We start from the raw sequence: 124,835 nt of genomic DNA, 5'->3' as shown, positions 1-124,835 counted from the left end.
AGAAGAACACTTTAACCGAAGAATTAAAGAATCGAGTAACAGAGTATCCTTCGACGATTTCATCCAAAAATCGTTCACCTACTGTAGCGGTAATAACGACCTCGTATTCGTCTAAATTAGGAATGTCTCGAACCAGATCTTGAACAGGATATTGAAATTGATACGTTCCTCGAAACTGAAATTATAGGTACGTTTTTCAATAGAAATATCAGTTGAAAATCTCGCACGCGAGGTATAATTTCAATTTTAATCACGTACCCATGTTAAATGAGGAATTCTCTGTAAGTTATCGCGTTTTTGTTGAGGATACCAAAATGGATACGATTCATCCTGCATAAAATGAACACGCCTTTAGAAAATCGTCCAAGCTTTACAGAAATGAAAAATTAGCGAACAAAGTACTTACGAAATAGAAATGTTTTTCAGAGATGGGAGTAAAATCTTTAATATATATATTTGAAGTCTTGAATGGCCTAACAGAAGCTTTCAAAGTAAGATTTCCGACCACTGGAGCACCGCCAGTATAATTCGCCATCACTGTCCCCGTTAGGAATTGGTCAGTGGTAAAAATAAACGGAGCCATGGTAATATTTACCTGCAGAATGACATTATTAATTACAATAGTTTCAATTTTTTATACATTGTAGGTAAATGAAATAGAATGGAACTCACTTCAAATCTCGTCTGATAGTATTCTTCAACGAGGAACGTTGACTCTTCAACTTGACCTTGTGCCAAAACTCTAATAGTCCATTCTCCAAACACCGGTTGATCTGAGAGCTCGTATTCTAAGCTGACAGTTCCCAAATTTGACTACAAAAGATTAAATTCGAGTTGTGAATACTGATTTAAGAAATCGAAGGCTGACTTTGGTGATACAAAATGAAGTCGTATATTTTACCTGTCTTGAGAGCCATCTTTTCATGATACGTTTTTTGGGATCCAGCATATACACGTCAATTATACCATCGAAAGCTCTCAATTCAGTGGTAATAGGAATAGCTCTTAATTTTACTGTCTCACTTTGTTTATAAATCGGTTTATCGGTTTGAATATAAATAGTCATGGATCTTTGAGAAAATATAAGCTTGGTTTCATTCACAAAAGCAGCACCTCCTAGAATTCCGGAATACAGACCCTCAACTTTCAATTTGTAGTTACCACTAACACTCGTTGCTGGAATCTATATTAAGAAGAATTAAATTGAAAACAATCATTATACAAAACGGTTCTAAAAAAATTTAAATTATATGAAAGTAATCAACGAACCCTCATCAAAAGCACTTCTGAAATACCCTTTTTCACATCTCGAGAATCAGCGGCTACTTCAACGCCGTTTCTTTGAATCGATGAACGAATAGTTAAAGGGTGTTTCATCGAGTATACAGTAGCAGCGACTCGGTAAACTTGTGCAGGTCTTACCACACGACTTGCGACAACAAAAAACGTCCTGTAAGCAAACATGAAATTTTCTTATGTTAGGTACCTACTATTTATTTTGACTCTACGAGTAAACACAATATTTCTTATTTTATCTTATTCTTTTTGGGCTGAAAATTTTTGATTTTTTGCAAAAATTACCCAAAAATCTACCTTTTTGCTAAAAATTTCCAAAAATTCTAAAGTCTCGATTTTTCAGCTAAACTTACTAAAAGTGACTAAAAATCTCCTTTTTTTGCCTAAAAAGTACGAAGTAAACTTTGTGAATATTTTGCCAAAAGTTGCAAAAATTCTCACTTTTTCATTTCAAAAATGACTGAAAAGTGAAAAGATTTGCTTCATTGTGATAAAAAAGCAAAATGGTCTCACTTTTTTGGATTTGAAAAAAATTAAAAATTTCATTATTTTGTCAAAAAAATTTCTCTTTTTTCTAAAGTTGTCGAAGTTTCAGTCGAGTTTCATTATCAAAATTTTAATTGAAATGTTCATTGTTTCATAAATTTTTTTACATTTTTAATTCAAATGTTCTGACTTTTTTTGTTTTTTTCCTAGCATTGAAAATAGTTTTGCTTGTATCTCTTTTTCGTTAATTTTTAGTTACTTTTTTGAACTTTTGATTACTAAAGTGAGCTAGGTACTTTGTTTTGAAAAAAAAAACTAAGCATACGAATCCTGCTTTTGAGTAACCTCAATTTCAATTAATGTGACTTACGCTTCGTTCAAAATTACGTTGCTGGTCCATGGTGATGAGTTAACGCTCGATTGACTTCCTTGATTAGGTCTACCAAATTCAGCAAATGGATTTTGAGCGAAAGCCAAGTGGAAAACCAAAACAATACCATACAACCAACGCATTGTCAATCTGCAAAAATAATTTCAAAATAATATATTATGTGGTAAAAATAAAATGAAATAAAATAATAGTCAAAATTTTATGCACTAGAAATTCTATTTTTTTTTTTTTTTTTTTTTTTTTTTGAAACCTTATTGATGAGAAAATTTTAAAAACTTTTGCCCTTGCTTACTGATTTTAGATTCCAGTGGTTGATTGCAATTTGGGATGAAAATTTTAAAAATACAAGGCACTACAATCAACGAGTACATTTGATTTTCTTTTTTGATACTTGGGAATTTTTTGATGGTTTGGTTTGAAATTTTGTGATTTCTGCCCCCCCCCCCCCCAGAAATAGAACTTCGCTATACGTCCCTATTCATTCATTCATTTTCATTCATATATTCATTATTTTGCAAAGGCAAGGCTATTTCCTCTTGAATTTGTGTTTTGATAATGGTATCGATTTTTCGAGATAGAAGAATTTGAAATTCAAAATTCAATATTCACATCATAACTAATTTATGTACGAAGTACCCAGCTACCTAGTACCTACCTCTACCAGTTTATCTACATGAAATGTGTTGTTTTTTGAATCCAACACTTTGATCAAATTGGAATTTGATTATTTTGTATTCATAGAAAGAACGAATCGTGAAAGAATGTAGGGATGGGATGCATTTTTTATTTTTATTAATTTTATACCTTCCAAGTACGTGATCAACAGAATCAACAAGTGACTCTCTATTACCCACTGCGTAAGATGCAGCGATGAATACCTATACTCACTGAGCTTACCGAGCTGAACACTCAAAAATTGGAAGAACTGGAATAGAATACTTCATCGAATCAAAGAATACGTACACACTTGAAAGAAAATAATTAAATGATTGAACACCGTGCTCTATTATTCAAAAAGTATACTGGACTATGTACATTGAATAATATAACGTTTATTTTGACTTTACTGAGAATAAGTTTTATTCCTCGAAACCTCATAAAGAGAACTATGATTTTTTTTTTTCAAATTTAGTAGCTCAAGCAAAATTATGATCTGACAACTGTATCAAAATTACTTCACGAAGTTTATAATAGAAATTACACGGTACACGTTCAAGATATGAATCATGAATTGAATGGGCTGACCTTTAATACGAAATGATTTTTCATACTTTAGTACATGAAACCTTTAGGAAATCGTACCTAAATATGTGCTTTATCATCGATAATATGAAGTTTTTAGGTGCCTGAAAACACAAAATAACTGTAGGTTAACGCCCAAACACTTACTTTGCAGCTAAAATTTCTTCACTATTGGAGTTGAAACACTTGATTATGATTACAATTAATACACGAGAGTAGCATGGTACAAAATATGATTCATGGACGGAAGAACAAAAATAAATTTAAACACTAATTAAATCACATTCTCTACTGCAATTTTTCATATAATCAGCCGCATTTTTGGAGGTTCGGATTCGCAGGTTCAAAATAAACGTAAACAAACTACCTGTTTTATGAATCATATCACTATCACAAAATACAAAAGATGCAGTACAGTAACTTCCGGAGGGGGCGGTGTTTCTTTGCGAACGAATGAATCAGTCATTACGAATCCGACGAATCGAAATCGAATCATCGAATCTTTTGGAGTGCCTGTAATTTTCTTGTTATTACGAGAATTACTGTTTGTACTGACAACTGGTTCGCGCCAAATTCCAAATTTTTATTTTTATCAGTGTTGCAAGAGTGGAGTAAGAGTAGGAGTAAGGAGTGCAAGGAGTGAGAATTTTTGAAAGGAGTAGGAGTGGAGTTGGAGTGTTGTCAAATCAAAACTCTTTACTCCTCTGTTTTTCCCTAATTTTGTGACTAAATTACATCAAAATGTTGCTGTTACTCACGTATTTTCAGTATTTTCAATTTTTTTAGTTGTTTATTTTACTGTTTTTCTCATTATTATCATCAATGATACTATTTTATCAATTATTGATATACTTTTACCATCTTACACCTTTAATTTATGGATATAATCAATCACTCAATATCTGTAGAGTCAAAATTCCTGAAAAATAATGAAAAACAATGGGAGTAAGGAGTGGAGTAGGCAGGCGCGGACTGGGTCGAAAGGGGGCCCACCGGGAAATCTCAGATAAACGAGTTTTGATTTTGCCCGAGCGAAGCGAGAGCGAAAATTTTTCGAAAAAAGTGGTTCAAAAAACAGAAAAAGGCCAACTTAGCATGTTTTATCTTAAATTTTCCCTAGCGAGGGCCCATCGTCTACCCCAAGGGCCCATTTTTTTCATTTTTTTGGAGGGGCCCACCGGGAAACTCCCGGTATCCCGCTAGGGCCAGTCCGCGCCTGGGAGTAGGAGTGGAGTAAGAGTGTTGACATTTCCTTTGGAGTGAGTAAGGAGTGAGAGTAGTGCTGAAACCACCACTCTTGCAACACTGATTTTTATCCCTTGTCTTGTCAGTTTCAGTTTGGTTTGGCAAGGCGATCCTAATTTTAATCCCTGTGCCTTTTATTTTTTAGCGCGGATCTTTTTGGTTTTTTCAACTGGAGTAGAATTTCAATTTGCTTGAATGCTTGCTACGAATTCGTATCGTATATTGTCCTATGTATCATAAGTATGTTTTTTTTACACGGATTCTCGAAAATCTGGTTTTTGGACGTTTTTTGAATCTCTTTTTTAAACACTTTTAGTTTAGATCGTCACCGCAAACTTTCAAAACATCAAAAATAATCCATTTTCAAAAGCTACTATCCTAACAGATTCTCGTGGATTTTAAATCTGCCAAAATCCAGATTCTCGAAAATCTGCCAAAATCCGTGTAAAAAAAACAAACTTCATGACATTTTCATATCATGACATTCATGACTGGATGTGTTGAACTGGTTTGATTTATGTATAAGCTTTTTTTAAAATTTTTATCATTGTCTTCTGTTATTGGTATTGTATATTAAGACGTACTTAGGCTTATTTAAGACCTCCCGGCTCCCGGTGAAATAAGTTTGTGTCCCAAATGCCAATAAACTAACAACTAACCGCACCCTTTGGGATTGCGGTCGATTAAAAAAAAAAAAAAAAAAAATAGTGTCGTTTTTTGTACTCACCTGTTGGTGTATGAAATTTGTTGCTCTTGCAGTCTTGCTGGGTATTCGTTGGTCATAAAATAAAAACTTCTACTGATTCCGTGATTCGTGATCAAATTGAAAATAATTTTGTTTGTCTGTACTCTGTTTGGTTAGTTTGGTTCGATAATCGATTTAATTTTAAAATTTGATTTGCCTGTCGTTCATTCTTCATTCATACCTACCTTCTTGTGTCATTTTGTAAAATCTACCTACCAACTATAGTTTGGACTTTCGATAGGTATCATATTTCCGTTTTCTGATCATTATATTTAATCAATTATTGTGCCTATGTGTTGTGCCATTCTCACGTAAGGTTAGGCAACTTATTTAACACCAATGTTCTTTTCATTTCTACCTATTCTGGTAGTAAATCGGAATAAAAAGATGGGGATTTTCACTCATTACTCGTAATCGAATGTGCTCAACTGCTCAATTGACCTGCTCCCTCTTTGCCTGCCCGCCAAGCTTAATACCTACGTGTAGTTCTTTTGGTCGCCGAACTGAACGTACCTATGGGTAGATTTGTTTCACATTTTCAGATAATGTCGGTCCCCAGTTCATATAGATTTTTTAAGGGTACCTATGGTTAATTTTTCCCATAAACAACAAGGCGAGATTTGGAATTCGATTTATATAAAATTACAGATATGAATGCCACGTATCTACTGTTACGTACATTAAAATAATTAGTAAGGTACAGTACCTATCACATTTAATGGTTTGAGAAAATCTAAGAAATATACCTAACCTTCAGACCCATCGCTGGTATGACCATAATACTCTGCACAGTCAGTAGTCTCTTCTTCCAATTGTAACCAATGAATTATTTTCATCAAATCTTCTCTCTGGTAAAGTTGCTTAAATTCTCGAATTTTTGATTTATCGCTATCAAAAGCCCATGTAATAATTTTTTTAATCACATACGGATATCTATTTGTTTTCCAAAGAGAATCTTCTTTCATCTCACTTCTCATAATGTAGTGTATATTTCGCCGCTTGAATTTTTTAATCTTTTTTCTTTTTGTTGAAAATTTCCAACGTATAAGTTCCTCTAATGAAGAAAATGATAAACAAGCGTCTCTTCCATTAATATATCGTTCTACTATTTCTCTCATGAGGGAATGAAACGCTTCGTGGATCCTGAACGTACTTCTGAATCGCTCTACCTTATCTTCATCGCCACAATAACACCAAGAAACAAATCTTGGAATATTCATCCTTTTCAAAGAATATTTACGTATATAGTAATAGTTGTAAATTGGACCGCAAAAAAGTTTCTGAAAATCATCAATTACTTTTGCTTTAGAAATTTTAATTTCTTCAGGAGTAAGACACTGAGTTAGAAGATTATCAATCTCAGTGAACTTTTCGTCCCCGTTAGGTCTATATAAGTCCATGTAATCACAATTTTCGCGCCAAAATGACAATACTACCTTCCTTTTTTTTCGATTAGCTACTTTTGGGTTCGGATACAGCTCGTCTATAAATTTGAATAGCTTCGTCCAATTTTCAGCTCTCCAAATTCCTTTGATGGAGAGCATTCCGAATCGCAACAAATGTATTTTTAAGCGCTTCTGTAAATCAGGATTTGGAGTGAAAAACGTAAGGTACTTATAAAATTCATCCAGATTCGAGTATACTAAATCACTGAAATGAGTCAAAAGTCTACTTTCATAGTCTGACTCTATCGCATAAATCAGTATTCTTTCCTTGATTTCCTGCTGTTCAGCTAAGCTTAAACAATGTTCAATTAATGAATCGAACACGTTGTGAGGATTATTCAATGATGAATCTAGCCAAATATTTTGGAAAAAGTCCTGCCTAATTTCAGGTGTTGTTCGAGAAAAAACAGCTTTTAGGAATTCAACCGTGCAGGGACTTTCACAGATTGATGAAGAACTAATCACATCATCCGCAATACTGCAATCTTTTTCAATCGCTATATACTCAACCAAGTCATCTGTTGCGCTGTTCCATAAATATATCAAAAATTGTACAGTATCGTCTCGACTTCTCTGTTCATTGCATCTTATCATACCGAATAAATCTTCAAATCTTTTGCCTCCAATCACAGACATGACACGTTCCCAAGCAGCTTTTGCCAGCTCTTCTTCTCCTACAGCAAAGAAGTTCAAAATAATAATCACGGGCTGTCAAATCTTGGAATATTCATCCTTTTCAAAGAATATTTAGGTATATAGTGATAGTCGTAATATGGACGGTAAAAAAGTTGCTGAAAATGGTCAATTATTTCTTTTTTAGAAATTCTAATTTCTTCAGGAGTAAGACACTGAGTTAGAAGATTATCAACCTCAGTGAACTTTTCGTCCCCGTTAGGTCTATAAATGTCCATGTAATTACCATTTTCGCGCCAAAATGAAAATACTATCTTCCTTTTTTTTCGATTAGCTACTTCTGGGTTCGAATACAGCTCGTCTATAAATTTGAATAACTTCGTCCAATTTTCAGCTCTCCAAATTCCTTTGATGTAGAGCATTCTGGATCGCAACAAACGTATTTTCAAGCGCTTCTGTAAATCGGGGTTTGTAGTGAAAAACATAAGGTATTTGTAAAATTCATCCAGATTCGAGTATACTAAATTGCTAAAACGAGTCAAAATTTTACTTTTGTACTCGTACTCTATCTCATTAATGAGAATTCTTTCCTTGATTTCCTGCTGTTCACTTGAGCTTAAACAATGTTCAATCAATGAATCGAATGAGTGAGAATCTTTCAATAATGAATCTAGCCAAATATTTCGGAAAAAGTACTGCCTAATTTCGGGTGTTGTTCGGGAAAAAACAGCTTTTAGGAATTCAACCGTGCAGGGACTTTCACAGATTGATGAAGAACTAATCACATCATCAGCAATATGGCACTCTTTCTCAATCGCTATATACTCAACCAAGTCATCTGTTGCGCTGTTCCATAAATATATCAAAAATTGTACAGTATCGTCTCGACTCCGCTGTTCATTGCATCTTATCATACCGAATAAATCTTCAAATCTTTTGCCTCCAATCACAGACATGACACGTTCCCAAGCAGCTTTTGCCAGCTCTTCTTCTCCTACAGCAAAGAAGTTCAAAATAATAATCACCGGCTGTTCCAAATATATACGCTTGAGCTGATACCGGGTCAGTTTTGAAAATAAAATCATCTGGTATTTTTGGTACCAAAGATATTGAATGAAATTTCCCGCCATTTTCAGTTGATCCTCTTGATCAAAAAAATTCCAAAAGTGTTCATACACAAGCCAGTCAATCTTCTGATCTGCAGATTTTAAACCATTAAATAGGCTAGTATGAGCTCTGTTGAAATAAAAATTAGAATTGATGGTGTTGGGATCAGTACTTTTTCGTTTATATTTAATCCAGTAGTCAGTCATTCGATGTTCACGTAAGCTTCCTTTGTCCACATGTTCTAGAAATTTTCCACTCAACGAAGATATCGGGAAATCCTCAATATAATTCTCTAAGCATGTATTGGGCAATTATTGTAAACATCAAATCGTTATCGTTCAATCTTCGAGGACATGATAGAGCTTTTTCTGCAGTTTTTTTGTCGTTAATGTTGCCATTGCTGTCCCAAACAAATCCATAAGGGAAAAAACTTCTTTGTTTCGAATCATCGGAATCCTGTGTAGACCTATCAATGGTATCAGAAAATGGTCTTCGTTTGTATTCATCACAATTACACATCTTAATAATATCTTCATAGCGGTCGTGACTCATTTTTTCATTAATCTTTCCAGAAACTGTTTTAATTTTCTCTTCAATGCACTTTGGTACCTCGATGTTATGGATAATTTCGTGGACTTTTTCAAGCTTATTGTATTCACAGCGCATCTTACGACAATGAGAATAATAATAATCCCACGTTTTCAAAGCTACTGTGAGACAAGCCATGTCTTCTAATCTCGGAATTGGTTGGAAGTACGTATATTTGTTTTCCAAATCAATACCAGTTGTCTCCATTTTGCAAACTTTTGGTAATTAGGCCCACATCCAGTTTCTGAAACAAATAACATACAACAAAAGTATGAAGCTAAGGAGCAAGTCTCAATTAAAATGATGCTAATAATTTGGTTATTCTAGATAGGTATGTATTTTAAAGGGAGTGCTAGGGTCGGCCAAATGGATGATTTAGTTTTACTAAGTAGGTAATCAGCTACTATACCTAAGCTACTCGGGTTTTCAATTGCTTATCCTGTGAAATTTCTTAGGAGGGCGCCCGCAAAGTGTTGAGTAAAATTACTACCTACTCAGAAAAACGTTCAGTTTTCACCTACGTTTTCATTTATCTTTGGAACTTGTTTGATTTTTTGGATAAATTGATCTCAGATGCAGAATATTACATACCTATTCACACGTTCATGTCTTGAATCTTGAACTAGATTTTTTTGAGATTTAGGAATTTTTTTTAAAGTTTTATATTCTCACTTTGTAAAAAAAAAAAAACAACTTTATTTTAATCCATCATCTTAAATTCTGCGATTTAGGTACTTATCCTGCTCGCTTCGAAATGTCGAACTACACGATTGAATTTTCAGTCACCGAAGTTGATCAGAACGCCTTCTAAAGCTGTTTAAAATTACTGCAGCAAAACCAGCTTCTGCTGGAGACTCCAGATCACCTCGAAAATATTGCCAATCGATTTGTGGACAGTTAACTTTGGAGGGAGAAGAAGTTTTGAATTGTTTGTTGTAAAAATTGTCGTGATAAATTACAATTTTTTTTTTTCAACTCGTCTCGTCTCCGCGAATTTTTGATTTATCTGCTAAAATTGTTTCGAAATGTTGAATTTATGACAGAATTATATTTCTAGTTACCAAAGTTGATCACAACGCATCCTAGAACTATTAGAAATATTGCTGGAGAAAAGCCCATGCACTGTTTGCTAGGAGTTTTCAAATCGGTTCAGAAGACAATCGTTCATCGTTGTGATAATTTCCGGCAACAGAAAATTTAATTCATGTCACATGTTTGATATTTCAAATCGATTGGGACCGGAGAATCGCAGATTCTGTGTGATCAAGTTGGGAAGTAGTCTTTAAAAACAAGTTTCATACCTCAATTTTTTTTTGAAATTTCAAAATCATCAATTTTAGCTACAAATTATTCAAAATTTCTTCCACTCTCAAAGTTGACCGGTCTCCAACAAACAGCAGTTCAAAATTCGACTTTGAGGTTTGAGTGAAATGATTTAGCTGGTGTAGGTATTACTTGAAAAAAAATATTTAGAAGAATTCTGGTACAGAAATGTACAATTTTTTCGTTAAGTAAAATTTTTTGATTTTTTTTTTAAAAGTTGGGCAGTGTTTTGCAACGATGTGATTTCAAAAAGCAGCGCGTGACTTTTCAGGAAATTTTTCCATACATAGTAAAAATCAGCAACTTGAAAGGTTGGAGTGAAGAAAAAAAATCGTAAAGTAATTTTCACCCGTATAAAAATACCACCCAAGGAACCCTACGTATATTATATCCAAGGAAATTTACCATGCAATTCTTCATCTGTTTGAGTCTTGAGAATCAAAAATTATTGCTTTTCAAGTTTTTCGAATTACGTAGGTACATAAAGGTAAACGATTAAACGTACAAATACATTGCTCAAAGTTTATATTTTTCAGCAAGAAAGTACCTACAAAAAAACTCTTGTTATGGAATTTTAATTTTTTGAGCATATGTTGCGTTGACCTTCGAGTACTAAAAATAGCCTAGCATTTGTCATCTCATACCATAAAGGTATTATAATTAATTTTACCCGTAAACAACAAAAGGCAAGATGAAATTCAAATTCATAATCTCAATTTATTGAAATAAAATTACAGATAGGAACACATTTTAAACTGGCATATTAGAATAATTTGTATAAGGTAAAATATTACACTTCATTATTTTAAAAAAATCTCAGAAATATAGGTAGGTAGAGGTACCTAACCTTATTCAGACTCATTGCTGGTATGACCATAATACTCTGCACAATCAGTAGTCTCTTCTTCCAAATGTAACCAATGAATTATTTTCATCAAATCTTCTTTCTGGTAAAGTTGCTTAAATTCTCGAATTTTTGATTTATCGCCATCAAAAGCCCATATAATAATTTTCTTAATCACATACGGATATCTATACTTTTTCCAAAGAGAAGATTCTTTCACCTCGCTTCTCACAATGTTGTGTATATTTCGCCGCTTGAATTTTTTAATTTTTTTTCTTTTTGTTGAAAATCTCCAACGTATAAGTTCCTCTAATGAAGAAAATGATAAACAGGCGTCTCTTCCATTAATATATCGTTCTACTATTTCTCTCATGAGAGAATGAAACGCTTCGTGGATCCTGAATGTACTTCTGAATCGCTCTACTTTATCTTCATCACCACAATAACACCACGAAACAAATCTTGGAATATTCATCCTTTTCAAACTCAAAGAAGAACGGTACCATATTGAACTGGAAAAAAGTTGCTGAAAATTGTCAATTATTTTTTCTTTAGAAATTCTAATTTCTTCAGGAGTAAGACACTGAGTCAGAAGATTATCAACCTCAGTGAACTTTTCGTCCCCGTTAGGTCTATAAATGTCCATGTAATTACCATTTTCGCGCCAAAATGAAAATACTATCTTCCTTTTTTTTCGATGAGCTACTTTTGGGTTCGGATACAGCTCGTCTAGAAATTTGAATAACTTCGTCCAATTTTCAGCTCTCCAAATTCCTTTGATGGAGAGCATTCCGGATCGCAACAAACGTATTTTTAAGCGCTTCTGTAAATCGGGGTTTGGAGTGAAAAACGTAAGGAATTTGTAAAATTCATCCAGATTCGAGTATACTAAATCGCTAAGACGAATCAAAATTTTAGTTTTGTGCTCTGTCTCTAGCGTGTTAATCAGTATTTCTTCCTTGATTTCCTGCTGTTGAGTTGACGAGCTTAAACAATCTTCAATTAATGAATCAAACGTGTGAAAATCGTTCAATAATAAATCCGGCCAAACACATCGGAAAAAGTCCTGCCTAATTTTGAGCGTTGTTCGGAGTAAGACAGCTTTCAGGAATTCAACAGTGTACGGACTTTCACAGATTGATGAAGAATTAAAATTATAAATCACATCATCAGCAATACAACACTCTTTCTCAATCGCTATATACTCAACCAAATCATCTGTTGCGCTATTCCATAAATATATTAAAAATTGAACAGTATCGTCTCGACTCCTCTGTTCATTGCGTCTGATCATACCCAATAAATCTGCAAATCTTTCGCCACCAATCGCAAACTTGACGCGTTCCCAAGCAGCTTTTGCCAGCTCTTCTTCTCTCATAGCAAAGAAGTTCAAAACAATAATCACAGGTTGTTCCAAATACAGACATTTGAGTTGATACCGGGTCAATTTTGAAAATACAATCATTTGGTATTTTTGGTACCAAAGATATTGAATGAAATTCCCTGCCATTATCAGTTGTTCTTCTTCGTCGAAAAAAATCCAGAAGTGTTCATACACAGGCCAGTCAAGCTTCTCATCTGCAGATTTTAAACCATCGAGTAGGCTAGAATGAGTCCAGTTGAAAAGAAAATTGGAACTGTATGGATCAGTACTTTTTCGTTTATATTTAATCCAGTAGTCAGTCATTCGATGTTCACGATAGCTGTCCGCTTTGTTTACATGCTCGAGAAATTTTTCACTCAACGAAGATATCGGGAAATCTTCAATATAATTCTCTAAGGAGTACTTGGCAATTATTGTAAACATCAAATCGTTATCGTTCAATCTTCGAGGACATGATAGAGCTTTTTCTGCAGTTTTTTTGTCGTTAATGTTGCCATTGCTGTCCCAAACAAATCCATAAGGGAAAAAACTTCTTTGTTTAGAATCATCGGAATCCTGAGTAGACCTATCAATGGTATCAAAAAATGGTCTTATTTCGTATTCATAACAATTACACATCTTTATAATATCTTTATAGCGATGGTGACTCATTTTATTATAGATCTTTTCACAAACTGTTTTAATTTTCTTTTCAATGCGCTTTGGTACCTCGATGTTATTGATAATTTTGTGGACTTTTTCAAGCTTATTGTATTCATAGCGCATCTTACGACAATGAGAATAATAATAATCCCACGTTTTCAAAGCTACGGCGAGACAAGCCATGTCTTCTAATCTCGGAATTGGTTGGAAGTACGTATATTTGTTTTCCAAATCAATACCAGTTGTCTCCATTTTGCAAATTTTTGGTAATTAGGTCCACGTTCAGTTTCTGAAACAAATAACATACAACAAAAGTATGAAACTAGGAGCAAGTCTCAATTAAAATGATGCTAATAATTTGGTTATTCTAGATAGGTACCTATGTAATTATGTATTTTAAAGGGAGTGCTAGGGTCGGCCAAATGGATGATTTTGTTTTACAAAGTAGGTAATCAGCTACTGTACCTACTCGGTTTTTCAATTGCTTATCTTGTGAAATTTCTCAGCAGGGTGCCCGCAAAGTGTTGAGTAAAATTACTACCTACTCGGAAAAACTTTCAGTTTTCACCTACGTTTTCATTCATCTTTGGAACTTGTTTGATTTTTTGGATAAATCGATCTCAGATGCAGAATATTACATACCTATTCACACGTTCATGTCTGGAATCTTGAACTAGATTTTTTTGAGATTTAAGAATTTTTTTGAAGTTTTATATTCTCACTTTAAAAAAAAAAAAACTTTATTTTAATCCATCATCTTAAATTCTGCGATTTAGGTACCTAGCCTGCTCGCTTTGGAATGTCGAACTACACAATTGAATTTTCAGTCACCGAAATTGATCAGAACGCCTTCTAAAGCTGTTTAAAATTACTGCAGTAAAACCAACTTCAGCTGGAGACTCCAGATCACCTCGAAAATATTACATACCTATCGATTCGTGGACAGTTAACTTTGGAGGGAGAAGAAGTTTCGAATTGTTTGTTGCAAAAATTGTCGTGATAAATTACCATTTTTTTTTCCAACTCGTCTCGTCTCCGCGAATTTTTGATTTATCTGCCAAAATCGTTTCGAAATGTTGAATTTATGACAGAATTATATTTCTAGCTACCGAAGTTGATCACAACGCATCCTAGAACTATTAGAAATATTCCTGGAGAAAAGCCCATGCACTGTTTGCTAGGAGTTTTCAAATCGGTTCAGAAGACAATCGTTCATCGTTGTGATAATTTCCGGCAACAGAAAATTTGATTCATGTCACATGTTTGATATTTCAAATCGATTGGGACCGGAGAATCACAGATTCTGTGTGATCAAGTTGGGAAGTAGTCTTTAAAAACAAGTTTCATACCTCAATTTTTTTTTGAAATTTCAAAATCATCAATTTTAGCTACAAATTATTCAAAATTTCTTCCACTCTCAAGGTTGACTGGTCTCCAACAAACAGCAGTTCAAAATTCGACTTTGAGGTTTGAGTGAAATGGTTTTTAGCTGGTGTAGGTATTACTTTTAAAAAAAATTATTTAGAAGAATTCTGGTACAGAAATGTACAATTTTTTCGTTGAGTAAAATTTTTTGATTTTTGATTTTTTTAAAAGTTGGGCAGTGTTTTGCAACGATGTGATTTCAAAAAGCAGCGCGTGACTTTTCAGGAAATTTTTCCATACATAGTAAAAATCAGCAACTTGAAAGGTTGGAGTGAAGAAAAAAAATCGTAAACTTATTTTCACCCATATAAAAATACCACCCAAGGAACCCTACGTATATTATATCCAAGGAAATTTACCATGCAATTCTTCATCTGTTTGAGTCTTGAGAATCAAAAATTATTGCTTTTCAAGTTTTTCGAATTACGTAGGTACATAAAGGTAAACGATTAAACGTACAAATACATTGCTCAAAGTTTATATTTTTCAGCAAGAAAGTACCTACAAAAAAACTCTTGTTATGGAATTTTAATTTTTTGAGCATATGTTGCATTGACCTTCTAGTACTAAAAATAGCCTAGCATTTGTCATCTCATACCATAAAGGTATTATAAATAATTAATTTTACCCGTAAACAACAGAAGGCAAGATGAAATTCGAATTCATAATCTCAATTTATTAAAATAAAATTACGGATAGGAACACCTTTTACATACTGGCAATTGGCATATTAAAATAATTTGTATAAGGTACAATATCACATTTCATTGTTTTAAAAAAAATCTCAGAAATATAGGTAAGTACCTAACCTTATTCAGACTGATCGCTGGTATGACCATAATACTCTGCACAATCAGTAGTCTCTTCATCCAATTGTAACCAATGAATTATTTTCATCAAATCTTCTCTCTGGTAAAGTTGCTTAAATTCTCGAATTTTTGATTTATCGCCATCAAAAGCCCATATAATAATTTTCTTAATCACATACGGATATTTATATTTTTTCCAAAGATAATCTTCTTTCATCTCACTTCTCATGATGTTGTGTATATTTCGCCGCTTAAATTTTTTAATTTTTTTTCTTTTTGTTGAAAATTTCCAACTTATAAGTTCCTCTAATGAAGAAAATGATAAACACGCGTCTCTTCCATTGATATATCGTTCTACTATTTCTCTCATGAGAGAATGAAACGCTTCATGAATTCTGAACGTACTTCTGAATTGCTCTACCTTAACTTCATCGCCACAATAACACCAAGAAACAAATCTTGGAATATTCATCCTTTTCAAAGAATATTTAGGTATATAGTGATAGTTGTAATATGGACGGTAAAAAAGTTGCTGAAAATGGTCAATTATTTCTTTTTTAGAAATTCTAATTTCTTCAGGAGTAAGACACTGAGTCAGAAGATTATCAACCTCAGTGAACTTTTCGTCCCCGTTAGGTCTATAAATGTCCATGTAATTACCATTTTCGCGCCAAAATGAAAATACTATCTTCCTTTTTTTTCGATTAGCTACTTCTGGGTTCGAATACAGCTCGTCTATAAATTTGAATAACTTCGTCCAATTTTCAGCTCTCCAAATTCCTTTGATGGAGAGCATTCTGGATCGCAACAAACGTATTTTCAAGCGTGTCTGTAAATCGGGGTTTGTAGTGAAAAACATAAGGTATTTGTAAAATTCATCCAGATTCGAGTATACTAAATTGCTAAAACGAGTCAAAATTTTACTTTTATACTGGTTCTCTATCTCATTAATGAGAATTCTTTCCTTGATTTCCTGCTGTTCACTTGAGCTTAAACAATGTTCAATCAATGAATCGAATGAGTGAGAATCATTCAATAATGAATCTAGCAAAATATTTCGGAAAAAGTACTGCCTAATTTCGGGTGTTGTTCGGGAAAAAACAGCTTTTAGGAATTCAACCGTGCAGGGACTTTCACAGATTGATGAAGAACTAATCACATCATCAGCAATACGGCACTCTTTCTCAATCGCTATATACTCAACCAAGTCATCTGTTGCGCTGTTCCATAAATATATCAGAAATTGTACAGTATCGTCTCGACTACGCTGTTCATTGCATCTTATCATACCGAATAAATCTTCAAATCTTTTGCCTCCAATCACAGACATGACACGTTCCCAAGCAGCTTTTGCCAGCTCTTCTTCTCCTACAGCAAAGAAGTTCAAAATAATAATCACGGGCTGTTCCAAATATATACGCTTGAGCTGATACCGGGTCAGTTTTGAAAATAAAATCATCTGGTATTTTTGGTACCAAAGATATTGAATGAAATTTCCCGCCATTTTCAGTTGATCCTCTTGATCAAAAAAATTCCAAAAGTGTTCATACACAGGCCAGTCAATCTTCTGATCTGCAGATTTTAAACCATTAAATAGGCTAGTATGAGCCCTGTTGAAATAAAAATTAGAATTGATTGTGTTGGGATCACTACTTTTTCGTTTATATTTAATCCAGTAGTCAGTCATTCGATGTTCACATAGGCTTCCTTTGTCCACATTTTTGAGAAATTTTTCACTCAACGAAGATATGGGGAAATCCTCAATATAATTCTCTAAGCAGTATTGGGCAATTATTGTAAACATCAAATCGTTATCGTTCAATCTTCGAGGACATGATAGAGCTTTTTCTGCAGTTTTTTTGTCGTTAATGTTGCCATTGCTGTCCCAAACAAATCCATAAGGGAAAAAACTTCTTTGTTTCGAATCATCGGAATCCTGTGTAGACCTATCAATGGTATCAAAAAATGGTCTTCGTTTGTATTCATCACAATTACACATCTTTATAATATCTTCATAGCGGTGGTGACTCATTTTTTCATTAATCGTTCCACAAACTGTTCTAATTTTCTCTTCAATGCGCTTTGGTACCTCGATGTTATGGATAATTTCGTGGACTTTTTCAAGCTTATTGTATTCATAGCGCATCTTACGACAATGAGAATAATAATAATCCCACGTTTTCAAAGCTACTGCGAGACAAGCTATGTCTTCTAATTTTGGAATGGGTTGAAAGTACGTAAATTTGTTTTCCAAATCAATACTGGTTGTCTCCATTTTGCGAATTTTTGGTATTTACATCCAGTTCCTGAAACAAATAACGTACAACAGAAGTAAGTATGAAGATAAGAAGCAAAATCTCAATTAGAATGATTCTACGTATTAATACGGTTATTCTAGATACGTATTTTAAAGGGAGTGAGAGGGTCCGCCAAATTAATGGTTTTGTTACACCAGGTAGGTAATCAGCCGCTGTACTGGGCTTTTCAATTGCTTATCCTGTGGAATTTTTCAGCAGAGTGGCCGCAAAGTGTTGAGTGAGTAAAATGACTACCTATCTTACTTGGTAACTTTCAGTTTTCACCTACGTTTGCACTCAACTTTGGAACTTGTTTGATTTTTTTGAATAAACTAGGGGGCTCCGCCCCCTGGCCGCTTCGCGGCCCAACCCCCGACTCGTTCCTCGGGCTGCGCCCTCGGACCTTCGCTTGGGGGGCTCCGCCCCCCAAACCCCCCTTCTGGCCCGTCAACCACCTCCCTTATGGCCCGTCAACCACCTCCCTTATGGCCCGTCAACCATTCCTATCTGCGTGATAGAAAAAAACTTCTGGAAAAAATTGATATATTTCATATTTTTTGGTACTTGAGCTTTAAAATCTTGTTTTCTATTGCACTGATAACTTTCTAACTTACTCCATCTTGTACAGAACTTAACCTTGATCGTCTTCCATACCCCAAACACGTATGTCCTTATTCAACATTTCGAGTAAATTTGAAGGTAGATATGTACTTATTTTGAATACGAAAAACAATTTTTTCCAAGAGTTTTACAACTTTTAGTTTTTATAACTTTTTTTCTATCGCATGGATAACTTTTTAAGCTACTCCATCTCGTAGAGAATTTTACGTAGATTATTTTCCTTACCTCAAAAACCTATGTTCTCACTCAAAATTTCGTTTAAATTGTAGTTTTTTTTAAATAACACGTTTCTCAGACCCATTTCAACAGATTTTGAAAATTTTTCAGTACGTTATGTATATCTTTATTAGGTATCCCCACAAAAATTTTCAACCCCCTCCCCTCATTATTTAACCCTCAAGATGGCGTTTTTTTCATTTTTTTATGCATATCAAGAATCAAGATTGCGAGGTACAGTTTTAGAAACGCGTTTTTTGGATGTAATTTTGACCCCCTAACGTCATGTACTTTTTTCGACATTTTTTCAATGGTGCGGCGTGCTGAAAAGTTGAAAAAATGTGTCTTAGTGGGGGGGGGGGGGGGGTGAAATGGGAATTTTGGCTTTTGGCAAACATAAATATCAATGAGTAGGGTGTCGTTTTCTTATGATTCGGTACCGCTGGGCACGAATATGACGTCAGATTTTGTTTTACACTCACACAGCTCCTCCGGAGCCCTCAGCCCCCCTCAATTTTTAATATTTTTAAAAATAAACTTACTTTGATGATTTTAGTCTCGTTTTCTTATGATTCGATACCGCTGAGCACGAAAATGACGCCAGATTTTCTGCTACACTCACATAGCCCCTGGGAAGCCATCAGCCTCAGTGATGTTATGAGCATATGCTCACCGAGCAAATTCGCGAAATATGCGTGAAGAAAAAAGCATGTGACATATCAAAATACACGCCAGAGGTCACTATTAATGAATAAACTGATAAAAACGCTATCAACTCAACTCACCTCCTCGAAGTCAGAAAATGAAATGATTTGAGCCGTTTTTAATTTTATTCCATAACAATTTCTCGGTAAAGACTGAAAAGTGATGAATTTTGGTTTCATTTGATTCCCAACGTTTAAAATATTTGAAAAAGTTGTCCTTCACTCCAGAAAGTTCTGCTGTTTTCCTCTTTTTTACATGACGTCCTGTTTGTTTGACACTTTGTAGTCTCAATCAATTAAAGTCACCTTTTACAACACGAACAAGGTGACTTTAATTGATTATAAAATGTGCGAAAAAGGAGAAAAACACTACATTCAAAACTTTGTAGTCTACTCACTTCTTCTATTTTTTTAATCATAAAACAAAATTTGAGACACTCCCTTCTGAAAAATATTAAAGTATTTTCAAGAGGAAATGATTTGTTTTTTCATATTTTAAATAACAATTTTTGTACTTCCCATTTACATATTCTTTTTTTTCTTCTTATCATTTTTTTTAAAATATGAATTTCTAAAAATTTTCTGTCAAGTGATGATGAAATCAAAGTAAGTTTATCATTTTTCAAATATTAAAAATTGAGGGGTGCTGAGGGCTCCGGAGGAGCTATGTGAGTGTAAAACAAAATCTGAAGTCATATTCGTGCCCAGCGGTACCGAATCATAAGAAAACGACACCCTACTCATTGATATTTATGTTTGCCAAAAGCCAAAATTCCCATTTCACCCCCCCCCACTAAGACACATTTTTTCAACTTTTCAGCACGCCGCACCATTGAAAAAATGTCGAAAAAAGTACATGACGTTAGGGGATCAACATTACATCCAAAAAACGCGTTTCTAAAACTGTACCTCGCAATCTTGATTCTTGATATGCATAAAAAAATGAAAAAAACGCCATCTTGAGGGTTAAATAATGAGGGGAGGGGGTTGAAAATTTTTGTGGGGATACCTAATAAAGATATACATAACATACTGAAAAATTTTCAAAATCTGTTGAAATGGGTCTGAGAAACGTGTTATTGAAGTTTCAGAAAAGGGGGGTTCCCCATAAAGGGGAGGGGGTGTGGATCTGAAACTTTCCACACGGAAGTTTCTCAATGGTACCTACCTTCCATGCTAATATAAACTCGAGCGTTTTTGGGTATCATTTCACCCCTCTTAGGCGCCTATAGCCTTTATGTATTTTTCAGAAAACCCCCCTCATTTAAATGGTTGCCATGTGACTGTAAAGAAGCGTAGTTCTTTTCTTTCAACAACTAAAGCAAAATCTATGTAAGATGAAATTAAATAAGTATATAGCATTGCGAAGTAAAGTTCTGTACAAAGTAGGGTGGGTTTAAATGTCATCTGCGTGATAGAAGAAAACTTCTGGAAAAAATTGATATTTCATATTTTTTTGTAGGTACTTGAGCTTTAAAATCTTGTTTTCTATTGCACTTTCAAACATACCTAATTTTGTAGAGAATTTTACTTTCCTTACATTTTTTTTTCTTCCTTTATAAAAACAAAAAAATCAGTGCAGCAAAATTTGAAATTTTCCCCTCTCCACGGCTCACCCCCCCCCCACCTCTACCAAAAAACTTACTCCAGATTTGAACTCTGCGACCTCGAAAACATTTACACGATAATATAAGCAAAATTTAAAATTTTCTCGCTCCCCACGCCTCACCCCCACTCCTACAAAAAAATAAGTGCATATTCGAATTCTACGACCTCGAAAACATACTTATTGACATATTTCACATCGATGAGGGTTGAATCCTAATTATCGCCGTTTTTGGAGGGTCTGTGGCCCACTGAGTACTTCAAGAATTCGTAGCAACATACTATTTTGTTTTGCGAAAAAAACACGCGGAACTGTGTTCACTCGAAGTTCAAATTGAATTTTTCGAATATCAAACATTAAAAAAAAAAATTAGTCCTACGCACTTGAAACTTTGAAAATCAAAAATCAGGGAAATTAGTTTATGTAAAAAAGTCAGTAGAATCTGAAAACTACCTTAAACAACTGAAATTAAAACTCACTCTTTTTTATTTAGGGTCTAAACATCTATTAAGCCCATGATTTTTTCAAAATCCGTAAATTTTGAGTTTTGCGAAGCAATTGGCTCCTTCAACTCACAAAAAAATCAACCAGTCATAATAACGATCTACAGTTGAATTTAATAAAATCCTGAAAGTTTAAAATCTCAAAACTAAATCTAACCGATGCCTCAGGATGATTGAAGTCACATAACATTTTTTGAGCGTAGATGGATTCTTGCCCACGGTGGCACCGCAGAACGAATTCGTTATAACGCGGGAACTACGAAAATTCGCAACCATATCCCCCCCTCCCCTCCCATCAAAAAATAGCAGGACGTACTTCGGCGATCTAGTGATATCCGCATTCTCGCTTCATCTATCCTTCTCTCCTGTACTTGAACCAGACCAGTTCTTTCAATATATGTACTGCTTTCCCGCTCTCCTTGTCCCTCTACCTTCTTTCATCACCTACACTGTCCGTTCTCCTTTCTCCTGTTCCTTACTTCAACGCCCAAATGTTTCACGCGGCTTGTAGTTATGCAAAAATACACGTCACGTTGCAATTCCACCACTCGGACATTTTCGGTGTATTTCGACTCTCACTACCACAAACATACAGCGTCTTGTAAACGTCTTGTAAACGCCTTACTAACACATCTCCGACTTCCGAGTCGTTCGCTCTCGTCCAGAAGTTGTTTGACGGGTTTTGATTTTTTAATATAGAGGACATTTTCGGTGTATTTCGACTCTCACTACCACAAACATACAGCGTCTTGTAAACGTCTTGTAAACGCCTTACTAACACATCTCCGACTTCCGAGTCGTTCGCTCTCGTCCAGAAGTTGTTTGACGGGTTTTGATTTTTTAATATAGAGAGACTAAAGAGATTGATCTCCGATGCAGAATACTCATACTTACACGTTCATGTCTTGAACTAGATTTGTTTGAGATTTAGGAATTTTTTAAAATTTTATATTCTCACTTTGTAAAAAAAAAAACAAAAAAACTATGTTTTAATCCATCATCTCAAATTTTGCAATTTACCTTTCCTGATCGTTTCGGAATGTCGAACTACAGGATTGAATTTTCAGTCACCGAAATTGGTCACAACGCCTTCTAAAGAAATCTTACCTATTCAAACAAATTTTTAAATTGTCACCTCTATATTTGCTCTTCTCGTGAAAAATTGATACCGGCAATTTAAAAAATTTGCAAGAAAAACAACTTTAGAAACTCAAAATTTGATTTTGGGATCTGAGTGATACACCCTCTCAGTGAGCCAAATTTCAGCTCAAGATTACGGTTTGGAAAGCTTCTGCTGTTGAGTCGTTCACCTTACTTGTATTTTTGTACAAGTTCAATGTTGAAGGTACAAGTATATGTACTAGGTACGTAATATGAAGTTGTGAAGAATGGGAAATTTCAGAAATTTTAGGTAAAAATGCTCCGCGATCTTTCAGTAGTGACTACTGAACTGGGACAAAATGATGAATTATTGAAACATTCATGTATATAATACATATAAGTACTTAGGTATGAAATTTGATTTTATATGGTGCCATCATTGATTATTTAGGGCTACAAAAATGAGGAGGAGGGATCTCGGCACCACCGAGTGTGAATCAACCTTCTACTCTCTAATAACTTTTAGGCTGAGGCGATGAAATACCAACAACCAAATAGATGAGTATTTTTGAAGTTTCATTTATTCTAGGTAAATCAAATACGGCACTTCTCATAACAACTTCAAGATAACTTATACGTAACACGACAATAACTGTCAAAAAAAAGTTATAAGTTCCTAAGTAAGAAATCAGGTGCCTATATTTTTGTACGTAGGAAGATAGGAAAAAACATGTGACTGCTTCATCATGGGGAAAAAAAAAGATAGTCGAACGAAAGTTTAATTGGTTTTATCAGTCACATAATATAATAGTGAATATTTATTGATAAAACAAAATATCAATAAATTTATTCAAAATACTTACAATAAATATACCTAGGTACAAAATGTAAAATTCTTCAGGTAAAAAAATAAAATAAAATTGGACGATGAATTTAATTTAATAAACAGATAGGTACTAAAAATAAAACGTTGTCATTGATATTGGATATGTAAGTAATATGTATTAGCATTAAAAAATTATATGAGTAGATTATTTTTTCTTTTTAGGGAAAAAATTATAATTCAATTGATCAATTCACACATCTCTTTTAATCTGAAATTAATATTAGACAGGTAGGTACTTGTACTTATCTATAAATTAAAAAAACAAAGCTACCTACAAATTTTCAGTCCATTAAAAAACGGTACTAAACACAACATGGCATTAAATAATAGGTATAAAAAAGTAAAAACGAAAATCACAACTTCAATCCACCAAAATTAGAGAAAAATAAATAAGAAACAATGGAAACATGAAAGTACATATCACGAAACTCATCACATTTGGACCATGCCTAATTCAATTTTAGTCAGACTCATCGCTGCTATGATTTCCATCCTTGCGGCGAAAACACCTTTGTTTCATTTTTAACCAGTACATAATTTTCAACTTATCTTCTTTCTGATAGAGTCGGTTAAATTTTTCAATTTGGAACTCATTGCCATCGAAAATCCACGCAATAATTTTCTTCGATGCCTCAAATAGACGCATCATACATCCTTCGCAAAAATAGTTTTTCTGAGTATATGTTCTCATAACCTCGTATATTTGGTTCTTTTTGAACGATTTTATGCATTTTTTTGATGCAAATTTCCAGCATAACAGATGTTCTAATGAAGAAAATGATAGTTCGGCGTCTCTTTCAATACTAGCGTATCGTTCTACCGCTTCACGCAAAAAAAGTGGAAACGCTGTATCAATTGGAAATGAATGTTTAAATTGCGAGATCTTTTCCTTGTCACCGTCATAACACCACGCAGTAAGTTTTGAAATGTCGATTCTTTTCACAGCTATATCAGAATACCGTCTTGTATTGGAACAAGCTATTTGAAATTGGTCCATTATATTTTCTTTAAAAGTTACAATTTCTTTAGGGGTAAAAAATTGAGCAAAGAGGTTATCAATTTCGGCGAACTTTTCATCACCGTTACGTCGAAAACAGTTCCAGTAATGGAAGTGAGAGTGCAAAAATAAATTGGACGCTTTCTTTTTCTGTCGACGAGCTTCTTTTTCATCTTTGGCATACAAGTCGTCGATAAATTGGGATAATTTTGCCCAATTATCAATTTTTATCAGCTTTCTGATGATCAGTGCTCCAGATCTCAACAAACGCTTCTTTACACGCATCTGTAAATCTGGATCTGAAGTGAGAAATTTCAAAAATGCATCAAATTCTTCTACACTGCAATACAAAATATCACGAAAACAACGCAGAATTCTGGTTGATTCTGATTCCATCGCTATGACCAGCAATGTTTGAGGCATTTCTAACTGATTACTCTCATCTAAACAATCTTCGATAAATGAACGAAACAATTCATGAGAATAATTCAATAACAAATGCAATCCTTTTTCCAGAAAAAATTGCTTCCTGAATTCGAGTGTTGTTTGAACCAGAACGACTTTTAAAAAGTTGAAACTAGAGCAACTTATACGAGATTTTGGGTTTATAATAAAAAATTTGGCAGTAATTGCGCAATTCTTTACATTTATCAGATAATCGATCAAATTATCAGGAGCACTGCTCCATAAATCGATCAAACACTGTATGTTGTTGTCTTCTTGATACATTTCTGAGTCCAAGATCGCATCTATCAAACTTTCGAATTGCACCTCTTTGATTGTTAACTTGACGCGTTCCCATGTGGCTATTGCCAGTTCTAATTCTCCTAAACGAAAATAATTCGCAATAATGGCTACATGCTCTTCTGAATACAAACACTTGAGCTGATTTCTGTTCATTTTTGAAAATAGAAACATCTGGAATTTTTTGTCACTTCGAATCGAATTTCTGGTCATCGTCACTTGTTCATTTTCATCCAAGAAATCCCAGAAGTATTCGTACGCACTCATAGGCCAGTCAAGGTCGATGGCAAATTTGATTTTGTTGAGTATTCGGCGTTGGTGATTTTGAAAACTATCATCATACCCACCTAAAGCATTTTCTTCACAACGTTTCCACTCAATCCAGTAGTCTGATAATTCACGTCTTATTCTGCCATAGTACGAGTAGGACGAATTTTTATAAAAATCTGCACTCAACGAAGACATTGGAAAATCCTTTATTTGGCTTTCCAAGCAGTATGTGGTAATCATTTTAAACATATCGTCGTTATCATTCGATCGTTCAGGACACTGTAAAACTTTCTCTGTAGTTTCTTTTTCGTTGATGTGGCCATTTATGTCCCAAACAGCTCCATGAAGAAGAAAATGGTATCTGCTTCCGTCAGTGTGGCACACCCACCTCATTTTAACAGTATTGTCCTCTGACATTTGGATTTTTACAGTTTCACAAAGTGCAGTAATTTTTTTTCTGATGCAGTTTGGAACTTTCATGTCACTGATGATTTCATTCACTTCGTTTAGTTCATCTTTACGGTTATACGTCTGGTCATGATGAGAATAATAATACTTCCACACATCTACAGCTGCAGCGAGAGCAGCCATGCCTTGTAATCTGGGAAAAGGTGAAGAATATGTATCTTTGTTTTCTAAATCAACGCCAACAGTCGCCATTTCCTCAATAGAAGTCTAATACAATTTCTGAAACAAACAACGAGCAGGCATAGCATGAGAACGTAGTTGGCTGGAAAATCCCTGTGTGGAATTTCATGCAAAAATTGTTATATCGGTGAGTAACCAATCTGAAATCTCATTAAAAAATCTCACAGAAAATCGCTAACGTTTACCGTTAGGTACCAAGGAGACTCATAAGGCAGCTCTAAAAAAAATTCAGCCGCTCAGACAAAAAATTAATGTTTTTGCAAAGTTTTCAATTTTATTTCCGGAATAAATCAAAAATTTGTATAAATTGATAAAAAATTGAAAGACTAATTATCATCCTGGAAAACATAGTCATATTTTCACATTGTACTTAATCACTTTTAGAAGTCTAATTTTGAGATAAGTGCACCAAGATGCGGGATCAGGGGGTGGATCGCGAAAAGAAAATGTCGGAGAATGTGACCAAATCAGTAGAAAACCTTTACTTTGAGTTGAAAGTCACTCAGAAAAAATGCCCCCAAATGGAAGATATGAAGCCTCAAAGGGCTGTATTTTGATGTTTTTCTTACTGTTGAAAATGCAATCCATACATGAGAAAAAACAAGATGGGAATCCAAATGACTGCTTAAAAAATTTTTCAATTTTTACCTACGTTTTCACTCATCTTTGGAACTTGTTTGATTTTTTTGGATAAATCAATCTTAGATGCAGAATATTATGCATTCTGATCAAGCTCTTGAATTAACCTTATAAGGAAAATATCCTAAATGACAGAAAATTTTTTGAATCGGTCAAAACTAAACTGAAAGAACATATGAACAAAACTAGATGACCATGCAGTCAACATTTTAGATGTTGAAACGCATTTCTCAATTTTTAGTACATTTTCAAAAACCAAATTTGAATCCAAAATAAACAAAAAATTAAAATTTCCCAAATTTACGTGGAAAGCTGAGATGGAAATTCCACATTTTCATAAAATGTCACAAAAATTGCACAAATCAACTTTATAAACTTGATTGGAACCTATCAGTGACCTACTTGACCCATAACATACGATTCTTTCACCTAACCCTACCTATAGGTATTTCTCGAACGATTTTTTGATTTTGCGAATTTTGAATTTCTTTAATTTGGCTGCAGGCTTCGACTAAAAATGTTGAAATTAGATCATAAACTAAATTACAGGTTTCCAACTTCATTTGGTAACATTTTGTGGATATTTCAACTTAATAAAACTTAATAGATACCTATGTACGTAGAAGTTCTAAAACTAAGTACTTGCTCAGACGGCTCGAAACGGTTTTAAATCGATTCGGAGAGGTGGAGGGCAGTCGAAAAAATTTTTTACATGTAATTTTATCAATTTTTACTTCAATAACACTTAAAAAATATCGTTACACATCATTTTTAAATTGAAATTTTCCAAAAAATGATAGATAGGTAGCTCAATTTAATTCCTGATTTTTAAAGTTTTTGAAAAAGATTACTACATTTTTACATTTAAATTCTTGCAATAACAATTCAAATGAATTCGTGATTTCCAAAATACTTGGAAAATTGAATTGTTGAAAAAATAAAATTCGAAATTCTCAAGTCATCAAACTTTTTTAAGCCCCCTCCTCCAACCCTTTTATCAATTTTTATTTCAAAAACTTTTGAAAAATATCGTTACACAGAATTTTTAAATTGAATTTTTCAGAAAATAATTGGTAACTTAAATTCCTGATTTTTAAAATTTTTGAAAAAGAATATTACATTTTTACATTTTTAAATTCTTGCAATGACAATTCAAATGAATTCGTGATTTCAAAAATAGTTGGAAAATTGAATTGTTGAAAAAATAAAATTCGAAATTCTCAAGTCACCAAACTTTTTAAGCTCCCACTCCCCTTCAATTTATCAATTTAAGAAAATTTTGAATTTTTCCTGATTTTTGAACCCATTTTCAAAAATTCTTCAAAAATTGAGAAATGCACTTCAGTTTGTAAAATTTTGTCTGATAATGAGTTTTTGTACGCTTTTTCGATTTAGTTACGTCCAGTTCAGATACATCAGTAAGAAAGCTACGTAGGTACCTACACATTTTCCTTGTTAGACCATTTTTGAAGCATCCATTGCCAAATGTGATAAAGATTATTATCAATCTTCTGCCCTCTAGAATAATTTTTGACCTGAGGCGATAAAATGATAATAACCTTACAAATGGATGACGATGTTTGAAAATTCATTTTATTTAATAAAAAAAAAAAAAAAAGGCACTCGAACAAAAATTTAATTGCTTACATCAGTCATACAATGAATATTTATTTATTGAACAAAATATATCCATTTATTCGAATACCACAAGTATGTATACAAATGTAAAATTCTTCAGGTACTCGTAAAATAAAAGAAAATTGGAAGAAGAATTTAATTAACAGAAAATGTCTTTAGCATTAAAAAATAAAAAATTGAGCGAGTAGTCGAATTTTCTTTTTGGAGAAATAATTCAATGTGATGGTTTTTCACACCCATACCTATATGTACCTGAAAATTGTTTTTTCATTCTTCCCATTTATAAGTATATTCAGCAAAACTACCAAAAAAAGCTCTTTTTCCCCGAGTTTTCAAACAATTTTCATCGATCTTCTCCAATCGAGAAATCATGAAAATTATGAGATGTAATAAAATAATTTTCACAAAAAAACATTCCCCATCTAATCGGAGCTCAAGTGAAAATATTTAAATGAGAAAAGAAAGGATTTCAATAAAATTTTCGAACTAGTACCTATAAATTAGGTCTTGAAACATAATGGTGCCTGATTGAATGTACCTAGAGCATTCAAAAAAATTGCGTAAATGACCAAATGGAGTACACAAGATGAACATTTTTGCATCTAGGAGAAAGCTCATGATGCAAACTATCAGAAAACATGTTTACTTTTACTTTCATGTATAATTTTCTATCAATAAATTTGAAAAAACAGTAGGTATAGGTACCTTTATTCAAACACATCTTTCATGCTGAAATCAATATTACCATAGATCGGCGCCTATCTAAATTAAAATAAAACTAATGCTACAAATTTTCAGTCAATTAAAAAAAAAACTATAATTACTCAAAAGCAACATGGTATGTATTAAGAAAAAAGTAAAACGAAAAACACAACTTCCATTCACGAAAATGAGAGCAAAATAGGAACTACTTATATTTATCATGAAACTGATCACTTGGATTATTTCCATTTTAGTCAGACTCGTCGCTGCTATGATAATAATTCGTACGCCAGTAAGAACACGTCTTTAACCAGCAAATAATTTTCCACAGTTCTTTCTGATACTTTTGCTCAAATTTTGCAATTTGGAACTCATTGCCATCAAAAATCCACGGAATAATTTTCTTTCGTGGGTTAGACGGCCAGTAGTCACGTAACATGTATGTTCCTATATTATGTGTTCTTATAACATCGTATATTTGGTTCCTTTTGAACGATTTTATGCGTTTTTTTGAATCAAATTTCCACCATAAAAGGCGGTCTAATGCGGAAAATGATAGATCGGCGTCTCTTTCATTAACGTATCGTTCTACTGCTTCACGCAAAAAAAGTTGAAACGCTGTATCAATTGGAAATGAACTTTTGAATTGAGAAATCTTTTCCTCGTCACCTCCATAACACCACGCAGTAAGTTTTGGAATGTCGACTCTTTTCACAACTCGTATATCAGATCTCCATCCTGTATCGGAACAAGCTGTTTGAAATTTGTCCATTATATTTTCCTTGAAAGTTACAATTTCTTCGGGGGTAAAAAACTGAGCTAAGAGGTTATCAATTTCGGCGAACTTTTCATCACCATTACGTCGGAAGCAGCTCCAATAATGGAAGTGAGAGCGCAAAAATAAATTGGACGCTTTCTTTTTCTGTCGACGAGCTTCTTTTTCATCTTTGGCATACAAGTCGTCGATAAATTGGCATAATTTTGTCCAATTATCAATTTTGATCAGCTTTCTGACGATCAATGCTCCAGATCTCAACAAACGCTTTTTCACACGAACCTGTAAATCAGGATCTAGAGTGAGAAATTTTAAAAATTCGTAAAATTCTTCTACACTGCAGTACAATAAATCACTAAAACAACGCAGAATTTTGAGAATTCTGGTTATGGTTGATTTTGATTCCATCGCTGTGATCAACAATGTTTCAGTGATTTCCAATTGATCATTCGCATCTAAACAATCTTCGATAAATGAACGAAACAACTCGTGAGAATAATTCAGCAACAAATGCAATCCTCTTTGCAGAAAAAATTGCGTTTTGAATTCGGGTGTTGTTTGAGTCAGAATGACTTTTAAAAAACTGAAACTAGAGCAACTTGCACGATATTTTGGGTCTACCAAAAAAAATTTGGCAGCAATTGCGCAATTTTTTACATTTATCAGGTAATCGATCAAGTTATCAGGAGCCCTGCTCCATAAGTCGATCAAACACTGTATGTTGTTGTCTTCTCGATGCATTTCTGACTCCAAAATCGCATTAATCAAACTTTCGAATTGTACCTCTTTGATGGTTAACTTAACGCGTTTCCATGCCGCTAATGCTAGCTCTAATTCTTCTAAACCAAAATAATTTACAATAATGACAACTGGCTCTTCTAAATACAAACGCCTGAGCTGATTTCTGCTCATTTTTGAAAACAGAATAATCTGGTATTTTTTGTCACGTTGAATGAAATTTCTGGTCATCGTCACTTGTTCATTTTCATCGAAGAAATCCCAGAAGTACTCGTACGCACACATAGGCCAGTCAGAAAAGTCAGCAAGTTTGATATTATCAAGAAGCCGGCGTTGGCGATTTTGAAAGTGATGATCATATCCACCATCTGAAGCATTTTCTTCACGGCGTTTACACTCAATCCAATAGTCTAATAATTCACGTCTACCGCTATAAAAATTCGAATTTTCGTAGAATTTCGCACTCAACGAAGACACTGGAAAATCCTTTATATGGTTTTCTAAGCAAAGTATGGTGATCATTCTGAACATATCGTCGTTATCATCCGATCGTTCAGGACATTGTAAAACTCTATCCGCAGTTTTTTTGTAGTTGATGTGGCCATTTATGTCCCAAACAGCTCCATGAAGAAAAAAATGGTATCTACTTCTTTCAGTGTGACACACCCGCCTCATTATTTGAATGGTATTATTGTAGTCGAACATTTGGTTTTGTACAGTTTCACAAAGTGCGGTAATTTTTTTCCTAATGCAGTTTGGTACCTTCATGTCATCGATGATCTCCATCACTTCTTCTAGTGCATCTTCACGGTAATACTCCCACTCATAATGAGAAAAATAATAGGTCCACACATCCGTAACTGCAGCGAGAGCAGCCATGCCTTCTAATCTGGGAAAAGGTGGAGAATATGTATCTTTGTTTTCTAAATCAATACCAACAGTCGCCATTTCTTCAATACAAGTATAATCCAATTTCTGAAACAAACAGCGTACAGGCACAGCATGAAAACGTAGTTGGCTGGAAAATCCCAGTAGAGAACCTCTCCGGCGCAAATTTTTAATATTACTTAATAATTGTATGTAGTAGAGTCATTAGAAATTCAGTTCGTAAAATCTCATTACAGAATCCCACAGAAAATCACCGACCTCTACCTTTAGGTACCAAAAACACCCTTAAGGCACTAGGCAGCTCTGAAAAATTCAGCAGCTTAAACAAAAAATTTAAGATCTTGCGCAGTATTCAGTTTTCCCAAAATGATCCAAAAATTGCATTAGGCGATGAAAAATTGAAAGACCACTCATCAGTTATCATCCTGGAAAACATGAGTACCTACCTTAGAGTCAAACCCAGAATTCTCCACTTTTCACTATTTTGAGAAAAACGCAAAAAACTGATGGAAGGTGGGTATTAGTAGTAGCAGGTTTCTTATCTCGCCTATATATAGTGCTTCGGGTAACAATCGAATTGACAAAAAAAAAATTTTTTTCAAGTCTTTCCATACATAGCAGTAGGGTCATTCCACGTCAATTGGACCAAGAAGTGGTAGGTGGGTTCGGCGATTTTTTTGAAATTTTTCCTGTGGAAAGACCTTCCAAAAGGATGACCAATGGCGCAAATCGCAGCCCTCCAGCTCATTTTTAACGGCAGCCAGGGGGTGTCAAAGTTTTCAGTGAACCTAAAATATCATCCATTTCAGCAGTGAATTGCTCGATAACCGCGATACCTACAAAAATGGAACTTTTCCCCATAGTTAGAGGTTTTGAAAGGCTTTTTGGTGATATCATAAAAATCAGTGTTGCCACTTTTTTTCGTACAAAAAATTAGCTCAAAAAGTTTCAAAACGTAATTTCCATATCGTTCCGACTCTCAAAAATTCTGAAAAAAATATATTATGGACAACTGTTCATGCTGAACAACATATTAAAAAATTGGGATGGTAACTTGTAACAAAGTCGATTTAAAAAAATTTTAAGTTTGCGAAAAAATGCTATTTTTTGATTTAAAACATGAAAAAAAGTTTTGATTGGTAAAAGTTGACCCATTTGACCACTATTTTCACGTATCTGTTGAAAAAGTTGCAAAAACCCCTTTCACTCAATAAAATGAACTCATTACAAAAAAATCAAAATTAGAAAAAATTCAAATTTCAATTTCAAACATCAAAAAAAGTTTAAATTTATTCAGTTGTCTTATTTTGACCACTTTCTGACGTATTTCATGAAAAAGTTGATAAAAATCTCACTCACCGCAAAAAAAAATGAAATTTGCTTTTTTTTGAATTTTGATTTTTTTGTGATGAGTTAATTTCACCGAGTGAAGGGGTTTTTTCAACTTTTTCAACAGATACGTGAAAATAGTGGTCAAATGGGTCAACTTTTACCAATCAAAACTTTTTTTCATGTTTTAAATCAAAAAATAGCATTTTTTCGCAAACTTAAAATTTTTTTAAATCGACTTTGTTACAAGTTACCATCCCAATTTTTTAATATGTTGTTCAGCATGAACAGTTGTCCATAATATATTTTTTTCAGAATTTTTGAGAGTCGGAACGATATGGAAATTACGTTTTGAAACTTTTTGAGCTAATTTTTTGTACGAAAAAAAGTGGCAACACTGATTTTTATGATATTACCAAAAAGCCTTTCAAAACCTCTAACTATGGGGAAAAGTTCCATTTTTGTAGGTATCGCGGTTATCGAGCAATCCACTGCTGAAATGGATGATATTTTAGGTTCACTGAAAACTTTGACACCCCCTGGCTGCCGTTAAAAATGAGGTGGAGGGCTGCGATTTGCGCCATTGGTCATCTCTTTGGAACGTCTTTCCACAGGAAAAATTTCAAAAAAATCGCCGAACCCACCTACCACTTCTTGGTCCAATTGACGTGGAATGACCCAGTAATTCACGATACCATTTTGGAGAATTCTGGTTTTGACTCCAAGTCAGTAAAAAATGTCAAAAATACACGAAAATGCATGATGAAATGAGGGATAATTCTAGATTCAAGTCAGTTGAAAGTATCTCAAGGTTGTTTACAGTCAACTGGAATGAAAAAAAAATTTTTTTTGAAGTATTTTTTTCAAAGTTTGACTCGAACCCGGTACTTTGGACCCCCTAACCATCATGATATCAAATGGGGTAAAATGTAGAATGGCAATTGATGCGTACCTACTAACTGTACCCAAAACGACCATAATCTCATTTCCGAAAATTTTGGACATTTTTCGGAGTTTGACTCGGACCCGGTACTTTGGACCCCCCTGACTGCGTCATTGTGTCAGATAGGTAAAAACGGAGAATGGCAATCGATGCGTACCTACTAACTGTACCCAAAACAATCATAACCTCATTTTTGAAAAATTTGGAGAATTCTGGGTTTGACTCTAAGGTACTAATAGCCATATACATACTTATCTATGTAGGTACTTTTAAATATCAATTCGACCATTTTTCGTGTTTCGGGAATCAACTCACCAACTTGCCCTCAATGAGCAGACATTTTCGAAAAAATCGCGTTTTTACACTCTAACCTCTACCCAACCTGTTTTGGAAAAAATGGTTGACGTGAGTGCCCCGTTCCAAAAGACAGTACGTATTTCAGATTTTGTATAAACTTACCTATGTCATTTCCATTCCCATCAGAATCCAAAATCTGTTTTAGACTCGTCAAATTTCAACAAAAATTAACACCACTGTGTTCTAAAATATTCTTCCAGTTCAAAAATAATGCGTACCAAGGTACTCATTAATGCGAAATATTTGGAAAAATGAATTTTTTCAAAAGACGAGTTTACTCATAAATAAGCGATTCGCAAATTGTAGGGCTCGTTACTTGGTTAGTTTTGAAGTACCTAACTAAGGTACTCAGTTTTTCCAAATGTGTTTTTTTTTTAAATAAAATTCCAGAAAGACTTTTTTTTTTGGAAAAAAATTCCGTAAGATCGGGTACCCCTGGGGACGACGTGTAACTTGGGACAATTTCAACCTTTAGAGTTTGAATGGTGGTATAAAAGTTCTACCTATAATGTTGAACTGAGACTCCTGAAAAAATATGAATGTGTTGGACATGACCAAACCCTAGTATAGTTCAAGTTGAAATCGGGGTTTTCTGACGTAACATGTGTTGATGAAAACAGTTTATTCTATCAAACGTGGATTTCCATAAAATACCTAAATTGAAAAATTGATAAGTTTGTGTAGTCTGCCAATGTGGAAATATCAAGTTCATTTTTGATTTCATCTTCAATTTGGGAAGTGTCGCTTTTTTGCCAATAATTTCCAAAAACCCTCCCTTAAAAAAAACCTCATTTTTTCCTAAAAATTGAAGCCTTTTTGACAAAAATCACCAAAATCCCGGTTATTTTCACCAAAAAATTACAAAATAGTTACCTAACTAGTTGTACTTTTTTGATTTGATAAAAATTGCGAAAAAGTATCACTTTCTACCAATTAGGTATTGCAAAAATAGTCAAAGTCTTGCATTTTGTCAATTTACCTACCTATTGTCAAACATTCCCACTTTTTACAAAAATCACTAGGAAGCCCCCTGCCTTTCTGCTAAAAATTACTGAGAAGCTCTGCCGTTTTGCCAAAGTCAAAGTCTCGTTATCTACCAAAAATTGCTTCAAAAAAACGTGATTTTTTTCGTAAAAAAAAAATCCCCAAAAAGTTGCACTCTTTTCCAGAAATTGTTTTAATGGGTCACTTTTTTTTTTGCAAGGAATTGATCAAACAAACTCTTTCTTTCGATAAAATTATCAGTTAGTTGCCCAAAATTGCCCAAAAAGTTTCGCATTTTTCAATCAAAATGTTGAAAAATTGTTCAAATTGGCAAAAATTGCGAAAAAGTATCACTTACCTATTGCCATAAGTTGCCAAAAAGGCTTACTTTTTGCATTTACGTACATACATTCGGGTAATCGTCAAAAAAAGGTCAACTTTGATATGCATAATTTTGAAAAACAAAAATCATTTTTTTGGAAAATTTCAAGTGGGAATCATTCGTATATAGGTGTCCCAGATCCCTTTTCTAGTGTTGGCCTCAATTCAATCCCCCCCACTGTGGGCCCTGACCCCATTAAAACGGCGATAATTAGGATTCGACCCTCACAGATGTGTAATATGTCGATTAATATTTTTTCAATGTCGTACGTAGAATTCGAATCTGGAGTTATTTTTTATGTAGAGGTGGAGGTGAGGCGTGGGGAGGGAAAAAATGTCAAATTTTGCTTATATTATCGTGTAATATGGATCGATCTGTTTTCGAGGCCACAGAGTTCGAATCTGGACTTCCTTTTCTGGTAGGGGTGGAGGTGAGGCGTGGGAAGGGAGAAAATGCCAAATTTTGCTTGTATTATCGTGTAATATGTCGACTAGTGCGATAAATGTACAGCTGCAGTCTGAAATTTGGCCAAGTCGAAGGACAAAATGGGCGCTGGACAAGCCGAAGGACAATCTCAACGTTTTTTCGTTTCTAGCCTTACTTACTGGACATTATTTGATTTTTAACACGTAATAAATGTGCACTTATCATGTGGAGTTTCTTCCCTTTCTCAATGATCGTTTTTGGCGGGTTCATCAGGGTAAATAAAAAGGCAAGCCGAAGGACACCGATTTTTAGAAATATCAAATTTTCAGAGATAAGTATGATCAGAACGAGCCATTGCGCAGGTTTTGAAAATAACATTGCGGGGTAACATTTCTATGAGAACAGTGAACCAGTGCAGTCACTCACCAGAAAAAAAATGTTGGATTGGGAAGCTACCAAAAATAATTGAAAATTGCTCTAAAATTTGCGCAAAAAGTGTGTGATAGTTTTCAAATGTGAAATGTCAGCTTCCTATGGACTTATTGCAATTACAATTTGCACAATAATGGACCTTCGTGTTCTATAATAATGAGAATGTGTCAATTTTCCCCCTAAAAAAATGAAGTTCATGACACTTTATAACAATATTCATTTTCAAAAACATGGCGTGTGACAGCCAAGTCGAAGGACATTTGGGGTATAAAATTGAATGTACACCAATTAAAAGGAGAGGCTAAAAATCTCAATACCATACGTGAAATGTGTGGGGGATGATCCTTGAATGGACCAAAAAAAAAATTTCATGCTAAAACCTTTGAGAAATTTGCCAGGTACACGATTTTGACCTTTTTTTTGAGAATTACCCACCTACACATTTTCCTTGTTAGACCATTTTTTAAGCATCCATTGCCAAGTGTGATAAAGATATTATTAATCTTCTGCCCTCTAGAATTGAGGCGATAAAATGATAATAATAACCTAACAAATGGATGACGATTTTTGAAGATTAATTTTATTCTGTTAAAACACACTTCTCACCACAAGGTACATGTAAGTGCTTCATCATGGCAATAAAAAATTTTTTTTAAAAAAGGCAGTCGTTACATCAGTCATATAATGAATATTTATTTATTGAACAAAATATCCATTTATTCAAATATCACAAGTATGTATACAAATGTAAAATTCTTCAGCTAAAATGAAAGAAAATTGGAAGAAGAATATAATTAATAGAGAATAAAAATAAAATCTAGACAGTGATATTGGATAACATAGGTATAAGTAAAGGCTTACATATTCATTAAATGTCTTTTTAGCATAAAAAATTAAAAATTGGGCGAGTACCTAGTCGAATTTTCTTTTTGGAGACATCTTTCAATCTGAAATCAATATTACATAGATCGGCGCCTATCTAAGATAAAATAAAACTAATGCTATAAATTTTCAGTCAATTAAAAAAAAAACTATACTCAAAAGCAACATGGTATTAAGAAAAAATTAAAACGAGAAACACAACTTCAATTCACGAAAATGAGAGCAAAATAGGAACCATTATTTATCATGAAACAGATCACTTGGATTATTTCAATTTTAGTCAGATTCATCGCTGCTATCATAATACTTTATACTCCGGCGAGCACACGACTTTAACCAGAAAATGATTTTCCACTGCTCTTTATGATAGAGTCGTACAAATTTTTCAATTTGGAACTCATTGCCATCAAAAACCCACGCAACAATTTTCTTCCCCGGGTCAGACGGCCAGTGGCGACGTAAATAGTACGTTCTTACGCTATGTGTTCTCATAACATCGTGTATTTGGCTCCTTTTGAACGATTTTATGCGTTTTTTTGATTCAAATTTCCACCATAAAAGGTGTTCTACTGAGGAAAATGATAGATCGGTGTCTCTTTTATTAACATATCGTTCTATTGCTTCACGCAAAAAAAGTTGAAACGCTGTATCAATCGGAAATGAACGTTTGAATTGCGAAATCTTTTCCTCGTTGCCATGATAACACCACGCGGTAAGTTTTGGAATATTGACTCTTTTCACAACAATATCAGAATTCCATCCTGTATCGGAACAAGTTGTTCGAAATTGGTCCATTAAATTTTCTTTAAAAGTTACAATTTCTTCAGGGGTAAAAAATTGAGCTAAGAGGTTATCAATTTCAGTGAACATTTCATCACCATTACGTCGAAAGCAGCTCCAGTAATGGAAGTGAGTGCGCAAAAATAAACTGGACGCTTTCTTTTTCTGCCGACGAGCTTCTTTTTCATCTTTGGCATACAATTCGTCGATAAATTGGGATAATTTTGCCCAATTATTAATTCTGATCAGCTTCCTGATGATCAGTACTCCAGATCTCAACAACCGCTTTTTTACACGAATCTGTAAATCTGAATCTAAAGTACAGAACTTCAAAAATTCGTTAAATTTTTCTACACTGCAGTACAATAAATCACGAAAACAACGCAGAATTCTGATTGGTACTGTTTCCATTGCTGTGACAAGCAATGTTTCAGTGATTTCCAACTGATCATTCGCATCTACGAGTAAACAATCTTCGATAAACGAACGAAACAATTCGTGTGAATAATTCAATAACAAATGCAATCCTTTTTCCAAAAAAAATTGCTTCCTGAAGTTGAGTGTTGTTTGGGGCAGAACGACTTTTAAAAAGTCAAAACTAGAGCAACTTACACGAGATTTTGGCTTTACAAAAAAAAATTTCGCTGCGATTGCACAATTTTTTACATTTATTATGTAATCGATCAAGTTATCAGGAGCACTACTCCATAAGTCAATTAAGCACTGTATGTTGTTGTCTTCACGATACATTTCTGAGTCCATAATTGCATCAATCAAACGTTCGAATTGCACCTCTTTGATTGTTAACCTGACCCGTTTCCATGTTGCTATTGCTAGCTCTAATTCTTCCAAACAAAAATAATTCGCAATAATGACTACTGGTTCTTCTAAATACAAACAACTGAGCTGCTTTCTGCTCATTTTTGAAAACAGAATAATCTGGTATTTTTTGTCACTTCGAATCAAATTTCTGGTCATCGTCACTTGTTCATTTTCATCCAAAAAATCCCAGAAGTACTCGTACGCACACATAGGCCAGTTAGTGTAGGTAGCAAGTTTGATATTATTAAGTAGCCGACGTTGGCAATTCTGAAAGCGTTGATCATGCTCACCAACTGAAGCATTTTCTTCACGACGTTTACACTCAATCCAATAGTTTGTTAAGTCATGTCTACTGTCATAAGAAAACAGATTTTTATAAAATGTTTCACTCAACGAAGACATAAGGAAATCCTTTATATGATTTTCTAAGCAGTATGTGGTAATCATTTCGAACATAATTTCTGCGTTATCATTTGATCGTTCAGGACACTGTAACACTTTCTCCGTAGTTTTTTTGCCATTGATGTGGCCATTTATGTCCCAAACAGCTCCATGAAGAAAAAAATGGTATCTACTTCCGTCAATGTGGCACATCCGCCTCATCCTATCAGTTTTGTACGCTGACATTTGGTCATTTATAGTTTCACAAAGCGCAGTAACTTTTTTTCTTATGCAGTTCGGTACTTTCATGTCATTGATGATTTCATTCATTTCTTTTGTTTGATCTCTACTGTAATATTTCCATTCATCATGAGAAAAATAATACTTCCACACATCTATAGCGGCAGCGAGAGCGGCCATGTCTTCTAATCTTGGAAAAGGCGGAGAAAATGTATCTTTGTTCTCTAAATCAATCGCCATTTCTTCAATGCAAGTCTAATCCAATTTCTGAAACAAACAGCGTAGACACAGTGTGAGAACGTAGTTGGCTGAAAAATTCCAACAGGGGGCCTCTCAGGCAAAATAGTTTATATTGGTAAGTAGCCAATCTAAAATCTCATTAAAGAATCACTCAGTAAATCACCGACTTTTACCGTTAGGTATACCAACGTGACTCATACGGCAGCTCTAAAAAATATTCAGCAGCTCAAACAAAAAATTGAAGTTATTGCAATGTTTTCAATTTTTTCCAAAATAGGTATAAGTGATTCTAAAATTGAATAAATTGATAAAAAATTGAAAGATGAAAGCATCATGCGTTTAGAAGCCTAATTTTGGGATAAGTGGATCAAAATGTATAGTAGTATCACGGGTGGATCGCGAAAAGAAAATGTCGGAGAATTTGACCAATTCAGTAAAACCTTCATTTGAGTTGAAAGCCACTCAGAAAAAATGTTAGCTCTGGAAGTTCCCCAAATGGAAGATATGGGGTCTCAAAGGGCTGTAGGCGATTTGAATCCTAAATTACTTTTTAGGAATCGGGAGTATAGGTAGTTAAATTGATTCCCACGTAGCTTTTGCCTGTGTATACGAGTAGGTATAAATTCATTATTTCACAGGCAGTATGGTAGGTATTCATAGTACTCTTTGATTTTTTCTGTTGAGTGCCACTCAAGAGCCAAAATCTGGCCCTTGAGTGTCAAATTTTGACGTTTTTCTTACTGTTGCAAATTCAATCTGTACTTGAATAGAGACAAGATTGAAATCAAATGACTGCTTGAAAAACTTTCAGTTTTCACCTACTTCTGCGTTAAAATGTGTAACATTACAATTTCTCACCAGACAGACACTGCCCTCCTAAAATCAAATTACCTACCTAACCATAAAAAGCTGCAACAATTTGTTAACAACATCATTATAATATAAGTATTATGCATTTTAATCAAGCTCTTGAATTCGCCTTACCTATCTTATGATGAAAATGTTGAAATACATTTCTCAATTTTTAGTGAATTTTCGAAAATTAAATTTGGACCCAAAATGAAGTAAAAATTAAAATTTCTGACATTGACACGGGAAGCTAAAGTTCGGTTTGTACCATATTTTCGACCTTTAAAATTGATTCGAAATGGCTTCGTTCCATCTTAAGCAATCCTGGAGCCTCCAGTAAATTTTTGAAAGTTAAAATCCCTCCTCCCCTCCACTCGAAAAATTGTTTAATATAGTTTATAAAGCTACATAAAATTTATTTTATTATTATATGTACCTACTTAGCCTACATTCAACATGCTGTACCGATTGACGGTGGTTTCAAAGGTGTTTCGAAGTCTCCAGCCGTTATTTTGGAAATTCCACATTTTCAAAGAATGCCACCAATGACAAAAATAGTACAAATCAACTTGAACACGTATAAACTCGATTTGAGCTTATCAGTGATCTGCTTGACACATAACATGCCATTTCTTTTACTTGACCATATACCTATAGATATCACTTTAACGATTTTTTTATTTTGAAAACCTTAAATCTCCTCAATTCGGGAGGAGCCTTCAGAACAATTCATAAAATCACTTCCAACCGACTAAGAATGTGGAAATTAAGAGTATACCTGAACTAAATTTCAGGTTTTCAACTGCAATTTCATTGGGTAAAACGTTGTGCAAAAACTTTAAGAAATCCAAGAGAATAAGCTCTGGAACTACTAACTCAAACGGTTCGAAACTGTTTCAAATCGATTCGGCGAGGGGGGAACTGGGGAAGGGAGTCAAATGTACACCAAGATTTTCTTGTCAATTTAAGGAAATTTTGAATTTTCCTCAATTTTTAAATCAAATTTTATTTTCGAAAATTCCTCAAAAATTAAGAAATGCACTTCAGTCTATGAAATTCTGTCTAATGATTATGTTTTTGTATACGCGCTTTCGAGTTTCGAATTAGACCATTTTTGTAGGTTCCATCTACAAGTGTGGTAGGTAATCAACCTTCTACCCTCTAAAATGTGACTACTTCATCATTCCAAAAAAAAAGTATGGAACGAAAATTTAATTGATTACATCAATGATATGAATATGATAAAGAATATTTATTGATAAAACAAAATATCAATTCATTCGAATAAAACATGTAATGTAGGTATGTACTTATATACAAATGTAAAATTATTTAAGTAACAAAGAAAGAAATTTGGGCGATGAATTTAATTAAAAGAACATAATAATAAAATCTGGACAGTGGACATTGATATTGGATAGGTAAATAATATTGATTAAATGTCTCTAGCAATAAAATAATGCTAGGTACAAATTTTCAGTGTATTTAAATAAAAAAGGTCCGAACGAAAATCACAACTTTTAATCCACTAAAATGAGAGCAAATTAGGAACCATAACCATGCATTACATCATGAAACTCATCACTTGGACTAGATAGGTAAGTAATAGGTATAGGTAAGTAGTTCAATTTTAGTCAGACTCATCGCTGCTATGATAATACTTTATATTATGGGGAATACAATCTTCCTTCACTTTTAACCAGTAAATAATTTTCAACTTATCTTCGTCCCGATAGAGCCGTTCAAATTTTTCAATTTGGAACTCATTTCCATCAAAAATCCACGCAATAATTTTCTTCAGTACGTCAGTTAGATATATCCACCGTCCATTAAATAAATAGTATGTTCTCTCATTATGAGTTCTCATAACACAATGTATTTGGCTCTTTTTGAACGATTTTATACATTTTTTTGATGTAAATTTCCACGATAACAGGTGTTCTAATGAGGAAAAAGATAGATCGGCGTCTCTTTTATTAACGTATCGTTCTACTGCTTCACGCAAATATAGTTGAAACGCTGTATCAATGGGGAAAGAATGTTTGAATTGCGAAATTTTTTCCTCATCGCCATTATAACACCATGTGGTAAGTTTTGGAATATTGACTCTTTTCACAAATATATCAGAATACGACCACCTTGTATCGGAACAAGCTGCTTGAAATTGGTCCATCAAGTTTTCTTTAAAAGTTACAATATCTTCAGGGGTACAAAATTGAGCTAAGAGGTTATCAATTTCGGCGAACTTTTCATCACCATTACGTCGAAAGCAACTCCAGTAATGGAAGCGATAGAGCAAAAATTTATTGTACGCTTTCTTTTTCTGTCGACGAGCTTCTTTTTCATCTTTGGCATACAATTCGTCAATAAATTGGGATAATTTTGCCCTATTATCAATTCTAGTCAGTTTTTCGGTGATAAGTAATCCAGACCTCAACAAACGCTTTTTTATACGCATCTGTAAATCTGGATCTAAAGTAAGAAATTTCAAAAAAGCATCAAATTCTTCTACACTGCAGTACAACATATCACAAAAACACAATAGAATTTCGACTTGTTCTGATTCCGTTGTCGTGACCAGCAACGTTTCAGTGATTTCCAACTGATTGCTCACATCTAAACAATCTTCGATAAATGAACGAAACAATTCGTGAGAATAATTCAATAACAAATGCAATCCTTTTTCCAGAAAAAATTGCTTCCTGAACTCGAGCGTTGTTCGAAGCAGAACGACTTTAAAAAAATTGAAACTGGAACAACTTACACGAGATTCTGAGTTCCTCGAAAAAAATTTGTCAGAAATTGCACAATTTTCTACATTTATCAGATAATCGATCAAATCATCAGGAGCACTGCTCCATACGTCAATCAAACACTGTATGTTGTTATCTTCGCGATACATTTCAGAGCCCAAGATCTTATCAATCAAACGTTCGAATTGCACCTCTGTGATTGTTAACTTAACACGTTCCCACGTCACTTTCGCCAGCTCTAATTCTCCTAAACGAAAATAATTCGCAATAATGTCTACAGGCACTTCTAAATATATACTCCTGAGCTGATTTCTGCTCATTTTTGATAACAGAAACATTTGGTATTTTTCATCACATCGAATCAAATATCCGGACATCATAACTTGTTCATTTTCATCCAAGAAATCCCAGAAGTACTCGTACGCACACGTAGGCCAGTTACGGAAGTTGGCAAATATCATTTTCTCAAGTAACCTTCTTTGGTGATTCTGAAAACGACCATCATGCTCGCCTAATGCATTTTCTTCACGACGTTTCCACTTTATCCAATAGTCCATTAATTCATGTCCATTGGGAACAAAAAACTTGATGAAATTTCTACTCAACGAAGACATGGGGAAATCCTTTATACTGTTTTCTAAGCAGTACGTAGTAATCATCTTGAACATATCGTCGTTATCATTCGATCGTTCAGGACACTGGAAAACTTTCTCAGCAGTTTTTTTGTCGTTGATGTGGCCGTTTATGTCCCAAACAGCTCCATGAAGAAAAAAATGGTATCTGCTTCCGTGAGTGTGGCACATCCGCCTCATCATATCAGTATTGTCTTCTGACATTTGGTTTCTTATAGTTTCACAATGTGCAGTAACTTTTTTCCTGATGCAGTTTGGTACCATTATGTCATTGATGATTTCATTCACTTCTTTTAGTTGATCTTCACCGTAATATTCCCATTCATTTTGAGAATAATAGTACTTCCACACATCTATAGCGGCAGCGAGAGCGGCCATGTCTTCTAATTTTGGAAAAGGTGGAGAATATGTATGTTTGTTTTCTAAATCAATACTAACAGTCGCCATTTCTTCAATAGAAGTATAATCCAATTTCTGAAACAAACAGCGTATAGGCACAGCATGAGAACGCAGTTGGATGGAAAATCCCAGTAGAGAACCTCTCGGGCACTAATTTTTAATATTATGTAATAATAGTAGAGTCATTATAGAAATTTAGTTCTCAAGTGGTTAATCTAAAATCTCATTAGAGAATCTCACGGTAAATCACCGACTTTTATCCTTAGGGAACCGACACTACCGACTACACCCATTAGGCAGCTCTAAAAAAAAATTCAAGTTCTTGCATGGTTTTCAGTTTTTCCAAAATGATTCAAAAATTGTGTAAATTGACGAAAATTATCATCCTGGAAAAGATGGTCATACTTTTGAATTGAATTAATTCGACCATTTTTCATGTTTCGGGAATTAACTCACCAACTTCCCTTTAAAGAGCAGACATTTTCGAAAAAATCGTGTTTTTTCGCTCTAGCCTCTACCCAACCAGTTTTGGAAAAAATGGCCGAGTGCCCGTTCCAGAAGACGGCATTTCAGATTTTGTGTCAACCTTGGTCATTCCCATCAGAATCCAAAACCTATTTTACTCTCTAAATTTAAAGCAGTCAAATTTCACTGCTTAGCAGTCACGACATTTTGCCTTTTTAAAGCAGTAGTTTTTTTTACTGCAAAACAGTGAAAAATTACTGAATTGGTCAGTCAAAATGATTTTTTACTGACCAATTCAGTAATTTTTCACTGTTTTGCAGTAAAAAAAACTACTGCTTTAAAAAGGCAAAATGTCGTGACTGCTAAGCAGTGAAATTGACTGTTTCAAATTTAGAGAGTAGACAACAGAGTCGTGTCAACTTTTTCGTCATTATTGCCAGTTTCGAAAAATCGAGAAAAATACCCAAAAAAACACGTCAAATTTTAACAAAGTTGACATCTGTGTTCTAAAATATTCTTCCAGTTCAAAAATGGGTGTATTTTAGCTTCCAGATTTTATCCGTCTAAACAACATACTTATCCAAAAATGAAAGTTATCCTAGCAGTAGTTTTTTGTTAATTTTGCAACGAGAATTGAAAGTTTTTACCTACTCATTTTACCTACTAAACTACACCCTTAATAGCGAAATATTTAGAAAAAATTAATAGATACTTACTCGTAATTTTCAAAATACGAGTTTATTCAAAAATATGCGATTTGCAAATTGTAGGGCTCGTACTAGGTTAGTTTTTCAAATAATTAAGGTATTCAGTTTTTCCAAATGATACCTAGTTGTTTAAAAAAAAATCCAGGAAGACTAACTTGGAAAGAAAATCCATACGATCCGGTAACTTTGGACGAAGTATAACTTGGGACAATTTCAAACCTTTAGAGTTCCATAAATGTAATGAGCCAATAGAGAAATCAGAAATATCAAGTATTTATTTACCTATCCACCATTTCCCACCCAGAAATAAGATTTTGTAAAATTAAGTTGTAAAAGGTCAGTTTGAGCTGCGATGATGCAAATAGATGGTAATAGCCGTAATAGGTAATGATTTGAACAACATACAATTAATGATTAAGGACTTTTTTTGAGTTTCAATTTATTGTAAGTAAAAATATGTATATGGTAAGATATTAAAAATATGGAAACATTTTGAACATTCTTCAAACATGAACACAGATGAAAAAATAATTATCAGTGTACTCGTAAACTATAGAATAATGAAGAGAGCAAATGGCTAAGAAAATAAAAAACATAGGTAAATGTGTAGGTACTCAGATGTGCCTTGGACTACACAAAGTGCCCTAAACGTAAGAAAAAAACGACACTTATTAGAAATTGTCTAAATTAGGGTTTTTACCCCCCCCTCAATTTTGATTTAAAGTTGACTATGAGTATGAATATCCTTCCAAAAAATGATGAATTTCTTTTAAAAATTTTTCAGCACATATCTGCCTACTTGGAAATGTAGTAATTTTTCTAAAATACCGGAACAGTGTCGGACAAATATAGAGGGATAAAAAAAAAGTTGAAGAGACTACGATTTAGTGAACATTTTTTAGAAATTGAATGAACAGTTTGCGTTCTACCGAGGTTTAAAAATTATTAATGCAAGTAAAGAGGACCAAAAATGTACCAAGAATTTTTATTTTGTTGTTTCCACCTTCTAACTCATACTTGCTTCCCTTCCAGAGTGTATCAAACATCAAGTTCATACTCTTGCTCCCCACCTGCTTTTATAGTTTTAAACCAGAATCGCAATAATAAAGTGAAAAACAATTTTTTGACACGTACCCAAGGGCCTTTTTTGTAGTCCAAGGCACTTACATTTCACTCAATTGAATAAAAAAAATCATTCAAAAGCCTCTGAAGAAAAAAAAACATTGCAAGAAATGAAAATTTAATTGGTACCTACTTAACATTAATAATATTGATACAACAAAATACCTATACGTAAGTGAATAGGATGGAAGAGACAAATGGGAAAAAAATTTAAATTAGAATAAACTAAAATGAATCACATTCTTATCACGAAACCGATAAATTACCTAATAAAATATTAGTCGGATTCATCGCTGCTATGATAAGTATACTCATTACATGAAGAACAATCTTTACTCGGATTTAACCAACGAATAATTTTCATTGTACCTTCTTTCTCGTAAAGTTGTTCAAATTCTTCAACTTTGAATTCATTGTCATCAAAAATCCACGCAATAATTTTCTCCAGTACATATGGATAGATTTCTTCTCCACATGAAGAGCACCAGATCACTAAATATTGACTTCTCATAACACCGTGTATTTGCCTCCTTTTGAATTTTGTAACTTTTTTTTTTGATGAGAATTTCCAACACAAAAGCTGTTCTAATGGAAAAAATGATACATCGGCGTCTCTTCCATTAACGTATCGTTCTACAGCTTCACGCAAAAAATGTCGAAATGCTTTATCAATTGGAAATGAATTTTTGAATTGCGAAATTCTTTCCTCATCGCCATCATAACACCAAGCAGTAAGTTTCGGAATGTTCACTCTTTTTGAAAATAATTCAGGACGATACCATATACTCGTATCGCAGGAAAAAACTGATTGAAAGTAGTCGATTATGTCTTCTTTGGCAGTTGCAATTTCTTCAGCAGTAAGAAATTGAGTCATGAAATTTTCGATTTCAGTAAACTTTTCATCGCCGTTTCGTCCAAAGCAACGCCCATAATGGAAGTGAAAATCCAAAAATGAATTCACCGCTTTCTTTTTTTGTCGACGAGCTTCTTTTTCATCCTTGGAATACAATTCGTCTATAAATTGGCATATTTTTGCCCAATTGTCAACTCTGTTCAGTTTTCCGATGATTAGTACTCCAGATCTCAGCAAACGCTTTTTTACTCGCATCTGTAAATTTGGTTCTGAAGTGAAAAATGCCAAAAATTCATTAAATTCATCTACACTAGAGTATAATAAATCACGAAAACGACGTAGAATTTCATTATTTTCTGATTCTATCGCTTTGATTAGCACCATCTCCTTGATTTCTATCTGATCAGTCGCATCTAAACAATCTTCGATCAATGAACCGAACACACCACAGGAATAATTCAATATCAAATGTAGTCTCATATTCAAAAAGAATTGCTTTCTGAATTCAAGCGTCGTTTGAAGTAGAATGACTTTTAAAAATTTGAAACCAGATGATTTTATATAATGAGATTTGAATGCGGATGTAATTTCACAATTTTTCACATTTATGACATAATCGATCAAGTTATCGGGTGCGTCGTTCCACATATCGATCAAATATAGTATGTTGTTGTCTTCTTGATACATTTCTGATTTCAAGATCTTATTAATCAAACATTCGAATTGCTCTTCTTTGATTGTTGACCGGACATGTGCCCATGCTGCATTTACCAGCTCGAAATCTTCTGAATAAAAAAAGTTTGCGATAATAACAGCAGGCTCTTCCGAGTATAATCTCCTAAGCTGATGTTTATTTAGTTTTGAGAATAGAAACAACATTCTGTGACTTCTTACTTCATATTGAATCAAATTTCTTGTAATAGTCACTTGTTCATTTTCATCCCAGAAATACCAGAAGTATTCGAAAACATGCATAGGTTGAGGACCAGGTATACGGCTTTGACGATGCAGACTTTCGAGTAGGCGTTGGCGATGGTGCAGGTTTTGAGAATCAGTGCCATAAGCACCTGAAACCTTTCTTTCATCAAGTTTTAACGCAATCCAATACGCTGTTAAGTCACGATTCCAGGAAAACCGATTTTCTTTACAAAATTTTTCACTCAACGAAGATAATGGAAAATCCTTTATATAATTTTCCAAGCAGTATTTGACCATGATCTGAAACATTAGATCGTGATCATTCGATCGTTCAGGACAATTCAAAACTTTCTCCGCAGTTTTTTTGTCGTTGATATGCCCGTTGGTGTCCCAAACAGCTCCGTTAAGAAAAAAATGTTTTTTATATCCAAGAGAATTGCACATCTTCATAATATCCTTACGGTCATAGTGATAATTGATGTCTACTTGGCGGTCAATGGTTTCACAAAGCTCAATAATTCTTTCTCTAATGCAGTTCGGCATTTCCATATCATTGAGCATTTCATTCACCTCATCGAGCTCATCATCACACGAATCCGTGTCGTGATAGTGAGAATAATAATAATTCCACAAATGTAAAGCTACTGAGAGGCCAGCCAGATCTTCTAATTTTGGAACAGGTGGATAATATGTGTGTTTGTCTTCTAAATCAATATCGGTGGTCTCCATTTCAATAAAACAAGTCAAATTCGATTTCTGAAACAAATAAAGTAAGAATAGCATAAAAATGCAGTTGGCTGGAAAACCCCAGTAGGTAATTTCTCACAAGCAAGCCCCTCACGAGTTTGCAGTCACCGATTTGACCAGTTTTTTTTTTTCAAAAGTAAGTTGACCCGTAGGGTAGTCCACTAAAAAATGTATAGCTTATTTCCAATCGCAAAACTACGGGTTTCACAGGAGTCCGAAGTTCTCAAAATTTTGATTTTTCTGAGGATACATCAATGCGTCAAAAATTCTCAGGGCCTGTGAGGTTTTTTCTGGGCTCTTTTGGGAATTGTCTTTTCTAGGCACCAGGTTAGGGTTCGTCTGCAGTTATGACGCGATTTCAAGTCTATTTCTCAGGCTCAGAATTTCAAAAAATTCCCCAAAAAGTGGTCGAAAAATGCGATGGGTGCGGCTTCAACTTTGGGAATCATCTTTTCGAGGTAGGTATACAAGCCATGTTTCTTGGAGGTTAGGCGAGATTTCGAAGTTGGCCCAAAAGTGATCGAAAAGTGCGTTTTAGGGCTGCTACAACATTTCAAATCGTCTGAAACTCTATACTTTTGACTTATGTAATGACGAAAAAATCGTCCGTATTCGTATTTGCACTTCTTTATAATTTTACCCCATCTGTAAAATATGTACTACTTCGTTTCGGTTTTATCACTTCTTTTTAATACTTTCAAACCATGTGTAAGAAAGAGCGGCCTCTTATTAAACCATCCCATACCTTTTCCACACCTTTCCATCATAAACTGAGTTTACTGTGTCGCCACTTTTTTCCAATGTTTTCTTCCTACTTAGAAAAACAAGCGGCTCGCAAAGTTTTAATGAGCTGATTGTTAAAAATATACATCCATTGATTTCTATAAAAACGTTAGTGGCTTCTAAATCCATCCTATACCTTCCTATACCTAAAAACAAGCGACCAGTAAAGTTCTCCTTTGGAATCCACTTCATAAAAAGTGCAGTGGCTTCCAAATGTAAAATTCCATATTTCACAATGCAACCTTTTCCCAATAAATACTCAGCTCTCTGTATGCTAAACATTCAGTTCACTTGGAGTTCTCTCCGAGTTCAACTTCAGCTTCTTACTTTGCTGTCTTAAGTATTTTACTAGTACCTACCTAGTGTTACTTTTATCAAAGTTTGTGATTTCAAGTTGTACCTACTTGTTCGCGAATATCTTTTATACTGTTGTGAATTTATTTCCGACAATAAACTTTCAAAGTGAACTTTTTCAAACTTTTAATTTTCTTAATCAATCGGAGATCCTGTCATCACACTTATAGAAATGACGATCCTCAAAGTTGTAGCTGCTCAAATACATTTTTCAATCCGGAGTTGTGGCGATGGCGGTTCAAAGTTTTCTTTTGTCAATTATACCCCCACCACTATGATGAAAAATTTTGAAAAAAATCGTGTTGAAAGGCTCCACATTCCACGTGGTACCAGAATTTTCTACCCACTACTCCATGGATACAGAATTTTTTTCGCGGTTTTTGGTTGTACTTTCCAAGAGAGGTGGGAGGTACCAAACAATAATCCATTATAATTTTTCAAATCCGGGAACAGGGCTATTTCGCCTATCTTACCTGGGAATACCATTTGGAGCCAAAATAAAGAAAGAATTGAAATTTTTCAAATTGACACGAAAAGCGGAAATTTGGTTTGTACCTCAGTTCTGACCTTTCAAATCGATTCGAAATGGTTTCGGTCCGTTATAAGCAATCCTGGAGCCTCCAGCAGATTTTTGAAAGTTGGAATTTCCACCAAAAAGTTTGTTTAGTATAGTTTGTAAAGCTATACAAAATTCACTTTATATATACTTAGCCTAATGAAACAAGCTGCATCGATTGATGGTTACTGAAGGCGTTTCGAAGTCTCCTGCCATATTTTGGAAATTCCATATTTTTCAAAAAATGCCACAAAAATTGTACAAATCAACTTAAACTTGTAGGTACCTACATACTTACTTACAAAAACTCGATTAGAGCTTCTCAGCGGCCTATTTTACCCCTTAACAAGCTATTCTTCACCCAACTAGAAAGTATACCAAGATTTTCTTGTCAATTTAAGGAAATTTTGAATTTTCCCCCATTTATTGAATCAAATTTTATTTTAAAAATTCCTCAAAAATTAAGAAATGCACTTCAGTTTGTGAAATTTTGTCTAATGATGTGTTTTTGTAGGCTATTTCCATTTAGTTTTGTACAGTTCAAAAAGTTCGGATGCACGAGTAAGTAGACTACTATATACGTACTTCATTATAAATTATCTTCCTTGTTAGACCATTTTTGAAGACTTCATTGCCAAGTGTGGTACTCAACCTTCTACCCTCTAAAATGTGACTGCTTCATCATCCCAAAAAAAAGCATGGAAAGAAAATTTGATTGATTACATGAATGATATGATGGTGAATATTTATTGATAAAACAAAATATAAATTTATTCAAACACAACAAGTATGTATAAATACAAATGGAAAATTCCTCAGGTAAAAAGAAAGAAAATTGGACGATTAATTTAATTAACAGAAAATAAAAATAAAATCTGAGCATTGATATTGGATAAGTGAGTAATATTGATTAAATGTCTTTATGCATTAACAAATTAGATAAGTGAGCTAGATTATTTTTTGATTTTGGGGAAATAATTAAACTTGATGGTTTTTCGTACCCATGTCCTATATACATATCCCAGGTAGGTACCTCTACCTAGGGCAGTTTACCGCACTTATTATTCACACGTACCTATCTTTTAAGCTGATATTAATATTAGATGTAATACGGGTACCTAAGTAGATGAAATAAAAATAAAGCTACAAATTTTCAATTCATAAAAAAAAGAAAAAAAAGAATGAAAATCAAAATATTAATCCACCAAAATGAGAGCAAATAGGAAACATTATAGGTAACATCATTCTGGTATCACGAAACTCATCACATTTAGAATATACTAGCCTAATTCAATTTTAGTCAGACTCATCGCTGCTATGATAATACTTTATATCACGGCGAACACTGTCTTCTTTCACTTTTAACCAGTAAATAATTTTCAACTTATCTTCATCTTGATAGAGTCGTTTAAATTGTTCAATTTGGAACTCATTTCCATCAAAAATCCAAGCAATAATTCTCTTCAGTACGTCAGATAGATATATCTTCCATCCTTTACATAAATAGTTTGCTCTCACATTACGTATTTTCATAACACCGTGTATTTGGCTCTTCTTAAACGATTTTATGCATTTTTTTGATGCAAATTTCCACCCTAAAAGGTGGTCTAATGAGGAAAACGATAGATCGGCGTCTCTTTTATTAACGTATCGTTCTACTGCTTCACGCAAAAAAAGCTGAAATGCTGTATCAATTGGAAATGAACGTTTGAATTGCGAAATCTTTTCTTCATCGCCGTTATAACACCACGCAGTAAGTTTTGGAATGTCGACTCTTTTCACAACTACATCAGAATTCCATTCTGTATCGGAACAAGCTATTTGAAATTGTTCAATTATATTTTCTTTAAAAGTTACAATTTCTTCGGGGGTAAAAAATTGAGCAAAGAGGTTATCAATTTCGGAGAACTTTTGATCACCGTTACGTCGAAAGCAACTCCAGTAATGGAAGTGAGAGCGCAAAAATGAATTGGACGCTTTCTTTTTCTGTCGACGAGCTTCTTTTTCATTATTGGGATACAAGTCGTCTATAAATTGGGATAATTTTGCCCAATTATCAATTCTTATCAGTTTTCTGGTGATAAGTAATCCAGATCTCAACAAACGCTTTTTTACACGCATCTGTAAATCTGGATCTAAAGTAAGGAACTTCAAAAATGCGTTAAATTCTTCTACACTGCAGTACAATAAATCACGAAAACAACATAAAATTTTGGTTTGTTCTGATTCCATCGCTGTAACCAGCAATATTTCAGTGATTTCCAACTGATCACTCACATCTAAACAATCTTCGATCAATGAACGAAACAACACATGGGGATAAAACAACAAAAGATGCGATGCTTTTTCTAGAAAAAGTTGCTTCCTGAAGTTGAGCGTTGTTCGAAGCAAAATGACTTTTAAAAAGTCGAAACTAGAGCAACTTAAACGAGATTCTGGCATTCCCCTAAAAAAATAGCCAGTTATTGCACAATTTTTTACATTTATCATATAATCGATCAAATTATCAGGAGCACTGCTCCATAAATTGATCAAACACTCTATGTTGTTATCTTCCTGATACATTTCTGACCACAAAATGTTATCAATCAAAAGTTCGAATTCCACCTCTCTTATTGTTAACCTGACGCGTTCCCAAGTCGCTATTGCTAGCTCCAATTCTCCTATACCAAAGTAATTGACAATAATGTCAACAGACATTTCTGAATATAAACACCTGAGCTGATCTCTGTTCATTTTTGAAAACAGAAACATCTGGAATTTTTTGTCACTTTGGATCACATGAATCAAATTTCTGGCCATCGTCACTTGTTCATTTTCATCCAAGAAATCCCAGAAGTACTCGTACGCACACATAGCCCAGTCACGGGCGACCCCAACTTTGATTTGGTCAAGTATCCGGCGTCGCTGATTCTGAAAGCGACCATCATATCCACCATCTGAAGCATTTTCTTCACTGCGCTTATACTCTATCCAATAGTCTGTTAATTCACGTCTACTATCATAAACATACGAATTTCTATAAAATTTTTCTCTCAACGAAGACATAGGAAAATCATTTATATGATTTTCTAAGCAGTGTGCAGTAATCATTTTGAACATATGGTCGTTATCATTCGATCGTTCAGGACACTGCAAAACTTTCTCCGCAGTTTTTTTCTCGTTGATGTGGCCATTTATGCCCCAAACTGCTCCATGTTGAAAAAAATGGTATCTACTTCCGTCAGTGTGGCACATCCGCCTCATCAGATCAGTACTGTACTCTGACATTTGGTTTTTTATAGTTTCGCAAAGTGCAGTAATTTTTTTCCTAATGCAGTTTGGTACCTTCATGTCATTGCTGATTTCATTCACTTTTTTTAATTCATGTTCACAGTACTTCCACTCATGATGAGAAAAATAATAGTTCCACACATTCAAAGCTGTAGCGAGAGCAGCCATGCCTTCTAATCTGGGAAAAGGTGGAGAATATGTATCTTTGTTTTCTAAATCAATACCAACAGTCGCCATTTTTTCAATGGTAGTCCAATCCAATTTCTGAAACAAATAGCGTAGGCATAGCATGAGAACGTCGTTGGTTGGAAAATCCCTAGAGAACCTCTCGGGCACAAATTTTTAATATTACGAGATGTTGTAGGGTCAAAATTCAGTTCGTAAGTGGTCAATCTAAAATCTCATTAGAGAATCTCACAGTTAGGTAAGTACCAAAAACACCCATAAAACAGCTATAAAAAATTCAGCAGCTTAAACAAAAAATTCAAGTTCTTGCACGGTTTTCAGTTTTTCCAAAATGATCCAAAAATTTCATAAATTTATGAAAAATTGAAGGACTATTAATTATCATCCTGAAAAAGATAGTCATACTTTTGAATTGAATCAATTCGATTGCGATTTTTTGTGTTTCGGGAATCAACTCACCAACTTCTCCTCAAAGAGCACACATTTTCGAAAAAATTGTGGTTTTTCGCTCTAGCCGCTACCCAACCTGTTTTGGAAAAAATGGCCGAGTGCCCCGTTCCAAAAGACTGCAGGTATTTCAGATTTTGTGTCAACGCTTCGTCATTCCCATCAGAATCCAAAACCTATATTAGACTACATATTGGTGTCAACTTTTTCGTCATTATTGCCAATTTCGAAAAATCGAGAAAAATTGCCAAGAAAACACATCAAATTTTAACACAGTTGACATCACTGTGTTCTGAAATATTCTTCCAGTTCAAAAATAATACGTAGGTACCTAGACCTACTTATTAATACGAAATATTTTGGGAAAATTATTAATTTTCAAAATACGAGTTTATTCAAAAATATGCGATTCACAAATCGTAGGGCTCGTACTCGATTTCTTTTTTCAAATGATGGTTGTTTGAAGAAATTCCTGGAAGACAAACTTGAAAGAACAATTTTAAACCGTTTGAATGGTGGTATACTCAAGTGCTATAATGTTGAAATAGGACTCTGGAAAAAATATGAATATGTTGGATATGACCAAACCCTCATGGTTCATGTTTAAATCCTGGGCTTTCTGACGTAACATGTGTTGATGAAAACATTTTTTCTATCGCACGCGGATTTCCATAAAATAAATTGAAAAAATTATAACTTTGTGTAGTCTGCCAATGTGGAAATAGTATCAAATTCATTTTTAATTTTATCTTCAATTTGAGAAATAATATAGAAAAAAATCTAATTTTTTCCTAAAAATTGAAGCCTTTTTGGCAAAAATTACTAAAACGTCGCGTTTTTCACCAAAAAAAATACAAAATAGTTAGTTGTACTTTTTAGATAAAAATTGCGAAAAAGTATCACTTTCTGCCAATAATTATTAGGTATTGCAAAAATAGTCAAAGTCTTGCATTTTGACAATTCACCTATTGTCAAAAATTCCGCCTTTTTGTCAAAAAAATCACTGAAAAGTCCTGCCATTTTTCCAAAGTCAATGTCTCCTTTTCTGCCCAAAATTGCTACAAAAATATGTCTTTTTCTCAAAAAGAAATCCCAAAAAGTTGCACTCTTTTCCAGAAATTGTTTAAATGTGTCATGATGAAAAAAACCGTGTTGAAAGGCCCAGGCTTCTCCTACACATTCCACGTGGTACCAGAATTTTCTTCCCACTACTCCATGAATACAGAATTTTTCTCGCAAAAAACGCGTTTTTTGGCTGTACTGTACAAGCATGATAAGGTGGGCGGCGGAAATTCCGCTAGACATTTTTTCGGAGGTACCCAACAATAATCCATTATAATTTGCCAATTCTGGGAACAGGGCCATTTCGCCTATCTTACCTGGGAATACCCTTTGGAGCCAAAATAAAGAAAAAATTAAAATTTCTCAAATTGACACGGAAAGCGGAAATCTGGTTTGTACCTTATTTTCGACATTTCAAAATTGATTCGGAATGGCTTCGATCCGTTTTAAGTAATCCTGGAGCCTTCAGCAGATTTTTGAAAGTTGAAATTTCCAACAAAAAAATTTGTTCAACACAGTTCGTAAAGCTATACAAAATTTACTTACATGTACTTGGCCTAATGAAACATGCTGTATCGATTGATGGTGGTTGAATGGCGTTTCGAAGTACGACTCCTGCCATATTCTGGGAATTCCATACTTTCAAAAAATGCCACAAAAATTGCACAAATCAACTTAAACTTGTAGGCACATACTTAGTACATACTGGAGCTTCTCAGTGACCTATTTTACCCCTTAACATGCCATTCTTTCACCCAACTAGGATGTATACCAAGATTTTCTTGTCAATTTAAGGAAATTTTGAATTTTCCCCCATTTTTGAATCAAATTTTCTTTTAAAAATTCCTCAAAAATTAAGAAATGCACTTCAGTTTGTGAAATTTTGTTTAATGATGTGTTTTTGTAGGCTGTTTTCATGTAGTTTTGTACAGTTCAAAAAGTTCGGATGCACGAGTATACGTAAGTACCTAAGTAGATTACGTACTTGATATCTTCCTTCTTAGACCATTTCTGTAGCTTCCATTTCCAAATGCGGTACCCAACCTACCTTCTACACTCTATAAACTGTGATTACTTCATCATTCCAAAAAAAAAAGAAGCATGGAACGAAAATGTAAATGATTACATCAGTGAAATGATGGTGAATATTTAATGATAAAACAAAATATAAATGTAATCAAATACAACAAGTATGTATAAATACAAATGGAAAATTCTTCAGGTAAAAAGAAAGAAAATTGAACGATTAATTTAATTAACAGAACATAAAAATAAAATCTGGGCATTGATATTGGATAAAAGAGTACATAATGTGTGCTAGATTATTTTTTGTGTTTGGGGAAATAATTCAACTGTATGGTTTTTCGTACACATTTAGTATGTATCTCAAGTATCTCTACATAGGGCAGTTGACCGCGCACATTATTCACAAGTATCTTTCAAGCTGATATTAATATTAGATAAGATAAGGGTACCTATCTAGAATGAAATAAAAATAATGCTACAAATTTTCAGTAAAAAAAAAAAAAAAAAAAAAAAAGGATCAGAACGAAAATCACAACTTTAATCCATTAAAATGAGAGCAAATAGGAAACATAATACATATGTACATAGGTATGTAGGAGGTATCATGTGGTATCATGAAACTCATCACATTTAGAGTACATACTCGTAGGCTAATTCAATTTTAGTCAGACTCATCGCTGCTATGATAATACTTTACATTACGGCGAACACTGTCTTCTTTCACTTTTAACCAGTAAATAATTTTCAACTTATCTTCATCTTGATAGAGTAGTTTAAATTGTTCAATTTGGAACTCATTTCCATCAAAAATCCACGCAATAATTTTCTTCAGTACGTCAGATAGATATATCTCCCATCCTTTACATAAATAATTTGCTCTCACATTACGTGTTTTCATAACACCGTGTATTTGGCTCTTTTTGAACGATTTTATGCATTTCTTTGATGCAAATTTCCACCATAAAAGGTGATCTAATGAGGAAAACGATAGATCGGCGTCTCTTTTATTAACGTATCGTTCTACTGCTTCACGCAAAAAAAGCTGAAACGCTGTATCAATCGGAAATGAACGTTTGAATTGCGAAATCTTTTCTTCATCGCCGTTATAACACCACGCAGTAAGTTTTGGAATGTCGACTCTTTTCACAACTATGTCAGAATTCCATTCTGTATCGGAACAAGCTGTTTGAAATTGTTCCATTATATTTTCTTTAAAAGTTACAATTTCTTCGGGGGTAAAAAATTGAGCAAAGAGGTTATCAATTTCCGAGAACTTTTGATCACCGTTACGTCGAAAGCAACTCCAGTAATGGAAGTGAGAGCGCAAAAATGAATTGGACGCTTTCTTTTTCTGTCGACGAGCTTCTCTTTCATCATTGGGATACAAGTCGTCTATAAATTGGGATAATTTTGCCCAATTATCGATTTTGATCAGCTTTCTGATGATCAATACTCCAGATCTCAACAAACGCTTTTTCACACGCATCTGTAATTCTGGATTTGAAGTAAGGAATTTTAAAAATGCATAAAATTCTTCTACACTGCAGTACAATAAATCACGAAAACAACATAGAATTTTGGTTTGTTCTGATTCCATCGCTGTAACCAGCAATGCTTCAGTGATTTCCAACTGATTACTCACATCTAAACAATCTTCGATCAATGAACGAAACAACACATGGGGATAAAGCAATAAAAGATGCGTTCCTTTTTCCAGAAAAAGTTTCTTCCTGAACTCAAGTGTTGTTCGAAGCAGAATAACTTTTAAAAAGTCGAAACTAGAGCAACTTAAACGAGATTCTGGCATTCCCCAAAAGAAAAAGCCAGTTATCGAACAGTTTTTTACATTTATCATATAATCGATCAAATTATCAGGAGCACTGTTCCATAAATCAATCAAACACTGGATGTTATCTTCGCGATACATTTCTGAGCGCAAGATCCTTATATTAACCAAATTTTCGAATTGCTCCTCTCTTATTGTTAACCTGACGCATTCCCAGGTCGCCATTGCTAGCTCCAATTCTCCTATACCAAAGTAATTTGCAATAATGTCAACTGGCTCTTCTGAATATAAACACCTGAGTTGATTTTTGTTCATTTTTGAAAACAGAACCATCTGGAATTTTTTATCACTGTCAATCACATTTTGAATCAAATTTCTGGTCATCGTCACTTGTTCGTTTTCATCCAAGAAATCCCAGAAGTACTCGTACGCACATATAGGCCAGTCACGGATGACACCAAATTTGATTCTGTCAAGTACCCGACGTCGCTGATCCTGAAAATACCCACCATCAGAAGCATTTTCTTCACGACGTTTATACTCAATCCAGTAGTCTGTCAATTCACGTCTACTGTCATAAACATACGAATTTCTATAAAAATTTTCACTCAACGAAGACATAGGAAAATTCTTTATATGGGTTTCTAAACAGTGTGCGGTAATCATTTTGAACATATCGTCGTTATCATTCGATCGATCAGGACACACTAAAACTTTCTCCGCAGTTTTTTTCTCGTTAATGTGGCCATTTATGTCCCAAACTGCTCCATGTTGAAAAAAATCGTATCTACTTCCGTCAGTGTGGCACATCCGCCTCATCAGATCAGTACTGTACTCTGACATTTGGTTTTTCATAGTTTCGCAAAGTGCAGAAACTCTTTTCCTAACGCAGTTTGGTATCTTCATACCACTGATGATTTCATTGACTTTTTTTAGTTCATGTTCTTGGTGCTGCCACTCATGATGGGAAAAATAATAGTTCCACGCATTCATAGCTGTAGCGAGAGCAGCCATGCCTTCTAATCTGGGAAAAGGTGGAGAGTATGTATCTTTGTTTTCTAAATCAATACCAACAGTGGCCATTTTTTCAATGGTAGTCCAATCCAATTTCTGAAACAAATAGCGTAGGCATAGCATGAGAACGTGGTTGGTTGGAAAACCCCAGTAGAGAACCTCTCGAGCACAAATTTTTAATATTACGTAGGTAGGTATTAGGTAATATAGTAGAGTCAAAATTCAGTTCGTAAGTGGTCAATCTAAAATCTCATTAGAAAATCTCACAGTAGGTAAATCACTGACTTCTTCCCTTAGGTAAATACCAAAAACACCCATAAGGCAGCTCTAAAAAATTCAGCAGCTTGAACAAAAAATTTTATAAGTTCTTGCACGGTTTTCAGCTTTTCCAAAATGACCCAAAAATGTCATAAATTGATGAAAAATTGAAGGACTAATTATCATCCTGAAAAACATAGTCATACTCGTACTTTTGAATTGAATCAATTCGACCATTTTTCGTGTTTCGGGAATCAACTCACTAACTTCCCCTCAAAGAGCAGACATTTTCGAAAAAATAATTTTTTTCGCTCTAGCCTCTACCCAACCTGTTTTGGCAAAAATGGCCGAGTTCCCCGTTCCAGAAGACAGTATTTCAGATTTTTTGTCAACCTTGGTCATTCCCATCAGAATCCAAATCACAATCCAAAACCTAGTATTTTAGACTACAGTGATGTCAACTTTTTCGTCATTATTGCCAATTTCGAAAAATCGAGAAAAATAGCCAAAAAACACGTCAAAATTTTAACAAAGTTGACATCACTGTGTCCTAAAATATTCTTCTAGTGTTCCAGTACGAAATTATTACGTAGGCACCTATTAATGCGAAATATTTGGGAAAAATAAATAGTTTTCAAAATACAAGTTTACTCAAAAATATGCGATTTGCGAATTGTAGGGCTCGTACTCGGTTTCTTTTTTCAAAATAATGATGGTTATTTGAAAAAATTCCAGGAAGACTAACTTGAAAAAAAAAATCCATAAGATCGGGTAAGTTTGGACGACTTGTAACTTGGGACAGTTTTAAACCTTTAGAGTTTGAATGGTGGTGTACGTTAGCGTTATAATGTTGAACTGGGACTCTGGAAAAAATATGAATTTGTTGAACATGACCAAACCCTCATGGTTCATGTTGAAATGTGGGTTTTCTAACGTAACATGTGTTGATGAAAACATTTTTTCTATCAGACGCGGATTTCCATCAAATAAATTGGAAAAAATAATAACTTTGTGTAGTCTTTCATTTTTGATTTTATCTTCAATTTGGAAAATGTCGCTCATTTTTTGCCCATAGTTTCCAAAAACTCTCGCTTTTTACAAAAAAAGTGCAAAAAATCTCAATTATTTCTAAAAATTAAAGCCTTTTTGGCAAAAATTAACAAAACGTCCAGTTTTTTACCAAAAATTTACATAATACGTAGTAAGTTGTACTTTTTTGAAAAAAATTGCGAAAAAGTATCACTTTCTGCCAATAATTATTAGGTATTGCAAAACTAGTCAAAGTCTTGCATTTTGTCAATTTACCTACCTTTGTCAAAAATTCCGGCTTTTTGCCAAAAATCACTTAGAAGCCCTGCCATTTTTCCAAAGTCAATGATTCCTTTTCTGCCCCAAATTGCTACAAAAAAATGATTTTTTCGAAAAAGAAATCCCCAAAAAGTTGCACTCTTTTCCAGAAATTGTTTAAATGTGTCATTTGCTTTGTCAGGAATTGATCAAACAAACCCTTTCTTTGGCTAATATTATCAGTTAGTTTCCCAAAATTGTCCAAAAAGTCTCGCTTTTTTCAATCAAAATGTTTTAAAAAAATTGTTTAATTTTTTGGCAAATATTGAGAAAGAGTATCATTGGTCATAAGTTGCCAAAAAGTCCTGTTTTTTGGATTTACGTAGATGTACATACTTGAAATTTTTTATTGCTTATAGTGGAATCCCAAAAGTGATCTTGAATTTCGAAGACAATGATACATGGTCGACATAGAATCTCAAATATTATTTTTTGGAACTGACAAGGGAACCTCTAAAGGTGTCACACTCCGATTTGAACGGGACCGCGATTTTTGGAAAGAGCATAGTCTAAAACCCCCAAAACCAAATTTTCAGGTGCCCAAGTTCATTTTTCGATTTTTGGCGATTTATGCTTTTTTTAAAAAAGTACGTACTTGATCAATAAAAATGGTCAAAATAAGTCCCAAAACTAATTAACTACCCAAATACATTTCACCATTTCCAATCATTCTGAAGCCTCCAGCGCGATTTTTCAATTTCTCCAGAATTTTGAATTTGCTCCAGAAGGCGTGAATATCAAGTTGGGCAGCTAAAAATCGAGTTGTATATTACATTCGACGTGTTTAACGAGTTTATCTACATTTGAGCCAATTTTGGGAGTGACACCTCAAGAGTGGGTTTTTGAGGTGTCACTCTCGCTCCAAAACGGCTGGAAATGGTAGAATTTGCGCCCCGGGGGTTAAATCTTGAAGAAATACAGCGATTCCCGTAAATTTCAAAAATTTCCTCACAAACGGTAATCTTTTGATTTTTTGGGTTTTTTAATTTTGAAAAAAGCTGGTCAAAAAAACACTCTTGAGGTGTCACTCCCAAAATCGGCTCAAATGTAGATAAACTCGTTAAACCGGTCGAGTATAATACACAACTCAATTTTTAGCTGCCCAACTGCATATTCACGCCTTCTGGAGCAAATTCAAAATTCTGGAGAAATTGAAAAATCGCGCTGGAGGCTCCAGAATGGCTGAAAATGATGAAATTTGGATTTGTCATTGTGTAATTGATATTTGTTTTGGGACTTATTTTGACCATTTTTATTGATCACGTACGTACTTTTTTTTAAAAAAAAGCATAAATCGCCAAAAACAGTCAATTTTGAATTTTCAAAAATTCGCCAAAAATCGAAAAATGAACTTGGGCAGCTGAAAATTTGGTGTTGGAGGTTTTAGACTATGCTCTTTCCAAAAATCACGATCCCGTTCAAATCGGAGCGTGACACCTCAAGAGGTTCCCTTGTGAGCTATTTTTTCCAGAAGGTATACGAGTAGGTACGGGAAGGCACTAGAGCAAAAAAACACGATTTTTTTAAAAAGATGCCCGCCCCCTCTTGAAGACCTATATATCCCAACGGGAGGCATCTCTCTAGCTAAAAATTTTTTCCTGTGATTTTCAACTCAAATGAAGGTTTCATTTTTTATTATTTTGAAACAAGAACGAGCACTTATACCCATGCTCCGAAAATTCGTGCAAAATATGCAATTCCTGCATATACCTTCGAACTCGAAGTATCCTTTATCCCACTTAAAAATCTCTCATGTCGACTTGTTCGCCTCAGTCATCTCGGAATGATTTTCTCACTAGATAGTACATATGAGATTTGATAAAAATACAGCACGTCAAAAATTGTCATTTTAAACCAGAATCGCTAATAAAGTGCAAAATAATTTTTTGACACATACCAATAACTTACTCAATCGAATAAAAAATCATTCAAAAGCCTTAGAAGAAAAAAAAAACATTGTAAAAAATGAAAATTTAATTGACCTACCTATACTTAACATTAATAATATTGATACAACAAAATACCTATACTACGTAAATAGAAAAGAAGAAAAAAATCGAAACAATTTCAATTGAAATAAACTAAAATGAATCACATTCTTATCACGAAACCGATAAATTAATTACATAATAAAATATATTAGTCGGATTCATCGCTGCTATGATAAGTATGCTCATTACATGTAGAACAATCTCTTCTCGGATATAACCACTCAATAATTTTTATTGTATCTTCTTTCTGGTAAAGTTGTTCAAATTCTTCAACTTTGAATTCATTGTCGTCAAAAATCCACGCAATAATTTTCTTCACTATGCGTGGATACCTTTCTTTTTTACATATATAGGGCTCGAACAATAATTGACTTCTCATAACACCGTGTATTTGCCTCCTTTTGAATTTTTTAATATTTTTTTTTGATGAGAATTTCCAACACAAAAGTTGTTCTAAGGAAGAAAATGATACATCAGCGTCTCTTTTATTAACGTATCGTTCTACAGCTTCACGCAAAAAATGTCGAAATGCTTTATTGATTGGAAATGAACGTTTGAATTGCGTCATTCTTTCCTCATCACCATCATAACACCAAGCAGTAAGTTTCGGAATGTTCACTCTGTTTGAAAATAAATCAGGACGCTGCGATGTATCGCGGCAAAAAACTGATTGAAAGTAGTCGATTATGTTTTCTTTGGTAGTTGCGATTTCTTCAGCAGTAAGAACTTGAGTCATGAGATTTTCGATTTCAGTAAACTTTTCATCGCCGTTTCGTCGAAAGCAATACCCGTAATGGAAGCAAGAATGTAAATACGAATTCACAGTTTTCTTTTTTTGTCGACGAGCTTCTTTTTCATCATTGGAATACAATTCGTCTATAAATTGGCATATTTTTGCCCAATTATCAACTCTGGGCAATTGTACGATGTTGAGTAGTCCAGATCTCAGCAAACGCTTTTTTACTCGCATCTGTAAATTCGGTTCTAAGGTGAAAAATGCCAAAAATTCATAAAATTCATTTACACTGGAGTATAATAAATCACGAAAACGACGTAGAAGTTCAGTATTTTCTGATTCTATTGCTTTAATTAACATCATTTTTTTGATTTCCATCTGATCAGTCACATCTAAACTATGTTCGATTAACGAACAGAACACATCGGAATAGGCCAACATCAACTTTAGTCCCTTATCCAAAAAGAATTGCTTTCTGAATTCGAGCGTTGCACGAGGGAGAATGACTTTTAAAAAGTCGAATTTGAAGGAACTTACATCCTCCAGATTTCTCCGAAAAAAGTAGGTAGTCAATAATTGCGCAATTTTTTACATTTATCAGGTAATTGATCAAATTATCAGGTGCACTGTTCCATAAGTCGATCAAACACTGCATGTTGCTGTCATTGCGACGATATATTTCCAAGTACAAGATCTCATTAATCAAGTGTTCGAATTGTTCCTCATTGATTGTTGAACGAACACGTGCCCATGCTGCATTTATCAGCTCGATATCGTCTGAATAAAAATTTATAATAATGGCAGCAGGCTCTTCCAAGTATAAACGTCTAAGTTGATGCATATTTAATTTTGAGAATAGAAAAAACATCTTGTCACTTCTTACATGTTCAATCAAATCCTTTATCACAGTCACTTGTTGATTTTCATCCAAGAAATACCAGAAGTATTCGTACACATACATAGACCAGGAGAGATGAGTATCACCTATCAGACTGTTGAGTATGACATAAGCATCTGAAGCCTTGCTTTCATTACGTTTGAACTCGATCCAATAGTTTATTATTCCACCTCCCTCACCACAACGAATTCTACATTGTTTACTCAACGAAGACAATGGAAACTCCTTTATACAATTTTCTAAGCAGTATTTGGCCATGATCCGAAACATTAAATCGTTATCATTCAATCGTTCAGGACACTTCAAAACTTTCTCTGCAGTTTTTTTGTGGTCGATATGGCCATTTGTGTCCCAAACAGCTCCATAAAGAAAAAAATGTTTTTTATTTCTAAGAGAGTTGCACATCCTCATAATGTCCTCATCGACAATGTGATAAAACCCTAACTCGTCGTCAATGGTCTCACAAAGCTCAATAATTTTTTCTTTAATGCAGTTTGGCATGTTCATATCATTGATGATTTCATTCACCTCATCGAGTTCATCATCACAAGAATCCGTGTGATAATGAGAATAATAATAATTCCACAAATCCAAAGATACTGTGAGAATAGCCAGGTCTTCTAATTTTGGAAATGGAGGAAGATACGTGTATTTGTCTTCTAAATCAATATCAGCGGTCTCCATTTCAATAAAACAAGTCGAATTCGATTTCTGAAACAAATAACGTAGGAATAGCATAAGAATGCTGTTGGCTGCAAACACCCATATAGGGAACTTCTCACAATGAAGCCTCACGAGTTTGCAGCAACCGATTTGACCAGATTATTTTTTCAAATTAATGTAAAATGACCCCTATGGGTAGTCCACTGAAACATTTATAGCTACCTAATCGCAAAATTACGGATCTCGTAGGAGTCCAAAGTTCTTAAAATTCTGATTATTCCGAGATTACATCAATGCGTCAAAAATTCACAGGACCTGTGAGGTTTTTTCTGGGCCCAAGTTTTTCAAAAATTTGCCCAAATATTTCGAGTCTGCGCATCCAAAAGGATATTTTTTGGGTCCAAAGTTTTAAAAAATTGTTCCAAAAATGACCGAAAAATGTGATTGGACGGCTTCAACTTTGGGGATTATCTTTTCCAGTTGCAAGACAAGTTTTCTAGGGTTTAGGTACGATTTTCAGTCTGAGCATCTAAAATGGTATTTTTTGAGCCAAAAAATGAAAAAAAAATTGCCCCGAAAGTGATTGAAAAATGCGATTGGACGCTACAATTTTTGAAATTGTCTGAAACTTTACTCTTGACTAGAAATGACATCGGTATTTTGGGACCCAAAAAATACCTCTTGGGCAACTTTTCGACTCATGTTTTTCTGTTTTACGTTTTTTTTTAAAATTTTATTATTATTTTAGTAGAACTGAAAAAAAAACAACAAAATTTTGAGACCATTGGATGTCTTTGAAATCCGTAGTTTTGCGATTGGGCAGCTATACTTAAATTTTCTGGTAGACTACCTATCTAAGCAGTCCTCTAACTTGAAAAAAAAATCTGATTAAATTGGTTACCTGCACACAGATCAGTGAGACCCATAAAGCAGGTATGAAAATATGCCATTTTTGGTTATAAATTTCAAAGTTTTGAGTAGTTTTGACATTAATGTGTTTTTTTCATTTCAGTCTTATCATGAAATGGAATCAAGAGAATGGTGGGGAAACATTCATTTTATGTATTGAGTCCTATAAAATGTCCTTGTATAACAAAAAATGGCGTATTTCCATACCTGGTGTAGAGTATGTAGTTACCTGATAAAGCAGCTCGAGAAAAAAATCAACAGCTCAAATAAAAAATTGAGGGTCTTACAACGTTATCAATTTTCCGTCGACCGTATATAATGGACGAATAATTCAACGGTGAAAAAATGACAAAATGTGACGGCTAGATTTTGGATGCAGAATCCAGGAAACCTTCTGCTCATGCGCCAAACATGACACTTACGGTGCTAGTGGAGAGAGAGACGGTTTACTGGTTGAACATGGGTTGAGCCAGTGAACCGTCTCTCTCTCCACCAGCGCCGTAAGCATCATGTTTGGCGCATGTGCAGAAGGTTTCCTGGATTCTGCATCCAAAATGTGGCCGTCATTTCCTGCGATTTGAATTATTCGTCCATTATATACGGTCGACGCAATTTTCCAAAATAATTCAAAAATTGAATTGATGAAATTTAAAAGAATAATAATCACTAATCACATTTCAAGGTTATAATTTATAATAGATGACGCGGTTGAGATGCTTTAGGCCCCAATTTTTCTGAAAAAGTTCCAAAATTAGCATGTGGGCCGCTACAACTTTGAGAATCTTCATTCTAGGTCTAGGGTCCATTAAGGTATTCTATTTTTAGCAACAAATAATCAAGTTTCGAAATCCACATTCGGCTTACGAGTAAAAAATTGTATTTTTCTCATTTGTCTTAAAAATTAACTTTCTCATAAAGAATAGAAATTGATCAGAGATTTCTCCAAAAATCGAGAAATAAAATTCAATTCACGGTTAGAAATTTTATCAAGTTAGGTATCGTACATGGTGTAGGAATAACCCTTCTACATCATTTTAAAATATTTTTCTGTCGGCATTTAATCCTAAAAAATATCTGCAGAATTTGTTAAGATGGGTCATTCCACGTCAATTCAACCAAGAAGTGGTAGGGGGGGGGGGTGGTCGGCGAATTTTTTAAAATTTTTCCTGTGGAAAGACCTTTTGAAGGGATTACCAATGGCGCATATCGCAGCCCTGTAGCCATTTTTCAAAGGCTGCTAGGGGGTGTCAAAGTTTTCAGATACAGTGGAAATCGCTTACAACGAGATTGAAGGGACCAGACATTTTGCTCGTTGTATCCGGTCTCTCGTACTAAAAGGTATTGCATTTATAACGAGTATCTTATAATAACCGGATGTAAAGAGCTTCTCATTATAAATGATACTCGTATAACACGTGTAGGAAAAAATTGTCAATTTTACTACTATTTTCGACTTGTCAAATCGATTGGTAACAATTTCAAATCATTTATTGAGCAGTTATAGAGCCTCCAGCAGCTTTTTAGAAAGTTTTGTTTTTCTAAAAATGCCACAAAATCTGTCTGAATTTCAAAATTTCATCAAATTAACTTACAAAACTTAAATTTGGGATTTAATGAATGTTTTTTGCATGAACACTCGTTATAAGCGGAAGAAAAGACAATAAAATGAACCAAAATTCAAGAATTTCAGCTCGTACTATCCGGATTCCTTGTTATAAATGAGCTCGTTCTAACAGGTACCATATTGTACATGTTTAAATGGCGTTGTGCTCGGGACCGAGCATTTTGCTCGTTGTATCCGAAATCTCGTACTAACCGATCTCATTATAAGCGATTTCCACTGTAACTTGATAAAATAATAATATCAATTTCAGCAGTGGATTACTCAATAACCGCGATACCTACCAAAATGGAACTTTTTTCAATAGTTAGGGGTTTAAAAGGCTCTTTGGTGATATCATAAAAATCTGTGTTGCTACTTTTTTTCGTACGAAAAATAAGCTCGAACAGTTTCAAAACGTAGTTTTTATATCGTTCCGACTCTAAAAAATTCTGAAAAAAATATATTATGGACAACTTTTCATTCTGAACAAACAAATTAAAAAATTGAGATTGCATTACTTTGTAATGTCGATTTAAAAAAATTGAAAGTTTGCGAAAAAATGCGATTTTTTTGATTTAATACTCGTACCTACATGAAGAAAAGTTTTGACTGGTGCAGTTGACCCATATTTTTATGTATCCGTTGAAAAAGTTGAAAACCCCCTTTCTCTCGATAAAATAAACTAATCACAAAAAGAATCAAAATTAGGAAAAATTCAAAAAATGAATGAATTTTAATTTTTTTTGTTGTGACTGATTTTCAAACATTTTTTTCATAAAATACGTCAGAAAGAGGTCAAAATAAGACGACTGAATAAATTTAAACTTTCTTTGATGTTTTTATAAAATTTTTATTTATTCAAAACAAATTTTGAAAACTGGTTTTATAAACTTTTTTTTTGAAAACGTGGAAATGGGAACCCTGTAAATTTTTTTAAAGCAGTTTGATTGGTCGAAGTCTTGATTACGTCACAGATGTTTGTTTATTTATTTATCCATTGGAACGGTGCCGTTTTTCCCTAAACAGGATAGGAGTTACAGCAAAAACTACGATTTTTTGAAAATTCCACATCTTTGAGAACTCATACAGTAAGTACGAGTATCTCGTATCTCCTCTCCAAGGACACTTTCGGAGCTAAAATTTTTTCTGAGTGACTTTCAATACGAAATGAAGATTATCGCTGAATTTGATCAATATCCACCGGCATTGACACAAATATACTAATCTCGTTTTTTTTTTCTAAATACAAATAGGTACCTAAATAAAGCTGCTTTAGAATTTGAATTGATTTAGAGAAATTAAAATTACTAAAAAAAGCTGTCATTAATTTATTGATTGTGACCATCAATAAAAAATAATATGTAAGTATGCATGAATGTAAGTGTGGAAGTTAGGGTTTACCTTATTTTGCAAAGTGTGAATTTCTCACCTTCAACCCCCTTACCACTGATGAGAAAATGATTCCTTATTTTTAATTTCTTTTCTTATCTGCAAAAAAAAATTGTGCTGGTAACCCCAAAGTTTAAAAAAATCAAAAAAATGAAAAAAAATCAATCAATTCAAAATTTGTTGTTTTTGCGTTAAAAGGAGGAGTCCCGATAAGACCACTTTTTGGGCCCCTCACAGTTATCGACTCGACTACTCTTAAAATGTTGTAATAAATGTCCCAAATACGAATCCGTGGTTAGTTAACCCAAAATGACCATTTTTTGGGCTCAAGGGGTTCCCAAAGTTGTGAATAAAAGAAGAATTTTAGGAATCACTGAGTATCATGTTAATTCACGGTTTCAGGATTTCAACGAAGTACTTATAATTCTCAGAATTTGACCTAAAATAGCTCAATTTTGAAAGTTACTGGTAGAATCGAATGAAAAATTATCGAGCACTTGCTAGTGTGTTTCAAATGTAAATTCTTCAATTTTTTTGAAAAAATATGCATAAACGCCTTTTTTAGGGGTGCCCAAAGTGGGGGGTACTAAAAAAAGGGTTCAAAATTACGAGTATACAGGGAGCTTAATTTAACTTTTTCATCTAGATTATTGAATATACCTATACCTCAAAACGTTACGTTTGACGCAAATTGCAAGTTTCCAGTTTGCCAGGGGTTCCCAAAATATCGAAATTACGAAAAATTGAAAAATTGGATTTTTGAGTAGGTACCAGCGGAAAATTTTATTGAGCTCAAAATTTGGTAGGATGAAGGTGTTTCGGATACTAATGTACTGTAAAAAGCTTTTTAGCGGGGTTCAAAGGGGTAAGGTCAAAATGGCGATTCCAGAATTTTCCAAAAATTGAAACCCCCCCCCCCAATTTCTGTCCCTCAGGGTCGAAAATAAGAAAATCATCTCGAATAACGTGTATCGAGTTCAAACCGATGTTTTACGCTTAAAAAGTTTTTGAAAATGATACTCAGTGATTCCTAAAATTCTTCTTTTATTCACAACTTTGGGAACCCCTGGAGCCCAAAAAATGGTCATTTTGGGTTAACTAACCACGGATTCGTATTTGGGACATTTATTACAACATTTCAAGAGTAGTCGAGTCGATAACTGTGAGGGGCCCAAAAAGTGGTCTTATCGGGACTCCTCCTTTTCCCAAATAATTCCCCTTTTCGATGAAAAACCTTCTCCCGGCCTTTGAAATAATTTTGGTTCCTTTATGTGGTAAAGTTTCTCAGAGCTGAAAATTTTTAAAACTTCACATTTTGGATTTCTTATGCTATATTTTGAGAAGGGGAGGAGGGAGAGTCTCGCCACGACTTATTTCTACAAATGTACTAATTGTAATATGGTTAGAGTGCATTTTTCTCGTAAAACCTGACAACTTTAGGGCATTTACAAATATTTTTTACACAAGTAGGTAAGTCTATATTATAGCTCTCCCCTCTAGTCCATAGGTACACACGAGGAACTTAAATTGGTACGATAAGTTGATTTTACCCAAGTAGGCACCGAACTGAGGTGATAAACTAGAAAGCTCACGATTTAGAAAATTTTGTCCAATACTTCGATATTTTAATAACATTTTGGGTGATTGTGGGGCTCATCGGCACTACTTATTTTTCACCGAGGAGGCTGAAAATTTCATGACGTGATTTTCTCACCCGAGGTAACAACTTTAGGAGATAGAAGTGAAAAAAAAATCGAAAAAAATCTCGCATTTACACCCCACAATTTCATCTTCAAAATCCTATTTCGATTAGATAGGTACATGATATTATAAATAGGTAATACGAAATTGAATTATGAAAATAAGGTAATGTTAATGTACTTATGTGCGTGTGTAAGTAAGAATATTGAATGAGAACGTAAACACTTACTTACTTAATCTAGAATTAATTCTGGAAACGACGACTATATTCAATTATTCATCAATGCTATTCAAATTCAAGATTATTTTATTATTTTGAAATGGTTAACGATGGAACAACCGAACAACACGAACTTTAGTTTTAAAAAAAGTCAATGATAACAGAACAGAAAGGATTGCTGGTGTGACTTCTACACTGAAATCTTACACAACTTAAACTTCAATGTCAATAACTACTACAGAACTGTACACTCTCCTGCTCCTTGAATAGTCACTAGTCACATACCACGTGCATATAACGATGCGCTTATTGTTATTATTTTGTTAGATGGGACGTATCACATCCAGCTGATTGTCTTCTCCTTTCCCCCCGTGCACCGCACGTTGCACACCGTTTTGTATAGGCACCATGCAACGTGGTGCAATTCACAACATTTCGACTTGCAGCATGCATCGCAATCCTCTAACATTGGAGGAAGTCTGGACTCTGGAACCGCCACTGCCACAGGTACATATGTACAATGTGGAAACGTTTATTTTAAATGATTTTTTTTACGATTTTGTAGCATAGCTTTTCTTTTTGTAGTAAGAAATCAAAACCATTCGGATGATTTTTCAAATCAAAGGTAGAGGAGGAAAGAGGAACCATCGCGATACTATTAAAAATTTTCATTTTTTTTGCCTTTCATCATTCTATTTTCCGAAATTTTTTTTCAATATTCCTTCCAATTTCCCCGACAAGTTAATTTTTTGATTTTTGGCGAGTTGATCGTCGAAAATTGCGTAAAATCAAAATTTTACAAAATTAACATAGAAAGTTGAAATTTGAAACGTACCCAATTTTTATGTCTCTAAAGCGTAGTTGTCATGCTTACACCCATAGCCTTTGATTTCCCAAGAAACGAAAAATAAAATTTAGAACTAAAGGTGGAGAAATGTGTCAACAATTGCAAGGAATTTCGAGTTCACTTTTCCCCGCTCCATTATCAAATTGCTGAGACTTTGGAAACTGCTTGAGCTATGTACTTGGTAGAATTTTCATGCGCTGATTTTTTTCCAACTCATAGTACATATTTTTCCTTTCAAAGTGGCCAGTGAACGTTCCCACATTAAATTAATGTGTACCTACATCCAGCGGATAGTACCTGTCGTACCACTGCAAGTAAACTATCTGTACTGGCCACTGGGAGTAAGTAAGTAGGTAGGTAATGTATTGGTATAATAAAAATCGTGAAAACTTACCTTCGTTAGTTCAGAAATGACTTTAAAAAGTTCAAATCGATTCTGCAACAATATTAATGCTCGAGATTTACAATATTTTTAACCGTTAAACAGGTAAAAGTGAATCAACACACACGCAATTTGCTTCGGTAAAAAAAAGTAGGTGATAACTCCCGAATAAAACGAAACACGACCTGACAACTCTTCCGGTGCGAGCGACCGCTGTAACTAACAAACTGAACTACACGTGCTACCCAGCCGCTGAACTGCCTACTTTTCTCCTACTACGAGTACCGAGTACGTAACGTGGTGCAATATTATTATTAACGAACATTCGTAAGTATTTCATTTGCAACATGCGTTGCAATCTTCACTACCATAAGTACATACTACATACGTTGGTGAAGTGTTTTTTTTTTTTTTTTATCAGTTCACTGTTCAATGCTATAACTGCCATCATATAGGACATTTAAAAATGACGTCAGCGTCACACATTTTTTTAAATGATTTCGTGGTTTGACTGGTTTGCTGGTAAACAAAACTTATCAATTACAGTTGCCTTCTCTAAATTTCAAGTGAAAAAATCGTTATGAAAATGTCCAGGTACCTACCATATTTTCTCAAAAAATTCCACTTTGGAAATTTTAAACCAATTTGGACTTTGGAAGGAGGGCTAAAATCAGGAAATAACTCCAGAAAAATTCTTTCAAAATTGTTTAGTGTATTTTCTAGCATGGGTATTTTTTTAGAATTTTTCGAGCGGTAAATAATCACTCATCTAGCCCTGGAATACGGTTCATTTCGGATCATATAGTAATCGCCCCTAATTTCCCCACCTCTGCTGCACAGCTCTCTTCATCGTCAATTATGTTCTTCCTTGAAAGTTGAAATTCACCTGTGCGGATGTGAATAAGTACATTTGCCTAACCTTCGAGCTGCAGGAGCAAAAAAACGTTCATTCGAGAAAAATAATATGCTTACATACTACATATGTATTCAAACTCAATTTTTTTTCCTCTCAGGATTAAATTTCTTCTAGTTCGTCCTTTTTTGAGAATTTTAAATATCAGCAACACAGCAAGTTTACTTCATTTTCCATCCAGGAGTGTATCGACTCATTGCTTCAGAAAACAGAAAATAAGTATGTAAAAACAAAAAATCTAATGGGGCAGCAAACTTTACTCAACAAATTCGAAAATTACAAAAAACATTAATTATCTAGTCAACTAATCATGATGTGATCCTTTTTTTTAGACTGTAGTAGTTCTTCTAGTTGATTGCATTGTTTTAAAGCGGCGTCTTTCTGCTTGTTTAGAGTTTTGATGAGGTAGTCTTTTTTTTCAATCATTTCCTTCACTCTGAAAACGAAAAAAAAAATTGAGAGTGAAACGCGCATTTACACGCAGAATATCCTACATATATTATATTAATTAATTACATATAATAATTATAATGATACCTAAATGCATGGGTGGTACTTGGTACTTGGTACTTACTTGTTGTACATTTGCGAAAGTTCACGTTCATTTTCGCTTTTCAACATTTTGATTTGTGACTCATACGTCAGTTGGGCTTGGCTTAGCTCGCTTTGTAAAATATGTAATCTGGTTGTTAATTCGGATTTGGCAGCAGTTTGCATCTCACCTTGCTCGGCAAGTAATCGATCATATTTCTATAACAATTACAGAATAGATAACCATTGGTGCTGGATGCTGGAAGAAAATCTGAAAATCTGCTAAAGGCTCCAGAACGTCTATAAATGATCACCAATTGATTCTAGGTGTGGAATTAAATATCTAAAATAGGGTATTAAACAGAAAAATTTCAAATTTCAGAGTTAATTTGATCAAATATCAATTTTTTTCATGTAAAATGGGTCAAATTAAAAATCTTGACTTTTTTAAAAATTGAGAATGAATTTCAGCAGTTAAAATTTGTGCTGTTGATGTATTTTGAGGGCCCCTTTTCAATTCTTCTTCATCCAGTAAGAAAATTTCTATGCCATTTTGGGATTTGGATAAACCTTTGTAGGGTATATTGATTATTGATATTACCTACCTCTTTTAAAATGAGGTATTCTGTTTGAGATTGATTTAATTGGGCTCTCAACTGTGATACAAGTTCTTCATTTTTTTGAATTTCACTCCTACATTCGTTCAATTTTCGTTTCAGGTTCTCAGTAACAGTTTCCAAATCGTGAATTTCTGCTTCATATTTTTCTTTCATCCGTCTGTAAATCATACAATATGAATATTTGCTGATCTATTCAATCAATGAGTAAGTAGGTACATATTATTCTAACACATGGTGCAGGTCCTTATAAAAAATAAAAAAATTACCCAAAAGTCTCACTATTTTACGTATCAAAAAATGACAAAAAAAACTCGCCATTTTACCCCAAAAAAGTGTCCCATTTTCAATAAAGATTACGAAAAACTAAAAAGTATAATTTTTTTCCAGAAATTGTCCACAAATTTACTAAAAAAAGTAAGAAAATTCTCACTGTTCGAAAAAGAACTGACAAGGGAACCCTCCCACATGATAATCTCCGATTTGAATGAAACTTGGACAGGTGGAAAGAGGACCTCAAAAAAACCCCATCCCTAAATTTTCAGCTGCTGAAGTTGATTTTTCTATTTTTGGCGAGCGTCTGAAGTTTTGTGTATTTTTTATACTTTTTCTCATGTTATGTGACTTATGTGTCAAAAAATTCGATTTCTGATGATAATTCCAGATTTGACCGACGATAGTACTTATCGATTAGGTATCAAGCAGAGACCCTTTGGCCAAAATTTCAGCTGTTGAAGTTCATGTGGTGGGGAGAAACGGCCATTTTTTGAATTCATTCATAACATGGGAAAAAACAGTAAAAAATCTTGTTTCCTGAACGGATGGCCGGATCCGGCCAATGATGGCATGAGTCGATTTGGTGTTCGGCAGAGACTGTTTGACCAAAATTTGAGCCCTTGAAGTTCATTAGAAGAGCATAATTGACTCATTTTTCAAATTTTTCAATAGCATTTAAAAACCAGCAATTGAGCAAAAAATTTGATTTCTGATGATAATTCCAGATCTGGCCAGCGGTAGTATTAGTCAATTAGGTATCAAGCATAGACCCTTTGACCAAAATTTCAGCTGCTGAAGTTCAGGAGGTGGGGAGAAACGGCCATTTTTGAATTTACAGAACAACTTTACCTGTGTACACAAAACTTCAAACTCTCGTCAAAAATCGAAAAATCAACTTCAGCAGCTGAAAATTGGGGGATGGGGGTTTTTTGAGGTCCTCTTTCCACCAGTCCAAGTTTTATTCAAATCGGAGATTACCATGTGGGAGGGTTCCCTTGTGAGAAAAAATTTAATTTTTTTCTCAATAGGTAATTTCCAAAAATTGCAACAAAGATTGGAATCATTAAAAAGTCTTCCTTTTTGAAAAAATTAACGAAAAATGTAATTTTTTATGCCATATTCCAATCCTCAAAAGTTGCTAATTTTTTACTAAAGTTGTGGAATTTTTGCTTTTTAACAAAATTGCTAAAAAAGTCTCACTTCTTTGACAATGATTCACAAAGACTTGTGCTTTTAGCAGAAGCCTGAAATTATCAAAGTTGATTTTTTCTCAAAATTGTAAAAAATGCTCGTTTTAAAAAAATGGAGAAATTCTCCAATAAGTCTCACTTTTTTGCCGGAAATTGCCAAAAAAGTCCTTCCATTTGTTACAATTAATCGTAGTCCAGCTTTATTTTGCAAAAAGTTTCAAAATATTTCAACTTTAAAATAAAAAAATAAAATAAAATAGGTAGGTACAACATTTTAATTTCTAATGTTCTGTGTTTTTTTTTAATTTTCTACATCAGGTAAAATGAGTTTTAGATATGAGATATTAGATATTCCAGTTGAAAAATTTACTGACACCATCCCTTTCTCCCTACTCAAAAAAAGATTACTGGAAAATAAAAACATCTATGCAATAGAAGTACATACTTGATTTTTTGTTCACTGGCTGCCTCTCGCTCAGTATTTTCATTTTCTAATTTCTGAACAATCAGCTCTATGTGCTTATCTCTTTCTTTCTTACACTGTTCTCTAATTTTACCTTCTCTGTCAGATAACTCAATTATTTGATTTTTCATCCAAATTTGTTTTTCACTTTCAAAATTTTGCTGCATTTTTTTCATTTCTTCCTGTGTAAAACAAATAAGAGTAGAAGTAATGAAGTAATGAATATTGATCGCAATTATACGATTCAACAGAGTATTAAACTTGACATATCTTCAATTTTCAAGTTAAACCTACCTGATGCTGATTTTGCAGCGCTTCAATTTTCTTCTGCATTTCTATTGACTTCTTTTCCCATTTCCTTTCGTTGTCCTTTTCTCTAATGGCAAGTGTTGCTTCATTTTGTCGTTCCATGTTCTCTCGTTCTACGTGCACTTCAGCCAGTAATCGTTTTCTTTGATCTTGATAGCGTTTTTCTAATTCACCTATTTCATCTGCCAATCTGAAAGTAAACAATTTGCATTCACCGAGTTTTGAAATAATTGCTCTTGTGTAGAAGAATAAGTATTATTAGGTAAGTAGGTCTAGGTACCTATTCTTACTTTTGCCTTGATATTTCACGTTCGATTGCAAGCGCCTTTTCTTTTTCAGCCTCCAATTTTTCTTTTTGTACGGACAATCGACGATTCGCAGCTTCTTCCATGTCATCAATTTGTCTCTTATGAAATTTTCGAATTTCCACTATTTCTTCTTGATGTGCCGTTGCCATTCGATTTAATTCTGGCTCTAAACCTTTTATGGTTAAATCCTACACAAAACAATGTGTGAGTATTTTCAATTCATATGCAAAGCAAACAACTTCCAATATACAGAATTGTATTTCAAAATAATTATTTACTCTGATTTTTTGAGTTTTGATTTCAAGCCATTTGTCTCTTTCTATTTTATCAGCTGCGGCCTGTTTTTCCAAACTTTTTTTCAATTCTAGTTTATGTTTTTCATCCAAAGCTATTAGACTAGCCGCCTGTTTTTTTTCCAAGTCTTCGATGAGTTTTTGCATTTTTTCACTAATGGTTTTTTTCTCATTCTTAAGCTATATTCCAAGAGAGAGAAAAAAATACGAATATTCCTCCTTAGTTAATTCTAACAGTCTTAAGATTGAATAAATGATAGAATAGAATATTTAATAGACACATGGTACAACCTGTTCTATAAGTTTGAGTTGTTTTTGAATGGAATATTCGAACTGTTGTGTTTGCTGTTGATGCGTTTGTTCATTGGTTCTTAGACGAACGTTCAAATTTTGCAGTACAGATTCCCTATCATCCAGTAATAATTGTAAAGACATTGTTTTTTGCGCCAACTCTGTGCTTGATAGTCTCAACAAATCTGATAAACGGTTCCAGTTTTTTTCCTCTGGATTCCACCTGCTGTAGTCAAAAATAATCAAAGGGGATGAATTAGATGATCTCTTTAAATTGAAGACGTCATAGCAAAAAGGACATATGTGTGAAAGTTGTATTTTGAGAAAAAACTGTTTGAAAGTTTGAGTGCTTGTGAAGTTTAGAAATGTGCATATTTGAACATGGTGACGATTTTATCTCATTTTCTCACTATCTAACTATATGAAATGCTATGTACCATCAGTCTGGAGGAAACTGTGTGTTAGTGGTAAGCGCTGAAACATTTCAAATTATATGTCCTTTTTGAAGCGAAAAATTGGCCAATTTTACATAAATGTGTCATATATACCCCTTTTTGTTATGACGTCTTCAATTTTGATATTTCGTCAATTTTTTTTCCAGTTTGAAGACATTTTGATTCCCTGCCATTATGATGAAAAGAATTGAAATTATCTATGCATTCCATGGATTCAATTTGACCTTTCCAGGTCTGATAAAGCCTAATCAGATTCAAGATTCAGTAGGAGAGATCTGAGTGAATCTGATCAGATCTAAACAGGTCTAATCTGATCAAAATCTAGTCATTTCCTATAGTAGGCATAGGTGTTAAAAATTATGAAAAAATGATGAAATTTTGACAAAATGTAGCAAAACTATGAAAGCTGCCCACATTAAAAATAATTCAGAAATCTTTGACCCCAGAAATTATTTTCTGACAGAAAAATGTGCACCTCATCACCAACTTTGTGATTTGAATTCTAAAAGTATAATTATAATGTACATAATTACGAGTATGTACCTCGGACCAGGGGATACATTTTGCGGATGTGATTGGCGATGAGGTATTTCATCATTGATATCGGCGTTTTCGATCATGTCATTTGTTTTTTCGGCTTCTTCAATCAGCGACCATATGGCCCTAAATGATTTGCAGTTAAATTTGGTGCTACATATTTAGTGTGTAATTTTATTAAACTCGTGGTTTGTCGCATACTTGGCTGACAATGATGGTGCACATCCTCCTGCTGTCATCTCGTTCGTTTTTGGATCATCTAGAATTTTGGGGAAAATACTTAGTGAGGCATTACAAGTACACTATGAGAGCTACCCATTGGGACATATTGCAAAAAAAAAAATGTTGAGAGGATTTTTCAACAAAATTCTGTGAAAAGTTTCATTTTGAGTTGAAAGGGAAAGGCACTAAGAAATAAATTTTTACTCCGAAGATGCTCCCTAAAGGGAAGACATGGGCCCTCAAAGATGTAAAATTTTCGAGACAAATTGTGCTTTTCTTGCTCTAGCATTCACCATACTGCTCTGGGAAAAATTGCCCAGTGAAAAAGAGGTTCTGAAGAACGTAAAATTTTCGAGACAAATTGTGCTTTTCTTGCTCTAGCATTCACCATACTGCTCTGGGAAAAATTGCCCAGTGAAAAAGAGGTTCTGAAGAACTACAAACTTTATTTAGATAAATTGATACCATTTTTTTTTTTAAACTTGGATAAAAATTGGGGACTTGCTAATTTTTGAAAACAATAAAATTGTTGGATTTTTAATGTTAGGTTTGAGACTTTTGAAAACTTGAAAAAATTTGATCGATTTCCCATACTTAATTGTGGGTTGAAAAAATACCAATTTCTTACATTTTCCATGTCATTGTAAGACTTTCACAAAATTGGAAAAAAATATTTTTGAAATGTTTGAAAAATTTTCTCGAGCTCCTGAATTAATTAGGTATGTACATCAGATATTTTACCAGCCCCGTTTTTTCAAATTTTTTAATTTTCCCCCACTCCGGACAGTTTAAAAGTACATAAAATGACCAAAAAATCTGAATTACCTGGTGATCCTCAAAAACGTACATACATTTTGACTGATCAGAAGATTTTTTTCAAAAATTTCCAATTTGAGCGCCTTTCATTGGAACCAAATTCAAGTTTGTAAGTAAAATGGACTAAAACTTGAATTCTCAGCGTTCTTAGGTGTAAATTACGACACATACCTAAGACAATTTTTTTACAAACATTTTGAATTTAAGCACTTCTCACCGTGAGTCTTGCGGACTCTTAAAATCAAAGAGTTTCCCCAGCTCTGTCTAAAGTGACTTTTTCGATTTTCGGTTAATTTTCAAAAATCAAATTTTGACCAAAGTGTGGGGAAAAAATCCAAATTAACTTAGAAAGCTGAAATTTGGGATGTACCCTACTTTTGACCTGCCAAATCGATTGAAAACTGTTTCAAACCGTTTTGAGCAGTTCTGGAGCCTCCAGCAGACTTTTAAAACTAGAAATTCCCACAAAATTTAATGAAATTTGAAATGGAGTTGGAAAGCAGAAATTCATTCTGCAAACTAATTTCAATTCATTACGAAGTCGACAACAGGTAAATTTGAAGTCGTTTTGGAGTCTCCAGCGATTTTTTAAGAATTACTGGAGCCTCAAGTAGATTTTTGGAATTTGAAATTTCCCCAAAATTTCATCAAATGGAGATGGAAAGCTAAAATTACCACTGCACTCCAATTTTAACACCCTCTGGAGACGACTCAAGGCGGGTTCTGGTCATTCTGGAGCCTCCAGTGACTTTTTCAAAGGTTTCATGGCGTTCTTAGGAAACTTGAAATTTCCAAAAAGAAGCTGGAAGCTTCAAAACTACTTGAAAACACTGTGCTGTCCACTTCATATTGTATTGAAATTTGAAATTAGTTTGCAGATTAAAATTTCAGCTTGCTGACCCCATTTGATGAAATGTTGTGAAAATTTCAAGTTTCAAAAATCTGGTGGAGGCTCTAGTAATTTTCAAAAAGTTGCTGCAGGCTCCAAAATGACTTGAACCCAGCAGAAATTGTCTTCAGAGGGTGTTAAAATTGAAGTGCAGGGTTGATTTTAGCTTTCCATCTATATTTGATAACATTTTGAGGAAATTTCAAATATCAAAAATCTACTGGAGGCTCCAGTAATTTTCAAAAAGTCGCTGGAGACTCCAAATTCACCTGCAGTCGACTTCGTAAAGAATTGAAGTTAGTTTGCAGAATGAATTTCGGCTTTCCAACTCCATTTGATGAAATTTTGTAGAAATTTCGAGTTTTAAAAATCTGCTGAAGGCTCCAGAACTGCTCAAAACGGTTTGAAACAGTTTTCAATCGATTTGGCAGGTCAAAAATAGGGTATATCCCAAATTTCAGCTTTCTGGGTACATTTAGTAACATTTTGATTTTTTCCCACACTTTGGTCAAAATTTGATTTTTGAAAATTCACCGAAAATCGAAAAAGTCACTCTAGCACTATGGGAATGTTACAGATTCAAAACTAGATAAATTTATCGAACCACGAAAAGAGTCGCAAGAGTCGTGAAAAGAGTCGGACTCCTCTCAGACTCCTTCATTTACCGAGTCGCACTTTAGAGTCGCGGACTCTTAAAATCAAAGAGTCGCCCCAGCTCTGACCGAGACAAAATTTCAGTTCAACAGTAAAATGACCCGAAAATTTGAATTCAGCGTCCTCATGAGGACGCTGAATTCAAATGGTCGGTTATTGTTGCATGCTCCCAAGATATCTCCCCTCCATAAGCATCTCCGGGGCTAAAATTTATTCCAAGTGACTTTCAACTCAGAATGAAGGTTTCCACTTTTTTTTGCGATCCACCCAAATGTCCATACTTCATACTGTCAGTTCAAATCTCAAATACTTTAATGTTCAAAATTCACCTTTTCTGATGCCTTCTTTCTCAATATCTTTCAAAATATCAATCATTTCTTCGTACATCGAATTATTTGTTTCCATGTCTGGTGTTTCCTGTTTTGAAAATATCGTTTAAGTTTGGCTGATTTAAGTAAGTAGGTAAAATAATTTTTTTAAAAATGGATTTTGACTGTTAGTGTTATAGAACGCAATTTGCCCCTTCAAATTTAAAGATAGACAACCACTTCATCCAACATTTTTTTTTTTTAGTGGTAACTGGTTGTATTCAAATCTGAGACTTCTCACTGGACACCCCTGTAAACGTATGTAGGTATAAGAAAAATAAGAGTAATTTTTACTTCAACTCACCATTTTATGATCAACACCAGTTTCAGCTTGAAGACCTCCGCGATGAGTACACATCCAAGAAAGCACATCTTCAATCTGCGAACCAGCTGGCTGTTGAGGTGACGCGATTGTCGAGTCTCTGTGATTTTTCAACGAGTCTGCAGTACCCAGGTGGCTGTATTTATTGTCATTATGCAATGGCAAATTTTTCGCAGTGAAATAGGGTTCAACAAAATTGTCATTATTGTCTTGTTTTTCATTTTTCACCTCAGTCGCTGTATCCATGCAAAATGAAATTTTCTTCTGCTTTTTCAATGGACTGGTGCAAGGTGACTGAAGATTAGATTTTTTGAACGAGCTCGTATTCGGCGGTGGTGCTGATTTCAGTTTGGAGTGTACCGTTGCAACAGTATGAGAAGTTTTTTTCTTCACCCTGTTATCGTCCTCCATCTCTTTGCAGAGTCGCTCTTCATTGTTGTCGTGTTGGTGATCTCGATCCCTAGATGGCTCAATTCGGTGGCTATTGACATTGGCAGAGGATGAGCTGTCTGCTGAATCATCGTCCGTGGTGACCTGAATTGGAGCAGGCGACATCTGGCTGGCGACTTTGTTTTTTGATTGTATTTTTTTTGCTGAATTTTTGGCAGTGCTTGCGCCATTGCTGGGCAATTTTTTAGCTGAATTTTTTCGATGCACCTCGTACCGGTACTCGCAAGTTTTGTAATTACGTTCTTTATACGATAGCAACTCAACATCGTCGATTTCATCAGCTTCCGAACTAGAGCCTTCAGCGTGATTAGAGTTGTGACTGTGGCTGTGACTGATTGTATTCGGGAACCATCTTTGAAATTTCAGAGCGATTATTTCGTCAAACGCTTCTTTCTCTGCAGCAGTTTTAAGGTTTTCTTCGCTTTCTACAAATCCTTCTGTTTCTGTGTCATTTTTATTCACTTGACATTTGGTATCTGTTGATAGTGGTGGTAAAGGTGGTTTCGAAGATAAGCCTGGTTTCATATTGCTGGCGCTTTCCATTTTTTCGTACCTTGCGATTTGTTTGTTCTCTGAGTATCCATTCAAGATGTTTTCGTAAGCATTTTCTGACAGCACACAGGTTTCTGCGAAATCGACTATAAAAACAGACAAACAAACAGTCGAAAAATTAAAACACATTGTGGAAAAATGTGTAGGTAATCGAACAAAGTGTTTACCTACCTTCATCTTTGCTCTGACTGCGAGAAGATATCGTGATCTCCTGATGAAAATCGTCGGTGAAGTTTCGCCTATTTATGTATCGTATATTGTCTGCAGAAAGCGGTCTGCTGCTGTTCCGAAGATGTTTGCGTTCATCAGTTTCCTGCAATCATAATGAGGTATACTTGCTTTATACACCAAATTCAGTTATGTTATGACTTATGACTTATGAGTAAGTACTTAATTTGGTTAGCTTGTCAAGTTGTCAACTAGTTGAGTATACCTGCTGGAATCCAAAAGCTGACACTGATCTTCTAATAGGATAACTTTTATAACTTGAAGACCAAGTAATGTGAGTCACCGGAGTTGGACGAGGTGATAGATTAATCTACAAAAGAATTTCATTGATACCTAGGTTAATCAATTTACATTTGCAACTATAGGTATAGGTGCTTACTCCAAGTTTTGGCTGCCAAATGTTGATTACTAGAGCTAGGATTTTTATAATAATGCTTTTTTTTTGTAGCAACACCCTATACGGCATAAATAATATATTTTCTTTGCGATTCATTCCATTATGAGGTGAATGCTGAAAGTTGATAGTGCTTTTTTTTTTGCTTTTTTGGGTGTAAATGCTTTAAAATGCTCATTTAGAGTCAAAAAGGCAGAAATTTTGTTTTTTTGGGGCTTTTTTTGTTGTTAGCGCTTTTTTTTTGGTAAACAGAACAGGTAAAATTGAAGAAATTAGTTCCAAAAATACAAAAATTTATCAACATCTTGCACATTTTTCAAAAGAAAAAATAATTTTTGAAAAATGATCAGTTCAAAAAAACAAGGGAGGAAAAACTGAAAAATAACAGATTCAGTTTTCATTTTTTAGTTTTTATTTTTGTATTTTTGTTTTCATTTTTAGTTCTAGTTTTTTCCTTTTTTTTCATTTTCTTCTTTTAGTTCATTTTGGTTCAAGTTGTACATATGTAGGTACATATTATGTTTAAGGGAGGTATCTTGCTGGGTTTGAAAAAACCTTCATTTCGATATGTAACATGGTAGGATTTGATAGCGCTTTTTTTTGCTTTTTTCTTACATTTTGTGTTTGATAGCGTTTAAAAATCCTAGCCCTATTGATTTACCTATACCATAACAATTGTTCGTCAGATGGCTGAAGTTGGTGAATAAATATCTGGCACTTTGCCTTATGATATGTTGAAAGGATGCAGAAGTGCCATAAATGTGATACAAATAGTCTACCTAACTACGCTTAGGTGCGAGCTGGTTAGTCTTCTTTATACTCGTGAAATTGGTAAAATAAGTGGCAATGATTACCTGCGATCCGGAAAGTTGCAATGACTGAGTGTTGTTTTTCTTTTTTGATTGAATTTTCGATATGGTCATTTTGTGATGAGAAATAAATTCGCCTCCGCGTTTATCGACCCTCCGTTGTCCTCTACCTATTTTTAATTAAACCATCATGCTAAATAAACTACCCCATTTTTCATCACTTTACATTTATATTTAATCAATGAGAGTCAATACGACAGTAGGTATCTAAAGCGAAATGGAGAACGCCGAGTGCTTTGTGTGTTTTAAGCGTCCAGCTCTCTCCTGTTTAGAATATTCTGTTGCTTGGTTACCTACTGATTGTGGATTTGTTATAGGTATAGGTTTGATTGTAAGAACAAAAGTAATAAGTAAAGGTAACACGTATAATACCTACGCTTATTAAATATTTTGTTTTATTGTTTTCCATTTATTTTAATTTATGAACGCGTATACGTAACTCCGAATGGTGAACGCGATATGTACAATAGGTAGGTACCTACATATTCACAAGTAGGTATACTAAGAAGATAGGTGAATGAATTTCGATCGTGATTAATTTTTGATCGGAGAATCATATTTTGATACTGAAATTGATTTTTTATTTCAAACATGATCAATCATCATGAAATCAAAAATCGCATATATAAATCGATTTTTCGGGTTTGATTGATTCTTATTATTGGATTCAGTTCATTTTCATTAGAAAAGCAATATTCAATAGTCTGACACCGCCCCTTCATGCTAAAAATGTGGAATTTTATCTCTCAAAATAAAAAATAAAAAAAATTCAAAACATTAAAATTCTTATGTTTTTTTAAACGACCAGCTTAGGGTATATCCAACAGTCACAGCAGCACTTAATATCTTGTTAATCGGGAATATAAGTAAGTATATTGGCACAACAGAAAAAGTGATTTGAACGACAGGATATTCGAACGACAAAATAGGGTATTTCAGCGACAATTGTTAACGACGGTTCAGCACGACAATTTAGTGTAATACGAACGACAATTCGATTTCATAAAACGACGAAAGAAATGTAATCAAAATAACTCATTTCGTAATAAAAAATTTTTTGTAAAAATAACAAACAAATTTTACGAATGGAAAGTCCTTCATCTTTTGAAAAAACTCCTTTTTCAAGTTGAATTTGAAAAAGTTTTGATTTTCAAAAAAATTTGATTTCTTGCAGAAATCGCTAAAAGTAAAAAAAAGGTTGTGGTTTTTTTTAGTGGCTAAAATTGTGAAATAATTTGATTTAACTTTTTTTGGCTAAAATTGTGCACAAGTTTTGATTTTTTGGTCTTGTTTATTTTGCCAAAATAACTGTCAAAAAATGATACTTTTCTTTAAAACTGCTCAAAAGTGTGTTTAAAAACTCTCTGGTGAAATTTTTAAGCCTCCAAATTACTCCCATCTTCTACTTTTGCAAAAAAAAAGCACTACTTGTGCTGTAGATGAACTGTTTTTTTTTTTGACGCGCTATAAATCACACTCATTGTTACGTGAGCTTTTTCTCAGATAACATCACTCAGCGAGGGTACATATATAAAAATATGGTGGAACAAAATGTAATCAGTGGGGCAAAATAGGTAAGTACATAATGAATTTTCACAAGATTTGTTGCATTTATTACATATATTTGAAAATAATCAGCTACAAACCACTTAATATGCTACTTATGAATAATTTATTTACATCTTCCACTCGGTGTCTTCAAAAGCAAATAGTAATTGATATTATTGGGTAAGAATGCAAATACTCGTACCCGTAATTTTACTGACAAGGTTGGAACTGAATTCCAGTGGTAAGCACAATGAAACTCATCATATCCACAGTTTCTGCGATCTACAATTGAAAAAATGTAGATTTTAGAATCGAATCAAAATTTAGTAAAAACTCGTCATTTAATTAGGTAGGTACCCACCACGGCTGCCGTAGGTTTGTCAAGGCCCTGATCAGGACCACTTTCAACTTTAATTATGAACGGATTTTTCTGAAAAATGTGAAGTTTTCGGAGTAGGTAATTAGTTACCTACATTTTTTCGAGTAAAGTGTTTTATACCTACATACCTGATTGGGACGTTTCTTGGCTTCAAATTGCAACGTAGCGATGAACTTCAAAGAATGTGCCGGTTGAATTGCATCATTTTGCTCAGGAGTGTTGAGCATAATAGCAGGATACTGCAGGATGAATACAAAATAAGTTTTTAAATAGGTACCACTGCAGTGCCTGAGTAAGTGAGCACATATCAGCCTGCAATAAGGATGATTAAATACAAACGTACTTCTTTATCATTGCATTCGGGAATTTTCAAATTATGTAGAGGTGAGTATTTGTGCAAAATGGGAAAAATTTTTGGATCGGACGCTGAACCATACTCGTTTACAAAATCTTTACTGTTGGTTAGTTTTTCATATCGTAACATATCGAATAAGCTGCAATAAAATTTCACCAGTAGGTAGATATTATTTTCTCAAAGGCAATGATATTATAAAATTTCGAGGTACTGACCCAAAATTTGTGACCAGAGCTCCAAATAAATCTGGTCTTTGATTGAGGCAGGCACCCATTAAAAGACCACCATTCTCATCTCCATCAGCGGCTAGTAATTTACCATTCGTGTATTTTTCTTTAATCAAATAATCTGCAGCATATTGAAAATCATCGAAAGAATTTTGTTTTTTCTCTAGTGATCCATCTTGATGCCATTTTTCACCATATTCTCTAAATGAACAGGAAACAATATATATTATAATAATGTGACATATGATTTGAACTGTGGTGAAATAGAGAGGGAAAAACGTACCCTCCACCTCTAATGTTAGGTACACAATGTATGCCATTGAAATTGCCTATGACCACCAAACGATTAACGGCGAAATATGGAAGTAACAAATTGCTACCAAACCCACCGTACCCGTACATGAAGGCAAAATTGTTTCCATCTTTCTTGAAACCCTGGAATGAGTATAAAATTCAAGAACTCTCATTGATGTTGAAACTTCTTAGGAATTTTTTGTGCCAATTTCAAATTGATTTCTTATTGTTAAATTCTAATGAATTTTTTTTCGAGTGATGACAAAAGAATTTTTTCGAAATGATTTCAAGTAGAATTTTTGTGATGGTTTAGAATAAATTTTTCAATGTTTTTCATGACAATTTCAAATTGATTTTTTGGTGTTGAATTCTACTGTTTTTTTTTTCTCAAGAGATATGACGTATGAATCTTTTTGGATTTGCAATGATCTCAAATTGATTTTTTTTTTAGTGTTGAATTCTTATGAATTTTTTGGAATGATTTCAACTGAATTTTTCGTGATTATTTTTTATATTAAATTTCTAATGATTTTTTTTTAAAGTGATGACATGTGAATTTTTCTGACTGATTTCAAATGAATTAAGTATAAATAAATTGTTCGATGATGAATTGATGATTTAGTTTGGAACTTGTTTTGATTATTCAAATACTTTTTTTTTTAAAATTTAGCTTAGAATTTTTTGTGGCGGTTTCAAATTGATTTTTTTTGGTGTTGAATAATTGTACCTAATTGTACATTTTTTTCGAGATATGACAAATTAATTTTTTGGAATTGTTTCAAGTAAGTTTTTGTGATGATTTACTTAGAATGAATTGTGCAACGATGATTTTGTTTTTGAACTTTTTCTTGATAATTTCAAATAACTCGTTGCTTACTTTTTTATAGGCACAGTGCATGGGTATTTTGGTTCCATCTTTGCTTGGGTAGAATATTTGTTCCACAGTGAATTTGTACCGGGTACTTTGTGAGCATTTTATTACCATTTAAAAAGTATTTTGTAATAAAAACTACGAGACATCTTTTCTCAGGGCGTATAATAACATATTCGTTGACATGACAGAAAGGTAATAATACATATATTCAATACGAAACCGTTACTTTGAAAAGATACATACATAAAGCAACGTTGCCAGTTATAACAAGTACATCACAATCTAACTTTGAACTTTTACTTCTAGCTATATTGGCGTAATTATGGCGGAGGAGGTGCCGTTTCACTGCCCCAACTGTCTCGGCGCGAGGCACGAGAAGAGGGACAGTTCCACAGACACCCCCTGCCCCGACTCGACTAGTAAAAAACACTCGAATAGAAAAATAAGTAAAAGAAAATATCACAAATTAACTTATAAGAAGTAGTCTTGATTTCTATTCATACAACTCTTTTTATAATACGTCGAGTCGCAAAAAAAAAACAATAACAAAATACTGAACAATAATTAAGGTAGTTTGCCTCGATTATCCTAGAGGTATCACATTAGAAAAATAAAAAAAATAATAGTAAGAAACAACATATCACTTGTAGAACACAAAAACAATTTCGTTCAGTCGAACTTATGATTAATAAAGAGAAACAAAACAACGATAGTAATAGAAATAATAACTATAAAAAGATGAAAGAACACATAATAAAAGAAAACCACAGCTGAAGACTTCGATATAGCTGTGTGAATTCGTAAGTAACACAATAATAAAGATACCATATTTTGAGAGAGGAGAGTCACCGATGACCGAATTAATCGTCAAGAAGAGCCCTTGGTTCATCTATTAGCTTCAGTCGAGTTGCATTTGTATATTCATTATGGAAGAATATTTTTGTTGAATTGGGTTTTACGTAGAACTTATACCCAACGAAGTTTTGATCGATGTTTTCGATGTCTCGTATGATGATTGAGCAGGTCTCGTCTGATATATCTCGCGCTGCATTGATCAGCGTAGTATTAAAGAAGGTTAGCCGTTCGTCATTCCGTTGAACGATCGACTGAAACTCATATGGCTGTGCGTATTGGATCTTTAAGACGTTTTCGATATGCGGAATTAAAATAAGTCGGACGATTTCGTATTTCGATTTCAGTTTTCTCAGGATCGCGTAGATTTCTTTTTTCAGGTTATCGTCGGTCATTCTACCGTCTTGAATATCAAGCCAACCGAAGCTAGTCGTACATGTCCTGTCTGTTCTGTTGTTTATTTCTAAGTATTCACGGAAGTGTTTCATATTATAGCGAATATTAACTCCTTCGACCATTTCTAGAATACATTTTTCGCCATTCTCCATAAGGGCATCACGAATTAGATACGCAACAAAACTATCACCGAGCATCCTGCTATTGTTAAAATGGGCATACAGTTTGTCGTTCATTTGTTTGATTGATAACAGCCCTGTGACGATATATTCTGAGTGGTATTTACCGGTAAGATATTTGGAGATGCGTCGTAACTGCCTCGATAACACCGTTGACTGTTGCACCGATTCATCTCTCTCGTTTTGAAGACAAGTCTGCTGCCGTATTAAATCTAGATTTCGCTTTCGGGATTCCTGTAATTGACGTCGAACTCGTTCAGTTTCTTCATTCTGACGATCTTTTTCTTCTTGCAGCATCCTTTGGTATTGCTTCCGTTCATCCCGTTCCATATCGATTATGTTGGACGACTCTATATTCTCCTCTTTGAGACATCGGATAGTGTAGTCTCGGTCACGTATTTTTATTTCTAAAAGACGAACTTGCTCCGACAGGTTGGCAATAATCTTTTCGTTTCGGTATTCAGATAGAGGAACTCTGTTGGACTGAAGGTTTTTTGTTTTCTTCTCCAGTTCGTCGATGCGTTTTTGTAGATCTTCCGCTCTCCGGTTGGCGGATTTATTTTGTTCTTTTAATTCTCCGATTATATCGGATTTTTGTCTCAGTTTGGTCTTCAGGTCGTTGATTGACCGCTCGCTGTAGGAGTTACGGTCATCGTGATACCGGTAGCTCCGAACTATTCGACCGTCTGCCACTCGAGAGATTGATGAAACGGGACGCATCGTAATGAATAAAGTAGTAATTTATTTCTAAAACACCACCGTAAAGCAACGCAGATCGACACTCATAGAACTGAATTTGCAATTATTACATCAATCAGCTTTTATCGAATAGAGAACGCACGTAATGAAATTACTAGAGAATAGCCATTAAACACATCAAACACATTAACGAGAGAATGAATTTACGACGCACTTCCTTTAGAATTCTAGAATCGGTGATTTTATCTTTTTCTTATCAGATGATTTTTGGCTTTTTGATGTTTTTGCGTTTTAGGCAGTTACTTTCGGATGAGTGACGTTTTGGTTAATTCCAACCTCTGACTACTCGATGGTAGTCTTCCTTGGACATTTCTTCGTGTAGCTTGTTTCTCAGAAGTTGGCGGATTGAATTTGAAATATTTTGCTCGTGTTTAATTTTTCTAACTTCGGTGGCCTTTTTGAATAATTCGTCTTCGCCAATTTCTTTTTCGATTCGCATTAATTCTTGAGTGTAGCTGTTTTCGATCGGTATCGGCGTATTAGAAACAATCATGTTGATAGTAAGTACATTTTTCGTTGGTTTTTCTTTCGGTGGACGACCTCTCTTTTTCTTCGTTTGGATAATATTTTTTAATTGTTTCAGTTTAGATGGATTTGTCTGCTCATCATTCCAACCGAGATAATCGCTTTCAGACTCCGCATCCTGCTGTACCAATTCGAGTTTTCTCCGATCGTCTATCCGCTGCTGAAAAGTTCTTTTATCAAATGGTGAGGTATATTTGACGTTATCTTCGAGCAGTTGAACCTGTTCTTTTTTCGCATAAATAGTCGTTTGGCGTAAGTTAACAAATTTTATATCGTCGTTTTCTTCTGTTTTGTAATTTCTAACTAGATAGCAATTGACATCAACTTGTTCTTCTACTATAAATGGTCCAATGCGTTTCGGATAGAATTTACCGGCTAAAAATCTGTCAGCGTTACTATGTAGATGAGTAGAAATCATTACTAGATCTCCTTCTTGGAGTCTCTTCTCTGGATCGTCGTTCTCGTTGAATTTTTGTTCTTGAATGATCCATAGTTCTAGCTGTTTCAATCGAATGAGTTTATGGATTTTTTCACGCTTAGTTTCCTGAGGTAAGTTCAAGATTTCTTCGCGATCATCGCCATAGACAGCTTGCTTCGCTAATTTATCCGCTACTACGTTCGTAAAGTCATATTTATGACCTTTTGTATGAATTATTTCTACATAACGCATTCTGCTTTTTAGTTCTTTTATTTGTAAAAGAAGGTCTTTATGAGCCACTAATTTCCTTGATGCATTTTTCCATTCATTTAGCTCGTACTCGAGTGTTTTATCGATAGTTTGTTTGGCGTATAACGAATCAGTCAAGATCTTTAATTTTCGGTGATCGGTTTTCCATAACACAGCTAATATGGTCTCTTTTATCGCGTAGAGTTCGGCCAAATTATTCGTGGGTTTTTGCTTATTTAATCGTTGAGAAATATTATATCGGCTGGTTGGTTTAAAACAAACGCCAATTCCAGCGATAGCATCGTCGCTTCCGTTGGCTTTACATGCCCCATCAGTAGCTGCCCATAGAAATCCACTTTTATCAATATACAACTCGCCATCGTGCATAATATCTGGTAGATTATCGAATGTAGTATATTTTTTCTCGTAGGTACTGATTTTTTCTATTGCTTTTTTTAATAGTTTATTGATGTCATGACGAAATGTTTCTATAATTTCCGGCTTCGGTGCATCCTGTGGAATGCCCCATATTTCAAATGGACTAAGACCATAATCCGAAGGAGCCATATTGAGATTTTTTTCTACTGCTGAAACGTAATAATGCCAGTTTTCGTGAGTATAGTCTTCACTGTTACTATTTTCATTTAAATAGATTCTCAATTGAGTGCCAATTTCACGCATGCTTCTTTCCACCGTAGATGACTGAGGATTATACGGCGATACGTATGTACATTCCACCTTCAATCGCTTACACTCGTCTTTCCACTGATTCGATATAAACTGTGGTCCGTTGTCAGTCGTGATTCGCTTCAATTTGTGACCATGGGCTCGCATATCATCGTTGATTCGTGTTAGAATAGGTAAGACCGATTCTGTTTTCGTATCTTTAAGCGCCATTAGATATACTTTCTTGCTAAATACATCTTTAGCGACGACGATAGCACGAGGAAGACCCAGTGGATTTGGCAATTGACCATAAAGATCCACACTAACATTTTCTCCGATATCATTTGCTGTAACTTTAGCAAACTCCGGATATTTTTTTAATCCGTAAACTTTGTTTTGTTTGCAGACAATACAGACACTCACGATAAAAGCAATATGTTTCTCAGCCGACGGATGGTAATAAGTTCTATTAAAGATGTCAATCAATTTATTTTTCCCGAGATGACCGTACCATTCGTGCAAATATTCAACAGTTTCTCTCAGCAGCGCACTTGGAAGATAAGGTAATGGATATTCTCCAGTTGTCCGATATAGTATGCCGTAATCAGTTGTATATTTCTCTTTGATATTTTCAACGTATTTTGCTACAGCTTTCTTTCCTCTAAACTTGATTTTATCTGCAATTTGACCGTTTAATGTGTTAATAATAGCTTTTAATTTTGGATCATCATTTTGCCATGTTGATAGATGAAAAAGCGCTTGTTCGAGATCCTGTTTTATTTGGACTCTTATTTCTAAAATATCCATTATTTCTTCGGTCCTGATCAATTCTAACGGAGGTTAGTTGAATAATTTATGGTCAGGTTTAGATATAGTATATTGGATGTTGAGGTGTTTCGTCCAAAGATACCAGCCGGCTGCTTTAACATGGAATTCAGATGCGTCTTTTATTTTTGATACTGCTGTTTTTAAACTGATTGGAACATGAATTTCTCTACCGATGAGCCACATTCTGTTCTTTTTTAACGCATTAACGAGCGCAAATACTCGTTTTTCGATGATGGAATAATTTTTTTCGTGTGATTTCAGCGCTGATGACACGAACATAACAACATGCTTTTCTCCTTCGAGTATTTGATACAAGACTGCATTCACAGTGGATGGTTCGACGCTAATTTCTATGTAGAATGGTTCTTCGTTATCTGGCATTTTTAACTCGAACTTTTGCTGATAAGCTTCATAAAGTTGATCGAACGCATCGGACTGTTCTTTTCCCCATACAAATGGAACATCTTTCTTGGTAAGTTTCGTGATTGGCTCTAATATTGTCTGGTAATTTTCGATGAATTTTCTATATAAGTTTGTCAGACCGGTGAATTGTTTGATATTTGTGACGGTTGGTAGAATAACTCTGTTTTGGCGTTTATTGAAGAATTTATTTCTAAAACGTAGTAATTTTTCCATTTTTTGATCTTGTTTTTTCACCGAGTCTTCTCCGATAACGTGGCCAAGGAAATCGACGTTTTTCTGAAATAGTTTAGTTTTGCTCGGGTTTAGCGTCATATTCGCCTCGTTGATTCGCCGAAATACTTCTTCGAGCAGTTGGACGTGCTCTTCGAATGTCTCAGTTTCAATCAAGAATTCATCAACGAACATTTTCACTGGAAGGCCGTAAAACATTCTTCGTCTGCGATCAATGAATTCGCCCATAGCGACGACAGTACCAAATGGATCTACATTCCATTCCCAGATTTCACCGTCCATCTTAAATCCGGTGTACTTTTTCGAGTTTTCGTCGAGTGGATCTTGCCAGAATCCAGAGCTAAAATCGCCCGTTGATCGATAGACTTTCTTTTTACCATCATGAACCAAACGTTCCGAATTTGGTGGTTCATTGTAGTTTGGAATTAGATATTTGTTCAGTTCTTCTGGATCTAGACAGATACGAAGCGAGCCGTTGGATTTGGTACGTATTATAGTATTATTAACGTGAGTTGTATTCGATGGTCTGATAATATCGTTAATAATTAACCGGTGCATTTCAGCTTTCACTTTTTCGCGCATATGAACGCTTGGGATATAATTTCTACCATTAAAGTTGGGGACTTTATCAACGTTGAACTTGAATACCACTGGATCACCATTGTAACGACCAATTTCGTCACGAAATATACGAGAGTGCGGATTTAAACGTTGGAAAGCGATTTGTTGTTGTTCGTTTGATAGCTGAATATTTCTATCATTTCGTAGGAGCTTTTTACGAAGAATTTCACCGGTATCTTTCGCAGGTTCGATTGGTTTAATTATTTTATCGATTAAACGTATATGAATTTTACGGATGTTGATGTACTTATCTAGAATTACGAAATCAATGTATTCTATCACGCCACCACGTTCACATTTTGCTCTCATTGGACCAAACTCAGTATCTATATTGTTGTCTTTCATAGCATGGCGACCGATAAGAATTTTGCCTGGTAGGTTTCTCATTACATGGAATTTTACGTTGATTTTATAGTCTTTAAATTTAAACTGTACGACGCCCATAAGGTCAAGGCATTCTTCTTCGTTACCATTGGCTACTTTAACAATGGCAATTTGTTTTGCAGGTTCGAAAGCAACGTGATTTGGATGATTTCTATGCAGCATGAAAAGTGTGCCCTGATCAATGACGTTTGCGTCAGCACCGGAATCAAGTAAAACGACGCAGTCTTCAGTCTCAATTTTCAACGGAATAGCACTTGTATTTTGCGGATGTTTAGGTTGTTCATTCGCTTCGATTGTTTTTATTTTATTAATTTCTATAACTTCATCAGTAATTTCTTCGATAGTTAATGCTTGTTCTTCTGCAGGATGTTGATAGAGTACTAGCTGTTGGTTGGAGTGAACATTATATAGATCGTATGTCAACTCCATTTCATCTTCGATACTCAGATTAGCTGGTGAGTTGCAAGTGGCTACTGTTTTCATTGATGCCGAAGAGTCAAGCGATTCCTCCGATGAGATGCTATCGTCGGCATTATTATGATTTATAATGCAGTTAACGTTAATATGTTCGTGTTTTTCTATCTCAGGTTCACCGTTCGGATGCTGCTCAGTGATTGGTTCGCAGATTTCGATTTTTTCGTCGTTGTTTTTGCATGTTTGGATAATTTTTGGTTTTCTTATTGGTGAAAGTTTTTTCTTTGATGGCGAGAATACTTTTCTACGTAATATTGGCGGTGATTTTACACGAATTGGCGATTTTTTTAGAGTAATTCGCGCTACGGATTCAGGTACGATTTCTTCTTCTTCGGGTATTGACATAGTAGGTAGTTTATTTATTTCTATCGATGATTTTTCCTTTTCAGGTTCAGACTGGATCATATTGTATTTCTGCAATATTTCTTCGAACTGGCATCGTAATATTTTACTGTTATCATCTCTAGGTAAGAAATCATGTAATTTATTACTATAGAAGAATTTCCCTTTTATAACATTAATAACTCCAGATCTATTTGTTCTCATTCGATGCCCAGTTGTTACGATAAAATGCTTCGATAGTTCAGTGATTAGCCTGGTGTTTTTCATACGATAGATATTTTTCTTGTAAATAGATAGAATACGTAAATATCTCCGAATATGACCACGAGGTTTTTTATTGGTCGCCGGATGCAGAATCGGAAACAGAACCAAGGTTGATGAGGGTTTTTGATATTTTATTTGGTTACAGATTTTTTGAACCCAATATGCGATATAGTTTAACGGAATTCGATCATCGTTTAACTCTCCTTCTCCGAATGAAATTACCAGCTTTTGATTGGATAGATTAAAATTTTTCAGCGTCATAAAAATATTTGCCAAGGTTGGCATACGTATACTCCCGTTACCAAGTAATAATTGAGCGATGTTATCACCAAAATAATTTATTTTACAATTTTTTATTTCTAGTTTACATAGGTTTATTCTTGGACGGGAATACGAGTCAGGACTTAGTTTAAAGAATTCTGTTGAGCAGCTCCGGTTTGACTGCCAAATAGACCATTAGCAAACGAATTACCGGATGTTGAAGCATTTGCTTGAGGCTGTCGTTGAAATAGAGATTGGCTTGGCGGAGGATTCGAAGTAGTATTTTGTGCTTGTTGTTCCGTAGCATTTTGGCCACCATTTTGACCAGTTTGTTGTTCGGATAATGGACGTGAATCTTCGCCGTATTTGTCACCATATGGTCTGTTATCATAGTTGTCATAATTTCTATATCCGCCACGGTAGCCACCTCGATAGCCACGGCTTCTTCCACGATAACCACCTCGATATTCTCCATTATTCCATCGACCACGATAACCACCGCGATCATCACTCGTTTTGCCATTCTCGTCTTGCATAATACCGCTACTATAATCGCGAAACGTGCGATCGTCATTTCGCTGGTGAGTCGTTCGCTGAGGGATTTCCAATTGTTTAGCCCAGCTGGTCACGTTACAGATTTTTGAGGCAGCCAGCTGTTTCAGCGAGTTTAATTTGGCAATCAGTTGTTCGAAAGAGTTTACGTCTTCACTCGAGATTTTATATTGAAACTCCGGTGGTATTTTATCGTAAAGACTGCTTATTGCTTCACTAGGTGATACTTTCTTCATACTCGTCAGCGTTGGGTACCATAATTCGACTCTTTCTATTACTTTCGTAATAGAGTAGTCGGTCGGCGCAGCTTCATTACTAAACGCTTCTAGAGCTGCCTTTTGACAGGCTTCATCCCAGAATACTGAGAGAAATATTCTTCGGCTATCCTGGTAGGTTCTCGCATTTTTACTACGACTGCTCCACGAATCATTGTTTACTTTTACGGCTGTGTTAAACATAATAATTTTAGTCATTTCGTTGGTAAGCTGCACTTGCGACATGTAGTTTTCGAATTGATCAAGGAAACGATTCGGGTGGTGTTTATTTTGCTCATCGAAGACTATACCGGAGTTCGGAAATAAGGTAATGAAGTTCTGTTCATTAGGTAACGTGACTTGGATATGCTGAGGTGGAACTTCGAACTCGGCCATTTCAGCATCCATTCTGTTATTTATCGCCGTCGTCATAGCTGTAGAAATTTGTTGGAACAAATCTTTCGTCGCATCGGTAATCGTTTTAGTAACATGATTATTAATTCGAGCTTCAGCTGCGGCGATTTTATCATCGATCTTAGTATTTATTTGTTCTTCAGTCAGAGCCATTTCCGACAAGTTTTCACGTACTGACTCGGCTAGGTTTGAAAACGGGAGGTTTTCAAACAATGCTCGGATTTGATTCGTATAAAAATCTTCAAAAACTTCAACACTAGGATTGATTATTTCTATTGGAACATTCTTTGTTTTACGAACACTTTTCTTAATTATTTCTACACGTTGAACTTCGCGTTTCCGTAGCTTGAGGATTGGAGATTGATTCGGCGTGATTGGTCTTGAAAGCGACTTATCTGATACAATATTGCGCGGAATTTTGACGTTTTTCCGGCGCAATATTTCACGAAAAACAGGTTACACTTACTGGAATGAGTAGTAACATTTATTTCTAATTGATCAGGAACTACGTAATCATTTCTATAAATTGTCGCGAATTTTATAAGAAAATAAAGTTGCACACGCGGTTTCGAACAATGGAAACTTACGACGATACAATCGTGTAGAATAGTTTTTTATAAAACAGAAATAAATCGCACTTTTTATAAGAAAATCGTGCCCACCGGATGGGAGCCACTAGTGTACCGGGTACTTTGTGAGCATTTTATTACCATTTAAAAAGTATTTTGTAATAAAAACTACGAGACATCTTTTCTCAGGGCGTATAATAACATATTCGTTGACATGACAGAAAGGTAATAATACATATATTCAATACGAAACCGTTACTTTGAAAAGATACATACATAAAGCAACGTTGCCAGTTATAACAAGTACATCACAATCTAACTTTGAACTTTTACTTCTAGCTATATTGGCGTAATTATGGCGGAGGAGGTGCCGTTTCAAATTTTGTGCGATCAAAATTTTTCAATTGGATTTCATGTATAATCTGAAAATTGAGAACAAAAATAAGTAGGTACTTATGTTTACATGTGCGGTGAATTAGGTAAAAGTTGACTTATTTATGCGTCATATACCTACCTCCAGTTCAAATGATTGATTAGATAAATCACAATAATAAGTGATACCAGGTGAGAGAAATGATTGGAAGTTGAAAAATATATGAGGAGTCGTTCTGCCACCGAAAAATGAGGATTGCTTAACGGTCCCGATGTCCAGTTTGAATTTCTTGATCAATGCACCAGTATTTATATCATGTAATTGAACAGTACTCTACGAAAGAAAAAATTGAAAAATAACGAAAATAACTCAAATAAAATAGGTACTAACATGACAAAGCATAGTCGCAAGTATATTTTGAATAAGTAGGTAGTAGGTACCTACTTTAACATCCTCATTGTAGCTCAAAACTACATATTTATCATGCACAGCATAGCACCAATCCTAGTTATTCTTCTCATCCTCTGCTACCAGATCTTTCCACGATCCAGGATCGGGATTTGCGATATCGATTACCAAAAGCTTATAATTATCGGCGTCTTTATTGGTATGGTACATGAACCGAGTTCCATCATTGGCCACATACTGCGAGAAAATAACGATTTGTGGAACAAAGTTATCAAAGAAGCCAGCGAATGGCACTTAAGAGATTGTGCTACGTCTACGTCTAAATTTCATCGGCCCTTACATTGTAATTGTTTTCCATTTTTGTAACAATAGGCTTAAGTTGGGGCTTTGCTGTAATTCCTGTACTGATATCAGCCACGTAAACCAAATTTTTAATAAAACCGTCAAACACGGCTATGTTTATATATTTGCGGCAATCGCTGATAGAAGCAACCCTGAAAATTTAAAAAGAAATTTTAAATAGGTATAATATCTATTACCCGAATCCGATGGCTTTCAAATTTTCATTTAAATTATTTCAAGTAGGTATGCATTTGAGAAACGCACAGTGTGTAATCGGGGTTATCTGGAAATTCTGCGATCACCAAGTCGTTCTTCTGTTCAGTTCCAAGCAAATGATAGTATAATTTTTGATTTTTAACCGGATCTGTTGAAGAACCATCCGTTTTGACGTTTTCATCACGGTATCCCTAAAACGTCAACAGACATTGTAATCATGTTCATTTCTTTTCTTGTTTCTGTAGTTCTCAAATTATTCATCAAGTTGATCAAGTAGGTACAATTACCGCGTAGAATATGCCTTTAGAATCCATTGACCATAGCAACTCAGTATATTTAACTTTTTCCAACTTGTCAGGTAAATCGGTACCTATATGTGAAAGTATGGTTGGAAATTATTAATGTAAAATCATCCAAGTTTATTGTTTCGACGCTACAACCTTTTTCTACATCCTTAAAGTGCACTGTTTTCCATTCAGTTGCCGTAGAACCCAGCAAATATGCGACAAGTTTCCCATCATCAGTGAATGTATAGGTACCCATAGTAACAGTTCCATCTTTACTAAGCTCATTCACATCAATAAATGGTTTACCTTCATCTTTCATGGAATCTGACTTGTAAAGCACGCTGAACCACGAGAATTAAAAAAAAAAAAATTAGTGTTATTGAACGATAATTGAAGATGAAAAATCGAATGTGTTTGAGCAATTTTGTCGCCATAGGTAGTTCTCATCACTTACGCCTGATTTTGTAATCCAGTATTTCGAAAAGTGAAGAAATATTTGCCTCTTTCAATAGGACCCGAGTACTTAGGATAGTCGTATAATTCTTTGTAACGAGCTTGCAATTCAGCGCGGATTGGACAACTTTCTAAGTATGGTTTGGTAATGGCCATCTGGTCTTCGATGAATTTTCTTGTATCCGGATTTTTCGAATCTTCCAACCACCTGTAGGGATCTTTTACCTAGAAATTTTCAAATTGTGGGCCGATGTTTACTTATTTACAGTGTTTATCGTTGAAGTGATTAAAAAACACCTATTGCACACTTATACGAGTAGGTACCTTCAAATTTCCCGGATATGTGTCCTCCACTGATTCGTCTCTTTTGGCATTAGGGTACTTATCAGCAGGAATCTAAAAAAAAAAAAAAATGATATTCGATTAGGTACAATAAGAAATTTATAAAAGTGAAATTGCGTTGAAATTCTGGCTTGAAGAGGGTATAATGCTTGCATGCAAAGTAAGAGAAGCCCTTTCCCTTCTTTAGTCTTATCGGTCTTTCACACAAGGCTGCAACTGCAACTGGATTTAGAAATAATTGCTGTTTGATAAATTACAATTGCACTTACAAAACCTGCTGCTGGAGGACCATTTGCTGGAGGGGATCCATTTGCAACCGGAGGTGTATTAGAAGCAGGTTCAGAAGCGTTTATTAAAACTACCAGTACTTCCAGCACTAGAAATGATTTTAGAGTCATGGCACTCATGGCACACAAAAATTACGCCGATATGGAAATCACAATTTCAAGATGACTATAGTTATTCCGCAATGCATAAGCGCAGAGATTTAACTCAAAATCTACTGTAAATGCTGGTTGTATTTGTATGCGAGATCAGCAAACGTCGCCCAATCAGAAGAAAGTCAATTTACAATTAAAAATTACAAAAAGTAAATTTATAGTCGTAAATATTAAAGGTAGGTAGGTAAATAGAAAATTTGAAAAACATTAAAGTCCGATACAAAATTTATAACATTTTCAGCTTTAATGCCGAAAAATGTACGGTAGAAAAACAACTGAAATAATACTCACACTCGATCGATAAACAAATAGGTAAGCATTTTGTAATCAAATAAATTGAAACTAGACAGCCGCAAAATGCGCAGCTGTCTAGTTTCATTACCAAAAAATGTCACACTAAATCATCATTGAACAATTTACTCTAAAGTACCATAAAAAATTCAGTTAAAATCATCACTTGGAAAAATTCCCGATTGATGAACAAATAGGTAAGTACCTAAGCATTTTTTAATCGAATAAATTTTGAAACAATCGTGAGAAAATTTCAAACCAAATAACCATTGAACAATTTATTCTAAATCACCGCAAAAAATTCAGTTGAAATCATTACATGAAAAAATTCCAAATCGATGAATAAAAATAGGTAAGCATTTTGTAATCAAATAAATTGAAACAATCACGAAAAAATTTCAAACCAAATAATCATTGAACAATTTATTCTAAATCATCACAAAAAATTCTGTTGAAATCATCATTTATTTGTCATCACTTGAAAAAATTCTGTAGAATTCAAAATTCTGAAAAATCGATTTGAAATCTCAACAAAAAGTCTCAACTGAATTAAAAAAAATGAAATTCTGAATCACTAGGGGGGAATTTATTCTAAAAATCGTCAATAAAATCTACCCATTGAAAAGTACTAAGTACAACAAAATTTATTCTGAAAAAATCATGAAAAAGTTGTAAACTAAATCATCACTGAATAATCTACTAACTTATTCCAAATCAAAACGAAAAATGCACTCAAGATCATGAAAGAATTCATTTGTCGTCACTCAAAACAAAAAAAAATGGTTAGAATTCAACTCTACAAAATTTTTTTCAAAAATGAAATTCAAAATCATCAGGAAAAAGTTCATTTTAAAAATCACCCCTAAAAATAAAATTATTGAAAAATAGGTACCTACCTACAACAAAAAAAATTAATTTTGAAATAATCATGAAAAAATTCCAAATTAAATCATCACTAAATAATATATTCTAGATTACCTTGAAAAATGCACTTGAGATCATGAAAAAGTTCATTTGTCATCACTCAAAAAAAATTCATTATGATTCCACACAAAAAAGAAAACAATTTTAAACATTGAATTCTAAATCACTAAGCGAAAATTTATTTTAATGATCTCCACAAAAGAACATAGGTACAAAAAAATTTCAAATTGAATTTCATCAATCAATATACCATTGAATCCCTACCACACAACCGCCTCTAATTAATTTTTCCTATAGTGAATACCTATACTTAATTAAATACAACAGGTTATAAAAAACGTGCCTCCTGAAATTTAGGGATCTTATTTAGAGTTGAGTTGTTGAGTTACTCTTTACTGTTACCTACATTTTCATAAAATAGGCAGATAAGCGAACATAATCGGTTGTAAAATCCTATTTCCTGATATTTGAAAATCTTCTATAAAGTTACTCTTCTCATTATTCAAATTTTGAAAATCCAACCTGATCGTAGAATGATGAAAACAGATTTCAGTTTCCCTTCTAATATGGCCCATTGTATTTATTATATGTAGATGAAGACGAAAGTAGTTTTTGAAAAAAATGACTCATAAAAACCTTTTACCTAAAATTCGAAAATTTCTTATCTAGGGTGTTACCTTTTCCCATTGTTCAATTTCAAAAATTAATTCGAAATTTATTTTGTAAAGGTTATAAATCAATAAAACTGATTAGCCACCCTTTCAAATTTATCAATTGACGTTTCATTTACTTTATGCGGCAAATAAACGAACGCAATAGGTTGAGAGAACATGTTGAAAATTTCTTTCTTGGGTGTTAAGTATGTTATCTTTCTCATTGTTCAATTTTGAAAATTGAAAAGTTATTTTCTAAAGGTCATGAATCAATTATTCTCTTGTACGATTTTGGTAAAATTATTTTGTACAACAAAATTAAGCTTCAAATTTTAAATTTTTGGAAACATTTTTGAAAATATGCAATAAAAATGTAATTCTACTAAAATATGCATTTATGTGCATTTATAGTACGCATTTCACACAAAAATATTTAAAATTAGTACTAAAAAATTTCAAGAATCGTAATCAACGTTTGAAATTTTATTTTCAGCGTAGAAAAAAAAACAATTTCTTGCTGTGATTTCAATTTAAACAATTAAAAAAAATTATTATAATGTGTTTCAAAAAGTCAAAGCGATGATCATTTCTAATTAACAGTTTTTCTTTTTTCTTTTGTTTCAGGCACTACAAATTTTCGTCATAATGTCAGGAAAGAATTACATAATAACTAATGAGTAGGTAAGTGAATTGTTCACAATTTTATTAGAAAAATCGTATCCGTAGATTGATACTCAACGCCAAAATCATTCTAGGTAAATATGTAGGTACCTAATCATTTTTTATTTCAAAAACATTAAATTCCGCTTTAAAAACAGTTGAAATTGTATTTTTGAAATTGTCAACCTCTCTGGCAGCGAGTTGAAAACGAAGCAAGTGAATGGTGCTGAAAAATTTTAAATTTCGGAATCTGTATGATGTATTTGTATTTCTACCTTCATTGTGTAAATTATTTATGATGCGCATCCTATACTGATGACATATACAGGTGGAATGAAAATGAAAAAAGTAGTTATAGTGCATCACAAACAAAACCATTCAAATACATGGTATAAATTAAATCTTATATCACACAAAACAGGAAAAAATTTAAAACGCCAGTTCCCTAAAACACCTGCATTTTTATGGTATGTACTCGTACGTAGGTAAGTATTACGAACATTAAAATGCTCGATATTCGCCATTATGCAAATCAACCAAACAAACAAACAAGTTGAATTATTGATAATGTACATACAAAAAAATGCATATGGTGAAAAGTCATCTTTGCTTGGTTCATTACATTGGAAAGAATTTATCTCATTTTAATGATTTCGAGTAGGTATTCTGTGTCGAATAATTCGACTGATGATGCAGAAGCAGAATACACCCAAAGTGTACGTCTACGTATGTTGATTTGCAAACCATAAAATTTGAAGGAACAAAGCTGTAGGACATTTCCCATGAGCTTTTAAATATTGCAAAGTTTTATTCAACTTTCAAAAATGCCAAGGGTCGCATTTTCGAAGCTGATTTTGGAATCTTCTTCACGATTTCGCCAAATTTAAGGTCCTTAAATAAAATAAGAATTAGCTCCTCGCTATACTTTCAGTTTCAGAAGCAAAGCAATGAAGCAAGTACTCGTCGAGAGCTTTCGAGTTTCGATTTTAAACAAATCGGGTTTCTAGCTTTGATAGGGGCCAAATGAAAATTCGCCAAATTCGGTGAATTTTTTCGCCTTCACGTTGTTCATTGACTCATTGTTGCTTGAAAAATGAAGATTTGAAAGTGTTTGCTGTTTGAAACGATTTTGTAATTTACGTAAAGAGGTAAATACGGTAATGCGATGCGAGGCTCCGCTCCAAGTAGTATCTATGCGTGCGCCGTCAGCTGTGTTTTATTTTCGAGGTGTGGAGTGTGGACAGTGGTGTTTCTGATTATATTTTTCTCATCATATTTTAACGGAATCGCGAATCCGAAGTTGCCTTGGCGCTTCTCTCATTCGCTCTACACGAATATTCTGTGCGTATTATCACCATTGTTTTTTCCGCCTTCCATCGTACCGTTAATTGCACTGCTATCGCCGCCGGTATTTTGTGATAATCGACATCCGTGTGCTTGCTCGTGCTAATCAAAACAAAACAACACTCGAAGTCGAAGCTGTACTTTGTGCCAAGCGATAAGTAAGTAATCGAACTCGAGTTATGGCGTATGAATTCCCAATATCTACGTTCCTGCTGCGACAATCCCAACCCAAGTCACAATCTAACTAACAGATGCTTCTAACCATTCGGCTTGTTTACAGGTTATCGGTATCGAATTGGTTTTCACTGTTGTTACCAGTGCGGTGTGTCGTGTTGTGAATTGCTTGATTGTCCAACCAGTCCCATTTTGTAATATATTCAACATCATGTTCAATTCAAATATAACTGCTCGAGATGGAGGATCATCTCCGGTGTTACAGTTACAGCTTCCTAGTCCGATCATCACCAGAAGAACGAGAACTTTGTCCACGTGAGTTCTCCAAGTAATCTTTATGAGTTGCTATCTAATTTGACACACGATGATCTACGTCAAGTCGTAGTATTTTTCGTGCATTTCGTAGCAATTTTAATAATACTTGAACGATACGTTACAATATACGTAGATTATTTACACGAAGTTTTTTTACACCCTGTCGCCATGTAGTTCAGCAAAAGCTATGAGTAATCCGGAAGAAACTGGCAAAGTGAAGTACTTCTGCAGAGCTCGTGGTCACGGATTTATAACACCAGAAAACGGAGGCGACGACTTATTCGTACATATTTCCGAGTTAGTATGCTTAGTCAATGTTCGCCAGTTCAACTTATTTAAATAATATTTTACTCCTTCTAAAACATGTGTTTCAATTTCAGTATCGAAGATGAATACGTTCCTTTGCCCGGAGACGAAGTGAAATACAGGTTATGCCCTATACCGCCGAAATTTGAAAAGAATCAAGCAGTTCACGTTAAGATAGTCAACCTAACGCCTCAAGTACACCTCAAATGGTCGTGCCCCGATCCCGAGGCATCCGCTTCGCCGAGTAAATAATCTTGTTACCTACGTTCACCCGAAAAAAACTGCGATAAACGTACAAATTTTATACGAAAACCGTTTTACTTGATTTTTATGTACCGTGTACAATATTGGTACTTAGGTAGGCCTATTACGTTCGTTCCCTCGTTTTACGTTGATATATAAGTGAGTTTTTGAAATGAAAATCAACAATAATACCGATTACCCATAATACCTACCGTCGTCGTATCTCTTATGTAGCTCCACTGCTCGCAATGAGCAACGTTTCCGGTTCATCGTGTTACTGCGAATTTTCCATTTATTCTAGCCTACTACGTTGAAAATTGAAATCATACTCGTTTTTGGTTTTACCATCCTCTATGTATACTAGTACAGTACCTAATGTGTAAGATTGTGTTTTCTGCCATTGTTTATTTTTTGCATTACTCTACAGAAAATGCCAATATACTTTATTTTAGATTGGCTGTTCGCGACTTTTTTTTTCTTCACATTTGGTGTTAATTCACTGACTCTACGTACTTGAATACTTTCTCGAATTTTTCTAGGCATCGTGTGTTGCTGCTTTCTTGTTATAAAATTATGCCTGGTCGTGGTTTTATCGAAATAATCAATTATTGTGGACTAAGGTTGATGGTTTTTTTTTTTTTTTTAATATCAAAAAGAAACGCCATCATTATTATCAAAAATGTATTCTATTTTTTTAAAAAAGACATTAAAAAAAATTAAGCAAATTAAAACAAACGTATGAAATATATAGTATAAATGTACGTACGACTAGAGTACCCATAGGTGCTAGATTTATTTGGTTGAAAAAAGATCATAATATTACCTACGTTATGCTGTCCACGAATTGTTATTTGATTGCATTTAGGTATCATAAAGTCAAGATTTTTAAATGTAGATATTCTTTTAGTTTGGAACCTTAATTTACTTTGACTTCATTCAAAATGATATAAAAATAAGATAACACAAGACTCGTACTCGGTTACTTACTTTTCAAAAAACTGGTTTCTATTTTCTACTTTTTTTTTTTTTTTTAACAAAATTCCGGAACTTGTTTTTCAATGTATGTCTTGAAGGGTAAAAAATGCTAATAATATTAATGAGTGAATTGTTATTTTTGTCAACTGTCTATGGCACATTTCTAGAGTCACGGTTACAAAGCCCTGTCATTTGTTAAATTCTCGAAGTTTCGCTTTCTGCGGTAAACAGCAAAAAATTTCACTTTTTGTCAAAATTGCCAAAAATTCTCGGTTTTATTCATAAAATTCCAAAAAGTCCTAATTTAAAAAAAAAATCACTTATTAGTTTTACTATTTTACCAAAAAATCTCGCTATTCAGCCCTTAAAAAATGTCCCAGTTCCACAAACATTTCAAAAACGTATCATTTTTTTGCCAACAATTGCCAAAAAGTCCTGCATTTGTGCTGATACTTTCTGTCTTGCTCTTTGGCAAAAATTACAAAAAATGTCTCAAATTCTAGTTTTTTTTTTTTTGCAAAAAATTGCATTCTAAAATTTTTTTGAAAATTGTCTTTTTGTCAAAAATTGGCAAAAATGGCTTTTTAGCGAAAAGTCACTTTTTTACTTGAAATTGCCAAAAATTAACAAAGGGGTTTCATTTTTTTGTTTTTTTATCTATCAAAAAAATGTAAAAAAAAGTCTCACCGTTTGAAAAAAGAAACTGCGAAAAAATGCAATTTGCTAATATTGTCTTTATGCTTTTTGAAAAAATTTTCTCTTTTTAGCAAAATAGCCAGCGAGTTTTTTTTTCAGATTAGGTATTTTTTTTCAATAATTTCCAAGAAGTTCTGCTGTTTGCCGAAGTTGTCAGTCTTGTTTTATGCCATAAATTCAAAAAATGTCACAAACTCTCGTTTTTTTTGCCAAACATTTCAATGTCTTGCATTTTTTCCAAAAAATCCAAAAATTTTGCATTTTGTCAAAAAGTTGGACTTTTTAATAATTCGATTCTGAAATTACTTACCAAGGGCAAGAAGTATCGGGTTTTCTACCTACAAAAAAATATGTAAAAAAATCTCACTTTTTGCAAAAAATGCAATAAAATAAATGTTTTGGTCAATACTTAATTTCCAAAACTCGTTGCTTTTTGCTGAAATTGTCTAAGTTTTGCTTTTTAAAATAATTCTCGCTTCTTTGGAAAATTGCTTTGCTTTTTTGACTGAAATTGTTAAAAAGCGCCTTTTTTTACCAATAATTCTCAAAAAGTCCTGCTTTTTGTTAAAACCTAAAAAATGGAAAAATTCTCGTTTTTAAAATATCAATAAAATTTTTCGTTTTTTTTTTTTTTTGCAAAAATTTCCTAGAAGTCTTACCTTTTTTTCAAGCATTGCCCCAGGCTTTTTTTTCTTTTTTTTTGCCAGAAATGGACAATAAGTCTCGCTTTTTTATCAAGAGGTTGAAAATTGTTGAATTTTTTTATTAAAAAGTTGGAACATGTCAATTTCTGATATTCTGTTTTTTTTTGTGATTTTTTTCTGCATTCGTGTGTTTTGCTCACGTTTTATCTTATTTTTGATTCATTTTTGGTTACTTTTTAAAACTTTTTCGGTTTCTTCAAAATAACTTTTTTTAAAAATAATTGAGTAAGTATGAGTTTACTGGGATAAATTAATAAAAGATACCTAAACCGAACTTTATAGGTTCGCAGGTTGGTGTGTTTGATAAGCCAAAATATTAGGTATATTAGTATCGTCTAATATTGTATTCTCAATTAAAAAAATCAACTATAATGACTAGATACATAATTGAACCCCAAGTGGGCAGTAGAGGTACTTGATCACATTACATTGCACATTTTACAAAATTAAGCTCGAAAAAATTAAGCAACGCGTAGATCTATGTATCAAGAGCATTTCCAAGTACATACAGCGACGTTGCCTCCGAAGAACATATACAATAAGGATTTACAATCGTAAGAAATCTCAAAACCAAATCCTTCTCCTACTACAGTATGCCAAGCAGCGCCGAATTTTTTGTCCATGGTTTCCTTGATCATTTTGGCAGCCGCCTTAGATAACAAAGAGCAAATGACGAAATTGTAATTTATGGTTACCAAGAAACGATGCAGTACACTACAAAAATACAGGGTGTTCCAGAATAACCTTTCACTTTTGTTTTATTAGTAGCTCTGAGAGAAAAATGGTTACGGAAATTTTTTTATAACCAAAATGAAGTAGAAATGTGCCGTTTTTAGACCATATATTTGAGTTTTCATTATAAATTAAGTTTTAAAAATTATTCCACCAAGATGTTTTCCATCATTTTTGACACAATCGACCAAACGTTTTTTAAAATTATTGAACACTTTGTTGAGCATTTCTCTTCTAATCAGTCTTGATTCACGAATGATATTATCTAGGAGCTGTTTCAGAGTCCTAGGATCATCTTGATATACTTTTGACTTGAGGTAACCCCATAAAAAAAAATCACATGCTGAAAAATCAGGGGATCGAGGTGGCCATGAAATTTCTGTGTTCAGCGAAATTATTCGATGACCAAAATGCTCACGCAATAAAGAAATCGTGTCCGTTGCGGAATGACAGGTAGCGCCATCCTGTTGGAACCAAGTAACTCTATACTTGTGTCTGCGTTTCAATTCAGGAATGAGAAACTCGTTTAACATTTTGCGATACCTCTCACCCTTCACCGTTTCATCAAACACATACGGTCCCACTATACCGAATTTAGCCACGCCCATCCAAACAGTCAACTTAGCGGAGTGTAGAGGTTTCTCGTGTATTATCATCGGATTCTCTGTCGACCAGTAGCGCATATTTTGTTTATTCACATCACCGTTTAGATAAAAATGAGCTTCATCAGTAAAGAGTAACGAGTTCAATGGAATCTCACCAGTATCAATTCTTGTAAGCATATCCTCGGCAAATGATTTTCTTCTCACAAAATCAGTTTTTTGTAACTTTTGAATGATTAAAATCTTATATGGATGGAAACTGAGGTCTTCAGATAAAATTCGTTGCAGAGAAGTTGGTTTGATTTTTAAATTTAACGCTCGTTTACGTATTGAAGTGGTAGGGGTAGTCTGTACTGAATGCCTTACTCGGTCCGTTGTTTCTGGCGTTCTTACTGATCTTTTCCGACCTGTAGGCTTATTTTTACAAGCATGAGCGGTTTTCTCGAAGTTTTTTACCCATAATTTCACTGTTGGCCTCGATGGCACTTCACTTTTACCGGTAAGTTTAAAATGTTTGCGGAAGGCACGAATTGCACTAATGTAAGAGTCATTATTTTTGAAAAAGGCCTTTACAATAAAAGCGCGCTGCACAGCCGTCCACTTCTCCATGGTAAAAAATTAATACTGAAACATAATTCGGCATGTGTTGGCTACCTGGAACCGCTTTTACCATTCCCCTAACACCATTTGAACGCAGATCAGTGCTCACCAAAATGTGAAAGGTTATTCTGGAACACCCTGTATCTACATAATTATTATCTAGATACTTGTGCATTTTATATTCCTATATTTTGTAATCTGTTTCCGTACCTCGTTATTGTTGGAGAACTTTTCACAAGCAGTGACGCATGTTTCAACAGCTTCCGCTTTCATTTCATCGTTCATATCTGAAACCTATTCAAAAAATACAGATTTCCCGGCGAATATTATTACGACTTGATACGTTATGTTAAAGCGGATAATATCGTATAAGTTGGCAAAAAAAATATAGGTATTGCAATTAACTCACTTTGACTAACGGATAGGTGTGAACAATTTTGCGATTTTCGTCTTCCTTTTTTCCTTCTAATATTTCAGCCATGGTTGGACAATTCTTCGTGATTGAAAGCCCTGTTTGATTTGTTGCTGAGTGCTGAGAACTGGTCAATAGTAAAATAGGCTTACAACTAATTCTGTTCTTTCAAAAATCAAGTAGGCTGGAAGCCACTGCGTTATCTGCGAAGATTATTTTCTATCATCGTGAGGGTGAATATTAAGTATTCGCATATTTTTGCCCGTCGCTATGCTCTGTAGTAATATGTTCCTCTGTTACTATATCGATCGATCTGCTTGCTGTCGCCATCAGGGTGCAACGTTCGGTTACGGTTTTCGTTTATTGGTTTAGTTTCGTGAAAGCTCTGTAGGAGCTGATAGAGCCCTCGGTTTTGTTTTATTTATTATTCTCCTTTATTAACGAATGGGTATTATTTTTTTTTTTTTTTGAAAAATAGGAATTTTTTATTTTATTGAATGAATGTTTTTCTTCCTACGTTCGATACAGTCCAACTGCCAGAAAGTGCTCTAGGCATTGAATTCGGCTGACTTTTTTGCGGTCCAAAGAAATGAACTTGGCTTTATGTACGTAGACACCTATGAGTCCAACAAATCAGAAAAAACGTATTTTGGATTTTCGCAGTTCCACAACATGGGGAGTGGAGCCTAAAAACTTCCGATTTTCAAAACAGCTGGGGGCCAAGAAATTTTTTTATGGGTTAATTCTGGGCTCTCCCCGTAATTCGAATAAGTACATAATACATATGATAAGTTTACTTCAGCTTGCTATAGTTGCACACGGGAGTGCCAGTACTCCTTAAGTCTAATGTTTGAGCAATTTTAGCCCCAAAAAATTCATATCTCTCACGCTTCCCCTCCCCCCCCATTTCGTGAACCGTCATATGTCATATATTTACTCTGACGTGGCCATGCGACCAATCAAATTGACTTGAAATTTTACGAGGAATTCAAATATTCCAACGAAATTGTATTTTGAGCATTTTTGAAGAATTTTGAGTCTCAAAATCGGGTTATGATTTTTTGGATTTTTGAAAAAGTGTCATGCAATTTATCAAAACAGGTTAAAATTTCGTAAAAAATTCAAATCTTTCGATAAAAATGCATTTTGAACATTTGTGAAAAATTTTGAGCACCAAAATCGGGTAATCATTTTTGGAATTTTTGAAAGTGTCTTGCGACCTATCAAAGTTGATTAAAATTTCGCGAAAAATTCAAATATCTTGACGAGAATGAATTTTTGATGACACATTTTTAAAGAATTTTGAGTCCCAAAATTGGGTCTTGATTTTTTAGAGTCTTGAAAAGGTGTCATGTGACCTATGCAAATGTGTTAGAATTTCGCGAGAAATTCAAATCTTTTGATGACAGTGCCTTTTGGACATTTTAAAAAAATTTTTAGCCTCAAAATCTGGTGAAGATTTTTGGGATTTTCGAGAAATTGTCATGCGACTTATCAAAATGTGTTGAAGTTTTGCAAAAAATTAAAATACTTTGACGAAAATGTATTTTGAGCATTTTTGAAGAATTTTGAGCCTCAAAATTGGGTTATAATTTTTGGAATTTTTGAAAAAGTGTCATGCGATTTATCAAAACAGGTTAGAATTTCGTGAGAAATTCAAATTATTTCGATAAAAATGCATTTTGAACATTTGTGAAAAATTTTATAAGCCTCAAAATCGGGTAATAATTTTTAGAATTTTAAAAGATGTCTTGCGACCTATCAGAATTGATTGAAATTTCGCGAAAAATTCAAATATCTTGACAAGAATGAATTTTTGATTACCCATTTTTGAAGAATTTTGAGTCCCAAAATTGGGACTTGATTTTTGAGAGTTTTGAAAAGGTAAATGTATTAGAATTACGCGAGAAATTCAAATATTTTGACGAGAATGCATTTTGAGTATTTTTTAAAAATTTTGAGCCTCAAAATCTGGTGAAGATTTTTGGGATTTTCGAGAAATTGTCATGCGACTTATCAAAATGTGTTGAAATTTTGCAAAAAAATTGAAATATTTTGACGAAATTGTATTTTGAGCATTTTTGAAGAATTTCGAGCCTTAAAACTGGGTCATAATTTTTGGGATCTTTGAAAGTGTCTTAGGATCTATCAAAGTAGATTAAAATTTCGAGAGAAATGCAAATATTTCAACGAAAATGCATTTCGAGCGTTTTTGAAGAAAATTTTTAAAAAAAGTGTCATTCGATCTATTAAAACAGGTCAAAATTTCGCGAGAAATTCAAATGTTTTGACGAGAATGAATTTTGTGCATTTTTTGGAGAATTTTGAGTTCCAAAATTGGGTGGTGATTTTTGAGAGTTGTATTTTGGACAATGAAAAAAAATGTTGAGCCCATAGATCAGCTCAAGATTTTTGGGATTTTCGAGTAATTCTCATCCAACCTATCGAAGTGTGTTGAAATTTTACGAAAAATTGAAATATTTCGACGAAAATGTATTTAAAGCATTTTTGAAGAATTTTGAGTCCCAAAATTGGGTCATGATTTTTGAGAGTTTTGAAAAAGTGTCATATGCGACCAATGCAAATGTGTTAAAATGTCGCAAGAAATTCAAATATTTTGATGACGATGTATTTTAGACATTTAAAAAAATGTCGAACCAAAAATTCAGCTCAAAATTTTTGAGATATCTGAGAAATTCTCACATGGTTTATCAAAATGTGTTGAAATTTTTCAAAGAATTAAAATATTTTGACGAAAATGCATTTAAAACATTTTTGAAAAATTTTGAGCACCAGAATTTCGACGAAAATGTACATATTTTGAGTATTTTAAAAAAATTTTGAGCTTCAAAATTGTGTCATGATTTTTGAGACATTTCAAAATAGGGTATGTGACCTACCAAAATGTATTAAAATTTTGGAAGAAATTCAAAAATATTACTATCATTGCTTTTTTGAACATTTACGAAGAATACTGATTGTGAGGTCAACATGAGATCCTGATTTTCGGGATTTTTGAAGAAGTATCATGCAACCTATCGAAAGTCACTCAGAAAAAATTTTAGCTCTGAAGGTAGCTCTAGACAGGAGAAAAGGGTCCTCAAAACGAGGACAGATTTGGATAAAAATTGTGTTTTTTTCGCTCCAACCTCATACTCAACCTATTTTGGGAAATATGACGCAGTTTCAAAAGATCGTACCTTGGGCCCTGAGTGAAAGACTAAATCATCATGCTCAATGCTAATTGCTAATATAAAACTTTTCATTTTAAGCTATTTACTTATTTTCTTTTTGTTTCTGATTGAATAAAGTTGTTTTGAAAAAAATCGTCGCCATCAAAAACTATCAAAAAAAGTCAAGACAGTTGAATAAATTTATTAAACAATTTACAACTGGTGAGAATACGATAAAAACACTTGATGATATTTCAATACTCGTACTGTTGTAACATTAGTAGTCTACTTCAATTGACTAGGTCTAGGTACACCAACAAACCGAACTGCAGTTTGAATTTTTCGTCTAATTGCCATCGCAGATATATACCTAGTCGTATCTACCTCAAGACGCAGGCTTACCATCTACAAATACGCTTAAACTTATTTGATCGCTGGACATATCGCCACTATCCACATCCAGCAGTTCTAATTTGTACGCGATTAAACCGAAAAATAATCCATCCAAGGCGTGAATTAGATGAACAGTAGCCCATTCGGTTTCTATCATAATCATTATGGTATGCAAACAATTGCACGCGAAAGTAACCACGATCATTCGCGTATAGACTCCTAAAACTATCTCGCTTACGCGATCCATTCGCACAACCTTCAAAGATCGCCAAAAAATCAGAATGCTGAAGAAGACAAGCGCCAAAGGTATGCTGATCAATTCGGCCAACTGTTTGGGCAAAAATATCTTACTCGTTTCTCGACGATAAAATTGTATAAAGCATACGATCGCGATTGACGACAATACTATGGCTGAGGATATCACCAGCGATGCAGTTTTCGCTGTTTTTGAATGCAAATTAGCTCGATTGGCGAATACTGTCCAACAAAAGGCGTCTATAATGGCTACGATTAAGGCGGTATAATGCGTCAATTGGCTTATACTGATCAGCGTGTATCCGTAATTTCGCATGAAATTAAAATACGACATTTGTTGGCCCAGTCTGAATTTGAATTCGTACACGAGGGAAATACCGCACAACACTACCAGACGTCTGCTTATTGCGTCTTTCAATAATTTTTTCACTCGCGTTTTTGAAAATATCACCAGAATCGAAACGATCGATACTAAACAAAACATGTCGTACACGAGGATTTCCGCGTCAACTCCGAATATTCGATATCGATCACGTTCACTGTGCGACATATCGCCGGCTTCGCTGGTCGCTGGTGTCCAGCGAGTCGATTTGTCCAAGTTAAGCGAATCAAATTTTCCAAATAATCGTCCAATTTACCCGATGGCCACTACCTAATGTTTTTACTGTTGAAAAAGTAAACAGAGGGGGACAGGTTCATGCGGCGTGGCCATGCATTCGATCGCGAAGTTTGTTTTACATACTAGCGTCTTTCTAAAAATACTTGGACGAATAAATTCACCACTATATCTATTCGAATCTCAAATCATAGGTAATCTATTGCCGATAATTTTTCAATCATTTTTATCTTATTTAATCGTACTCTTACCTATCAACAGCAGGCAGGGTGCAGCGGGGTGCAACATATCGAGCTTGAAATTTTAAATTGAACGAGGTAACTAGTGTAGGAAAATTAGCTCAAAAATAAACGTTTCGTTTATTCGGATAAATTGATACCAACGAATTTTTTTTCATCGGGTTTGGCTAGCACACCCCCCTCCCCTTCAACAACTACGCTATGCTATGCTATAAGCTTGTTAACAAAAAAATCGACCAATACCTACGTCGAAATCCATGCTTATTAAAGCACGCGGAATTCAATTTCTTTGGTCATTTTATTTTTTTTTTGAGTGTCTGGTGACTGCTTGGTGAATTCTAGTGACTTCTGGTGACTGAGGTGACACATTCACCAGAAGTCACCAGGTGGGTTTACGAATTTTTTGAAAGGTGAATTTATGTTGAAAAAATCATGAGAATGTCCTCAGATTCTTTGAAAATGTTTTTGAGTGTCTGGTGATTCCTTGGTGAATTCTGGTGACTTCTAGTGAATGTGTCACCAGGAATCACCAAGTGAGTTTTCAAATTTTTTGAAGGTCACTTTATGAGGAAAAAATCACCACAATATCCTCTTGACTGTAGAAAATTTTTTTGAGTGTCTGGTGACAACTTGGTGATTCCTGGTAGAAGTCACCAGGTAGGTTTTCAACTTTATTTTATAGGTGAATTTGTTAAAAGGTGACTGAGAAATATTAAGTGTGGTGGTTATTATCAATTTATATACCTTGGGTGGAGGATAGAAATATTCCCTAGAGAGTGAACATTTCTCTTTAACCAGCTAGCTCAGAGTACACTTAGTAACACGAATCATCTAATGACATTATCCCATAATGTGTCCATTTTTACGTGAATAAAAACAGATATGAGACGATTTGTTTAAATAATATATTTACACAAATATCCCTGCAACGTAAGCCAAACATAGTATATAAAGATTGGGTACTTAGTAAGGTTGCTAGACTAGGGGTCTTAGGTCTAGTCCTACATCACACGGTGATGAGCAGATTATGAGTCGAAGACTGCCAATAAGTAGTTAAACTTAACATCCCTTATGAATTAGTCAATATACCCGAGGATATACTCAACGTTGTACTCATAAAGGATGAGCAAAGGAGGCACAAGTACCTCAAAACACTGTACACTTCACCCTACACCTTTAGGCTCTCCTAATACTAAGGCCTGTTTAGGGGACATGTTAAGAAAGTACACTTTAAACTAGAGACACTTACCCATGTCCAGAATCCAGGATAAATGCCCAGTGGTACCTCGCGAATGCAACGGCATAACGGGATCACGAGTTAATATACAATCAATTTAACCATCTTTGAGTGGGCACTACTAATACATCAAATAGTGGCTCACCAGCCATAAGTACAATGTTTACCGAGTGACAGAGATGTAGTGGACTCGAGATACTACATCCAAGTGATTTTACAGCAAAGACGATCCATGGCCGTACCATCGATCGTCAGAAGTTACCACGTTTCCCCTCTTTTGGAACTAGTTTTCCTTCCCCTCCGGCGAATGGGTACAGTAGAGACCACCTCAGGTGAAGAGGGTTACCTGCATCACCCAAGGCAGTCAAGGCATAACTCCTCCTTACAAATTTATGTTGAAAAAAATCACGAGAATGTCCTTTTTGAGTATGTGGTGACTTCTGGTGACTTCTGATGATACATTCACTAGAAGTCACCAGGTGGGTTTTGAGCTTTATTTTAGGTGAATTTATGTTGAAAAAATCATGAGAATGTGCTCAGAGCCTTAGAAAACTTTTTGAGAGTCTGGTGACATCTGGTGAATCCTGGTGACTTCTGGTGACAGGTTCACTTGATGTCACCAGGTGGGTTTTCGACTTTATTTCAGGTGAATTCATGTTGAAAAAATCATGAGAATGTCCTAAGATCCTTTGAAAACTTTTTTGAGTGCCTGGTGACTTCTGATGACTTCTGGTGACACATTCACCAGAAGTCACCAGGTGGGTTTACGTTTACGATATTTTTTTAGGTGAATTTATGTTGATAAAATCATGAGAATGTCCTCAGAGCATTTGAAAACTTTTTCGAGAGTCTGGTGACTTCTGGTGACGAGATTCACCAGAAGTCACCAGATGGGTTTTCGACTTTTTTTTAAAGTGAAAAAATTCCCAGAGCCTTTGAAAACTTTTTTGAGTGTATGATAACTAGGGCAGAAGAATATATGCTCTAAAAAACCCAATGTATTTGATGAAAATATGAAAAAAAATTTCCTAAAAAGTTGAAATATGCCAAAATATTCTCACCATTTCCTACACAATATGGGTATCGTTTTACAGGGAAAAACAAAGCAAATTTAATGGTAACCTCGATAGTTTGATAAGGTGAAAATTTAAGGAGGTATTTGCAAAGAAAGGATAAGAAATTCAAAGTTTTATGAAAAAAAAATTTGTGTTCAAAAAATTTCGTTTTCAAAAAATTTTGTTTTCAAAACATTACAAAAAAAGCAAATTTTGAAAATTTTTAGAATATTCCCTCAAAATAGGGAAAAACTGTGAAAATTGTCCAAATACGCTGAAATATGCGCTAAAACAGGTAAAAATATGCTAAAACGTGCGTTTTTAGTCGAAATATGCTAAAATATGCAAAATAACATTGGCTCAGTCGACTTAAAATCTCTTGATTCGCAAAGATGTGTTTGATATTCCCTGCCTCATAGCACAGAAAAAAATATGCTAAAGAATATGTTCTTCTGCCCTAATGATAACTCCTTGGTGAATCCTGGTGACTTCTGGCGATACACTCACCAGAAGTCACCAAGTGAGTTTTCGATTTTTTTATCTACCTAACCATACATTTTTTGCTAAAATCCATTGCGGGGGTTAAAATGGCGAAAAACGTATTTGGGGGGGCAGTCCCACCTCATTTCTAAGGTTAGCATACTCCCTAGCGATGGGGACTTTCAGTACGTTGTTTAGGGCAGTATTCTACACATTTTAGAAAATAGTACTCTTTGATCAGAATTTTTTCGACCTCATTGTCTAATTCTCCTCGGGTACTAGCTCTTGCTTTCACTCCACTCGGGCATATTTGCTTTTTTTTTTCAAAATTTAAATTTTTTCTGAAACCCTTCATCCAAATTATAAAATTTTGAGCTAAAGAAGTCAACTGAAAATACGAATTTTTAAACAATTTTTATCTTTTTTCTAAACCAAAAAAATCCATTTCTGAAACTTCCATAACATCAAAATGGGAAAATAGCAGTTTTTTATAGGTATCTAAGCCTTAATGCAAATTATATCAATTGGTAAAATGGTCATTTTATTTTTTATTTCACTTTAAACTAGTTTTGTTGCTGTCGGATTGACTGAACATTTCTGCGAAATTGAATAAAAAGACAAAAACGAAAATCAATAATTGCACAACTTGCAAAAGAGGGGATAAAATCTTGAGGGTCCAACTCAGGGTAGATATTATTTGCCAGGAAGTTTTCAAGTTTGTAAAAGTAGGTACCTATAAAATAGGTGTAGCTATCAAGGTATATATTACTCAACAATTTTTTCCAAGTTTTTAAAAGTCTGCGTAGCACAGATTAGCGTCTTAAAAATTTTAAACGGGACAAACCGAAAATGAATTCGCAGTGTCAAAAAATCCCCCCTTGCTGAAATTTCACTTTGAGTCGTTAATCGCTATCAAATTCAAGAATTTTGTTTTTTCTCAATCAAAAAAAATATTCTTCGTATTTACGGCAAACTGGTTATGCAAATTTATTAACACGAATCATTTATCACTCGCGTAATGCGCATTAATATAATTTGCAAGTTCTGCTGAGCTGTCGATTTTTTTTTTAATTCCGACGAGGCGCGGGGGTTGATATTAGCTGCAGTAGGTTACTATCATAATTTCATCATTTTTATTGGATAAACAGGCCTACATTATTCATAAAATGACACAAATTGCCGAAAGTAGTCGATTTTTAATTTTCAAAAATTCGCAAAAAATTAAAAAATTGATTCGAGCGCCTGAAATGTTGATCATACTTACTTGGAAAGGTTTAGATTTATATTGGATAAGTTCTCGTCTAAGATGAAAGGAAATATTGCTCTAAATCTTTATATTTTCATGAAAAAAAAACAACCATACAATACATATATCAGTCTAAATGAAAGTAAAGTACATACAAGGTACTCGATGAAACATAATGAAATATAAAAATCACAATCTGTACTCATTGGAAGAAGAATAAATTTGGAACGAGTATTGAGAATGTAGTATCATCGTATCACATTGTACTATCACAAAATCAAATATTCAAAAATATATTAGTCAGACTCATAATCACTATTAAAATAGTACACATCATCACAGTGACAGCAATCTTGTATTAACTTCAACCAATAAATAATTTTAATCCTTTCTTCTTCCTGATAGAGTTGCTGAAATTCTTCAATTTTTGACTCATCGTTATCAAAAAACCACGGAATCATTTCCTCCAACACGTATGGATATCTATCTTTTTTACATAAATAGTACGATCTCACTTTACTTTTTCTCATAATGGCGTATAATTGGCTCCTTTTGAACGTTTTTATTTTCTTCTTTTTTGTTGAGAATTTCCAAAGGAGAAGTTCATCCAAGGAAGAAAACGTTAGATGATCATCTCTGTCATTAACATATCGTTCGACTATTTCACGCAAAAGAAGCCAAAATGCCGTATCAATAGGAAATGAACGTCTGTATTGCAATACCGTCTCCTTGTCACCAGAATAACACCACGAAATCAGTTTTGGAATATCTACTCTTTTTTTGAATCTACTATTAAGCCAACGTGTACTGGAGCAAACTCTTCGAAAATCGTTGGCGATATTTTCTTTGTATTTTGCGATTTCTTCCAAGGTAAGAAATGGAGTTGCGAAGTTTTCAATTTCAGTAAACCTATCTTCGCCGTTGCGTCGAAAGCAGCCACAATATTCGCAGTGAGACTTCAAGTATGAAAACACTATCTTTCATTCTTTCTTTTATGTCGTCGAGCTTCTTTTTCGTTTGGATATAATTCGTCTATAAATTGCGATACATTTGCCCACATATCAACTTTGGCCAGTCCTTTGATATTGAGTAGTCCAGATCGCAGTAAACGTTTCTTAACTCGAGTCTGTAAATCATGCTGTGCAGTAAGGAATGTTAAAAATTTATAAAATTCATCGAGACTCCAGTAGAAGAATACGTCACGAAAACATCTCAGAATTGTGTTTGGTTCTGATTCCATCGCTGTGACAAGAATCGTTTCCTTTATTTCCATCTGATCACTCACATCTAAGCAATGTTCGATTAATGTACTGAACACGTGAGCATAATTCGATATCAAATGCAGTCCTTTTTGCAGAAAGAATTGCTTTCTGAATTCAACCGTAGCAAAAGGAAGAATGAATTTTAAAAGGTTGAAACTAGAGGAACTTATGTACTCTGGTTTTCTCGAAAAAAATTTCGCTGTAATTTCACAATTTTTTTCATTTACCACGTAATCGATCAAATTATCAGGAGCGCTGCTCCATAAGTCGATCAAACATTGTATGTTATTGTTTTCGCGAAACATTTCTGAGTGCAAGATGCGTTCAATTAAACCTTGAAATTCCTCACCTTTGATTAATGACTTTACACGTTCCCATGTCACTTTTGCCAGCTCTAATTCTTTCAAACGAAAATAATTCACAATAATTCCAACAGGCTCTTCTAGATATAAACGGTTTAGTTGATATCGACTCATTTTTGAGAACAAAACCATCTGGAATTCGTCGTAAGGATGTTGAATCAAACTCTTCGTCAATATCACTTGATCGTCTTCATCAAAAAAGTCCCAAAAGTATTCGTACACAGACCATTCTCTTATATCAGTACGATTCAAAACTTCAAATATTTTACGTTTTTGACTCTGAAGAATATTTCTCTGATCATATTCATTTGAATCAGCTTTTTCTGAAAATTTTAATTTAATCCTCCAATAGTCCATTACTTCTTTATACCTATAATACGAGTAATTCTTTCTGATGTTTTGATCAAATTCTTTACTCAATGAGTGTATCGGAATATCACTAAGATAATTTTCTAAGCAGAATTTTGCAATAACTGTAAACATCACTTCTTTGTCATTTGATCGTTCTGGACACTGTAAAACTTTCAACGCAGTTTTCTTGTTATCAATACGACCATTTTCATTCCAAACAGCTCCATAATGAAAGAAATGTTTTCTATTTTTATAACCATTGCACAACTTCATGATATCTTCGCCATCGCCATAAGGAAAAGTACCCAGTTCGTAATTAATAATTGCACAAAATGCAATAATTTTTTCTTTAATGCAATTTGGCAGCTTCATATTATTGACGATTTCATTCACCTTTTCGAGCTCATTAGCACTCGAGTCCACCTGATAATGCGAATAATAATAATTCCACAAATCCAATGCTACTGTCACACTAGCCAGGTCTTCTAATTTTGTAACGGCAGGAAAGTAGGTGCGTTTGTCTTCCAAATCAATATCGGCAGTCTCCATTTCCTTGAGAGAAGTCAAAACTGATATCTGAAACAAATAATGCAGGTGCCAGGTAAGAATGCATGTAATGTAGCAAATTTCAATTTAAGTCCTGTCAGTAAAACTAACATGAGCTGATACTATCTCGAATCACAAATAGCCATAAGGGGTGTGGGGGTGTAACACCCCCCCCTCATTTGAGATAATCGGCAAAAATTGGTTTAGTAGGGAATTTCCGACCTTGCTGAGACTCGACAAAGTCGATAAGTTTTAAAAATTGTTAAGTCTTAATAAAGAGACTTATTTATCGACTTTTATGGAACTTGATTAGCAAATTTTTAACAATTTTTGCCCTCCCTTCACTCGGGCTGTCGGGTTGAATACAATTGTTCTCTGTCTAGATTTTTGCACCTGGGAAATATCTGTTTTAGGTAGAGGTACCCTCCTAAATTTTAAGACTGTCGAATGTAATTAAGAAATCGACGTTTTGTAAGAAAGTAGGTAATAATTTACGTACTAGGTACCTACTTGAATTGTGAATTTTCAAAAATTTCAGCCCTCGCTCCACTCAGGCTTGTTGTTTTTTTTATTCGAAATCAAACTTTCTAAAAGCCAACTATACAAACTTTTAAAAAATATTTAAATTCAAAAATAAACTCCTCGCATAAAAAACATGTTTTTTACTTCTCGAAATACGAAATTTTATTCTTCTCGTTCTTTTAACTTTTTTTTCTTTTTTGGAACTGTTTTTGAAAAAAATTTTCAAATTCTGAAAATTTTAAACCGAAAAAATCAACCTCCTCCCATAAAAAATCATTGTTCTTTTACTTATAAAAATAAATGATTTCAAGAGCTTTTGCCCTCGCTACGCTCGGGCCAATTTGTTTATTTGTTTTCATTTTTTTTAAACGAAAAAATTTTGCTTGATTCTTCTAAAAATTTAAATTGAAAAATGAACATGCAAATTTTACTTATATAAGTCATAATAAGCTATGAATTCTAATACCCATCATTTTTATTTCACATTAAAAAACTCACTGTTTTAATCGACAAAATAGGTATTTTTTTTTAATCATTATCAGTCGACGAATTCTTGGTCGACCCCCCCCCCCCCCAAGAATGCTTAGTTTCGTCACCGCTTAGCCTTTATGTATTTTTTTATCGTTTAAAAATGATGTGCTTAGTGCTTAACACCTAAATTGACGTTTTTAAACTCCTTTTCATACTTAGTTCAAATGGCTATTGTGCAAAATATTTTTTTCATTGTTAAATTTTATACTTCCCGTCAGAAATTAAGGGAACTTGGAAGGGATCAGGGCTCATAACAATTAGTTAACAGACATGAAACTCACTATTTTCTTTTTTTTAGTGACTTTAGTGACTGAAAAATAGCAAAAAAGTGACCAAAAATTTGAAAAAAGTGACCTAATTTTTGAGAAATGTGAGCAAAGTATATACTATGTAGCAATCGTAGGAGAATTTTTTAGTCCACCCCCCCCCCTGCAAGAGCGTAGCAAAGTGTTGATGTATACTAGGGTGTACCTTATTTTGAAAAGTTCGAATTTTGTAGCCCCCACCCCCCAAAAACATGACCTCAGGTGAGAAAATAATTCCCTATAAAAACCATTGTTGGACCCCAAATGATTTTGGCTCTCTTGCATGGAACCCTTCAAATTTGGTAAAAATGTAAAAGTATTGGAAATTGATGTCTGTAGAATTTTTTTGCAAATTTTTATTTATGTGCAGAATCTTTCTGAATAAGCACTTTTTCAAGAAAACCCTCCCCACGGCCCCCAGTCATCCCAAATCATGTTGGTTACCTATAAAGCCTTCACAAAAATCAACAAAAAAAATGGAAAATCCATATCTATACAAATTTTTTTATTATGTTTCATTTCTGAGCAGAGTACTTTTATAGGTAACCACCTTTTCAAGAAAAGCACCGTTTTGTCCTCCAAATGATGGTGGTCCTCTTTTATGAGACCCCCAAAATTGAAGAATATCGAGAAAGATGAAAATTGATGTCTATATAGGTAGGTATTCGTAATTAGGTGAACATTTTTCATCTCTGTGCGCAGATGAGAATGCTTCTAGATAATTCTTTTTTCTAGAAAAACTTTTTCTCAGTCCCCTCTACAATGCTCCCCACTTACATAGACGATAGAGATCCATAAAATTGAATTTTTTTTTGGAATGGAGGTGAAGTCTCCTCTGCAAAGATAGTTTCAAGTCATGGATATGTTTTTTTGCTCAAACTTGAAAATGAAATCTCATTGATAGGGATTTCTTGACGATTTTTTCCAAGTTTTCAAGTCTTGCATTACAAAATATCAGAACGTCAATAAATGTTCTGTGAAAATTTGACATAATTTTATTACAAAACGTCCACTTCAATGCTTCTCAAAGCCAAAATTCAGAAATTCGTCCTTTTTCTACAAGTTTTTAAAAGTCTGACATAGGTAGTGCTTTTCTGATGAAGATCGACCAAATCCAAGGATTAAAATATATAATATGGAAGAAAAAAATGTAATAATATTCATCTTTTTTCATTTTCTGGGGAAGGAGACAGGTTCCACCTTTTCATCATGTAGACAGGTCATGAAATATTTAACAGTATTTCTAATGAAAATGAACCAAATCCAAGGGCTATGATGTAAAAAAAAAAAAATGTTTTATAGGACAAATCTTTAAAAAAGTGACCAAAGTCACTTTTTTTGGCCATTTTCGCCGAAATAGTGACAAAAAGTGACAAAAAGTGAAATAGTGACAAAGTCACTAAGTCACTTTTTAAGTGACCGTGTTTCATGCCTGATTAACGAGTTTAAAATTCAGACATTTTCGACATTAAATTTAAAAATGCACCCTTCAAACTCTAATTGATGAAACTATCTTTCTTGCAAAGCGAGAGGAGCTAGGAGGACTAAATAAGTATGTGTGTGTACCTAATATAAGAGATCGGAAAATTTAGGGAAAATCAAAATTTTTCTGGTGACTAAAAATTTACACAAATAATCTTATTAGCACTGACAGATCTTGAACCATAGTTCAAGAAAAACAACGTTTTCGTTTTCGAACCTCTTGTTGAATTCCATTTTCGATTTGGTCTACTCTGTAAGGAATGTGTAGGTATAAGGTCAAATTGACTTTCCATTTGGAAAAATTACTTCACTCAATAGTTGCATGGGTATTTCTGGATATTATTTACATTT

The 124,835-nt window shown here is 34.1% G+C and overlaps 7 protein-coding genes and 1 long non-coding RNA gene across 15 annotated transcripts in view; 2 read left to right on the top strand and 6 right to left on the bottom strand.

Moving 5' to 3' along the window:
• LOC135846401 (CD109 antigen-like) overlaps nucleotides 1-3,782 on the bottom strand; it is a 16,101-nt gene extending 12,319 nt beyond the window's left edge. The window contains exons 1-8 of the mRNA XM_065365479.1: nucleotides 3,563-3,782; nucleotides 2,153-2,302; nucleotides 1,270-1,450; nucleotides 902-1,183; nucleotides 673-813; nucleotides 407-595; nucleotides 259-330; nucleotides 1-175 (exon numbers count right to left, since the gene is read on the bottom strand). The exon at nucleotides 1-175 is cut by the window's left edge and continues 50 nt beyond it. Of these exons, the coding sequence (XP_065221551.1) occupies nucleotides 1-175; nucleotides 259-330; nucleotides 407-595; nucleotides 673-813; nucleotides 902-1,183; nucleotides 1,270-1,450; nucleotides 2,153-2,295 (1,183 nt within the window). The 5' untranslated portion in view covers nucleotides 2,296-2,302; nucleotides 3,563-3,782. The remainder of the gene's footprint in view (nucleotides 176-258; nucleotides 331-406; nucleotides 596-672; nucleotides 814-901; nucleotides 1,184-1,269; nucleotides 1,451-2,152; nucleotides 2,303-3,562) is intronic.
• A 7,466-nt stretch (nucleotides 3,783-11,248) lies between these two features.
• Nucleotides 11,249-72,910, bottom strand: LOC135848952 (uncharacterized). Of its 8 annotated transcripts, none has more exons than XM_065369056.1 (2): nucleotides 72,665-72,910; nucleotides 11,249-13,660 (listed from the first exon to the last, which is right to left on the bottom strand). In XM_065369056.1, exon 2 carries the CDS (start codon nucleotides 13,621-13,623, stop codon nucleotides 11,350-11,352), a length of 2,274 nt encoding a protein of 757 aa, XP_065225128.1. In that variant the 5' UTR covers nucleotides 13,624-13,660; nucleotides 72,665-72,910; the 3' UTR covers nucleotides 11,249-11,349. The 8 variants fall into 8 exon arrangements, 6 of the variants coding, with proteins under 6 accessions (XP_065225128.1, XP_065225132.1, XP_065225134.1 ...); XR_010559465.1 differs by lacking the exon at nucleotides 11,249-13,660 and adding an exon at nucleotides 15,452-17,911; XM_065369060.1 differs by lacking the exon at nucleotides 11,249-13,660 and adding an exon at nucleotides 23,417-26,237.
• On the bottom strand, nucleotides 63,267-71,715 carry LOC135848953 (uncharacterized). The gene is made up of 2 exons (XM_065369063.1): nucleotides 71,437-71,715; nucleotides 63,267-65,649 (listed from the first exon to the last, which is right to left on the bottom strand). The coding sequence occupies exon 2, from the start codon at nucleotides 65,620-65,622 to the stop codon at nucleotides 64,495-64,497; it is 1,128 nt and encodes a 375-aa protein (XP_065225135.1). The 5' UTR covers nucleotides 65,623-65,649; nucleotides 71,437-71,715; the 3' UTR covers nucleotides 63,267-64,494.
• Nucleotides 72,911-73,804: 894 nt separating the features above from the next.
• On the bottom strand, nucleotides 73,805-84,844 carry LOC135847558 (centrosomal protein of 131 kDa-like). The gene is made up of 15 exons (XM_065367120.1): nucleotides 84,585-84,844; nucleotides 83,542-83,646; nucleotides 83,280-83,421; nucleotides 82,089-83,194; nucleotides 81,746-81,833; nucleotides 79,037-79,094; nucleotides 78,842-78,961; nucleotides 77,844-78,069; nucleotides 77,538-77,732; nucleotides 77,242-77,447; nucleotides 76,937-77,141; nucleotides 76,625-76,824; nucleotides 74,702-74,873; nucleotides 74,140-74,315; nucleotides 73,805-74,001 (listed from the first exon to the last, which is right to left on the bottom strand). The coding sequence occupies exons 1-15, from the start codon at nucleotides 84,651-84,653 to the stop codon at nucleotides 73,866-73,868; spliced, it is 3,204 nt and encodes a 1,067-aa protein (XP_065223192.1). The 5' UTR covers nucleotides 84,654-84,844; the 3' UTR covers nucleotides 73,805-73,865.
• An 8,823-nt stretch (nucleotides 84,845-93,667) lies between these two features.
• LOC135846931 (uncharacterized) lies at nucleotides 93,668-95,871 on the top strand. Its single transcript, XR_010559045.1, has 7 exons — nucleotides 93,668-94,286; nucleotides 94,366-94,608; nucleotides 94,679-94,797; nucleotides 94,930-95,082; nucleotides 95,173-95,262; nucleotides 95,395-95,595; nucleotides 95,671-95,871. It is a non-coding gene; the product is annotated as an uncharacterized LOC135846931 (long non-coding RNA).
• A 2,922-nt stretch (nucleotides 95,872-98,793) lies between these two features.
• Nucleotides 98,794-100,765, bottom strand: LOC135848341 (prolyl endopeptidase-like). Its single transcript, XM_065368240.1, has 8 exons — nucleotides 100,628-100,765; nucleotides 100,341-100,412; nucleotides 100,018-100,241; nucleotides 99,717-99,904; nucleotides 99,564-99,646; nucleotides 99,325-99,467; nucleotides 99,059-99,212; nucleotides 98,794-98,955 (listed from the first exon to the last, which is right to left on the bottom strand). The coding sequence occupies exons 1-8, from the start codon at nucleotides 100,763-100,765 to the stop codon at nucleotides 98,815-98,817; spliced, it is 1,143 nt and encodes a 380-aa protein (XP_065224312.1). The 3' UTR covers nucleotides 98,794-98,814.
• Nucleotides 100,766-104,541: 3,776 nt separating this feature from the next.
• On the top strand, nucleotides 104,542-106,166 carry LOC135846748 (cold shock domain-containing protein CG9705). The gene is made up of 4 exons (XM_065366016.1): nucleotides 104,542-104,828; nucleotides 104,951-105,159; nucleotides 105,334-105,456; nucleotides 105,540-106,166. The coding sequence occupies exons 2-4, from the start codon at nucleotides 105,056-105,058 to the stop codon at nucleotides 105,715-105,717; spliced, it is 405 nt and encodes a 134-aa protein (XP_065222088.1). The 5' UTR covers nucleotides 104,542-104,828; nucleotides 104,951-105,055; the 3' UTR covers nucleotides 105,718-106,166.
• Nucleotides 106,167-106,219: 53 nt separating this feature from the next.
• LOC135846749 (dynein axonemal light chain 4) lies at nucleotides 106,220-111,208 on the bottom strand. The gene is made up of 3 exons (XM_065366017.1): nucleotides 110,427-111,208; nucleotides 110,228-110,311; nucleotides 106,220-108,733 (listed from the first exon to the last, which is right to left on the bottom strand). Exons 1-3 carry the CDS (start codon nucleotides 110,496-110,498, stop codon nucleotides 108,569-108,571), a joined length of 321 nt encoding a protein of 106 aa, XP_065222089.1. The 5' UTR covers nucleotides 110,499-111,208; the 3' UTR covers nucleotides 106,220-108,568.
• Nucleotides 111,209-124,835: the final 13,627 nt, after the last annotated feature.

Source organism: Planococcus citri, chromosome 5 (assembly GCF_950023065.1).
Source record: "Planococcus citri chromosome 5, ihPlaCitr1.1, whole genome shotgun sequence".
Taxonomy (NCBI): Eukaryota; Metazoa; Arthropoda; class Insecta; order Hemiptera; family Pseudococcidae; genus Planococcus; species Planococcus citri.
This window is presented reverse-complemented; position numbering and strand designations above follow the sequence as displayed.

Coding starts and splice junctions, on each gene's coding strand:
- LOC135848341 (XM_065368240.1), bottom strand. CDS start 100,765: ATGAGTGCCATGACTCTAAAATCATTTCTAGTGCTGGAAGTACTGGTA. Junction 99,905..100,017: donor ACTGGATTACAAAATCAGGC/GTAAGTGATGAG, acceptor CTCGTGGTTCAG/CGTGCTTTACAAGTCAGATT. Junction 99,468..99,563: donor CTAAAGGCATATTCTACGCG/GTAATTGTACCT, acceptor TTGACGTTTTAG/GGATACCGTGATGAAAACGT.
- LOC135846749 (XM_065366017.1), bottom strand. CDS start 110,498: ATGGCTGAAATATTAGAAGGAAAAAAGGAAGACGAAAATCGCAAAATT. Junction 110,312..110,426: donor ACACCTATCCGTTAGTCAAA/GTGAGTTAATTG, acceptor TTTTTTGAATAG/GTTTCAGATATGAACGATGA. Junction 108,734..110,227: donor AGTTCTCCAACAATAACGAG/GTACGGAAACAG, acceptor TTGTTATCTAAG/GCGGCTGCCAAAATGATCAA.
- LOC135846748 (XM_065366016.1), top strand. CDS start 105,056: ATGTTCAATTCAAATATAACTGCTCGAGATGGAGGATCATCTCCGGTG. Junction 105,160..105,333: donor AGAACGAGAACTTTGTCCAC/GTGAGTTCTCCA, acceptor GTCGCCATGTAG/TTCAGCAAAAGCTATGAGTA. Junction 105,457..105,539: donor TTATTCGTACATATTTCCGA/GTTAGTATGCTT, acceptor TTTCAATTTCAG/TATCGAAGATGAATACGTTC.
- LOC135847558 (XM_065367120.1), bottom strand. CDS start 84,653: ATGACCATATCGAAAATTCAATCAAAAAAGAAAAACAACACTCAGTCA. Junction 83,647..84,584: donor TGCAACTTTCCGGATCGCAG/GTAATCATTGCC, acceptor ATTCTTTTGTAG/ATTAATCTATCACCTCGTCC. Junction 74,316..74,701: donor AATACCTCATTTTAAAAGAG/GTAGGTAATATC, acceptor TAATTGTTATAG/AAATATGATCGATTACTTGC.
- LOC135848952 (XM_065369056.1), bottom strand. CDS start 13,623: ATGGAGACAACTGGTATTGATTTGGAAAACAAATATACGTACTTCCAA.
- LOC135848953 (XM_065369063.1), bottom strand. CDS start 65,622: ATGGAGACCGCTGATATTGATTTAGAAGACAAATACACGTATCTTCCT.